Here is a 144,179-nt window from a genome sequence, read left to right as displayed (position 1 = left end):
GTTGACAGGCTGTGCGCAGTGTTCAATATGCTCATCAGCAAAATATGTCAGGGTTTTCTTGGAGCAGTCGAAGCAAAATTAGGCCCAAAAACTAGAATTTTCAGCACTGTCTCAATTCAAGGAAGAGTATGCTTACTTTTGGGGGGTTGACTTGCCAACTCATCAGTCGGCAAGTCCAAAAACAGATTGGGCGTTTTATTTCAAAGCCAAGAAGTATGTTTTGTGTTTTAGAAAGCATACACCAGGCCAAGACACTTTTTCTGTTGGTGTCAAACAATCTTGGCAGATATGAAATGATTTTACGGTGCGACTCATTTTCAAAGCCCAAAATATGGCGTTTTTATTAAAAACAAGCATCCGAGGATCCAAGGAGATCAGCCAAAAATGAATTTTACAATTTTCCAGCTTTTGGGTTGGATCAACTTCTATTATTTCTAATTCTATCCCTACAATATTAGCCACGTAGCTCAAAATTAATTATGAACGTTAGACATGAAACATGTCTTGACTGATTACATTTAGGCGAAACTGTGTTGGATTTTTTTTTCTGCTAAAACTTTTCTTCTAGTGTCCCAGCCATGGTCCTCTGGCAGTCCTGGATAGCCGAGGTAGCAAAAGAAGGATAAAAGATGTTCTCCAACACCATGTTCTGGAGTGTTTTATTCCTTACATAATCCTTAAAGTCATGCACACTAAGCAAAAAATTGAAAATGCTGCATATGTCCTTGACCTTAACAGCAGCGTCAACACTTATTAGGAGTTATTAGATACAATGCTCGAGTAAGACTTGCGCAGTGATATACATGCATAGCAGGTCTGAATCTTCCCGCAGTCAGTGCCATGCAGGGTAATGCAGATAGCAGCGCACGTCCTTCCTTCAAAGCAGACACACCATTGCTGTAATCTTCTGTTGACCTCTCGCTGAACCCTGACACGTCACCGAGACCTGCTTTTGAGCCGAGCGCATGTTTAAAAGTGCATATTCTTCTCCTCTCGCTCCGCTTTCATCTTCTGCCGAAGTTTCCTGATGGGCCGGAGGGAATGGGAATCAGTGTGATATCTGGAAGACTGCATTAAACTGATAAGTTTATTCCACTAACATGAAAGGGAATGGCAAAATAAGGCATATGGCTCAGAGGGCTTTGCAGTCTGCGAAAGTAGAGAGAGACTAATAAATTTTGAGTCTTCACACAGACAGCACGATGCTGCCTCACTGTCTGCGAGCGAAAAGGCAAATCTGAAGTGTGCAGAACATCCATGTTTCCGTCAGACTCAGACTGTGAATAATAGTAATGTATCGGTGAATACTAGCCTTGACCTGGCAGAATGTTAAATTATTAAGGGGTGAGTCACTGGGTTCAGAGCAAACACAGCCATTATGACAGGTTGATAGGTGTGTATTGGATCTTGTGCTATTTTTACTTTTTGCCTTCACTGCAAATTTGATGACCTTTGGTATGTCTTATGAAGTAGGAGGCTTGGAAGTGCGCTAATCAATCAAATGTTAAATTTGTTTGGCCCGGTTGGGACTTTGAATCCCGTCAATGACACATCCATTCAAGAGAAGTTTAAGGCTTCATGTACTGGAGATTTATTAAAACAAAGTCCAAAATCAAAAAACAAAGTCACAGGGGGAAACACAGTCGGAACAAAAGCACAAACCAAAAGAGTAAATAAGAACAAGCCAAGGGTCAAGGTAAACAAGAATGCAAAATAAAGATCAAGGCACAGAACTTACACACAATGAATGAGGCAAGACTTCGCGTTATGTGAGTGTTAGTTATGTGGATCATCTTTATATATTGCCCAAACAGGTATTGTGTGTGTTTTCAATACAGGAGACACCAGGCTGGTGTGACAGTTGTGGGTGGAAGAATGGTGCTACTCTCTCCCCTGTCAATCAGAGTGATACTAACCAATCTAGTGACATAGCATGAGGAGCAAAAGGATGCAGTGGCTGGCTTTACATGTCTCGGAGGAAGCACATGCTAGATGGGAGACTTCGCTAGTCGATGGTAATTGGCAAATGAACAAATTGGGAGAAAATGTATATATATATATATATATATATATATATATATATATATATATATATATATATATATATATACACACACATTTTAACTAACCGTTCACACTTTCATTTAATTATCCAATGAGCCAATTATCCAATCAGCATTCACCTGGTCTTTTTTTCCAATCTTCAGCTGTCCCGGTTAGGTGAGTCTATGCCCACTGTAGTCTCAAATTCCTGTTCTTAGCTGAAAGAAGTGGAATCCGATGTGGTCTTCTGCTGTTGTAGCCCGTCCAAGAGGTTGCACATTCTGAGTTGCTTTTCTGCTGACCACGGTTGTAATGAGTGATTATTTCAGTTACTGTAGCTTTCCTGTTAACTTTGAATCAGTCTGGCCAGTCTCCTCTGACCTCTCTGATCAACCAGTCATTTCTGAGAATCTGTCTGTGGTGGCACTTATGCCATCTAGCTCTATTGTTACACCACACACATTTTTAATGTAAAGTACAAAACAGCATTTGAATTGAACAAAACTCTTATTTATGAATCCACTTAAAAGTATGAGCCAATACTATACAACCGGTAAGTATATGGTCATAGTATGTGGTTTGATCCACAGCTACAATCCTACTACTAGCTAGCTAGTTATTGCTTACTATATGGAAGTCTTCAGGACTGAGAACTTCTTGGTATCTCCATAACATGACTAGCTGTGTTTTTTTTATTCTTAAAAACTTCAAGACAGAGAAAAAAGAGAGGCTGGCGTTTTAATTGATAACAGGAAATAACTTGTTTCATGGATGTTCCACAACATTGAATGTAACTATAACCAGATAAAAATTATGAAGAGTGGAGGGCAGTTTTTGTAGAAACTGTAATTTAAGTCATAAAATAACAAAGTTTGGACTAAAAAAATATAAGGTGCCTAAAACTTTTGCATATATATATATATATATATATATATATATATATATATATATATATATACACACTATATTGCCAAAAGTTTGGGACGTGTGCCTTTACATGCACATGAACTTTAATGACATCCCATTCTTAATCCGTAGGGTTTAATATGGAGTTGGCCCACCCTTTGCAGCTATAACAGCTTCAACCCTTCTGGAATGGCTTTCCACAAGGTTTAGGAGTGTGTTTATGGGAACTTTTGACCATTCTTCTAGAAGCGCATTTGTGAGGTCAGGCACTGATGTTGGACGAGGAGGCCTGGCTCTCAGTCTCCGCTCTAATTCATCCCAAAGGTGTTCTATCTGGTTGAGGTCAGGACTCTGTGCAGGCCAGACAAGTTCCTCCACACCACACTCGCTCATCCATGTCTTTATGGACCTTGCTTTGTGCACTGTTGGAAGAGGAAGGGGCCATCCCCAAACTGTTCCCACAAAGTTGGGAGCATGAAATTGCCCAAAATGTCTTGGTATGCTGAAGCATTAAGAGTTCCTTTGGAACTAAGGGGCCAAGCCCAACCCCTGAAAAACAACCCCACACCATAATCCCCCCTCCACCAAACTTTACACTTGGCACAATGCAGTCAAGCAAGTACCGTTCAACCGCCAAACCCAGACTCGTCCATCAGATTGCCAGACAGAGAAGCGCGATTCTTCACTCCAGAGAACACGTCTCCACTGCTCTAGAGTCCAGTGGCGGCGTGCTTTACACCACTGCATCCGACGCTTTGCATTGCACTTGGTGATGTAAGGCTTGGATGCAGCTGCTCGGCCATGGAAACCCATTCCATGAAGCTCTCTACGCACAGTTCTTGAGCTAATCTGAAGGCCAGACGAAGTTTAGAGGTCTGTAGCTATTGCATGCGCTGACCCTGCTCTGTGATTTTACTTGGGCTACCACTTCGTGGCTGAGCTGCTGTTGTTCCCAATTGCTTCCACTTTGTTATAATACCACTAACAGTTGACTGTGGAATATTTAGTAATGAGGAAATTTCACGAATGGACTTATTGCACAGGTGGCAACCTATCACGGTACCACGCTTGAATTCACTGAGCTCCTGAGAGCGACCCATTCTTTCACAAATGTTTGTAGAAGCAGTCTGCATGCCTAGGAGCTTGATTTTATACACCTGTGGCCATGGAAGTGATTGGAACACCTGAATTCAATGATTTGGAGGGGTGTCCCAATACTTTTAGCAATATAGTGTATATATATATATATATATATATATATAGTGTAGTTCCTTAATACTTTTTAGAAATGTAATCATTGGCTAATTGCTGCAGTAAAAGAGGAATAAAATAAAACACTTTCGTGTTGTTAATGGAAAAGAATCAACTTCGGGGTGGTATCAGTATTTTCTCTGAACAAATGTTTCTTCCTTCTTTGTTACCTTAAAATCCGGCATTGTGTCATTCAGAATTTTGAAAGTGGACACAGTAATCGACTGATATTAGAATCTATGTTATATCTAGACACCTTGTTTTCACACTGATCAAACAGCAAGATAATAAACCATTGAGAGTTCACTGCATATCTGTATATATTTCAAACAGAATTCTGACTGCAGTAAATCGTACTATTTGAATGTCCTATGACTGTTTTCATCTCTTGGCAATTGTGCTCTCATGTATGCTATGATGAAGTGCGTATTGATCGTTTTGCATGAGCACAACACGGGTTGAATGGTATTTTTTTTCTCTCTGATGGAGGTCCAACACGGCCACAGGCACAATGAGCTCAGCTGCTCTATCCGACAGGAATACTTCTCCATTTCAAACCCTGGAGAGCTGCACAGTAACCATCATCTTTTGCTCTATGCTCTATACGTGCCAGTTTATTTCATCCGATCTGCATTTTAGCCCACAAGTAAGCGTAATCATTGTTGGAAAAATAGCCCACACTGCTATTGTGTTGCTCTCCAAAGAGTTGGAGAAGTAGGAGTGAGAAGATTGTGTTTGCATTATATACCCACGCCTCCTTTTGACCCACATCCCACACATTCCTCCGCTAACAAACACTTTCCACAATACTTTGGACTGACATTCATACAATGAAACACTAAGCACTAAATTAAGAAAACTTCCCCACCAGTAATCCGCTAAACTGCCCCTGAATACTCTAAAATACAAATAAAATCATGCTGGTGGGTAATGATGCGTTGAGTCTTTTGCGGTAACAAAGCAAAACTGACGGAGGGAAAGTGCCAGAACATTTAGCTCAGATTTTCTGGAGGCTTCCGATTGGTTTCCTATGCCTCATGAGTGTGTGTGGACGATGGCATTAGGTTGCGTCTGGGTAATTTCAGGGGATTTGGGAAACTGGAGCTGATTCGACTGAAAGGCCAGGCTATAGCATGATTAATGGGCCGGCATGGTGCTGCAGCTCACCCGTGTGTGATTAGATAATCAGTCATCTCTCCACTGCTCTCATTCGCCAAAATGAGGGAAGAGTTAGTATACCCTGTTGTAGAGAAATGAGCCAAACTAGGGATATTGACAGGCACTAAACCATATTTGATATCTCAGATGTTAATTTCATATATTTTCTTTTAAACTCATATTGTTCCTACTTATCTGGTATGCCATATATAAAACAGATGCCTTCCTGTGGGATTATCAACTTGAATAAATTGTTAATATTTAATGTCAGCATTGCTATCAGTGCTACCAAAGGACATAGACTGGCACAACAAATGATAATGGAGTATTAACTATAATTTCATAGAAGCGATTTCACAGAACGGGCCTTGTCTTGTGGCATGGAGGCGATGTCACCTCCGTTTACAGTCAGCAAGTAATCCGCTCCGTTTAACTGACAGTGCTTCAGGAGGGTGGCGATAAAGATAAATAACTTTTACTCAGGAGCATTTTGTGCATCATTAAACATGGCAAACATTTTAGCTTGCGCGCGACGCAGGAGATTCCCCGCGGAGCCGAGGCTGAACGCCGATCATAAAAGGCCTATAGACTCACTCACATCAAAAGAAGATGAAAACCTCACTCTGTACTCCCAGAAAAAGTAAAAGAAGTGTGACAGGCTTTGCATACGAACTAAAAATATAAGGTCGATACAGAACAGATACAGTGAACACCCTTTTTTCCTGACAGCCTGGTTGACTGGTCATACTCAGTCATAATCCTCTTTGAGGGAATAATTTTCCCATCATAGAAAATGATTAAAGACTTGTTTTATGAGAAAAGAATATTGGACTATTTTATTTGAATTGTGGTTTCCATTTATTCTGCACTGATTCATTAAGTCATAATAGCTTAAGGACACAATAGGAAGATTGGCAAAGGCTCATAAGTGAGGAATAAAACACTTGGAGGGTGTGCTGTTATGGGAAAATAATCAACTACAGGGTGGTGTGTTGAAGAGGAGTCACTGTTACCACTCCAAAGTTGATTATTTTTCAAGAGCAGCATGCCCTGATGAGTTTTATTCCTTTTATACCACAGGAGTTCGCTAATAGTTACAATTTTGCATTTATTAAAAAATGACACATCATATGTTTAATCCATTTCCAGTTATATTCATTGTTGAAGCAAGTGATTTCCTGTTATCGCTTATATTATAGAGTTATTCGCTCACAAGCTTCTCATGTTACTGAGACCTACAGCTTTCCTTTCGAGTGTTACAAACCTTCGCACTGGAGACCTTCGCACTGGAGAGCTTCCAAAAAGGCTAAGTAAATATCTCCTCATAGAGAAATTCACACTATCTAAAAAAAAAAGCTTTAAAAATGTTTGCCTTGCAAGTGTTTGGATCTTTTTTTTCAGCACAACGTACCCAATATGACCTGATAAATCTTTTTTATTATTAATATCTTTTAATTAAATGTAGTATATCAACATCCTGGACCCAAAACCACACAAAAAACAGAAAATGTAATTTAGAAAACTGTGATTTTGCTTTATTCAAAACCATAAACGAAAAGCAATAAAAGCAATGACTATCCTGTGCCAGTTTGACAACCAAAACAAATGAGATTTTTTTTTTTTTTTTTTTTTAGATCAAATTAACTTACTATATTTCTGTTTCTACAGGGATATTTTTGACAGGAGTTGGCCATATTGCTTAAAATGATGTTATTTTTTTGCAAGACTGTTATAAAAAAAGATTCAACTTAATCACACAGGCGTGATCGGCGACCTCAAAAAGTGAAATCCCTTCATGTGGAGCATCCACTAAATGAGTCCCTGTGTAAGATTTTACTACAGAAACGATCATATCTGCTCCTCTTGGCAATCACAAAAGGTTGAAATGATTATCTGGTGAAAATAGAATCGTAACCCTGCTGATCTCCTCTCAGTGTAGTTGAAACCAAGCTCAGAATTTACTCAACAACTTATATCCAAGAGAGTCGAGCTGAACTGTTTGTTTTGATCTGAAGTCACGTTTATTTTGATTAGATACCAGAAAAATCTTAGATTAAATTAAATCTTAGATCGTTCACATTTGCACCACTGGTGTGGAGGTCCTGTAATGATTCCAGTGAACTGCCGGTGAGCCAGATGCTTTATTTATTACTGCTTATTGAGAACCAATATGGCCGCCTATCACCTCGTCCATAGCACGGCTAAAAAACAAGTGTTGTAAACAACAGAGTTAATGGAAACTAGGCTCTTCAGCCAATCTGGCGTTCCTCAGCAGGCAAAAGAGCTGGCAGGCCTGGCTATGGCGCTGAATACATGCCGCTGAGTAAATATTGACATTTCCCTGGCTGGTAAAGGAGTGCGATCTGTCCCCTGCCCTTCTGCGTGGGTTCAATGCCACAGAGCAAATTAAACGCTGAACTCGGGGCCTGATGGGAAATTGATGTGGCTGTGTGTCCTCCGTGCTCTTTGGCTTTTACTCCCATTTTACAGAGGCAATAAGTTGCACACTGGAACACTGGATAGTCTCTACCATTGACTTTTTTTTCTGGGCCGGTTTCAGGGTCCTGTTTCCATAGGTCAAAACCATTTCGATGTGATAATGCTGTTCTTCCAGAGAGAATTAAAAACGAGCAGGAATCCATCGCATTTACTCCTCGCTCGAAAGGAAATATAATTATCGGATGCATCTCAAGGCTTGGGAACAGGACGAGAGCCAAGAGAATGCAATTAATTTTACCTCTGTGTGAAGGGAAAGGTGGACGTCGTGTCTCTTTCCTGTGATCTTAGAGAGAGGAGTGTGTGTATGTGCATGCGCATGACGTAATGGTAGAAAAGCTGATCAGAGAACATCAAAATAATCCGCTCTAAGATATTAGTTAGGAGTAAATAATTTGAAGTAGATATGCCGAAAATAAACTCATGCCGATACACAGCAATGGGCGAAGATCCATATTCAAGAATCCGGTCTTGAGGTCTTTTTTGACCTTGAGTCATGAAAAGAAGGAGAAGATCATTCGAGCATTACAGGACCAGTTTTTTTTATTGTATCACTCTAATAAATGAGGTTTTGGTCATTAGAGAAGCTGAAACGGTCAAAACAATTTAATTTAAATACCATTTAAACAAAAGAAAACACATTTAAGCTGCACTGTATGTAAATCATGTCTTTATATGCCAATTGCATATTCATTTCTGACCTTGTGATAGACGCTCGTTCAGCTCGGGAGCTGCGTGGGTGGATTATTATATTTGATATTATATGATATATTACACATGATATAGCAGTGGGATAATTTAAAAGTCAATGAAAGAATTTTTTCATTCTGATTTCTACTAATCAGAAAGGTTAGGCTTATCATAAATCATAAAATGTTAAACTATTTTTTGTGCGTCGACCTGTTTTATTGAGGAAATACACACATTATTGTTGATGGGCTGATGTTCCCGCCTCATGTCCAGTGTTCCCGGGATGGGCTCTGGCTCCAAGGCCGCCATGAGCTTACTGAAGATGAATGAGTGCATGAATTATATAAATAAATATACACATTAATGTCAGTTTATTGATGTACTCTAAATCCAGAAATTAAAAAAATAAATCTTAAAATAATCCATTAAAAAAATAAACCTCGAAAACCTTGGGAAAGTAAACAGCAAAGAAAATAAATAAATAAACAAATAAATCAGTAAGTATGAAAACATATAAACAATGCATTAAGTAAATAAAAATAAATAAATAAATAAATAAATAAATAGTTTTTCAAACATTATGTGGTGACAAATATTTATTTATTTACTTATTTATTTATTTACTTGTTTGTTTATTTAATAAATCTTAAAAACAAATAAAATGAATCTAAATCTTTACAAGAACAAACAACTGAACAAACAAACAAACAAAATAAAATAAAATAAAATAAATAAATTGGTAAGTAAAAAAATATTAAATAAAGCACTAAGTAACAAAATAAACAAATAAACCAGTAAATATGAAAATATATAAACAATGCAGTAAGTAAATAAAAATAAATAAATAAATAAATAAATTGTTTTTTAAATATTAGGTAAGAGACAAATATCTATCTATCTATTTATTTATTTATTTACTTATTTACTTGTTTTTTAGTTTATTTAATAAATATTAAAAACAAATACAGTGAATCTAAATCTTTACAAAAGCAAACAACTAAACAAACAAACAAACAAACAAACAAAATAAATAAATAAATAAACTGCCTAAGAATTCACACATATCAACTTGTATAAAGTTATAAATGCAGTAAAATTAAAAACACCTTCAAAAGTTGAACCATTTTGAATAGGTCTAAATATGTAGCTTTTATTATTATGAGATAATTATAAAATGATCCATTTTTGGCTAAGCACATATTTCCTTCATGCACTCATTCCTTAGATGAACCTAAATCATAATCCAGTGCAGTTGGATAATTTCACTCGATAAGATTAGAAGAATAGAAATAATTCAAATGAAGTAGTCTCATAATTAGAAATCTTAGCTAAACTGTCCTACATTCCTGATGTCTAAGATAGTGTAGTGAAGCTGAGGGTGAGGTTTTATGTTTCGCTCATTAGAATATCTGGGAATGTTCCACGAGAACGTGTCGTGATTGCAGCGTTAATGGAGAGGCTTTTCCGTGAGACGATCAGCTGTATAAACAACACTGAAACCGGCGAGCCTCACCGGGGATCATCCATCAGCGGCCGGTGTTCCTCATGGCTGCAGCACCTGTGAGATGGACGTTGCTTAATGTTTCTCCGCTGTGTAATGGACCATTTTGATGAGTGAGACCTCTCAAGATTCCAACTGCGGCACTCACAGCCAGTTGTAAAGGCCAAGATCCCATCTGTCTTAGGTTCCTTTGGTAAATAGAGACCGGATCACCCTGAGCGGGAGCTACAGTGATATTTTTCTCCTTGTTAAGTGGCTGTGGCTGACAACAAAGACAGATCATCTTCTGTGGCTTTAGCTGCCATATCTAGGGGACTTAGGTGCAAAATGAAGCTCGACAGTTTCCGTTCGAGTGGATTTCTGCTCTAAACTGTGCTGGACACGCGCTGTAATTACTTCCCAGATTGACAGCGAAGATGTCCTCAGAGTCACTCAGCCTCCTATCCTCGCTGTGAGATGAGACAAGGAGCTCTGCACTAACCATTACACAAAAATCACATGAACAAGTTATACACATGATTCATTTGTTGACACATTGTTTTATAGCTATGACTCAGTTATTTGAATCATTTGATTCATGAGATTTTACACGATTTTACACGATTCGTGTTTATATGCCATTTTTACACATGTCATTTTTACTCATTTGTGTACATATATGATTTTTTTGAGACATGAATTATTTATTTTCACATCACTTTAAACATGATTCATGTATTTTCATTTCATTTTTTACACATGAATAATTAATTTTCACATGTGACTTTTTTCCACATGATTCTTAGACATGAATCATTCACACGTGATTTTTTTTGGGATGTGAATCATTTATTTTCATGTGATTGTTTACATGATTCATTTGTTTTCACATATGATTCTTTCACAAGATTTGTTTTTCCGGTGATTGTTTTAAACAATTAATTGATTTTCATGTGAATTTTTCATGATATATTTTTCATGTGATTGTTTTACACACGATTCATATGTTTTCACAGGTGACTCTTTCACATGATTCATTTGTTTTCACACATGATTCTTTCACATGATTCATTTGTTTTCACACATGATTCTTGTTTGATGATTCATTTGTTTGAATTGTTTGATTCATATGTGATTTTCTATGCATGACTCACTTATTTTCTCATCACTTTTTACATGATTCATTTGTTTTTGATGTGCTTTTGTTATACAAATGATTCACTTTTTTTTTTTTTTTACCTGTGATTTGCATACACATGATCAATTTATTTTCACATGTATTTTGTTATACACATGATTCATTTGTTTTAACATTTGTTTTTTAACACATGAATCATTTATTTTTATGTCTTGATTATTTGAATTTGTTTGATTTGTTTATCACGTGATTTTATTAGCCACATGATTCTTTTACTTTTACCTGTGAATTTTTTTTATAGCCGTGATTCATTTGTTTGAATCATTTGATTCATATGTGAATTTCTCATCACTTTTTAAACACGACTCATTTATTTTCACATCTGATTTTTTTTTTTGTATACGATTGGTTTGTCACGTGATTTTTCACGTTTTCATATGTGGTTTGTAGAGACATGATTCATTTAATTTCACATGCATTTATTTTCCACGATTCATATGTTTTTAACATATTGTCATACACATGATTAATTTATTTTCACACAATATTTTTGTACATATGAATCACATTCACATTTTCATGTGTGTATTTATCACATATTTTTCCCATGATGTCACATGTGAAATTTCAGGGCATAACATGTTGATATATACTTTTACATGTGACCCCATGTTACGCACATAACCACATGTGGAAAACGTACAGAATGATGATGTTATGTTAAGTTATGTGATTTTTCTTTAAGGGAACGGATGGCTTCGGCCTTTATGTGCTTGTGATGCATTTTTCCAAGTTGTTAATAACCAAAATGTGAACTTTTGACCTTCTGTGAACTAAAATCCTGAAGCAAATGAGCTACCTGTATTTGCACAATGCTTACATTTTTTCAGCAAGCAGACAGATTGAGCTGCCATAGAAAAGCAGCGGGCAAAAGGTTAATCTTTTACACTTGAATAGCATTTTGGCTCCTTTTTAAATTTTCAGGAGGCAATTTATGGATTTTCACTTCCAGTTCTATAGTGTGTGATGTTTGGACAATTGCTGCGACTCCGGAGACTCAGCTTCCCCGGTTTACAAAAGCATGTGGACAAAAGCGGCAAGGGCGTGCTGAGAGATCCTACTGCGATTTCACCATTCACCCAAAATCTGTTAATTAACAGAAAAAAAAAGAGATGCACCGTCTTCCAATCTGGCCTCCCGTGACGACGGATGGTCTGGTCGGAAAAAGACAGCGTCCGCTTGCTTTACCAAGCTATTGTAAGCGGATTAATGCTTCCAGAAATGTATGATGCCCTACCATCTTTGCCTCAGAGACGGTCGTTGATTACAGGATTACACTTTACATGAGGTGAAAGTAATTGTGCGATGAATATTGGGAGTCAGGAACGTGAAGGACAAAATGAGTTAATTCGTATAAATCTGTATATTCGAGGCAGAATTAAATACTTAAAGATTGAGATTTCTTTGCACTCCAGTGAATCACAATACCTGAAATGAGGAAACACATCGCAAGTACGATACAGTCAGAACGAACACTCAGGAATGCTGTGGCTAATCATGGACATTTACTCTCAGTTAGCAAGGATTTTTATGCTAACTTGCTCTGCTAGCTTTTATCTTTGGCATTTTTTCTCAGGGTCACACTTTAGCATCATTTTGTTGGTGTTTGGATAAGATACAAAACAAATGTTAAAAAAGCTAACACTCAGTGATACGATGGCTAATCATAAAGATCTAGATTTCTCTTCACAAAGATTTTATGCTAACTGCTAGTTTTCTATCTTTTATAGACAGGTTGGCATTTTTACTCAGAGTGGTACTTTATTATGACTTTGATGACCTTTGGATAAAATAAGCAACACAGAAACAAGGGAAAAAAGTAAACATTCAGTGTTACAGTGACTAATAAGGTAAATCTACTCTCAGTTAGCAAAGATTTTATGCTAACTGGTAAACACGTTAGCATAAAATCCTTGCTGACTGATAGTTTTCTTATTTTTGCAACCTTTTGCCACTTGATAGTTTTCTTTATTTTTTTACTTTATCATCACCATGATGCTGCTTTGATAAAATATGATAGGCAACAAATTTCAAAAGGCGCACATTTATACTGTGCCTGAAAAAAATGAAGAGCTAGCTCTCAGGTAATAAGAATTTGATGCTAACAAGCTCTGCTAGTTTTCTGTCTTTGATAGCCAGGTTGGCATTTTTTTGCTCAGAGTGGTACTTTATCATCACCGTGATGGGATTTAGATGTTCCACATGATTAACACGGGACTTCAGCCGAAGCAGCAGGTGAAGAACATAACTATGGGGGTGCGTAGTAATGAAACACGATTAATCCCACGCCTCCATTAATGAAGCTAGCGACAAGATTTGTTACTTGACAGTGCACAGCTTTGCCATTTTACCAACCACTGTTTTCCTGAGACAAAATCTAATCCTCCTCTTTCAATTATATCCCAAGTAACAAAGGTTTGAATCGATATTTCCAACAAACTGGGCATCTACATGTTCACCGAAGTATAAAGAAGCGCTGAAACTATTCTGAATTCTCTACTAACATGCATAAGTTACGTCCTCTTGTCCTTCCGCTCTAATGAGGCCTCCCCTGCTAAAGGACCTCACCGAGGTGTCATTGAATTCACCCAAACTTTAGTTCCTGATGATTCGCCGTGTTCTTCTTTGCCAAGGTTGCACTATATCTGGTAGCAAATGACAAATAGCCGGCCTCCTCTGAGCCTCGGCTCCCCCAGGGAGAAGGGCTCTACGTGACTGCTCTCTGCTTATAGCACACTGGGACATTGTTTCAAATTAAAGTGCTACAGAAACGGCATCTTTGGGGAGATGGCAAAAATGCCATCGCTGCAGACTTGGATATCAGCAGCAGAATTTATTGCCCATTTCAATTCATGCTACATCACTGGCTCTGAAGTAGGTCTAGACTATAAAACCTGATTTGATGAGTTTGTTAATAATTTATGGGTACATTTTTGGCTCTTTTTTATTAGTTGGACAATTTGGCACTACTTGATAATGGAAGCTTGGATGAATTAAGGATATTTAGAGAAGTATTAACAGGAAATTCTATATGTAGTGTATAAAGTGAAAACTGTTTATATACTCATAGACGTTTAGGCTTCAGTAAGGTCATGACCAGCTCTGTACTCCACACAGACCTTATTTATATCTTCTAATGAAAGGCAAATGAAGGGGTAGGATAAACCATGGGCATTATTTGTGTAATTCTCAGTAGAAAAAAGTCAACAGTAGACCTTTGTTGTGTCTGAAATGTTCTCTGTTCACTTTGTAGAGCCTCTGATAATCTAGACACCTGACTGAATTTGTACAGTTATATAAAAGTATGAAGGCATCATCATAACTTCCCTTTCCATAAACAATCCAAATGTACCATCATAAGACATAAGGAATAAAAGAATTGGAAGGGAGGTGTGCTGTTAGCAAACTAACCAAAGACCATGTGGGGTGCGACGTGGAGTTACTGTTATGACCCTGAAGTCAATTATTTTCCTATAATAGCATGTCCTGAAGTGGTTTATTCCTCTAATACAGCAATATGCCATCAATTACAATTTTCAAAGCTTTTTTTTTTGTGTTTTTGTTGGGTTTTCATGTTGTGGAACATCATCAAAACAAGATAGTTCCTCTTATCACTTACGTAACAGCAGCAATAAACGAGTTAGCTCCTGTTATCACTTACAATCGCAGTTATAAACCTTCGCTCCTTCACTTTCTCTTGAAGATAATATATAAAAAATGCAGCATGTTACCCAGAAGTCCTCTATCCTTAAGACTTTCATATGGAGGAAAACTTACAGATTATCACGAAGCACTAATACTGGAGACTCCTTCCGTAAATGTCAAATATAAATATCTTCTGCAAAGAAAACTTCACCCCCAAACGTCCACAACATGCTTTAATTCTGGATATTATCAGTATTAATTACATGGAGCATCCATTATAAAAGTCCCTGTGTGATGTTTTTTTATAATGTATTAGATCAAGCAATAATATAAACTACTATCAGAGCTGCTGTTATAGAAAATCAGTCAATGTTTTAAAATATGTATTCTGACATAAAGTACATAGAGGTGCATATTGTGGAAGTAGTGTGGCTTTTTCTGTGAATTTATCCATTGAGAATTCAGACAACAAAATGGCGCTCTATGTGTGTGTTTTTTTTTTTTCAGGCACAGCACTTGTGTCAGCTTATAATGGTCAACAGCGTAATTGAATATGGACATACTGAAAAGAAGGACACTTTGAAATAGGGACAGAGAGACTCACACTAATTAGGTTGTTCTCTAACTCGAAATAGATTTTTCTAATGCATTACAGTGACGGAAGGAAAGATATACAAAGCCTTCAAAAATAATAAGTTAAAAGCCTCGCCGGTGATTGAAAATTATGCAGCTTCACTTAAATGTGTACTTGCTAATGAGTAATGTGAAATATAATTAGATCCTTCTGTACTGCAGTCATTATTGCCATTGGCAAAGAATCATAGGCTACACGGGCTACTTCAGCCAGGCCGTCTCGCGAGACGCACACATCTATCTCAGCCCAAGCATGATTAGATTGGGAAAACAAGAAGAGGGTGATTTACATTTCACAGTCTGTGCTGCTTATTTTCTGACAATTAGCATCGGGGGATTCTCAGACGGAGAGAGAGAAAGTGAGAGAGCTGGTTTTTTTTGTTTTATACAAAAGAGGGTCGGATGTATCTCAGCTCTCTGGGCTGTCAAGAGAGTTAGCTTTGCTAACCCTGAGAGAAAGTTGCGATTTTTAAAAAGTTTTCTTTAGGGTTTTCTTCCTTTCTTTCTTTCTTTTTTTTGAATAATGATCTGATCCAGTCCATGTTTTTGCAAGCCCTCAGCCTAAAACAAACATTTGTTGCAAATGTGCGTTGTTAGCATGCTAGCAAGCATGTGTCAAATGCTTCGACGAGCTTCCACGCTGGCAGGTTACGAAATATCGGTCATAAACAATAAGTTACGTGAAAATATATCGGTAGCAATGACATTGTTTCTGTTTCATCCTATCTGTTAAGCAAACCTGGCCTCTGTGTCGTAATCCTGTATTAATGGGATCGAGTGTCAAACCCGTTTGAATAAGTATGAAGGATTTTCACAGCTCGGCTCCGCGATCTCTCCAGCAGCAGCGCTGTGATAATGAAGCATAGAGGTCTAGACAGAAAAAAAGTGAAATGGATAAAAAAATGAGAGAAAGAGCCAGCACGTTATTTTATAATTAGCCTTCTGGGTTCATGCAGGAAGGATTCAGTTTAATCTTTGGTCGCCAAGCCGGTGATGCGGCACCGCTTAAACAAGTATGAAATCTCACAATTAACACCATCACAAGGCTCTCATCCTCTCAGTCTGATTTGTCGTCTCTTTTTCGACATTACCCCCGCTTGTCGCTCTCATTTTTTTTTTCGGCCTGCATTGCTTTCATCTGCTGTCAGGAATTAGGCGGCGACATTATCGGGACCGCTCCTGAGGCTCGGCTTTCTCATCACTGTCTCACAAGACGGTGAGGTCATTTTTTTATTTTTTTTTTCAGGCCTCTAATTTGGCATAGATGAATTAAACAGGGTGATGAGCAAAACGAGAAAGAGAGCAGGAAAGGAAGAAAAGGAGATGCTGGGGAAATGGATTCATTGTTCATCATCCCTCAAAACAGTTTGACACAAAAACAATTAGGTGATGGAATTAATCACTTTGCACATGGCGGGGTGCCTTTGATAATTTGTGTATGAAAAAAACTTCAGAAATAGGGATTCGCAGAAATAAATTAACACTCTTTGACCCCAATCTCCTTAACTTCAATCTAGTTAGCCAGTGCTTTAATCACAGCATAATTAATTGGCTGCCTGGTTGATTCATAGTGAGAATAATACTTGTTCTTTAGGCTGTCTGCTTCCTTAAATAGGATATCTGGCACTGAGTGAGACTGAAGGACATGGAGAAAGGTTGTCTGCGATATGTGCTAATTTTCCACTGTTTATGAAAGATTTAGGACTTCAGCAGTATGCTTATCTGGAATATGTGCATGAGGAAGAGAGCGAGATCCAGACAGAGAGCCAGTATTCAGAGTCCAAAAGTTACATCAATATTTATGTGGGGAAAGTTCCTTGTATTCAGAGTCGGGTTATGTACGTGCTTAGGTTCATTTCCTGGGCTTCACATTCAGATTATTAAATTCACCTGGGTGGAGGTCACACCTCCAAGGTTGGCAGATTTTTCTTGAGTAGAAGTGTCTGGGTTTTTCAATAATGTTTCAATAGATCGCCTTAGATACTGAAAAAAAAAACAGGGATAGAAAATGCGGACTGAAGATGGAAAAAAAGTTTTTTCTTCACTGTCAAATGTAATTTAATGTAACATAAAATCAAAGAGACAATTTAAAAATGAAAAAAAAAAAAAAAGACTGGTATGATATATAAAAAGACTTGTATGATATATGAACGAGAAGATGGCAAGCGTTGAAATAAACATCTTGTATATTGCCAGTATACTATTGCTGAATGAATAGTACTTTAATTATGTAATTATCAAATGAATCAAATTCAATGTATCAAAGTATCAAATGAGCTCTTATAAAATAGCACTTGATCCAGCACAACCTAATTTTGAGTGTTTTTATTTTTTGGATTGTGTTCAGACAAACTCTGAAGCATTATTACAGATTTATTGTTTTTAGATTTGCTTACTGAGCTAAATGAAAGTTGCAACCCAAACAGCTAATTGACAAACGTCAAAGTTGCTGCCCCAAATCCCCAAACAAGGGCAGAACTTTCACCTTAACATCAGCCAACCTTAAATTTATTTAAAAGAGAGAGCGAGACACAGAAATGGCACCGACCCACTGATTGCGTTAAACAACAGATAACTGGCAGTGATTTTCTCCTGCATTTACTCCAAAGCCGATGGTAGAATTGCACCAGCCCGATTCTGCACTCTGGGCTGAAGGCCATTGATTGGAAACGCTGCTTTATTGATGAGTGGATGATCTGCTGTGTCTATGCTATCTTTACCTTGACTGCTGTGATTGATTTACTGGTATTCTCTCATAGGCAGTGATCAATGTGCAGCACTGATGAGCTTAAGATTACACGCCTGCCCCAGAAAAAGCTTTGAGTTCAGAGCCACTGAGAAGCTCTTTCTCGGTCTTCGTCCAGTACGCTCTAAAACCCCGAGTCCACTCCTGAGTGGATTGCGTTTATTTTCACATTTGATGAAAAACTACTACAAAACTTTATTCATTTGATGCTTTCTATTTAATAATAAACATGAGAAATCATTATATGAAGCTGAAATATAGCAGATTCACCTTGCTTCATATTCTGAAGATGTTGAGTTCATCATTTCTTTGGCCCCACATGAAATTATATAATAACATCCATTAGAGTTCTACTGTATTATATAATGGCATATATGGATTTCCTTTATATGGACATATACAGGTGGTTGAAAATTTAAAGGAAAAAACAACAACATGGTGTCTCAGTAAGGTGTTGGGCTCCCACAAGCCACCAGAACAGATTCTTCTAATAAAAAAAATGTAATTGTTAGCTAATTACAGTGCTATAAGATGAATAAACCACTTCGGGACATGCTGTTAAATAAAAATAATCAACTTTGTTGTGGTATCAGTAACTCCATTTTGCGTCAGGCCGCATGACACCACGCACTGTCACTGATTATCTTGCATCATCACGCTTTACTCCTTACATAGTGAAGGTTTTAATGCTAAAAACACATTTATTATTAAAGTGAGTTTCTTAACGTTTTATGAATACTTATGACATTATTACATAACACTGTAATGACAGTTTTCATAGATGTTTGACATGTCATATGAATCTGCCAGACTTGATGTAAATTGAGCGACAAAGTCAATTGTAACAACATACTAAGTCAGCTCAGAAAGTGTTGTAACATATAATATGCTTGACATAACTTATGTTATTAAAAATGTAAAAAAAAGTTGGCTTTATGACGGCTAACACCTGATGTAATAAGCCAACTAAAGTATATGTTTAGGCAGGTGTATTCAGGCCCTATGACACTAATGATGTAAAGTGTGACCAATGAATAAAATAACGCATTGATAAATAAAATGCATACAATAACTACAATACTTCCCAATACTGATTTTGAGACCTAATGGGAGACATGTCCCTCATGTGGAAACTACACCTGTATAGTGAAGGACAACAGGACGATGGCTAAGAAATACAGAACGTGACAACACTGGATTTGGTTTTCATAATCCTCCCACTCTCTGTCTATCCTTCTATCTATCTTGCATCTTTGAGCTTGTCTTTTGCCATCAAATCACAGAACGCAAAGAGGGAAAAAAAAAAAGTATTGTCAAATCTGGAGAATTGGTGTCTCATGCTGTCACCGGACCTGGATGAATGAAGACGCCAAAATGCTGTCTGGCCAGAACACAAGCCTGAAAACGTCCTCTGCTGAAACAATGCTTCCATTCATAGCTTGCCTTCAAATCAGAATTTTACACGCCTAAGCGAAGTGGAGAGGTTTTTGGAAATCATTGCTACGTCCTTGCTCGTGCTAAGATGCAACAAAGCAGAGCAGATCGTCCTCCATGCCCGCATCAATTGGGCTCAAATCCACTTGATCCTCCTTTCCTGTCATTTGGCCACTGACCGTTCAATGTCAAGCTTACTTGGCAGCTCGAGACGGTGCGGTCATGTCACTGTCACGTATGACATGGAAATGACGCTAAGCTAGCGTGACTCCAGAGCTCTACAGCTATTGGGAAGCTAATCCCACTTTGCATGCCCTCTACTGTCTCATCCCGTGTGCGCCAGGAAGGTTTTAGCTCGAGGGATTGAAAATGCTAAAGATATGTGTTTAGATTGCCAAGGCTGTAATCAGATTTGGCTTAGGATGCCACCTTCATTAGCATATTAGCCAAGTTGTCATGTCGTGCAATGAAGGTTAGTAATTTAGCTGTACCACAGAGTTAGAGACAGAGACACAGTTGCAGGATTTATTCTTATGAAGCCTTGAATTAAATAGGAAATGAACGTTTTATTTCTTTTATTTTTTTTTTGCATTGCAATAACATAGACCATCTGCCAGATCTGGAATGATACTGTAAATCCTGTTTCTCCGTCTCTCTCTTGCTGTGTAGATATTCTTGCTTAAACACAGCTTGTATGAGCTCGGCAGGGGGAAGGCTGTAAGAGATAGTATGGCAGAGTGAGGAATAGGCTAACTAATGAGCCTCCTCATAATCCTGTGTCTTTGGCCTAATGGGGCATTTAAGGGAAGATAATGCATGCAGTCTAGCTTTCTCCTTACATCCTCATTTGTATCAAGTGGTAGTACAAGCACTGCACATTTAACAGAGGCTCCCTTGGCTTTTTTTTCTTTTTCTGCTGACTTTGTTAGTACACTAAGAATTTCAGGTCTATTTTAATGCACCAATTATCCTACTTCTTTATTTGCTTTATATATGTATATATATATATATATATACAGTATATTATGCTGGAACTCTGGATACATTCCTGTTAATTCTGCCCAAAGTGTTGTTTGCAATTCCATCATTAATTAAAGAAGATGATGATGTTTCAGGTCATATGGGAATAATTCAAAAAGCCACCTCTGAGTGGGAATTCCAAGTCGGAATTTAGGAGATTTCTGACATTCCGACTTCCCTGACCAAATCCGGACGCGAGGGAACTGCCTCAGATGAACATGGCATACATCCAACAAATTTATTTTTCAAACCGAAATTAACCACATTGAATAATTTGCCTCAGTTCTAAGAAAGATTAGGAAGAGAGGTGGTAATGTTTATATGCTGGTGCTAGGTGAGTAAGGAATAAAACGCTTTTCCAATAACAACATGTCCTGAATGAAGTGTTTTATTCTTCCTTTTCCACAGCAATTTGTGAAAGATTGCAAGTTTTAATTTTAAAGAACAACATGTTGTGCTTGTTCCTGAGAAAACTTTAAAGTCTTCTGTCTTTCCCAGGTCAGAAAACGTCCTGACTTTTACAAAGCGCTGACACTGGAGACTCCTTCCATAAATGTTAAATAAACATCTCCTCACAGAAAACTCCACCATGTCACTGATGTATATGTTTTACTTTTATTACATAACAAAACTTTTTTTTTAATGTCCTTGTGTAAGTTTTTACTATAGAAATTATCATTTATTATAACAAGTGCATTAATAAAAAACTGAACTGTCAGAGTAGTCAAATGTTTTATAAATTCATTTACCATACCAGTCGACTGGTGTGAATATTCATATGTGGTGGCCTGGGAGAGAACTTTATTTCGTCAAATTGTTACAGTTTCTATGATAAGTACAGTGTATACTTTATGAAAGCAAGCAAAGCTACGCAACGTTAAAAATTCGCCTAAATTAAAAACAAACAAACATGTTGTTATGTGATGTCAAAGTATATTTGGTCAAAAAATTTAGATTTCCAGAATTCTGCCACATATCTTTCACTGACTGCAGCACAAATATAATGCTAGCTAACTTATCTTGCTAGCAGCTAGCCACTAGTTTGCAAGCTAGCTACCAGTTCCTGTGTTCCAGTTCCTCAGCTAGCTTTGCAGCTTTGTGCCCTATGTTTTACCAGGTAAAATACTAAGGATTCATTCTTTTTTTATTTACTAAAAGCTAGCTGGATAGATTTACTACTAGCTAGCATTTTGCATACTAGACGACACTAAATCATATACCAAGTGTACCAAGTTTCCTACAGTGCATACGTAGCTAAACAGATTATCACAATTACGGCTACGTCAAAGGCTTTCCAAGCAGGCGTTATCTTATATCGCAATGAAGTTACATGTTATTTTAAGAATGATACGATTTAAATATGAACAGTCAGTAAAAGAGAGCTTCATCCTGATAAAGCAAACCAGCTGCTACATGTTAATATTTGTCCCTGTTGCCAAATTAGCTCTCAGACCTCAGGGTTGCGTGTAATTAATAAAGACAGGCTTCTGCCGTTGTCTTGCTTGTATAAGCATTTTGTGTCCTCAGGTCCCCATCTCTGGCCGGTGGCCCAGAAAAAAAGTACTGCATATCTCTCTCCAGTGTGGAAATCGTCCACCCTAGTGATGATATGAGTATTAAAATCTTCCACTTCGAAAAAAAAAAAAAAACGACAACAACAACAACATCAACCCTACACCCCCCTGTAAGCTACGGGAGCGTGGACGTCCTCCATTTCCTTGTTTGAATAACGTGACCTCATCAAGGCGAGATTGGTGATTCATACGCCCTGCGTGTGTGTGTGTTTAATGAATATTTATGCTTGAGATCTCTTTCATGGAAACTGCTCCAGGCTGTCTTTCTAGTTCTTGGTTCATCATGCAACCTTTGAACCCCTTTCTTCTACGCTGCTGTCTTTAAAGATGCTCGCTAAGATGCTGATCATCTCTGGCTCGCACATTAATACTGAAACTTGATACCAAACTGGAGGAGTGTGAGAAAAGAACAACATCATGTCCCATAAGTGGATATTATTGCCTATTTTCCAGTTTCTTTGAGGAGTTTGTCATTCTCAGCATTTTGTACTTTTTTAATGGAGGGAAAAAAAACCCCACAAGATTTAGTTTAGACTCTCTCAGAGGTATATAATCTGGTAATCGTAGTTCTCTGTAAAGCTCAGCACATTATTTTGGAACTAATATTCCTCAGAACCAAGTGTTCCTCTCAAACAAATGGCCTTCACTGCATTTTAAAGATTGTGACTTTAGAATTATAAGATATCTATATGGGTAAAGAACTGTTCTGAGATATAGGATATAAAAGTTTTAGCAAACAAAACTACTAAAAATTTCCTAAAATTTACAATTACAACTCACCATTGCTTCCACTATTTATTATTATTATTATTATTATTATTATTACAAACAAATTAACATTTTCTAAATTCTGAAATAATTAGAAAGTTTTTTTATTTTTCGGAATGTATTCCCTGATCTTTTATAAAGTTCACTCTATAAACTCTGATGTATGCAAAATATTTTACTTTGAAATTTCTTTGTAAAGCATTGAGCAATATTAAAATACATAACAACATACATTAAATAAGTCTTACAAATCTGCTAGCTAAACGTTAAGCCCGGTTACACTAGAAAGTTCAGTTTATTTAGCACATTGCGTGTAGCTAGCTAATGTCAGTAATATTTACAGCTAATGCTATCTGATGTTAGCTACAATTTTAGCTTTCTGCTGCACTGAAGAGAACATGCTAGAACATTTACACGCAGTAAAACCAAGTTTATCTGTGAATTTGGAGTTAGAAACTTTACACCAAAATTTTTTTTGCAAAGAAATAAAGTGATGAACTCATTTTCGACCCAAATGCCAGATAGAACCTAATAACACTGAAGTAACGAGTTACTATCTAGTGCTATTTCCATGATTAAGAAAGCTGATTTTTGCTTTTTATTTTTAAATCATAATTTCCCCAAAGAGAGCTATCATAAGTTCAGCATTTCTATAATAACATCCATGCTGGGAGCTCCATAATACTAAATAATAAAACCACAATTTCAGTGCAACCCGCAACTAAACAACATGCCATTAACATGTTCACAATCTTTTATGCATCATTTCAACACTTCCGCTTCCCTAATGCGCTTTCTCACCCCCCCCCCCCCCCCCCTTCAATATTCATAATGCCAGAATAAAGTGTCTGTATATAATTAGCTATATGCTGACATATACAGATGAGGTGAGACCATTAGGAGTGTCATTTGAAAGCTCCCTCTTTCGGCACAGGTTGATAATGAGACTCCTGGTATTTCTTTTCCCGGAAAGGTCACCGAGGTTTAAATTGGACGTCTCACCACAAGGTCTAGGGTGAGTCAGGGAGGCCGAGTGTCACTCATTTTCCAGGTCTGGCCACAAATGAACTTAATGTGGTGTCTCCAAGGCTGGGCTTCTCTTTGAATATAGGAGGGAAGGTGCAGAGAGCCGAGGAATAAATCAGACCATTTTCTTTTACTGCATCCGCCTTTTTTGCACATGATGTAAGGTGAATTGTTGAATGTACAACATATTACATCTGGTAATATGTTGTATTCCATCGATAGTAGGTAAGACATTATTAACATCACACCTAACACAATACTATATTTCACACATTTTTAGAACGAGTCTCTAATGTCAGTATTTTGTAACTTTTTCATTTTTTTAGAAAATCCAACAAAATATTTTTGTTAAAATGATGCAGTATGCAAATTCAGTATCTATTGTATCACTTGCATATTTCACAATTTTTTTTCAAGAATATACTTAATATTAGAGAAAAAAACTACAGTCTTAATCAGTTGTGCAAGAAGAAAATACTGTTCACCTCCTATAGTACAATGAATTTTTAAATTATTATTATTATTATTGTTATTATTATTATTATTATTATTATTATCTTTTTTGCATATTATAGCTTTGAAGGAAGTTGGAGAAAGCTCCTCTGAAGCTGTATATCACTAAGGACCTTAACCTTTAACCTTGTGTGCAGTAGCCCAGAGCATTAACCACTGACCCATTACTACAGCGCTTTGTTTACTCAGTAAACTTTGTGAATTTATGTTTGTTATTTCTAACTTGTTACTGAAGTATGCCACAGTTACTTACATATAGATATAGATATAGTTAAGTGCAGACGCTTGCACGTCCTGGTTTATCCTGGCAAGAAAACTAACTGAAAAAAGTCCCAGGGCAGAGTAACACACTCAGAGGAAAGGACTGTCTGCCCTCTTCCACATACATGAGCTCACAGATACTGAGGATTGTCTAATGTTTTTGTGATTGTGATTGACAGAGGAGAGAGTATGCCCCTCCCACCCTGAGAGCACGGCCAATTTTCCTCCTGTGGCTCTTGGCCATGTGGCCATTGTCATGTAAAGATAGCCGAGACAGATGCAATTGCAGGTAAAGGGTGTATGTGGGTGTGTGTGTAATTGCACGCAGATGTGCACAATCAAAATCTGGTGACTGAGAGTGACGTAGTGTGTGTGTGTGTGTGTTGTGGGAAATGGAGTCCAGGGCAGCCATGTTTGGAGGCCGCGGTGCATGTTGGGACCTGGAGTCACTAGACTGGGTTGACCTGACAGCCATGGCATTGTGAAGATTCAAATTCACAATCTCGCAGTGATTGGGTGAACGCTTTTTTGTTGCACCACTCAGGAGCCTTGTATTAATATCTCAATTTCACCATTTTTGTTATGTGATACTTGCTTTCAAAATTTCTGCCAGATCAGGTCACTGATGGAGGCAGACTCTGTGTCCGCCATCAACAACTTAATGATACCATTAAACCTGGACACATCAGCGTAACATGTAATTTAGCAAACATTGTTCAAACTTCGATTAAAAAGAGAGCATTTAGGTGTTACACGGTAAGTGCGATTGAGTAGAAGAGGTCAGTCTGAATAGTGAAATTCACCTCAGGCTTTCAGTTTGAAGTGGCCAATTAACTCCATTTAATTGGCCTGTCTCGGAGTGTTTCAAAGGCCTGGCTGGGCAATTGTGCCCACTAGCCAGGTAAAAGCAGAGACATAGAGCATGTAATTATAAAGACATACCTTTCTGTGTCCTCTACCTGTGGGCGTGTTGCTGTGCACAAATTTCTTTATGAGCTGAAGGTTAATTATACAGACTAACTGTGGAATTTTTCATTACTGTTCAATTACATTAGTGGGCCTTCATTTCATTTATTACAATAAATAATGGTTTGAGTGTGAGAAACAATGAGAAAGACTTCCTGTGAATCTTGTATTTATAATGCATATTAAATGCATTTATAACATTATACATATACATTATTACCATACAAGCACTAGCATAAGCCTGTATAAAAATGCTCATATATAGTTATAGTTACATGCATAGTGCATACGTAATGCATTATAACGGAACCTTATAAACACTAAAGACCATACTCAGAGTTGGTGACTTAAATTTAAAAATTATGTCAATATTTACACAGGGAAAGTTACGTGTATTCAGAGTCGGGTTACGCACTTGCTTCAGTCGATTTTCTGTGTGTGGCACTCAGATTATGCAGATTATTCAATCAGCTTTAAACACAAGCACTTGCCTTTAAAACTGAAAAAAATCAAGGATAGAAAATGTGAACTAAAGAAGGAAATATTGCTTTTTCCTTCGTTGTCAAAAGACTAATACAGTGATACACAGTATGAATGAAAAGATGGCAAGTATTGAAATAAACATCTAATACGAGTCTAGTATATTGCTGATACACTGCTGCATGAATAGTCATAATTGTAATTAACACATTAATCACTGCAAATTTGGTTGCATTTAACAGTATGGCTTCCATCTGCATGATTCGGCAGCTTAGAAAATAGCACTTGATCCAGTACATCCTGTTATTTTGCATTTTATTTTTTCTACTGTGTCATTCTTTATTGTATAAACAAATCTTAATAGGGAAAAAATATAAATTAATTAGCTCATGGATGTTTTTCCTAAGTTTGTAATTAAACATTAATGAAAAATCCCATTATAATGCATTCTGAATGCGGGATTTATACTGCCTTTGTTAACCTTCCTTTTTCTTTTCCTTTTCTTTTCTTCAAAGGCAAAGAAGTCAGATTCTTCTCCTGGAGACCCGGAGCAGAATCTGAAACATACAGTAGAGAACACATGACCTCGAAATGAGTCACACGTCCGAGCTCCAGAACAAGCCGAGCAATTCACAGGATATAATTTCAAAATTCCACAAAGCTATATAGGCTTGATTCCACTGTCCTTGCCTGTTTTATGATACGCCATTGTTGGATTACTCTGAAGATGAGAAAAGAGTAGAATGAAAGGATGGTGTGATATTCTCGCTCTCTTTTTTTCCTCTTTCATATAGCCCCGGTGTGTGCTGTGCTTCAGCTCCAGGAGAAAGTGTGAAGGACCGGCGTTATATCAGAAGTAATAACCTTGAACATGTCTTGCTGTATTAGTGCCGTTCTGGCCAGGCTTATTCGCGGCTGAGTCAGCCACTGATTACCTTGTCAAGGAGCTCTGGCTGTGTTAAAAGTGCAAGAGTGTTCTTGTGCTGGCTCACAAAAATAGCGCAGACAAATTGCCACCTTTGCTTTCGGAAGTCGTCAAGCAAATTGGCAGGCGTCCTGTTTCTGTGTACACTTTTATAAAGAAATAGGCTAAGATTGTGCATAAGTGAGTGCGAGCCATCCATGTGTTTTTGCCTACATGTCTGGTGTGTCTACAGGGGAGTTTATAAAGTTTCAGGCTGATGCTGCAGTTCTGCAAAGAACCCTGAATAATAATGACTTCTCAGGGGATATTCATACAAACCCAGCTAAAGTTTTATTAAATAGTTTACTATTTAAAATGGGAAAGTTTGTGAGTTTTAGAAATGTGGCCCCAAGGGCATCGTGGGCGTGTTACTGTCGGTGTGCTTACCAATGGCATATGATGTGAAGCTGAACCACTTGTTAAATCTTGTTGTGACAGGCTAGTTAATAATAACGGAATGCCCACTACAACATCTCTGAGAACGTGTTCAACAGCGAGGATTGTAATCTCGTGTAATGTCATGCCTGAACAAGCAAGTTAGCTAGCTAAGACAGAAGCTAACTATTCCCTGACCTCACTGACTATGTTGTTTTGAGGCATAACATTGGATTTCATCAGTTACTTCTTAGCTACCTTTAGCTAATATTATGTCTGCTGTGACTATTTTGTAGCTAGACGTTATTACGTGTCTGCCTTTATGTCCTGATGGGGGTCTGACTCAGGCCATTCATGTTATTGGTGTTTCTGTGGAATTTGGCCCTCCCTAGTTTGCCACCTGAATAAAATTATTGTTAAATAATGTTAAAGGCCTGGTTACGCCCCTACATAGCACAGCATTTTCATTACTATTGCTGCTTCAGTACTGAACTATTGCTGCCTTCAAATCCTGTCGGAAGACATTGTAATTACAAGATGAATGCACATGAATGCCACTACAACCTCGTAATTCCCACTTGGTGAACTTCTTATCATCGATGATACAAAAACAACTTGCACATACACTATGTCATAATTATCGCCTCTGAACTCGTACGCATGAAAATTCCTATTTCTATATACGTTTTCATACTTGTTTTATGGATCTGAAGATGCTTGTTATTAACCTGAGCTTGTTATTAACCTCGAACCTCAAAACTGATCTCTGATTCACCGTAAAACAGTAGGTAGGCTTTAAGTGAACATGTATGGAAACTTCCTGTTTCAAATCACACCATGGTCCATAATGGAATGGAATGGAATGGAAAATGTTTTCATAGGCCTAACAGAACTAAAATTTCCCACCAGACTTGTAAACATTTTGGTAACACGGATTTTCTTCATACTTTTGTGTGTATGTCGAATTCAACATTCACAGCACAGCTGATTTGCATTTAGCGACGCCCACAAAACTCACAGTGAGCTGAAAACAACAAAATGACAACTCAATGGTGAAACAGTCAAAGACGCCTCCTAAGCTTGGTGTGTCGGAGTTGCTGTTATAGAAAAGTAACCAACACCAGACAGATTAGCAGACATATAAAGTGTTCTCGAAATGTAGCCTAGAGGAAATTTCCTTTATTTTTCTATATCGAATTGCCAAGGTTTCAGTGGGACTTTTCTTCTCGTGCAGGACATGGATGAATACAGCAGCTGCCATCGTTCCTGTAAAGCTTTATTATGACTACGCCATCATTCTAGGCAACCATGTCAAAGAAAAGTGCTGTGCTTATGCGAGGCACTAACACTGACAACACTGATCAACATTAGCATTCAACTGCTGTGAAATAATTAAATCTAGCTGATGATTATGGGTTGCTATGGCTAAGTCTACAGAGATCCAAAGCCTCGCAGCCTGAGATGTTATTACTATGAAAGATTAAATCCCTAGGTATACGAATCTTATCACACTTAGTGATACAAGTTGACAGTAATACGGAAAGTACATATTAAAAAGGGAATTAGTGTTTAGGTGGTCAATATTGAGCTAGATGCACTTGTGACTGATTTGAAATGAATGTTGAATAAAACACAGGGTGCAAAAGTCTGCTGTATTTATTTAATCAAAAACTAATAACATTTTTACTGAGATGAAAACCGAACGATATATATTGAACATTTTTTTAAAAAAAATGAAATTGTAATAAATCTGAATAACGTAGGCAGCACATTTTTTTCTTCACATTTGTCATTTAAATAATAAAACATTCAAGTTCCTAGCACACACTGTTAATTATTGTTGTCTTTTAATGACTAACACCTGATATTGACTCAATTAGCGCAGTCCTCCCTTTCAGTCGATAAGAAAAACAGGACACGGGCCAAATCCTCGAGGTTTTAGGCACAAGGCTGAAGCAGGACAGTGTTGGAGAAATCAGGACATGAAGGTCAGGAGGAAAAACTGCATGTGATGATCTACTTTAACTTCTTTGGTAAAATCCAATTCTTTATGAGATTTCTTTCTACCCTGTATGACTCTGTGTTAAAAGTTAGATTTCTGGGAGTTTTTATTGACTCCTTGAGGACATCTGATGTTAAAAGGTCACTTTATGATGACAGATATTTGATTAAAAATGTACAATCGCGAGTAGATGTTTCAGTTGAGATGTAGGGAAAGTCAAAAGTATCAGGCAGGGTAGCCTTGGGTTTATCCCAGGAGACTTGGGGCACAAGGTGGGGGACACCTTGGACGGGGTGCCAACCCATCACAGGGCACAATCGCACACATATTCACACACTACAGACAATTTGGAAATGCCAATCAGCCTTTGGACTGGGAGAGGAAACCAAATTACCCAGAGGAGACCTACGAAGCACGGGCAGGGGCGGGGTTTGAACCCTCAAGCCCATAGGTGTGAAGCAACAGTGCTAACCACTAAATCCCCCTTGCATCTTCGATTGCATCCAAGATTAATTTTGTAACGGAATTCTGAGTTATGTTTCGTCTTTTGTCTATTTTCACTTTGGTTAATGGTTTCCAACGTTACCCACAATGCTATTCAACTACCCGCTGATAGTGATGCCAGTGGGATTGATGCTTCAATCCATTGTACTCGGAACCCTGACATTCAGTTCGGAATTCCGAGTCGGAATTTTACTTGATATGTAGCTTTTGTGTTGTGAAAAGTTGTTTGATCAGCTTTGTTCAATCAAGACGGTTGACCTGTCTTCTAATCTATCATTATTCATCGCTAATCTTGCAGAAATCAATCCTGAAGATCTTCTTTATATGTTTATCAATTTCAGAGACTAGCCACACAAATATGACCTTGCTCCAGGCATTGGTGTTTTCCGAGCCAAAGCACTGGAACATGTTTAGATGGGAACTCGGGAGAATCGAATATAACGGGCGATGCAGCGGCACTTTAGTCTTCCTCATCTGTACACTCTGCTCAAACAGACCAGCTTCCAAAGCTTCAACTTTTATGCTAATAATACTGTCAATGCCATCATACTTGTCATCTCACAGATCATTAACTATCCGAGTAAAGTCATAAACTGCGCCATATACCTGGGACTTTGAGTTCAGTGTCAGCACCAATGTCTCCACTACTTGCGTTGGAACCTCATTCATTTTAATGCTGAACGGCTCGAAAATGGTGCGTGAAAAAAGAAGCTCTTGCTCTTTTGTTTTCAGGAGCTAACAGCAAAACATGACGGTTGTCCCTTATGATTGAGATCGGTGAACATTTTTCTCCAGTTGTACTTACTCTATTGACATTTGAGCGGCACACAAAATGCTAACAGCTAACAGGAATAACGAAAATACAGCACCAAGCAACAACCACCCGAATCACTTACCATGTCACGATCCTTTCAATATAAACAGGTGTAATGTGTTTCCGGGTGGCGTTTAGTGTGTAACATGAATATACATTGATATTTAATACAGCTGACTTTTTTTTTTAAATGTTCACTCCACTTGATGTTCGTTTGCTGGAAAAAAAATGGACCTGCTCGTTCCCTTTAGTGCATTAATGATGGAAGAACATCTGGCAGAGATCTGTAATAGCATTACTAAAATGTAGAAACTCAAAATGTTCTGACAGTTTATAGACTCTTAGCTAAACCAATGTGATTCCTAATGGTTCTTTTTTTCCAAATTTAGCTCAGTAAGTGGGATTCATCATATACACAAGGGAAGCTCACTTAAGTGGTAAGTCTTAAGTCTGGTTTGTTTAAAAGACAGACAGATTCACTAAAGACGCACGCTGCCTAATGTACTATTGTACTTGGCTCTGTTTAAGGCATGGCCACGTTTAAAAAGTATAGGGAGTGGGATGTTTAGGATTGAACTAACAGAAATGTGCTGTACATGTTAGGAGAAAGTTTTACCCTGACACGATTTGAGAGGCAAACTTTTCTCGGAGAGTGAAAAAAAAAAAACCTCGTCACTCCTCCCCCGAGCCCGTTCTTTATGCCTCAGCGGTAAGCCCGATTTGCAAAGTGTTTCTGCCTGGAAAAATTTGCGGTCTGAAACCTTATCCTCGGCAATCTCTGTCACTCAAAGGCACTTGGCGGGCTGGCGGTGAAGATAGAGAGCTTATTCCTTTCATTTGCACAAAGCAAAACACAATTTCTCTTTCCTGCGAGACGCCAAAATGGCCTGTGATGAATTAGTTCGAACAACGGCGTGCAAACAAAGACTGACATGTTCTCATCCTGTAGCGTCGAGACGCATCACACTTTGCGCATCGTCAGCCAGACGTGTATCACTACGAGAAAACACACGTCTTCACCGGCTATTAATGTGTTTGTGTTGTCAGACTAGTAATAGCTTCTGTGATATGAATCTGGTCGTTTATGAGATTTCACAGTGCAATACAAATATTAATGCGAGTAGAAGTTCCTTATTGTGAATGATTAACACACACACACACTTTTTTTTCTTTCCTTCAGCTTGATTAGCTGGATAAGAACTTATGAACGAAGATAAAATAATGGATTTGATGGATAGTCCAATTAGCACATCTCCTTAATCTCCTTAATAATTAAAATCTACACATAGATATAAAATCTTTTGCTTAGGAAATTTACAATAAAGAGTAGCTTTATTATTCCAGAACATCAAATGCTCAGTATTTTGTTAAGAACTTTTAACAAACTTCAGCATTTCTATAGTGTTTCAATGACTCTGACTGACACTTATTTATTAAGTAAGTAATAAATCACTTGAGGGTGTGCTGTTCATGGAAAATAATCAACACCAGGCTGGTGTGATGTGCTCAGACTCAAAGCAGAGTTACTGTTACCACTCCAGTGTTGATGTTTTTCCAGTAACAGCACTCCCTGAAGCATTTTATTCCGTTTATACTACAGCAATGTTCCGATGATTATACATTTTTTATTTATGAAAGAATACCACATTATACTTTTTTATCTGTTTATAGTTACATATAATGCTGTGGAATGCTCATGACACAAGTTAGCTCTCATTATCACTTACATTATAACATTAATTGCTTTATAACAGCTACTATATATATATATATATATATATATATATATATATATATATATATATATATATATATATATATGTAGCTATTTGTTTCCTCGTGATTTAATGTTTTTTTCCACACATTCTCGCTGCTGTTATTATCAAAGCAACAGTTCTGTTCGATTTTATACAAACTATGAAGGGAAGGGGGAAAAACATCTGCCCGTGGTGGTTGAAGTTGGTATACGATAATATTTGTTAGTCAATTAGCTCATTTAAGCTTTTTTTTTTCTATATCTTAACCTTCTTCTCAAAACAAAAGCTAACAAAAATTGGGAGGAAATTTATTTATTTATTTATTTATTTATTTAAATCTGTACATTATTTATGATTTTTGTGTATAATTCTTTTTGTTTATTTATCCCTTCATGCATTTCTTTTATTTATTTATTCGTTGTTTGTACATACAATTTTGTATATTAGTGTATTTAATTATTTTAAGTGTATTTAATTATTTACTTAATTTCTTTATTTGATATAATTTTTTGTTCTGTTAGTTAGATGGATAAAATGGTACAATTTCTGCTGGATTTTATTTAATTATTTATTTATTTTTTATCTGGATTTTATTTATTTATTTATTTTTTACCTGGATTTTCTGCATAAGGCAGATAAAAATAATATGGAAATTTGTCTTGGGAATACACTTTAATTTTTTCCCCCTTATCCTTCATAGCTTCTGTATATTACACAGATGCTTCAAAACACATTTTCACATATTTATCAAAAATCTTTAGCAGTGAGCGCTGTCCTACTCCTAAAGCCAGCCTTGAATTGGCCCAGATTGAATCATTTTGCCTTGACCCCCTGCAAAAGAGCTCTCCACGCTCAGTGCCTTCACAGTGGCAAAGATGCTGTGCTGGATGGAGAAAGCAGAGCATGAAAATGACTTTCCTCCTGCCCTTGGGGAGAGAGCGCCAGAAAGAGAAAGAGAAAGAGAGAGGACGTGTATGCTTTATCAGGCGTCTCTGCTCTGTGGGATAGGAAGCCTCAGCCAGGGAGCGGAACAAACACACAGCTAGAACCGGCTGTACGTTCACTTCCTGCGGGTATCAGAACGCAGACGGGGCGCCTGTCTAAAAGCTTGATTAACATTGTTTTTGATAGCAGCAAGCTATTTACAGACTGTTTAGAAGATTCCGTGAAGGGCAGGAGAGGAAAATGTCGGGAAAGTGCATCAAGACATCAAGGATCTTTCTGTGCTAAACAGATATTTTAGTTAATTAGATGAAATGAGCTGACATAGCAACGCAGCCAAAATGCCAAACCTGATCTCACACAAACAGTTTTTTTCTTCGCTGTCAAATGTGCTACGATGTAACATATGAGCAAGAGACCATTTAAAAATGAAAACTAAAAAGGGATAATTCTAGTTGTCCTAATAAAGTCACATTAATCACTGCCAATTTGATGAATAACATGGCTTCGACCCAAATGATAGAACTGAAGCTTATAAAATAGCACTTGATGCAGCGCATCGTATGAAGCTATATATAAAATGAAGGACACAAGACTAAATCAAGGTCATGAATTCGCAATGGGGCTGCTATTTTGAGTTGTCTAGTTTATAAAATAATGCCGATGTTTTTGTTAATTCAATGCGCTCACGACGTGAAGGATAAGCTTCGTAATTTCAGCTATATAAATTCAGTCCTGGAGGTAAGCATAGTTTCTGATTACGATGATGTCTTACTCTTAATAAGGCAAAATTAATTAATAAAATGAATGAATTAATTAATATTATCATGGTATACAGTGTGTATTTATGTGCTGGACTTAACACAAGAAAACGCGCTCGAGTCCAAAGTCAGAATCGTGTGTAAATAAGACACGCCTCTGTTTTAGGCAAACTCCACCCCAACTCTTCCTTAACTGTGTAATAATACATATGAATGAATGAATGAATGAATGAATTTCTGTATTAAATCCTCACTACGTGCACTTAACTCAACCCTGAACAGTCAATCGTCCCTCATCATTCTTATCCCATAACCTTAAGCGACCAGCATCCTCATTACATTAAATCACTGATCACATTGTTCTATTTATTCTGTCCATTGAAATTATTCCCATATTCTGATAAGAAAAAAAAATCCTCACAAGAGTTCATTACTTCAAAAGCTGACGTCTTTGTCTCTTGACGCGATTCCCCCCTGTGTGTGTCTTCACCATGCAGCTTTGATCACATTTCAATCTAATATCTGAGAAAGAAAAGCACCGATACTGACCTTAATATTCATTCACACCATGCTCAGTGTGACAGCAAATATTTTGAGTCGCAAAACAATGAACTACCTGTAAAGTGAACCTATGCTGAAGTTTTGTGTGTGTGTGTATTGTGTTTTTCTCACTGTCTCTCTTTCCCTTTCTCCTGTATGGATAGAGCACCTGGGAAAGGAAGGATATGAAGCTATGATTGTCAGAAAGAAAATGACGCCGCTGCAGATGAAGTGTGAGTTGCAAATGGTGGTGTGTCTGACAGCCCGTCATGAGCCTGTCCCGGATCCCTGTTATACGCTATAGCTTTGTACTTTCTGTATCGTAGATGTATGTTAGTCTAGTACTTTCTCCATGCTAGCCTTGTACCTTGTACATGCATGTTCTGTGCTACACCTTTTTCAATTCTGGCTCTATACTTGCCTACTGTATTATTGTGTAGATTCCAGCTCTATGCTAGCTGTGTACTTTCACTATTCCAGCTCTATGCTAGCTGTGTACTTTCTCTATTCCAGCTCTATGCTAGCTGTGTACTTTCTCTATTCCAGCTCTATGCTAGCTGTGTACTTTCTCTATTCCAGCTCTATGCTAGCTGTGTACTTTCTCTATTCCAGCTCTATGCTAGCTGTGTACTTCCACTATTCCAGCTCTATGCTAGCTGTGTACTTTCTCTATTCCAGCTCTATGCTAGCTGTTTACTTTCTCTATTCCAGCTCTATGCTAGCTGTGTACTTTCTCTATTCCAGCTCTATGCTAGCTGTGTACTTTCTCTATTCCAGCTCTATGCTAGCTGTTTACTTTCTCTATTCCAGCTCTATGCTAGCTGTGTACTTTCTCTGTTCCAGCTCTATGCTAGCTGTGTACTTTCTCTGTTCCAGCTCTATGCTAGCTGTGTACTTTCTCTATTCCAGCTCTATGCTAGCTGTTTACTTTCTCCATTCCAGTTTTTATTTTTTATATTCATCTTTTATGCCAAACAGTAGGTTCCTGCTCTACAAAGCTAGATTTCATTGAAGAAAAAACATGTTGTTACTAAAATCACATAATTCTGATGTGAGATAAACTACAGCAGTGAGGAACATTATTTGCATTTTACATTTTCTTGCTACTTGGAGGATTTGTTGTCTCTGGAGTGTCATTCAGTTGCAGGTTTAACCACCTCATACATCCCAATGTCATCAGTAATTTTTTTCAAATGTATCATTTATCAGCTATGGCTGCATTGCGCTCTAAATGACGCATGGGAAAATCTCATGACGGTGGTATATCACAAATTATACATGGTAGATTACATGAACTCTGGGAGGATTTCGAGTGAAATGGATGCGAGGCGAAGCACATCCTGCTGTGTTGTGTTTAAAGTGGGTTGTGAATGTGTCAGGCATGGTTAAGCACAGACCTGGATAGTTAACACTTTTCCTCCAAATATACCCAGGAGCTCAATAATAACACGCAGCCGAGCTTTGGAAATTGACCGCCTGCATTTCTCCTGCAGGGGTGAATGACCATGACTCGGTTATGAGAACATTGAGGAATAGGAGGCTGAAATTAATTAGAAATTCTTAACAGTATAATTACAATTATGCATGGCTGTCAAATTAATTAAAATGTTTGTCAGCTATGAATAAATTAGAGTGGATAAATGAAACCTAAGCGTCATGCCAAAGAGATCATTTATTTGATTTTATTTCATTTGTTTCATTTCTCGGGAAGCCTATTGAGAGCATGCCGTTAGTTTTAAAGCTGCTGATTTACCGAAAATAAAAGAAGTGAAATAAAAGATATTTTGTCCGGTAGATGATAAACTAACCTTTGAAAGTGAACCTGTAATTTGTAATGGCGCCTCTTAATCACTTATAGGCTTTCTAGTGGTGGAAGATAATTGTTATAAGAGCCATTTTCTCTTTGTGATTGAGCCATTGACAGCACCATTACTGCCACTATCGCTCTTTAATCCACTCATTCCGGCAATTAACGCCATCCTCCACTGCGACGAGGTGAAAAGGACTGAAAGCTCTAGAAGGCTCCTGTAAGTACGACATCACGAGGAACTCGACTCGAGTGAGTCGTGCATATCCGACCCACTTAGCTCAGCCCACTCCTCCATTTTCTATATGCTCCAATTTCAAGGACTCTACATGGAACCGAGTGGCTAATGGAGCTTGAACGCTGAATGTTCCATAGAGTGGCCTCTCGTCCGTTCAGAACGTGGCAGCCTTTGATTAACGGAGTGACAGTCTGGACAGCAGGAGGAATTACAGCGCTTGCTCCAGAAGAGCAGGAGTGAAAATCCCAGCCTTGTCGGTCTGATCTGATCTACTCCACCCATCAGACATCAGGTGATGCAAAAGATTTCTTGTGAAAGACCTTGACTTCGAAGCTGAAGGGTTGTGCTGGATGTGGGCTTGTTTTTTTTTTTTTTTTTTTTTGTGTGTGCGAGCCACCCGAGCGGAAAGGAAGAAAGCGTGAGCCCGGAGACGAGCACGTGGCCTGCAGTGTGTGTTTGATATGAGACGGAAGCTTTGAAGGGTTTGAAGTGTGGCTTACCGTTTGGAGTAAAGAGGCTGGAGAAGATGCTCATGACCTCTTCTTACCTTGTTTTGACTGTTTGGAAAAACATACATCTAAGGAAAAAAAGAAAAAAAAAAGATTTTTGATTAGGAAATATTATACATGTAAAGAAAAAAAAGTAAAGTTTTTGATTGGAAAAAGTATACTTATGAAGGGGAAAATAACCCACCATACTTCTATGAAAAAAGTAATGATTTCATTGGAAAAACAGTAAGAAAAAAAAAATATAAAAAGAAGATCAGAAAAATTATTTTAGAAAAGTTCTACAAAAATTTTTAAATTTGAAAGATCATACTTCTAAGGAAAAAAAAATTCATAAGAAGGATCACACTTCTGAAAAAAAGCACATAAAACATTTTTTAAATGGAAATTATTTATTTATTTATCTATCTATATATCTATCAAGAAATAGATAGATAGATAGTTTAACAATATTAATAAATAAATATTAGAGAAATAGATTTTTTAAATATAAAAACAAACAAAATATTATCTAAATAATAAGAATAATTATAAATAATATAAATTTACACGTATATATCAAATCCAAATAAAAAATCCAAAATATATGGAAATAAAATTCAAATAAATAAAATAAAATAAAAAACACTGACACCGTCCCAAGAAAACCTTGTGTATTTACCATTTTTAAAATATATTTTTCACTTTTTCATTAGAATTACTGATTCCAGCAGCGGACTCCGTGATCTTTTATTTTTATTGAATATTTCTTCTCTTCGGAAAGGAGAACACGGTTCTCCAGTGTACGGACCGGGGGTTCTCACTCTCCAGGCTTTTCTTATCCACCAGTCAGGTTTGTTTATTTATGTAACCAGTTCAGTGGTGATGAATAGTCAGAAGCAGTGTGAGGATGGAGACGGGGTCACGGCGTGAGTCTGTCAGCCTTTTCATTACCCTGAATGTCAGTGAGTTTCTTCATCTTCAGCATGCCTCTGCTGCAGGAACGGAAATGTCAGACCAGTTTATGAGAGTCGCGGTGTGAGGACGAGGAAGAGAACGGGTTCCTGATGCAGCGCTGTGCTTCACATGGCCAGACATTTTTACTAAACATTTCTAATGTATTTCTATAAGTGTGTATCAGAGGTTTTATATATATATATATATATATATATATATATATATATATATATATATATATATATAAAACAGGGATCCCTTTAACTGTAAAAGAATAATAAAATTCACAGGTTTATGAACATAATCCAACTATTCTCATAGACTGCTCTTTATTTAAATACTATATGTACAACAATATTTGCCTCTTTATTTGGGTCATATAGATTTTTATTTCTAGAAACAAAACACATTAGGGTCCAAGTTGACATTATTTATAGACCTACTGTTTTTTTTGAGTTATTGAGGTTTGGATTAAACCTTAAATCCATTCAGTTCAGCTTACAAGTCAAATCAGTTGATCACTGATTTGGAAAAACCATATTTCTACGACAAAAAGTTAAAATTTTATTGAAAAAAACAAAACAAAACAAAACAATATTTCTATGAAAAAAAGAACAAAAAAGGATATACTTCTAAGAATAAAGTAAAAAGATTTTAGAAAAATCACTCCTATGTTAAATAAAAATTGCTATTGAAGCATTTTTATTAGAAAAATCATTACAGTACAGTACAGTAAAACATTTTGGGAAATTTCATATTGGGAAATTTACATGTATAAGGATATACGCCTAAGTAAAAAAAACATGTTTTTGATTAAAAAAAATTATACTTCTAGGAAAAAAGTTTAAAATAAAAAAGCACAAAAAACCCTTTTTTGATTAGTAAAATTATATCTAAAAAAAAGTAAAAAAAAAAAAAAAAAAAAGTTAGGAAATTCATACTGCTAAGGAAAAAATTTTGATGAGTAAAATTATGTTCTAAGAAAAAATAATAAAAAAAAAATTGAAAAACTTTTGAAAGTCCTTTGAAGGTTTTGGAAAACTTTCATATAATTTTTAAAATAAATTTAAAATAAATCATACTTCTAAGGAAAAAAGTAGAAAATAGGATTTTCGCTTGGACAAATACTTCTGAGAAAAATTTTGGATTGGAAATATTTTACTTCTGAGAAATGTTTTTTTTTTTATTAGGAAAATCATATCTAAAGAAAAGGTTTTTGATTGGAAAATTAAATAAAAAATGTCTAATAATAAAAATGATAACTCATTAATAAGTAGAATAATGTTATCAGTGCTGGGTTGCGTTTCCATTTCATAAAGCAAATCCTTCATTTATTCTCTTGTTTATCACTCTTTTTTCCTTTCTGATATTCTGACCTGAATTGATTGCTAAAGCTCGCTGGGCTTTTGTGTGAGATACGTAGCGACAGAGCGATAGAGAGGAAGATAGAAAGATAGATAGATACTAATCAGCATTCAGTAGTGCGTACGGTTTTCTTTACACTTCTTATGCTGGTTATTAAAGCCATGAGCTTAACAGGAGCGGTGTGGAATTATAAATATAAGTACCCCGGTTTCATGTCACGACTCTGATGTAAGTTCTCACAAATCCATTTGAAGTCTTTGTTTCTGATGTGTTAATCTGGAGGCCCTGTTTGAAAAAAAAAAAAAAAACAAAATGGTAAAGATGAAATAAATAAATTACTGAAACGGATAAACGTCTGTTTATAAATGAATCACCGTTTAAATGCAGAGCCGCACTTGTTCGCAGAGTTAATGTACAGTAGAATAATTAGCACGCTGACCTCTGGCTGTTTTATTCTTGGCTGCTCGAGTGGGGAATGTAGCAGCTGTTGGCAAACAGGATTGTGGGATTGCTTATTCTGGGAAAGCGAGCTGTGAACAGAGCTGCGAACAGAGATTTCATTCCACACCTGATCGTCTCACTCACTTTATGCCTCGCTTTAATTCAATTCTATTCAACTCTCCTCAGTTGTAGCTAGCTATACACTAATGTTTTTTAATGTAGCTTATACAACAGATTGAATTAGATCCAATCCTGTAACATATATAACATTAACATATTTTTTTGTTAGGATTGATTTTATTATTTCATACCTTATTATATTTATTTATAATGATTATATTATATTTGTTATATTATATATTATTATATATTTGTATAATTAATGATATTTTTGTCTATGAACTGAAAAGAAATCTGCTGTTTTGTATAAGTTGTGTCTTTAGCTATGCATTTTTTCTGTTTTTACATATATATATATATATATATATATATATATATATATATATATATATATATATATAATATATATATTACATAAAATGCATTTTAAAGCTTTTCAAAGAAAAAGTTGATGCTCCAAATAAAAGGATTAAAAAAGCACGCATGTATTTATTGATATGATGACGTTTTCTATAAGATGATGTTTATTTAACTTTTATGGAAGAAGTCTCCAGTGTCAGAACCTTCTAACTTCAAGTTTTCCGATGTTTTTTTCTCGTTAACACGACAAGCTGGGCTTTTTTTTGTCTTAAGTTTGTTTGTAGCTGCTATAACAGAAGTGATAACAGGAACTAACTTGTGGATGTTCCACAACATTAAACGTAGCTATAAATGGATAAAAAGTACAATTTTTTTTTAAGAATTAAAAAAGGTCAGCACTGTCATAAGTGGTATAAGAGGAATTGAAAAAAAGCACAGGATGTGCTGTTAGAGGAAAACATTCAACGGATTGGTGACAGTATCTCACAGCCTTCCTTATATTCCTTACAGTAAAATATACTGTACACTCCGAATTTCAGAAAACATTTGGTCTTTGATGTATAAATCAGTGTGTCCGAAGTAAAGGGTAATTTTCCTAACATCCAACCATCCTACAAAACAAAATTAAAAGATACAGAGGAATTTATAATTATTGAGTAATAAACCACTTTATAGATATAAAAATATAATCACGGCTGTTCAGTGAGGAAAGCAAGACAGAGTTTGCAGAACTGCAGAAACTTCTCCAAGATGCTAGAACAGCTGATTTCTTTATAAACCTGCACCACAGTGTACCTCAAAGAACTAGCAGTTTACTGCTGTTTAGGGGAAATAAATAAAAAAATAAATCGATGTGCCTCACAGGTGTCCTCTGGGACCAGCTTGCTTCGCCGTCCAGCCTTCTTTCTCTGCATCCTCACACTCTGAAACCTGTTTCCTAACTAACGATCGTTAATTCGCTTAGAAAACTGGCTTTTGACGGGAATAAAACGGAGAAAATATGTCTTAAATGATGTAAAGTTGAGCTCTATTGAATTTACCGTCAATCAGGTGACAGCTGAAGGAGACCGAGTCTGTAAAACGTTTCTGATTTAGTGATCGAGCTGGTGTCTGTGTGTGTGTGTATGTGTGTGTGTGTGTGTGTGTGTGTGGAAATACAACACAAAGTCATTAAAGCAGCTCTGAAATGATTCATAAGAGCTATAAATAATGTAGAAGCGCTAACGTGTTGTTATACCCTCAACTTTGGTGAAGTTTCAGATTCACTTCTAACACTCGTTATAATACATATGGGGAAAAAAGAAAGAAAAAACAGTGCTGTGTATTCTTGCATGTGATGATGCAGGATACAGGAACTTCTGTCAGACGCTTTCTGGGGGAATTAATATCATTACACACAGCGGGGCAGAAAGTCTAATTCTAGTGCAGTTTGATTACAGGAAGAGGAAATTGCCTTTGACAGGTAATACAAATGGAGTGATTAGTATGCAGATGTACCAGAACATTTACAACAATGACAATACGTTGAATTGATATAGTCTTCTGTATCAACGAACAACCAGAAAGTTTTGCCAGCTAGAACAAAAAATTAAAATTAATTTTAACGCACAATTGTATTCAACACAAAAATGCTATTTCAGAAGGGTTTTACACTTTTCCCAGTTTCTCACAGTATGTTTTTTTGTCTTATTATTAACGTAACTGATAACAAGAACTTTTCTTGCTGACGTTCCACCACATTAAGTGTAACTATAAACGGATAAAATGTATAATGTGTGTTTTTTTTTTCAATAAAGAATTGGAGTGGTTGGAAAATTGTTGTCATAGAAATAAAACACTTCCGGACATGCTGTTATATAAAAGAATTCATTTCAGGTTAGAAACAGTCACATCTCACCACCCAGTTGTTGATTATATTCCTATAACTGCATACGCCCAAGTGTTTTATTCCTTACATCCTGTACACTTGTTTTATATTTATTGTATACATTACTGTGCAAAAGTCTTAGGCACCCTATTTTTTTTTAGTACAAACTTTATTATAGATTTTTATTTTATGACTTCTATATTATCGATTCAGTACAAAAACATTTTAGATTCCAAACATTAGTTTTCCAGCATAAAATTAAATGTTACAGAAAAATGTTTGTATGTCAGTAAAGAAAGCAGCATGTTACATAAGAGACACTTTTCAGACAAAAAACATAATGAAGGCTGCTGGGTTTCGCTGCAGAAATAAGAAGCAAGTGTAACAGTCAAAGTCTCCAGATCGTCACACCAAATATTGACTTTGTTTCATTTATTACTGTTTTCTGCTCTTTATAGTAATTTTTTAAATGTAGAAACATTTAATTTCATTATATCTGAAGGCATCTTTGCTCTACAGCATTTCTTTGCATGTGCCTAAGACTTTTGCACAGTACCGTACATCGAACATTGATTATTAAAGGTGCTGTTTGTAAAATTGTAACATTTTTCTATGGCTATATTAACTGTTTAATTTCAAAGATCCCTATAAAAATTATGATCTGTAATACTGACATAAAATGGATGTTACTATTTTTTTTGTATTTCAGGCTTCTTTTTTCACTTTTCAGGCCCAGAATTTCTCTCCAACACTTAATTTTTTTGGATTCTCAGCTTTTCAGAATTATTTTGTTGATTTACTGATTTCTTTTCTGAATGCACAGCTCATAATGTTTATGTACTGCTAACAGAGGGGTCATTTAGTGTTAATGTCTTCATGGCATTTATTTGCAATTCTCCTCACAGGCAGCAGAGGGCTGTGAAAAAAAACAACAATACCAGACCGCAGCTTTAAGAAGACAGCCAGCCACAGGCACAGAGCCAGGATTAACTTGGAGTGGGAAAGAAGTATATTTCAGGAGTGTGTTCGCTCAGCTAACGCAAGATTTGCACAAGAAAAAGTCAGCTTGTGTAAAGGCTTGTGAATTGCCAATCATAAGTCCATGTTGACTCAGCGGCCTCTTTAAGTTGTCAGAAAAAGAAACTTATTGACCTTTCCATGCACCAAGCTTTATTCACTCGCTTTTTTTCCACTCATGCACTCGCACTTGACCCTCTAGACGTTTCTACGTCTCACACGTTGGCTTCTGTGTTTGATCATTATGTATAACAGAGGTGTGAAGAACAGCCTTGTTAGTTAAGAGCGTGGGTCAGCAGAGCGAGGCCTGTTCTCCGGTCAGACCCGAGCGCCGGATACGCTCCAATCCCGGACCAGCTGCTCTAATGGGATGGAGGCTGCTCACTTTCTGCGGACGGCTAATTACATTACTGGCCTGATAAACAGCATGTACTTTGACAAACTTTTCTGCTTGTGCCTATGCTTTTCCTCCTCTGGCCTGCTCATAAATATTAATGGAGCAAACAGGGAAAAAAAAAAATAAATGAAGCACCATTTCCTTGTGTCCTTTGGAAGTCAAGGTTGTGCCTCTACAGTATATTATTAGAAATCCCTTCATGATGATGTTGCTTGTACATAAAATTATATTTAAAAATGTTTTAAAGAATTACGATAAGGAAAGAATTGAAGATGAGTGGCCTAAAAAATGTAACACTTTCTATAAAGGCCATATTCGTAAATCATCATAAAAATCCATGCTTATAATTCAATAGTAATAATTTCTTTAAACATTTTATAAACTGCCACATAGGGTATAGTTCTAATAATGTGCTATTAATAATTCCTTGATAACGTAACCATGATCATATGTTTCAACTATTAATAACTAATAATGAATAATTATAAAGCAGCTCTAATATTTTTTTAACAATTATTTCATTATAAAAGTTTAAATGTCTTCATGGAGTGCTTCAAGTATATGTTAAATATGTTCCTTCGTTAGTCCTCATTTTAAACTGTAAGACATTTATAACTTTATTTTCTTTATGTAATATTTAAACACTTAATTCCAGATTCATTACAAATACACATATACAATGAAAAATGTTGAAAATAATAAAGGCACATTGCAAAAAAAAATGATGGTTGCTTTGTTTCAACACGTCATAGGAGGCGCACTAATTATTATTATTAATTTTCTCCAGAAAGGTTTCTCTGGTTGAGACTAGAGGTGGGATGATTTTACCTTCATGCAGGGATGAGTGAACGGTCAGATATAAAGCTCATACGACAATAAATACCATATTCATTAACTTGAACATACAACCTTCATTCGTTTATCCTTAGTAGCTGCCTGGTCAGGGTCACGGTGGTTTATAACAGGCTAATAGTTTAGTAATATTTTGAGAAATAGAAAATTTGTCAAGCTAAATTTGTTAGAAAATATATCAGGGCCAGTTATGACAAAAATAAAAACTGTGTGTGGGATTAAAAACACACGCACATCTCTAGATAAGAACTGGAGTGATGTAGCTGAGTTTGAGGAACTGTCAGAGCCAGAATTCATAGCATTTTTCCAAAAAAAATAAAATTTTTTTTTTTACATCATGCCCACTTTAGTTTTAAAGCCGCATTCACATTACCTCAGAAGCAGGAAGTTAGAACTTAAGTCATTTTCGACCTCTGTGTTTTCAAGCTACAAAGTGAGAAAAAACATGGACGCCTCCATGTTTGCCTTTTGTTAGCAACAATCTAGCCAGCTAACTGTCATGAGAGATGTATATTTTTCTTCTCAAACAGCAGTGTACAGTCAGTGTTCTAGACTTAACGAGTGAATATATCAGTATGTTGATTAATCTATAGCAAATACTCATATATACAGTACAAATCATTTAAAGATGATGCTGTGAGCAGCAGCCACTGGTTTGGCGTCACTTGCTGAACTCGGGGTTGAGAAGTCCTGAGTAGGATTTTGGAGTTGAGAGGGTGTTTTCATTGTTTTTCCTAGTCAGAGATTGAAAACGATGAGTTACGACCTTTAGTCGAATGCAGCATAAATCCTAATACAGATATGTATATGGATATTCAGAGCATTGAACAGTTACTACCAGTATTAGATTCGCCTTACAATTATTCACAACTCAGTACACAGTCATAGCATTATAAGGAATAGTTATCAAGGAATAACTTACAGCACATTATTAGAGCTTTATGAGGCTCTAATAATTTATAGAGTTCGTAAAATATTTACGAGGAATCACTGCTATCTATTCAAAACGAAACCTTCTTTTTGGACCGTATAGATGGTTCGAATTTTTATGGTGCGTATATGATTAAAACAGGATGAGCTATTTATTGAGAGATTTCTGAACCAGCTTACGTGGAGAATTGACTTCTTTTCCGCCCTGATCACCATCTCTGGAAAAGATGAATCAAAAGAAGAAACGCAGCAAGCTCAGGGAAAAAATATTGCCGCAGACATCCTGAATCCCAGTAATGCTCCCAGGACCGGCACGTCCACGTAAAACTCTGAAGGCCAGTTCCATAAATCAAGGGGCTAAATTCCGGGAACAAATGGACGAGGGTGAGAAGAAAAGAAGTCCAGACATTGTACGCCCACATGTCCCCTCCCTGCTGCTCGTCTCTGCATGCTTGACAGCTCAATAATCATCTCCAGCTGCTTCTCTGTTTGTCCCTTTACCTTGGCATGGATATTCTCATGCTTACACACACACACACACACACATGCTTGACTTCATAATGCATGAGCCATTATGCACATCCTGTGTTCGTGGGATGATATGCGGTGGAGATCGGCAGGAGCACAATATGAATGACAGGAAAAGGCAGAAGCTCCACATATTAAGGTGCTCTCCCATGAGAAGGTGGACAGGAAGCTAGATTCCTCAATCCAGGAATGAAGCAGGTCCCAGAGGACACCTGTGAGGCATCTGAGCATCCATCAGGAGAGTCTCTGAGGAGTAAAAGCCCCTTTCTGAGGCAATGGGATACAAGATGGAGGTGAATAATTCAAGGGGCTGATGAATCGGAGGCTAAAGATTGACTTGTGTGTGTGCACATTCTAGTAGTGTTTATTTATTTATTTATTTGATTTATTTATTTGCGCCTGAAACTATTGTAGCGAGTTTGAGAGCTGTGCATCAAAACCTACCACATGCTGAATCATGAAGTGTATCTAAGGTAATTTAAGGACCACAGATGCACCTTTTCTACTCGAAAACCCACTTAAAAGTCCACCAAATGCACCTTTCCATGTAAAAAATACAAAAGAAGTACCTTTGATGGTACCACCCCAGTGATGAGGAAAAGTACAGTTTGGTACCTTTATATCTGAGAGTATAGAAAGTATGAAGTAGGAACTAAAAGGTCTTATATTAACCCCTGGTATGAGACTTCCATAGATCACTACCATAGAAACAGCAGTAAAGAAGGTCGATGCTATCAAACCCTGGTCTTAACCAAAATGGTGGTCGTTGCCAAGATGGCCGCCAAGTAGATGGACTTGTCTACTGATTTAACAGAAATGAAAATCTACTGTAAGTACAGTAACTAACACAGGGCCTCATTTATCAATCTTTTCGTAAAGTTGAGTGTAAAGGCCAAACCTAACTTAATTTTTTTTTTTTCAGAAACACAGATTTTCTTGTGTATGTTGAAAAATCAGCCGTTCGATCGGCCATGCATTACCAAACGTGTTCACGACACAGCTGATTTACATTTCACGACGCCCACATAAAAGGCAAACTCCATAAAAGGCAAAGCTCACAGTGAGCTGAAGACAACAAAATGGTGCCTGGTGATACAGCAGCCTTCTGTATCTAAATCTGCACTAAATCTTCCAGTAATGCAGCTCAGCCATTGCAGTGTGTTGAAAACCACACCCACCCACCCACCCAGACCAACACACACACACACACACACACACACACACACACACACACAGATACTAATTCCTCTTTCTTTTATGCTGCATTATTGCTTATTGAATAGCTAGTCTTATTTCTCTTCATTAATATAAAATTAGTTTAACCAAATTTTTCTCTAGATTTGTGTTTGTAATTGAAATAATAATCTAACAATTTGAACTTGATAATCTGTATATAAAATCACAGTAGCTCATCAAGTACACATTTTGAAGCTGATCAATCGAGGTACACAAACTCAGGAGCTCTCATTTTCCCAACTAACTGGCTTTTTCATGGACACATTTCCTGTGTAAATGTGTATTCCCGTGGACAATTTACGAATAAATTTGATAAATGAGTCCCACTGTTAGCTTGCATGTAAAATGGGGACAGTTTATTGCTAAAATTGTTGGCCTCTTTGGACGTTCTCTCCAGAGGGGGTTAATAAAGAGCTGTCTGAGCCGGCAATTCTCAGGTTGCCGTGTCGTCTTTTGTCCCTAAATTATGCTTCTAAAATTGTTGACACCTTGCTCTGTCAGAGAACAGAGGCATGCCTGATTACCCTGAATCACACTACGCTCGATTCAGTTCTCTCAAAACTTTTCCAAAAGAATGGCCCAAATTCACAGTGCATGAAATATGTGCATTTTATGGATGAGTGTTCTGTCAGTTTGACTCAGCTCAGCGAGAGAGAGAGAGAAAGAGAGAGAGAGAGAGAGGCAGGCTCGTTAGCGCCTTGCTTGTCTAGCTAAAGTCAGAAACCCAGCCCTTTCTCTCCGTCGTAATTTACATTTCTATACTGCTGCCACGCAAACTGTCACTAGCCATTATAGTGTTCGGTGCTGATCGGCCCTGCAAGGTCGGATGGAAAATTAACATACAGCCACACAGATAGATCTGCTCTGTACCATCCTTCACAACCCCGGAATAATAGGAAACGTTATTGTACATACCGGAACAACTTATTACAAGCGTCTGGCTTTGGATTGATTAGTAAAAGTCTCCAGTGTTTATATTTTATTAGATACATTTATTGTGTTACTGTTACTGAACCATATGATTGCACTGAGCCAATTCCAGTGCAGAAATAATTCACAATTTATTTTTACCTTTATAGAAAAGTCATACGAACTTCACATGCGAATTTTAGACACATTTTTCACACGCTGACTTTTTTTTACATGTGGTTTTATTTTTGTCCTCATTTCATGATTTATTTATTTATTTTATTATTTCTCATTTATTCTCAAAAGTTAATTTTTCGCATATAGTGCATGTGTTTTTATTTTTCCACACATGATTTGTTTATTTTTTTTTGCATGTTTTTGCCATTTTTTCTTTTTCCACATGTTTTTTTTTTTTTAAAAAAACATAAATTCATTTTAACATTGATTTTGTTCACATGTACAGCACATTTAAATTTTTTCCCTGTAATTTGTTTATGATTAATTTCTTTTCATTTTTTTTCCACATGTGAAAAAACACGTTACTCACATGTGAAAAACACGTGATTACTTGTGAAATGTTTGAAGTGTTGCAAGTGTTGTCCTTTTCAAATTCATATTTATTATATTTCGTTTATTCATTAGAATATGTACTGCATCTCTGCTAAAACTCAAATTATGTATAATCAGGCAAAAATAATGGCTTTTACTTTCCTTAGAGCAAAACATGTTAGAATGAAAATGTTCTTTATTCCACAGACAAAAGCCTGAACAAATGCCTAAATGAATTATGAGAAGTTGATCCAAATGAGAAAACCAAATTGGTTAAGCACAAATGACTGCAAATGACTTCCACAGAGTAGAGTGACCTCTGATTTTTTTTGTTGGTCGTTGTTTTTGTTGGACTAAACACAGATCGTTCACACAGATGATGAAGATGATGACAAAGCCGATAAGAGGAGCAGTGGAAAATCACGACCAGGCTCTTTCTATTACACTCTTGTGTTTGATTGGAATGTTGAGTGTGTGGTTCTTGTCAGGGACTCCCAGCTCTGGAAACTAATAACTTTTGACGTTTTCATGTGCCTCTGGCCTATTACTCCAGTGGACTTGGGATTAAACACAAGATTGTGGGATATTTTTCATTGGATCGGAAGCATGCGTTGGTGTGTTGTTGTACGTCATTATTGACATATCTGCAGTTCAAGCAGTTAACAGCTTTTAAACCTTCAGCTGGTCATTCGGCTCTCATCATAAATCAACACTTGAAGGTTAAATTGGGTTGATGAGATTTACAGCTTGGTAATCGAGATTCTTCTTTTTTGTTTCTGAAACCATGTAGAACAACAGCTGCTGAAAGCTGCTCTCAGTGCCAGGAGTTTTATGGGGAGCAAAGCCGTGATGCTCAGCCGCAGCAGTTGAGACCTCATGGGACGCCCGTAGCGGCTTTGGGAAGGTTGGATTGTCATTCCAGAGGCCATGTGAAGCCAAATCTTACCGATGTGGAAGGAATCTGAATGGATTTGACAAGCATGATCCCCATTTTATGTTGTGAAAGCTCTTCAGCAAGGTAGAGTGCTGTTGTAGAATAGGTTTTGTGTTTGGTTGGGGTTCCTAGAGCAAGTGCAGTGGTTCTCAAAGTGCGGTCTGAGGCTTCCCAGCAAGGTAGACCCCCAACTCAGGTTTGGGTTCCTAGAGCAGTAGTTCCCAAAGAATAGCCAGCAGTGGAAATCACAAATCTGTTATATTTATGATTGTTTTCTTATAATTATTAGCTGATTTGAGAGGTCACTAGAAATAAAATGGTATAATCCAAATCTAAATATCCTCATTTTAGACCTAATGTGTTCTTTTGGATGAAAGTCAAGGAATAAACATAAACAACAATAAATAGCCACAGTATCATTGTACAATATTACTATTAATTATAAGTAAGTAAGTAAGTAAGTAAGTAAGTAATTAAGTACAATTTATTTTTAAAGCATATTTCACACAATTTGCATTATCCATTGAATACAGTGTTTAAAAATGATACAAGAAATAAAATAAAACAAGAAAATAACACACAAAAGAGACCGCAACACAAAACAAAAATCACCCCTGTTGCCATAGGGTGTAAAGAGTGTAAAGAGCAAATGCCCGGTCACCCTCGAGTTTTAATCGTGACCTTGGAAAAGCCAGCAGATTTTATGAGAAAGATCTCAAGGGTAGTAATTAACAGCTTTAAAATGAACTGGAAGCCAAAGAAGCAATGCAGTGATACACTGACTTGCACTGATAGGTTCAGTACCTAGACATAAAGGTCACAACCATAAAGGTTACCAAGTGGTAAGATCTGGCTTTGCACAAGTTCATAATAAATAGTTTACTTGAAAAGACTCCTTTAGATATAAGCATCCCACATAAATTCGTATGGACTCAGGAATTTCCAAGAAACTTTCCAGGTGTAGTCCTTTGGACTGGATTGGAAACAGGTGTAATTCGTCCTACTTTCGTACACGTACAAATCGACCTTGGCCACTGGTAACCTGTCGCATTACCAAGGGGAAAAGGCCTGAAGGGGTCACTCTGTCCCTTGCTAGACTGCTAGACATGAAGTGCACCTATAGAGCTTACTGAAGTCTTACAGAGAACTGTTGTGTTACTGTTTCCCAAAGGTGTTCTATGAAGAACCCATGCAGTCCCAGAAAATGGAATTTGTAATGCTTTGGAATCTAATGAGGACTGTTGGATGACTTTAGGTTGTTGTCACACTTACATTTGTTTGAGTGGACCAATCCCTGGTTCTTTAGAAAACAGTGGTCTGGAGCTTGGATTTAATGAAAGGTGGTGCAGTCTGCATGAAGTGTGGAAGCTGTTCTCTCTCAGCACTGCATGCCAAGTAAAGTAATTGGTTCAGTTTGTCATGTTACTTCCTGGTTCAAGTTTTGTGATGGTAGAGAAAGGGTTATTATGGTTAGTGGAGGACATGGAATGCTTTATTGATATATAAAACCACATGTTGTTAGGAAAGGAACACTGTAATTTGCTCACCTTTGTGGTGTAAGTGCTCGTACTGAGAACATTATGAAAAACGCATGTCTTGTGGCTAAAAAATCTGGAAACAGGAACGGCTCCTCGTTTCCAGGCATTCCTGCATGATGACATGCCTTGAATCCAAAAAGCACTGTTCTTTGCCACTTGAGTGGCAAACCTATGTGCACAAAAATAACATATGGAATCTGGCAATCAATCCACAGTCTCATTAGTGAAAGCAAACCTAAGCAAGCACAGAGTAGGCTCTGGGAGTTGACAGCCAGTATATTTGGGCCAAATGTGAAAATTCCCTTAGTCTCTTAGTCACATATGGCTAAATGGTGTATCTAAGAATGAATCTCCTTGGTTTGGGAGTCCTAAGATATTCTGTTGTCCAGGAGGGAAGGTCAGAAACGGTCACTCTTGCTTGCTTGGTGGTCACGCTGAGCCAGCATCCCTCCCATCCACACAAGCTGTTGAGGTTTTGTGTTCAAGGAGATCTGGTTGTAGCATACAGGTAGTGTTATGAATGTCACTACAGAGTATTTTGCTATGTAGTAGAAGGAACAAATTTGACAAACACAACCTCGTCTTGAGATGTGGAAACTTTACTTCTGTAGGTCTTTGATTCCCAAAGTATCTGGTTCCTAAATGGTACACTGGGTTCTCCACTGCAATTAATGCAGATGTGGTTCTGTACCTCAGGTGAACTGTGTGCGGTACCTTAGTGAAAAGTGTGTGCAGTACCCATCTGGGTGGCGCTGTTGTGCCATACAGGAAGAGCCACCCAAGAACTTGGTATCCTAAGATATCGAGAGCTGAACTCCAGATGCCCTTCTTCCAACATTTTCAAGTGAGCTAAACTCCCTCCGCGGGCATTTAATGCAGCTATAAGCGCAGTGACATATTTTAGCAGTCATAAAGATTGGATGTGTGTGTAGGTGTGACAACACACACATCTCAATTCGCTGCGCTTTATGACTCCAGGCAGAGCTGAGCTTTGGAAAGACTGGTATTCTTGTAGAGAAAACATTGTTTTGACATGATGACAGCTGTGATGCAGAAGTGCCTGCAGCAACTTGCGCAACTCACCCAGACTTTAACCATGATAAGCAAAACAACACAACATTCTGAACCAGACTATGGTGACTGTTAGCAAAAAAACAAAGTAGCAAATCAGGTGTACTGCATAGAAATATTTCATTATATTAGAATCAACAGAATACACTAAGACTTCTTTTCCAACATAATTGTGTGGCAACCTGGGAAAACCTTTCATATGGTGAAATTTTGTATTTTATTTACCAAAGTTTTATTTTTTCATGAATGACATTTCACAATTTTTAACCATTCACAGTTATATTTAATATCATGGAACATCCGCAAAACAAGTTAGCTCCAGTTTTCTTTTACAATATGGCAGCTACAAACAGTCATTTCTTTATCTTAAAGTTAATAAGATGAAATACATAGCATATCATTTTGCCTATAAACCGCAATGTGCAAACTCCATGCTGACACTGGAGACTCCTTCCATAAATGTTACATAAACATATCTAAACATAAAGCTTCGCCATATCAATGATGCCTTAAAGACATCTTTAAACAGACAAACTGTTTTTAACACTGCATTTGTTAAATTGGCTCCTTAGCCAACGTGAGCTTTGCAGGAAGCTAGCCTAGACAACATTTTTAAGTAAATAAAGTTTTGGTGAAATATATTGATGTTGGTTTAGTTGAGAGTTTTTTTGGTTTGTTTTTGTATGTTTGCCAGAATTTAGCCATGGCAGCACCAAATGCATTTTCCCAGACCGCCACACAAACATGACAAGGACAGAAGACATGTGGCTTCAGAAATAAAGATTAAAAAAAAATAAAAAAGAATATGGCTAAATGAGTTGCTACTTAATGTTGGAAAAAAAAATTGAGACATGAATAGGCATCAAAGCTTCCATGGGTATAATTCTGAATTCGTCTTGAACAACTCCGTACTACTGAGATGCACAAACTTTATTCACTATTTATCTGTTGGTACATTTGGACTAGACAGAACAGCTCAGACATTGAAGACGAACCCCCCCGAAGTCATGTAAATGTTAAAAGGTCAAGCACCTGCACTACAGTCAAACACACCCACTGATCGGAATAACCATTTGATATTTACCTCCAGGCAAGACATGAACCTCTGAATATCAGCCTCGTTTCTAATAAAGCCTCGGTTTCAGGATATAATTCTGCCTTCTTCAATAAGCAGTTATCTATCATTTCCATGCCAGATTCAAACAAATATCGGAAAAATATCTACGATTAAGTTGCAATCACAGCTTTCGCAGGACTACTTTTAAAGTTAACAGTATTTCCCAAAAAGACCTCGTCCCCAAAAAAGCTGAGATGATGCTGCTTTCAGATCCTTGATTTTGCTCAAAGGCTTTCTGATTGCAATATTCATTAAGCTTTTCTTGCTGTGATATTTTCCCACTTTCCTTCCTGAGTGAGATTGTGCAGTGATATCGATATTAAATGGTGCTATTTGCAGAGAAAGGCGCATGAGGTGCCAAGCACAGCAGATGGATTTCGTTTGTACTCATCTGTGAATGTGTAAGGTCTGTTCTTGGACTGACTTAGATTGGAAGTGAGAAGCTGAGATGCTTGCCAGGATCACCTTGCTGTTCCACCTTACAGAACAACATGGACAAGAAGGACAAAAGAAATATTTTGTTTAGGCTAGGCGGGTAGATACTATTCGTTCATCCTTGGTAATCGCTTTGTCCTGGTCAGGTTCATGGTGGGTTTAGAGGCTATCCTGGGAAACCTGAGTGGAATATGCTATACTGGATGGGAGCAGGGCACCATTCACATACGTTGCCTCCTAGAAGTAATTTACCGTAGCCAAATGTGAGAGAAAAACAGAACTGGGAGGAAACCCATGGGGAGAACATGCAAAACTCCATGACCAGAGCAACAACACTCCCTGCTGCCACACTGACACCCTCAGTAGATCCCTACTTGTTAACCACGGTTGGATCCGTAACTTGCAATTTGTACAGTATAACATGTAAAGATGTGTAGACCAGCCCTCGCACATTTGGTGCCCAAGGCAAGCTTCACCTTTTCATCCCACCCTACCTACATGGAAATAAGGGTCATGGAATAGGGCATCTTCAGGTTTCAGCTGGATCTGGATCATATTGAAGATGATGGCTTGTTGGGGCTGCTCAGGCATTATTGCAACTCTTGTTTGGTATGGTATGCTTGGTAAAATTGCAGCTCTTACCCCCTAGATCAGTGGTATTCAACTAAAGGTCCAGCTATTGTACTTAAAATGTATTAAGCTTATGAAGGTCTGGCTAGGATCGCCTTTGATGGTTCATGCTTCAAAAAATGGAAGTTGCCACACTACTGACACTACTTTTTCCATACATTGATCGGTTCTGCTACAGTATTTTTCAAATACTTTGAAATGAAAAGAAATACTTATATATCCAGACCACCGTGACAGCCCCTAGCCCCTTAGACGGCACCCTAGGCAGCTCCTTAGGCTTGATGGAAACTCTGACAAGATAAATAGACACCGTTCATGTGGAACCTTGTAAGTAGTTAGCTAGGAGGAGACCACCAGACAAGTTCCTATGAGGAGCAGCTGGAGGACAATCACGGTGCCACACTTCAGCATGCTATGCTCTTTAGCATGCTATGCACTTGGGTGCTCGGTCAGCCTAGAACTTGGATTGTGACTCACGGGAGACCAAGAAAATTAGAAAAGAAAAACACGCTATAAATTTTTTGATGATTCTCATCTTTAGTCAAGAATTCATGATCATCCATTTAAATGCTCTCTAGAACATTTATGGTCTGTCCCTGGAGGTGTGTCTTGCTCTAGAGTAGTAGCTTGTTAGCTGCTGTAGTAGCTTATTAGCAGTAAACATAGTATTTTTGGCTGTATGTCTTTTCCCCATACTATTCCCTTTTCCAAACAACACCTAACTGAGAAATAATGTTTGGAGATCATTCATTTGGAAGATGGTGGAATTTGTACAAGGTGGTGGTTATGTGACAGGCACATTTCAGAGGTGTTTTACCAAATTGGGGGTCTTCAATGTTGGAATATATCACTTCGTTAGACTGAGCGAGAACATGATTCCTTCTTTATACACCAGCATCAGTAAGAGGAAGTAAGAGGCTCTCAGTAATTTCTTTGCTGTTCTCTAGATTTAGCTAGCTCACAAAGCTACTGTCAGGTTTGTTTCGATTCAGCGGAGGTATAGCGTATCTTGAACGCTATTGGCTGTTGTGTAAGTCAGTCAAGCATTTCAACATTACGTCACTCTGACTTCCTGTTTCAGAAGAAAATACGTCAACGTATGGAAACAAATCAGAGCTAGGAAGCCATTTTGTTGGACTTTAAAGGTACACTGTATGCACCTTCTTAGGCAAATGGTGTACACCTGGAAGTATCACCAGAGTAAACAAGAAAAGTACAGTTTAGTAGTTTAGTTTTTTTTTTTTCCTGAGAATACATCCATATACAGATATAAAGTGGGGAAAAAATAGATGAAATTGACAAAAACATTCATTTGAGAAGTAATCCTGACTTTTTTCCAAGAAAAAAATCTTTTGTACCCCAAAGCCTGTAAATGGAAATTACATATTTTTAAAGCCAGAATTTTAAATACACAAAACTATTAATAATAAACACAATACATGTTGTTTTTCCAATTATTACAGTACAATTAGAAGCTAATAATGATTATCTTGACCCTCGTATCTGGAACTAGTTCATGCTGTAAGCAGTATTCAGCTGCTCATTAAGCATGCAATCATTTTCACCACGTTCTCAGAGTTTACTTTTTTTCCTCTCATGGAGATATTTTCCTCGCAGCTTGTTTTTGCAGCCCACACATCTATATCCGAATGGCGCACGGCTCGCGTCACTCCTTAGCTGACTTTTTCAACTTTCTGCCAACTCCTTTTTGCACGCTGGAAATTTGCATTAATTAGCCAGAGAAGCTGCACGATTCTTGCGGCAAGATGAATGCCTCTGAATGATCCCCCCCTCCCCTCCTCCCTCCCTTCCTCCCTCGTCACCGCCAAACACTGGAAGTAAATAAACATTGTCACCTCGGCTGCCGTTGAAAGTGGGAAATTGAGCCGAGCGAGTGTCAAGACTGCGGTGTGCCGCTTCCAAAACGCAACACATATAGCTGTTTTTTAAAACACTTTTAAACTGTCACGCCACCAGAGCTTTGGGGTGGCTTTTGTCGCATGTACCCATGAGGCTTTGCATGAAAACACACAGATGATGACTTCATTGTATGTGCATGGAATGTTACGCCTTGTGAAAGCAAAAACGCAAGCAATTAAGTCATGATTTCTTGCCTTCCTGGTTTCCTGCACGTTTAGACTTACAGGGTTTGCTGGAGTATAGCGTACATAGGTCTATTTCAGCTGGGTGCAACGTGATGCTGCGGCGGCCTCGGAAAATAAACACGCTACCTGTGTTATCTGCAGACTCCCCCCTTTTAATTCGCAATAACTGAATTATTAACATGCCTTCCAGTTACAAATTACATGCAGCTACTGCAATTAGCCAACAGACCCACCATTCGAGCACTTCATTAGACTGAGAGAGCTGCTCGAAACTCCTTTTCATGCACGATGGCCCTGTTATACATCCTGGCCGAAAATGTGCAAACACTATATATGTGCATTTTCCTGTGAAAATGTAGATAATTGCTACCTCGATTATATAAAAATGATATTCTCATGCTAAGATGAAGTGAGATATACGCAAACACACTTTTTCTGTCTCTTATTGTAGTGCCAATTCTTTACAGTTATAAATAGACATGTTTAAAATGTGTGTTTCCGTCAGCAAGCGTTACTCCAAAACATGACAAGGCTTGCAGTTATAGTAAAATTATCAATGATAGAGTGGTGTGATTATTAGTGGAGTGATTGATTATTTTCCTATGACAGCATGTCTGTATGTGCTTTATTCCTCTTACACCACAGCAGTTTTTTATTTATTAAAGAATGCCATTTTTTAAAATCTCTTTTTTAATACTATTTTATTGCCAATGTAGAAAATATAATGTATTCGAATGAACATATTGGAAAGAAAATTAATCAACGCCTACTGACCAATCATATTTTCGAATTCGACATTGCTGTGGTATAATAAACTCGATTCTATGTCAGAACATTATAGATTATTATATTATATTATATTATACCAGTTTGACATGATTTAGCAGGATAGTATGTTTTATGATCTAGCGCTTGAGAGATGGAAACTCGTACTTTCTAATCAGCTTTTATTTCATAACTGATTCATTCGTCTCCGCTTTTAGTACGCCGTCCTCAGTAAGCGAGGCATAAAAACACGATTTCAAGTGTAAAAAACTAGACTCGGGACATGTGTTAGGATTCAGACAGGGATAATCCAGAGAATAGTCACGGCTAAGAGTCAGCAAATGGTTATAATAGAGTTATAAGAGTACTCTGAGAGTAATGTTCAGAACTTGAACAATGTAAACAGAGGCAAGACTTCGTATAGATGTATGGTACTTATATAGTGCACTTGTATAGTCCTTGATCCGGGAGTGCTCATCAAAACAGGAACAACAGAACTAGCGCTTCAGTGAGATTGAACAATACTGAGGGGGAGGGGCATTGTACTGGGCTGTTGTGATAGCATTGTTTAGCCATTATTTAAAAAAATCTTTCAATTGGTCCAGATCATCTTATGTCAGGCGTGTAACACCATGTTTAGTGACAAATAACACATCGACAACTCGATTTGTTATTTCTCTCTATTTACCTGAATCATACAAATAAAACGTAAAAGCTGCGTATGCACAAGTATTCATACCCGTTGCTGTGAAAAGCACAAATTAGTTCTTTTGAAAAGAGACATGACATTTTTTAGCTCACTTATAACTTTAGCCCATTTTATTAGTAGCTCAGTTTTAGATCTCAAATTTATTGCTTCCTAGTGGCATACCAGAGACTAATTCTTTTTCAAATCGTTCAGATGGTTTTACTTTTAATTTAAATTCATTAACTTTTAATTTAAATTCATTTAATGGGCCGGATCAGAACCTTTATCGGGCCTGATCCAGCATACACACGTTTGACCCCGTTGTCTTAAGTGTTAGAGAGAGTGTTCAATGTGATTCTCTCTCTACCAAAAATGAACTATTATACGTGTGCTGTCATGCTTTTTGGGAATCTCAGCCCGAAGCGTTATTATAACCTCCTGCTAATATCTCTAATGCAAAATTCAAGTGATGAGGGGCGCTATTATCTAAATAATCCTCCCACAGAGATTGCTGTATGATACCAAGTACTCATGAATAAGCAAATCCGCATTTCTACTTTCAAACAGAATAAAAACGCATAAAGAAGAATGTTTTCTGACCTTCACTTGCTTAACCACTTGATTGCATAAGCTGAGTTTTCTAGGTCTAATAAAATAGCCACTCGGGCTCCATTTGTAATAATGGCCTGCAGACAGCAGCAAAGTGAGCAAAACACGATGACCTGACTGACAAACAAAGGCGCATGCCTTCCTAAAAATGAGGAGCTGGAGAGATGGGAAAGAGAGAAAATCGATACAGAGCTTAAAGAAGTAAAGGTAGGCTGGGAGAAGATGCATGGAGATTACAAAAGCTTTCTGTCTGCATCCTACATTGTCTATGTTAATACATACTGTAGGTGTGGACAAAAATATATTTTCAAACATTGTAACAAAAAATTCTAGGAATATGTCTCATATGAATATTTCAAAGCAGAGTATGCAGATGACATCATCAAAACAACAATTATAGAGACCCTGGAAGACAAAAACCAGCAAATTGCTGTTTAAAACACTCTTCTACAGGAAATTACACCCCAACTGGGTGTTACAAGTTTATTATTTTCCAATAACAGCACATCCTGAAGTGGTTTATTCCTTTTATACAACAGTGATTACATTTTTGGTTTATTAAAGAACCATGCATACTTTTTATCCATTTATAGCTACATTTAAGGTTGTGGAATGTCTGAAAAAACATTACATTATAGCAGCTGTAAGCAATTGTGAAAAAATAAAACATGCCATAATGGTCAATGGATCATCATTTTAAGCATGGGAAAATGTGTGCATTTTTACATTTCTCTCATTTCCACACTTTCTCATTAAACATTTGTACGATTTCGGACAAACAAGGGCAGTGTGGCTGGATTTTGTTTTATGTCATAGACATGAAATTCTAAGAAAAATTCAACCCCCATCACTAATCCTTACCCTAAACCTAACCCTAACTATAAAAAGCTTCCAAACCTTCTTGGTTCATTTTCTTGTTCTTTCACTCATGTTCCCAGAGATTCTCCCAGACACACACTCACACTCACTATCTTCTGCACAACACACACCATGCCCAAAAGAACCATATTAAATTACCATTGTCTGACTTTGTATTTTATTTCTAAGTGATCCCATTACTTTGCAGCCTCTGAACAATTACAAATCCATCGAGCGCATTCACGGCCTCAAACGAACTGGAACCAGAGATGAGGTGCTCTTGTTCGCCTCTCTCCTCCCTCTGTCTCTCTTCGGCCTTTTGTTTTCTTCAAAAGCGGCACACACTCTTTCCCTTTAGCTGAGTGAAAGGAGGAAAGAAGTAAGCTGGGAGAGCATGTGTAATAAAATATTTTTTTCATACCGAGCCAAACCTCGATTACGACTTTCAGCCTTGATTGCACGAATCATTCATTTGGCTACCATATGTGCAAGGATTACTGTACAAGCAGCAAAAGGAAAGGAAAAGTTATACGTGGAGTCACGAAGTCAAAAGCAGGCCGCCGTGAAGCTTTTGTTTACTTGCGCACTTTGGAAACTAGACAGCTCTTTACTTTTAAATAATTCATGAATGACGTTCAGGCTTTGGAGCACCGTTTGAAAATCAGCGTAGCTGATGCTAAGCGCCGTAATGGAAACGCTGCTTTCCGAGAACAGAAAGGAGATTAATAGAAAGAAAACGACAGAAAAGGAAAGTGCACCTGCTCTTTAATCAACTCGAGGTCCTTTAATGTGCAGGCTGAAAATACATCTGACTGATATCAGAGCTTGATATTCAGTGCCTTTTATGTTGCAATTTATTGGATTGTTTTTTTCTGTTATCCTCTGCCTGTGTGTGTGTGTATGTGTGTGTGTGTATTGTGTTTTGGATCAAGGCAGGGGTTCGGACACTGCCAGGAGACACACTGTTTTGTCCATCTGTATGACAGCCCCCAGTGCAGGTCTCTCACCTACACAATCACCTCTAAATAATGGAGCAGGGACAAAGAGAGAGGAACCACGGCATGTTCCGCCCCCTCACACACACACACACACACACACACACACACTGCCAGAGGGATATGCCATTGTCTGGTCCAGCTGGAAAAAGAGAGCAGTTTAGCATGTAGCCAAGAGACAGATTGAAGAGTTACAGGACCTTTATATGGGATTTGACCCCTGATGTGGCTCAATTTAGTGTTGCAGCTTGGATCCATCACACATCACGGCTTTGTAATTTGCTTTTCTTATACAAGTGTGCGTAAAATTAAGAGGTGGGAGAAGATCTAGGAAATTTCTTCTGCCTTGGTTGATTATTATTATTATTATTATTATTATTATTATTGTATAATACATGTAAAGAATAAAAGACTTTCCTGTAGTAGAAAACTTAAAGCTTTACATCTGACTCTTATAAAATGCTTGCACTGGAGACTCCTTCCAAAAAAAAGTTAAATGTCTCCTCACAGAAAATACATACAAGTCCGTATGAATGAGCTGTTACTATAGAAACCATAGATTAAAACAAAAAACATTAATATAAATGAATGGGATTTGTCTTGTGGCTAGAACTGCAGTAAGAGTTGCTGATTATGCAACACCTTCTGACCAATCAGAATAGAGAATTCAGCAGCGCTGCACATTCAGCAGAAAAAACTACTGTACAGGTCAACGTTTGTTCCCCGAGGTACAATGCACGTAATGTAAATGCACCCTCAAAGATAAAACAGTCCCTCAAGTCCAATTATGTACCTTTTTAAGGTGCACTACATCCTCTACGTTCTTGAGGCTACCACCGCAATGGCAGGCTTTTGAATTCTGAAAGGTTGAGTTAAAGGGAGGGTTTAACGTTTTACCGTTTTGACTTCATCCGTATAAAAACTGCACAAAAGCCAACCATTTCATCGATGAAAACAGATTCAGAACTGTAGTAAAACAAAGCTAATTGACTCAACGTCAGCCGTTGGTCTTTACGAGATGAACAGTGTGTTAGGACTGTACAACAAACTACATCTGTGATATTTTAATACTATGCTTGTAAAGCCATATTTAGAAACATACTTTTTTTTTTTTTACACACGGGACCAGCAAGAGCATACAAACTTGTTTGAATATTTACCCTGACATTCTCTTATTGTTATGAAATCTAGAAAAAAAAATCAGCATTTGCAAATTATTGTCATTTAATGGAATCTCGTTCATAAAGAAAATGATTCACTGAATCACACACTGACTCGCTGAAGAAAGAGGATAGAATCTCATTCATAAACCAAATTATTCATTGATTCAAACACTAACCATTAAATGAAAGATATCTGACTCTTAGCCATGAACAAAATGATTCAATGATTCAAACGCTAATCCCTGAACAAAAAAAATGATTCAATGATTCAGACATTAACCACTGAGTGCAAAGACTCTCATTTATAAAGAAAATGATTCACTGATTTAAACACTAACCAGTGAACAAAGGAGGACAGAATCATATTCATGAATGAAATGATTCACTGATTCAGACATTACCCACTAAATGAAAGCGGATGATTCACTGATTCAGACAGGAATCGCGAAAAGGATAGAATATCATTCATAAACAAAATGATTCAGTGATTCAAACACTAAACACTAAATGAAAGATTATGAAATCTCATTCATGGTCAAATGATTCAGTGATTCAAACACCAACCATTAAATGAAACGCATGGAATCACATTCATTGATTCACTCACTGACTCACTGAACAAGAGAAGAGAAATTTTACTCAGTACTCAGTCCAGCTTGTTCACTTTAGTGACATTCAAAAAAGACTGAATAATTCAGAAACAAAACATACATATACAGCAACAGTGTGCTTAAGTTGTACGTTTGCTTTATGTTGGTGAATATCAGCCTCAAATCTTGGAAAATAAATACAAATATAATGATCTTAATACCTCTTTAATTATCACACTATACAGAATTAGCAACCCATGATTACTTCATAATTACATAACTATAAAAAACTACAGCTGTTTACACCCTTAAACATTCTTAATCCATTTAAACAGAAATGCTCATTTGCAACAAAATTAGCACCTCCTTATTTAGCACCATTAGCTAAGCTCGTCAGTTACCTAAACACAGCCCTAATATTGCCAGTTAAGCAGTTTAGCTAAAGTTACCTCTTCAGCAGTAGGTATTTGACATTATTACCTTGCTAAGTTTGCTAGCAAGCTAGCTAATGCTATGCTAATTGCTAGCAAGTCCTAGTCTTCATGTTAAGCTAAAAGTAGTGACATGACTAACTTAAGTACATTTTAGTAGCATTGCTGAAGTTGAGCTAATTTTCAAAACAATATAGCTTTTCCAGTAACTAGTTACTTTTTCAGGAGATAGCAGTACAGAGTGACAAACTAGCTATGTAGAAAGTTATGGAAACGAACTAAACCAAGGATGATTTTTGATTATTGTTATTTTACGGATAATTAGAATGTCAATGTCATTGTTCGCAGTACATTTCCTCAGTTTGACTAAATCAATGTAGTTAGCTACTTTTCTTAGTAGCTTGTAGTGTAGCTAGTTACTTTATCACAAGAGTTGTTAGGCTGTAGCATAGCTATTTTAAATCATAAGTAACTTGTAGCTTGACAGTTCCAATTGCAAAGTAGTATCACTAAAATACTATTTTAATATAAATATATTAAAAATACCAAGACATTCTCAGTCTTCAAAGTCCCATCAGCAATGTGAAAAGTCAGAGTCACCCTGCCCTCTAGAGAAGAAAGCATCTCCTAGTGAATGCTACCTCTTGCGAAGGACACAGAAAAAAAAAAATGCCTCAAGCACGACCCACACCACCCAAAACACCCTTGATTAATATTAGTTGTCACTACAAACTGTGTCACCCTGTGAGGATTTTACCCACCATGACTACTAGTGCAGTCCTGACAGGAAGCCAGGGGGGGAAAGGAGGAGAGGAACTGGCGTGAGTGGATGCAGACCTGGCCTTGAACACAGGTCACGAAGTACACTGATGGAAAACAGAGTAAGAGCGAGAGCACCTGGTGAGGAAAACTTCATAATCACATTAAATTCAAGACAAAAAAAAAAAATACAATCCAAAAGAATAAGGATCCAACACCATTATCCGATCTCATGTCAGGCAGGATGCAGAATTAACTGGCGGATATACAAATGCTGCCCGCAAGCATCAGCATGACTCATTTCTCCCCACAAGTGATGGGAAAAACCACGTCCAGAGATTAACCTTAAGGAATTAAAATCATACCTGGCATTAGGATCTTAGTAAAAAACCAAAGCCTCAATTTACTCCGCAACGAGAAGAGGAAACATTTCTCATTTCTTCCCTCAGGTTTTTGGAAAGCCACATCCAGAGTTCAATCTTAAGAGATTATAATCATAGCAAGGATCCTAGTCAAACCAAAGCGCTTGCAAATTAAAAGACAGGAAACATCCCAACCACAAACAAGCATTAGAAAAAGCCACATTGCCCCTGGAACAATCAAAAGTAACTAATTAGCACGTTTCAGGTCAGACCTGTAAGTACCAGTTGAACTTAGCATGAGAGGAATTTGTTTACAACTCACACTGGTTGAATCTCACAAATACCTAATTAAGCTAACTAGCTAAAAACAAATGAAATAACACACTAATGAGTGTGACAATTGGTTGCTTGTTTTCACGTTATATGCTAGGCTTTGCACTAGCTTTGTTGCAGATTAGCAAAGCATGTACTAGCTACGTACACTTACCAAAGCTCCAACAATCTCTGCTACTTTCTTCTGGGCTTTATTTTTCTTCATAATGTCTATGTATACACATTAAATGTATACACATTTAATAAGAGATCACATATGACAAGTTGAAACAACGGTTAAAAGTTTTTCTTTCATGTTTTGCTGGAAATTATTGCAGTTGAACTTAGCATGAGAGGACTTTGTTTACAACTAGCACAACATTGAATCTCACAGACACCTCATTAAGCTAACTAGCTAAAAACAAATTAAATAACACTAATGAGTGTGACAGTTGGTTGTTTATTTTTATACATTACATGCTAGGCTTTGCACTAGCTTTCTTGCAGATTGGCAAAGCAAGTACTAGCTATGTACACTTACCAAAGCTCCAACAATCTCTGCTACTTCCTTCAAAGCTTTACTTTTCTTCATAATGTCTCTATACACATTTAATAAGGTCATATATGACAAGATTATTCCATTATATCATTATTTACTGGAAAGAATTGCAGGTAGGAACTAAAGCTGTGAGTGGGGAACTGAAGAAATGTCGGACCACATGCGCCACAGGACTGATCAAGGAATCATTCGAGCTGGGTGATTGGATTTATCACTTTACTACATCATATCTGATTTGTTGAAAGTGTGGCTCGATCCACCTGTTTAAATGTTTAGAATTCTTATACGAGTCATTTTAAAGATACATAAAAAAAAAGTGACTTCAAAAGTTGGACGGCACTTTTTTTATCATAAGACATCTTTTCATGCGTGTGTAACACATCATGTTCCTACACTGTCAAATAACAAATACATTCCGCTAAAGAGGAAATGTGGCGTGAACTTGCGAATTTTCTCACAGCCATGTCAGTAATTAAAAAGGCAGCTTGGATGGCGGATGGCGCCTCTTCAACCCGAGCCCCTTCTCACCTCTGCTGAAAACTCACGGCAAGCTCGTCAGCCGTTGCCCGCGGTGCAAATCCTCGCATGTCAGCATTAAGTGTGAGAGAGGCAGTGTTAAATTCCTCCTCAGCCCCTCCTGAACGCGGTGTGAAAGCGAGCAGAGCCGAGATGCTGGCACCGACTCCGCCTCGCCTGGTATGCGAAGGTTTCCGGAGATGAACAATTACTTTGATGCATAATTGATGCCTAGGTCTCCACTAAATGTTTAACAAATCCCTGCAGGGCTGAAATACTGTCTCAGTGTGTGTGTATGTGTGTGTGAACAAGACAGAGTGTGTTCAGAGTTTAAGGTCCTCAGTTGAACCTGTCAAAATCTCTTGCGGTGTTGTCAGCATCACGCTGGCTGGATGGTCTCATACGCTAGCTCCTAAAAGTCTGAGACCACTGCCATGAATTGTTATGAACTGTCGTATATTAGGGAAAAAAAACATATATGGATTTATAGAGTGTATATAAATATATGGAATTATATTTAACAAAAAGGAACTTTATTATTGCTAAAATAAGTTTTAAAAAATGTGGGTTTAAGCAACAGTGACAAATAAGGAGTAAAACACAAGCTGTTACAGGAAAATAATCAACGACAGGGTGCTGTGTTGAAGTCGAGTTACTGCTACCATCCTAACTGAAAGGTGATTATTTTCCTATAACAGGACATCCCAACGTGTTTTATTCCTGTTATGCGACAATAATTTGCCAACAAATTCAAATTTTTCATACTTTTTATCCATTTATTGTTACAGTTAATGAGGAACACTGATAAAACTATGAACAGTCGTTGAGATATAAACAGTCGTTTACTCACTGCAAAAATCCTCTGTTCTGAAGACTTTCCTGTGGTGGAAAACATTCCAGCTTTACCTCGGACTGGTAGAGACTCCTCCCACAAATGTTAAATAATCATCTCGTTACCGAAAACTATACAAGGTCCCTCTGAGTTAGCGGTTACTATAGAAACGATAACATGAGGAGAACGAGCGTGTTAATATAAACCTATAGAAAACGTATAGAAAACACGTTCTGACCAATCAGAATTGAGAATTCAACAGCTCTGTTAAAATAAAACATTATTCACTGTCAGTATCAGGGGTTTGATTGTGATTTTGAAGCATCACTGAAATTTGAAACATATGCTGGTGTTTGAACAGGACTGCTTTAGATCGCTTTTTTCTTTTTAGTTATTTCTGTTGTGTCCTAGCAAAGCGACATGCTAATACAGAAGGTTCAGAGTTATTATTTTGCCCAAATTCACTTTGTACAGTTAATTTTTCCTTCTGTACCATTGTTTTAGAAGCACAGTGTGTCTAATTATGCAAACTGTACAGTTGTAGAAGCATGTACACAGACATTTCCAATTAAATTTGAATTTGTACATCTACAAGTATCACAATGAGGTAAAATACACAATATGTCTCCGTATCTAAACTCGAAAATGAGCTCTTAAGTGACTGTGTGATTATGCCTGTGGGGTTTCCATTTCCTGTTTTAATATTGCTTACTGACTAATTTAAATCGCATCTCACTTTTTCCATGTGCTGTGCCTTTGTTAGAGCCTGCAGTATTATTTCTCTTATTATAACCAGTGGCTTTTACAGTGCTACTGTGTTGTCCTGCTGGAGTGCAATGTGGATGAGAACAAGACATTATTTAAAAAAATTCATTATTATTCTTCTTCTTATTATTATATCCTGACTAGGGTAAAAAGTGTGTGTTGATGCTATGTTCAGATGGGTAATTAATGTTTGCAATGTTCACAAGAATATTTCAGATTTTCTGACAAATTTTCCAGAGTTCAGGAAATATGAAATGGAATTTCTTAATATGGCTGAAGCCATGAAGGTCCGATTTGTAGCTGATGCTAAGTATAGTGGTCTTTTTTTGTTGCTCTTGTTTGTTTTTTTTGTTTTTTACTGAGGAAAATATTGATATTCCTGGCTTTACATTGTAGGTATATGTATAAGATTTAATGGCTACATGCTAACTAGCCAAATGAGCACTATGCCAGCTTAAACTTGTATCCATATTTAATGGTAATTGATCCTGACTAAAATTATTAATATTAATATAATATTAATATTGATATTCCTGACTGTTATGTCTTGTTTAATTAGCCAGATATAAGCATGAGTCCTTAGCTAGTGTCCATAGTTCGCACAAGTTATGGCGTAATGGTGACGTTTCTTACTCTGGCTAACCCTATAACAGTTTGGTTTGTGGTTGATGCCAAGTTGAATTACAGTTTAGTACTTTTTAAATAATTTATCAGCAAATCTGAGGAAAATTTTGCTATTTCTGACTAGTTATGTCTCATTTCTACTGTCACTGTCTTTTCCCATTTTCTGTATAAAAGACTTAATGGCTACATGCTAACTAGCCAAATTACAATCATTAGTCAAGAGCTAGCTTAAGCTACTGCCTCCATATTTGTGTTCGATTTGAGTTCATGAGTTATTACATAATGTTGATATTTCTTAATATGGCTGATTCCATGACTATTCAGTTTGCTGTTTATGCTAATTACAGTGTGATTAGCTATTAGTATTTTCTTATTCATTTGGCAAGACGTCTGAGTGAAATGTTGACATTCTTGACTGTTCTGTCATGTTTACAATCTCACTATGGCTTTACAAAACCTTAATGGCCACATGCTAACTAGCTAAATTATTATCCTGTGTCATTAGTTAGCTTAAACATGGGTCCATATTTCCTAGTTGCTTAGCAACAGTGTTCTCATGACTACCGCCCTGAACTAGAAGTGTTTCATGCGTTTTCCTTCCCATGTTGAAAATTTAAATCCAGCATGTGTACAAAAAACAGAAAAGACAGTGACAGCTACCTCCCCCGAATCCAACTGTTTTCTTCTCTGTGTTTCTTTGTCTTTCTTTGTTATTTCACACACCCACTCACACACTCACTCACTCACTCACACACACACACACGCACGGCGCAGTGTTAATAAAAGCTGCTCGGCGTGTGAGACTGTACAGGTGTGTGGCTGCCCGCTCTAAGCCAGCGCCATGCGGCGGGCACAGACCTGGCAGCTGGTGTGCCAAGCCGCTCGTTCTCCGCCATCTTAATCGCTCCATCTGAGCGTCACTTTCACCTCCATTTCTCGCCATCTCCTTCTCGCCAACTCGTTTCACCACACTCGGACTGCCTTTTGCGCGCATGGCCCTGTGTGTGTGTCTTTTCATGGACAAGCGAACAATATTTGCTCACAAGGTACTAAAGGAAGCTATTGTTTATTGATTGGCCCTCGAGTGAATTGGTGCTATGATTCAGCAGTGATCTACATTTTTCGGCTAAGCATTGAAACAATGACTCGTTAATTCAGCACAGTGGGACCGGCTGAGCTTCCCCACAGTTTAAACAAACACGGCTAAATGATTCCCTGTGAATTATCGCTCAACAGCGTACCAGTCATAATCAGTCGATGAGCCAGAATGCCAATTATAAAAAAAAAGGCCTAGAGAAAGGATTAGCAAAGCTCAAAATCTGCTGTCCTGCTGGTCTGGCAAAGAATATCTGATTAAGATGTGACTTCTAAGATCTGATGAATGACAGCTTGATTTTTATTTTTATTTAAAAAAAAAAAAAAAGCTTTTTATATTTCCATAAAGCAAGAATTCTAAGGGCCTAAATATTAGGTCTGCTACGAAGAACTAATACAAGCTTGCCAAATATTTTTTCTTAAGTATGTTTCCATTATTTGTAATGATCTAAGTTTAAAAAAAAAAAAAAAAGTTTCTTATTTACAAAAGTAGTCTGGACATTTATTTATTTATTAAAGTTATGGTTTTCATATGGGCTGACCTAATGTAAACGGTCATAATATTAAACCTACACTGATAATTTTATATGAAATAAAGAATGCAACTCTTCAGGACATGTCTTTATAGTAAAATAATCAATGATGGGGCAAAGTGATGTGATGTAGATAAGCGAAGTTACTATTACTACTAATGCTGGACGATTTATACGATTAATCTGGCTTATTTAAATGAATGTTTTAATGCAATTTTCAAATTGTTCTAATCAAGATTGAACATGTTTATATGCATATTTTAAATTTTTTTAATTAAAACAACAATAAATGCTATTTAAAAGTTTATACCAATATGAAAAACACAGCCTTCTTAATGCCTCCTAAGGCCTGCACTGCTCCCAAACAGATAAAAAAAAAACAACACCAAGATAAACAGGCAGCACTTTGCAGAGGACTGAGCTTGTTTTTTTATTTTTAAATATCCTTGCTTTAAATATTCTTTATTTAAAAGAGCCATTGTTTGCATTACTTGCTACATATAGTGCTGTTACTATTTTTGCACATCTACATTCCAAAGTCCATTCTTATAAATACAAAAAAAATATTTATAATTGCATTGTGTACGAAAAAAAAAAAAATTAAATTGTATTCAAGAATTGGTCATAAAGTTGAAAAAAAAAAAAAAAAAAATCGAGATTTTTTTTTTTGCACTGTCGCCCAGCCCTAATTACTACCCCAAGGTTGTTTAGTTTCCTCTAACAGCACATCCTGAAGTGATTTATTTCTTTCATACCACAGCAATTTGCCAAAAATGACATTTTTTCTAGTCATGAAAGAATGACATGCCATACGTTTAATGTTGTGGAATATCCACAAAACAAGTTCAGTTACATTACAGCAGCTATAAACAATTGCCCCCTCACTGTTTTCTATTTTTCTACTACCTCATGGAGTTAATAATAAGAAAAAGGCATCTTGTTACATAACTGCAAAACCGCAAAGTATAAACTCATCTGTCCTGAAGACCTTCCCTCCGGTGAAAAACTTAAAACAGCTTTATCTCAAAGCGCTGACACTGACTGAAGTCTTCTTTCATAAATGTTTAAATAAAATGTCTCCTCACAGAAAACTTCACTTCATTTTTCGTAGTTAAACAATAGCACCTTTTTAAAAACAGTTTTTAGTAGACTTGTACTACAGTTACTTTTTTTTAAATGATTTGTTATTCTGAACTTTCAGTAATTCTGAAATCATAAATACCTATAACAACCTATAACCAAAATGAGGACATATCTTTCTCTTAAAATCCAAAATACTCCATTGAAGCCATACACACACACACACACACAGATCTCCTTAAAGTTGACACCTAATTACACTTCATGACACCTAATTACACTTCAAAACATACAAAAAGTAAAGCAGACATTCCTTTACCCACTAACTCATCTATCATGCTGCAATAATCTCATTCCATACTAATCCCCAGATTACAGTGCCGCTAATCTGCTGCTGAGAGACAGCTAGCGTCATGTGCTTTTATAGTAAAGCTTTAGCACACACTGTCTTGTCTACATAGCGAGACATTATGCACATGAATGTCTAAGGGATTTAGGCCAGTGATGACAGACTGCATGCTCTGATTAGTATTTCACTGATCTACAATGGCAGCATTCGGTTACTGTAGAATATGTATTAATATCAGATCAGAACAGATCCATACACTTTTATAGGAACACCTGCGTATTTATGCTATTATCCAATCAGTAAACCATGATGCAGCAGTGCAGTCCATAAAATCATGCAGATACAGGTCCATATGTGGGGAAAATGTGCTCTCGGTGACTTTGATTGTGGCATGGTTGTTGGTGCCAGTTTGAGTATTTCAGAAACTGCTGATCTCCTGGGATTTTTACACACAGCAGTATGTAGAGTTTACAGTACGGTGTGGAGAAAAGAAAAAAAAAAAAACATCCGGCAATAGTGAGTAGAAACGCCTTGTTGACGAGAGAGTTCAGAGGAGAATGGCCAAAGAAAGGCTACAGTAACTCAAGTAACCACTCTTTACAACCGTGTTGAGCAGAAAAGCATCTCACTAAGCACAACTTGATGCGGAACAACTACTTTACATCACAGTGAATTAATAACAACATCAACAGTGTGACGTTAGCATGATTTTGCATAGTGCTGACAAACCCAGTGCTAGAATTGTAATGCTAGATTTATGCTTAAGGAATTTTCCTTAAGGATCATGAGATGCGAATAATTCTTTAATTGCCTAGAGCAGATTTTGTTGAAATGGCTCATTTATTAGCTGTAATACAGCAATATATTTGGTGACGTTGTGACTGAATTAGCGAGTTCCAATGAGCAGAGCACAGCAGTGACAGACCCTTACCGGCCTCTCTTTTATCTAAGCCACTTCAATATGTTCCACTTGCCTGGATCAATCCATCAATGGCTGAATTTTTATTTCAAAGACCGTCTGTAAAAGTGCAGTGTGCCAGTCAGGTGGCAAATACATTTCTGTTTCTCTTTTCCAGGGCTCGGATGCGGATGACTGATGGAGCTTTGGGGGAAGCGCTGGCTGCTTAGAGAGGAACGAGGGAATATGAGAAAAAGAGAATTCGCAGGGAATCCACTCGGGTGATGTGTTCATCGATGGTAACCTATTATATCAGCGTCCTGTGACACCAGCTCAAGAACATCTGTGCATCTCGTACTCATTGACCCAGTTCAGGCTGCCAATCCCTCCATTTCTCTCTCTCTCTCACACACACACACCCTTTCTAGCCGGCCATTACATAACCTTCTGCAGGGAGATTTACTGTAATGCAGTCACACTGTCACCATTTCACCTTCTGCATTCATCTTCAATATGTGTTATGGTGTGCATTCTCATATTGCTTTTATAAAAAACTGTCAAGGAAGTGATTTAGAGCTGTAAATTTTGAGAAAAAAAACCCATGTATACAGTTCTTGGGAGAGAATTTGGACTACTGGTTCTCCCTGTAGTGGGAAAGTTACATTAACTTTTAGCATACCGAGATCCTTATGAGTACTGTGACAGGAGGAAAGAGAGATTTATGAGACCCAGTCTTGATACCGTCTGGATGAAATTCTAAATATGAGTGTGTTACAGTTTGGGTGTCGACTCTTATGCAATAGTAAAAATACTGCTGATAGCAACAACTTTCTTAATTTCTTTATAACAACAACAGACAGAACAGATGAAAATAATGTCAAAGAGTGGCTAAATCGTATCTTATGAGTAAATCTTTTTTGGTTGATATTTTCTTCCTCTTTCCTTTGCAAAAGAGGAGAGTTTTTAGTGGGATGTTTAAAGTGACAGAATTCAAAGTATTGCCATGTTTGAGAACACTCAGATCATTGGCAACAAGAAATTGATATCGACTTGAATCACATTCTTATATTGTTCATGTTCTGATGCTTGAAAATATATTGTGTGATTTCTTTAAAAAGGATTTTCCACCAAGTATTGGAATGGGGACTATTTCAGGACACTTCAGTTGGCATTGGGGTAAACAGGACAAGACAAAATCTGGCAGACCAAGAAAACTCTCAGATAGAACTGGCTGTATGCTGGGCAGAAAGGCAAAGCAAAAGCCCCAGATGAGACTAAGGATCTGTAGGAAGGTTTATCTGACACAGGAGTAGTGGTGCACAGGAGTAGTGGTGCTACTATGCAGCATTGCTTGCGTGCTGCATGGAAGAGTCATCAGAATGAAACATTGATACAATTAATTTAATGTATAAAACAATGCACAAACCCCAACCTATGGATATAGAAAAACAATTCGGCTCAAATGTAGCCTAATTACAGAAAAATATTTACATTTTGCACATATATACACTCTCACTTCCAAAGAAAAAAAGCACAGAATAAAGAAATAAAAGAGTTGGGAGCATGTTGACATGAAGCGTAATTACTGTTTTTTTTCCATTATTAAACAACGACATGTCATAATTTATTTCCAGTGGAACATTCAAGAAACAAGTTCACTTATGCTATAAGTTTTAGAGGTTTTGGATTATGCGGTGCATCCACCAAGTCCCTATAAATGAGTTGTTACCATAGAAACGATAACGTACTAGAACAAGTGCATTATTACAAACCTGTGATTTGCCTTACAGCCAGATATAACCGCTATCATCTGACCAACCAGATTTGATAATTCACCAGTGCTGTGGTATAAAATTAAATAATTACCCATACTAAATTTTGCACATACACACACTCTCTTACACAAAGTGACTCGTGTGTTCTTACATAAGATGCAGTAGAAGTCTGCTATTGAGGTGAGGTGCCCTCCTGAGGTGCCCTCCTACTGGCTATTGCTGGCATGAGTATATTTTTTAAAACAGTGCATGAGTTTTAGCCTCAAGTGTCACTCTACTGGGGGTCAAAACAGATGGATGTAGAGCATACACACATACACATACACACTGTTTAAGATTAGGGTTAGACGTGAGGTTACTGCTTGTAGCTGTCTTTTACAACTTGATTTGTGTGAAATCCAGTGAAATTGCTCTCGCTTTTTTCGGTGAATACCCACAATTTCTACACGCCAGTTCACTATTAATAGCCTACGCCAACACACACACACATCCTTGTCCTTCCTTGGTTTTTAGATCGTGCCCCAGCGATGCTCCCTCTCCTCAGTAATAGGTGTATTATGCATTGCAAGCAGCGTTGGGGTTACGCTATACACACTCCAGCCCCCAGAGATAGAGACAGAGAGACAGAACCCTGGATCGGGAGCTTGTCCCTGACTCTCCCCACAATCAGTCAGCTCCACGATGCATTATTAACTTGCAGGGTCCTAATAAAACACAATGACCTTTGATTCTCCATGGCTTCCCCACCTTTTTCCTGAACCACATGGCCTATAGTGCTGTTTTCCCGGTCAGCATGCTTTCCCACATTCTGCTCATTCAGAGTCTTCACGCCTGAATTTTCTCCTGACTGTGCACGGAGTTGTGAAAGTTAACTTCGTTGGAGGAGAAGGAAGCGGATGTTCAGGTTGCGCATGTCTTCCAGCAAGTAATGTCACACCTGATTTGCATATATTTGCCGAGCTTTTAAAAAATGTTCCAAACAGCCCCTGGAGTGGCTAAATATCCTTCAGCAGTCGTGTCGTGGATGACTAATTAGGGCAAGCATTCGGGATTTGACTTTCTCCCTCCACGTCTGATATGCCTCCCACTCTCTCTGAACATCCATAAGGCCAGACTGCTCTCTATGCATCTCTGTTTTCCTTCCATCGTTTCTCAGACACCTACATAATCTTCAGGTATATTTAGGAGATTCTTAATATATTCAAGAATGATTTGTTCCTCAGAGGCAATTTTGCCCACTGTATATGACTCTCACTGATTCACTGTCATTCAGGACATCTATAGAAAAGGTGGCAGTATTCCAAAAAAAAAACAAAGGTCCAGCAATACAAATAACAAAGGGTGAGCTGGTTGGATTTCATTGGATTTCAATGATTTCATATACATGTAGTCATAAGAAAATGTATAAATAATAACCTCGCTCCTAACACTAATCTTAACCTTTTCTATAACTTAATTTGTTATAAATTTTAGACCATTTTTAAAATTTATTTATTTGATAGGGACAGTGCTCATTAATCAACAGTCAGATACTGTAAATAAGCTAGAGTTAGCCCAGCAGGCTAATTTTCATCTGTTGCCCCTTGCCAGATTTTAAGGTGGCAACCTAAAATTAAAATCTAATAAGTTATCAGAAATAACAAACTTGTCAATACAATAAAACCGTACAATTTTGTTTGGGTAAAATGCAGTATCGCAAGTTGTGCTAGAATACGCAAACCAATTGTCATTCTTATAAAAAAAACTAATATATATATATATATATATATATATATATATATGTATGTATATATATATATATATATATATATATATATATATATATATATATATATATATATATATATATTTGCTTTCAGTCCCTTAGAATTCCTTTTTGTTGCCATTAATCGTATCCTGTTTCTCGGAGGTATAAATACGAGGTTGCACACATGTGAAATCCTTTTGTCATCCATTTCCATGTGGACAAAAAACAAAGAACTTTCAATACGATAGAGAATGATGGTTGTTGAGCTGCATAAATCAGGTAGTGCATATAAAATATATGCGCACTTAAAAATTAAGCACAGATTGGGCCATAAAAAAAGTTAGTTTTGCCAAGAATTAGATCACCCCCTGCACAGTGAGGAAGCTGGTGAAGAAGGTGGAAAACACCGATCCCAAAAATCACAGCTTTACAATTGCACAGATTGTGGATGTCCAGTTTCACAATCAACTGTTAAACACCACTTTCATAACAACAAGTGGTTTGGAAGCATTCCTAAGTGCATCTGACATAATGTAGCACCTGAACTTCATCAAGTGTCACTAGAACTACAAGTGACAGCATGTGTTGTGGTTAGATGAGACTACATCTAACTTTTTGCTCAAAACACATAGGAAAAACATACAGATGTGGACAAATTTGTTGGTACTCTTCCGTGAAAAAGAAGAACCCACAACTATCTCTGAAATAATTTGAAACGTTAATGGCATCAATCACTGTTCATTCCACGCTTAACACAAATCAGACATTACTTTTGATTTTCAGTTAAACTGAATATTTTACATAATGAACCAAATGAAAATGACATGAACAAAAAGAGATGGTACCCTTAATTTAATATTTTGTTGCACCACCTTTAGGAGCAATCACTGCCAACAAGCGATCGTGGTAGTTTACAAGGAGACTTCTGCATCGGGTAACAGGTATTTTGGCCCACTCTTCCTGAGCAAAGTGCTCTAACTGTCTGAGGTTTGAAGGGTGCCTTCTGCACACTGCATTTTTCAGATCTTTCCACAGATGTTCAATAGGATTAAGATCAGGGCTCATAGAGGGCCATTTAAGAATAGTCCAATGGTTTTCCAAGCCTTTCTTGAGTGCTTTTAGCTGTGTGTTTTGGGTCATTATTCTGTTGGAGGACTCATGACCTGCGACTGAGTGAGAGCTGTCTGACACTGGGCAATATGTTTCTCTCCAGGATTCCTTGACAGTCTTGAGCCTTCATTGTGCCCTGCACAGATTCAAGGCCCCCTGTGCCAGACGCACTAAAACAGCCCCAAAACATGACTGAGCCCCCTCCATGTTTCACAGTAGGTATGGTGTTCTTTTCTTTGAAAGCTTCATTTTTCTGTCTGTGAACATACAGCTGGTGTGACTTGCCAAAAAGCTCTAGTTTTGTTTCATCAGTCCAAAGGACATTCTCCCAGAAACTTTGTGGCTCGTCAACATGCATTTTAACAAATTCCAGTCTGGATTTTTTTTCATGTTTTTCTTTCAATAATGGTGTTCTCCTGGGTCCTCTTCCATGGAGCTCATTGTTGTTTAAAATGCGACGGATGGTGCGATCAGATAGTGATGTACCTTGACCTTGGAGATCACCTTGAATGGCTTTAGATGTTTTCCTTGGCTCTTTGTCTACCGTCCGCACAATCCTTCTGATCAACCTGGGGTTGCGTTTTTTCTTGAGGCCACGTCCTGGGAGGTTGGCTACAATCCCATGGACCTTATACTTTTTAATAATATTTGCAGCTGTAGTCTCAGGAACATCAAACTGCTTGGAGATGGTCTTATAGCCTTTACCTTTAAGATGGCTATCTACAATTTTCTTTCTGAGCTCCTCAGACAACTCTCTCCTTTGCTTTCTCTGGTCTATGTTAAGTGTGGTGCACACAATAATACCAAACTACACAGTGGCATGTTTTCTCTCTTTAAATAGTCTAATTGGCTGTTACAAAGATTGAAGACACCTGTGACACTAATTAAGGTTAAACAATTAGTTTGAAACATGATTAGAATGCACTGATTTCTAATCTTTTTTAGGGGTCCAGGCTGTTTTAGATTATCTTGGTAAAATAAACAATAAGTCATTTCTCTTCACAATTTTATTGGTTTAATCTATCACATACTATGGGCAGCCAGGTCTATATGAGACTATTGCTTTTGGTTTAATCACTTTTCAGGAGCAATGAATCATTGTTTCAACAAATTTGTCCACGTCTGTACCTGCTGTAAAAAAAAGCTTTGTGGCTTTTTTTTTTCTTTCAGAAAACCTGACAATTTTACTGACAATTTTGAAACTAGTGTTTAGTAGAAAAGATCGCACTACTTAAAAAATGTTCCTGCATTCTGGAGCTTGAAAAGAACTTTTTTTTATATAGTAATTTTTGCTTATTCTTATGAAAAGTTCAAATAATTCAGTAAGGCACTGTATATAATGGAGTGAGAATAGGCAGGGATTAAATGACTGTAGATAAATTGGATTAAATGACCAACCTGGGAGAAAACTGTTTACATAGAGAAAAAGAACTGGCATTTAGATAAATTTATACATTGATACAGTGATGCTAATTAACTAGGAACATGGTGAAGCCTGAGCAGGTGTTGCCTTAGAATTACAATGCCAGTGAAATTGAAACAGTTCAGAAGTAACTTTTGAATGATTTTCCCCTCTATGTTTTACAAAAGGTTTGTGTTTTTTTGTGTACCATGCTGCAATTCTATCTTCTGGGTCTACAGCTGAAGGCCTTGTTCTTGTGGGTTCCTCCTTTGAGATAGTCATCAAGCCCACAGCCCAGACTGCTATCATTTATTCACATACGTCAATAAAAGCACAGAATAAGAGATGGAGTGGGTGTGGAGCTCCAACAGAAAATCCAGACAAAAGGAATCCTTGATCAACTTGCTTTGAAGTGCCTTTTTCCAGAAGTCCTTGCAAGCACATATTGAAGTCCAAATTGTCTCGCCTAAGGGCAAGGCGAAAGTCCTCTGCTTTGCATTAGCTTATAAATATTCATGAGAAGATCCAATTGCGTGAGGTGAATGATTACTGTGAAATGAGCGCTGATTATCGGAGGGGAAAACTATGAATTTTTTCATATTAGGGAATGTAACAATGTCTGTTAGAGCTATTAATGTTACTTAAGTTTCAATGAAATTGAAAAGCAAATGTGTCATACATTAGGGAGAGTCCTAACATCTGAGTCCACTGCCATATTTTTTAAAATAAAACCTAATATTTAGCTGATACTTATTATTCAAGAGTACATTATGGTTTTCATAATGGACTTCATTCTCATTTATCAATCATTTAGTACTTAGCCCAAACCAAAAAGTCCTGCCAGATTTACAAAAGCTTTGTTGATTTTGTTAAATGCCGATCACCTGTAAATTACCAAATGACAAAATGAAGACAGAAAAATTGCTGCATGTGCTAAATCTTCCAATAATGCAGCTCAGCCATTGCAGAGCATCGTCTACTACAGACACAATAACACTTCCTTTTTTATAGGGTGCCATTTCTTTTGTGCTAATTCAGTGGCTAGTCTTATTTGTCTTCATTTACGGATTTGTTTCAGATTGCTTTCTTTCAATCATTATTATTAAAACTTTTCATAAAACTTAAAACACTTTCACAAAATGTTCATTATTTACGTGTGCAATTGAAATTTAAACTTGACAGCATAAATTGTATAAAAAAATTGCAGTAAAATCGCCAATTACGTGATGTGAAGCCTCTCCGTCAACATTTACGCAAACTCAGGAGGTCTTGAAGGATATGAACATTTTTCGGAACTAAAAGCATTTTCATGAAAACCTTGTCTAAATGCTTCCGTGAACAATATTACAAATGCATTTGTTTGTATCCAGTTTGATAAACAAGGCCGCTTAGACGCAAATTTACACAAACTCAGAAGTGAAAGTAGAATATGAACGTTCGTCCGAACTAACTAGATTTTCATAACTATCACATTTCTTGCATAAACGCTCCTGCGAAGGATTTACAAATAAATTTAGCTTGTTAGCTTGTAAATCTAGCTTCTTCAATGCAGTCAATTGTTTGCTTTATTTCTTACTGACTCAGTACAATCTTCTAATTGTTATTCCTATTGCTTTCAGCAAACTTTCTGACTTATGTTAGCAAAGAATGATTGAAATATAATCTTGAAAAAAAGATAATCTGACAAAATCATAACTGATGACTTTGGGTGGTTTCTTTATATATGCGGTTTGGCAGCCTCTGATCTTTAGTCCATATAATATCTGACACCGTTTAAAGCTGCATACAAAATATATAAAGGTCAATATGTCAGCTGTGGCGTAATGAAGTTCTCACCACCACTTCATTATCATCGTGTGACACTCAAATGTCCCTTCAGGAGTCTTAACCCTGGGCTGGATGAGGTGAAGTCCATGACACACTGTTGATTTCAGTAATCAAAGTCTGCCTAATCCCATTAAGCAGCCATTTATTATCCAACTCTGAACCCTCAGCCAGTTTATTCTTATATATATCCGGCAGAGGATGGAAATGATACTGTAACTTTCACCGCTAATTCTATAAATCTTTGGAACAGCGGCTCTAGATGTTTTAAATCAGGGGTTGGTTTTGCACCTTAAGCACCTTTTTAAGTTCTCATAACCGTGACTTATGGTGCCTCATTGGAGAGATAGTTACATTTCATTGCTATGATTAATCACCATGACCCTTCGGTATTACATATAACTGTTAGTCTGTTCATTTGTCATTGAGCTTGAGGGTATTTTAAAATCTTGCACTATGGATGCCCATTCACACATCCTTCAGGGTTAAGAGTAATGTAGAGATGAAATTAAAATAATAATAAAAAAAAATCTACATACCTAATAAATAAAAGCTATATATCTGTTATTTTTTTTTACATTCCAGACACAAAGAATGCTTATTAGCCAAGCTGTTGGTACTTGACCCCCATTAACCTCTTGATTACACAACATACCATATGTCCCATTCTCCTCTAAGAAATAACTTTTAACCGTATCTAAAAAATAACACTGCATTTGCATTGTGGTGGAATAATCATCCTTCATTAATAGATAAATATGGAAGCATCTACTTCAAATCAATTTATCCATAATAAAATTAGGGTTATTACCCCGGCAGATGGTGGGAGACCGAAATCTCCTTTAATGCATTGTTATTGTCTATTTCCATAATTTCATCACATCAGCACTAACTGAAAGGGGATTAGAGAGAGCTGTGGCTTCCAAATCGTTTTATATGCTTTTCATAACATGTTACAGCAAAGCAGTAAATTTGAGCAGACGTGAATAAAAAGTGATTTCTGTCGAGGCCGGTGGAAAGAGAGGACACCGTGCCCGGCTCTGATCAGGGTTAATAAGCTATCGCAATCAGGCAGGCTGGTGCCTCATGCAGGTCTGAGCTATTGTAAATATCCACCAAAAGAAATAGGCTGCATTTTTGGGTCATGCCGGTGAATTTAAAACTGAGCTGGAGAAGGGATAATCAGGGGTTAATGAAATATGCATGTAATGTATAATAGTGGAGTATTCAAATAAATCTTTAAAATGCATATAAATAAATAAATAATTTAATAAATGAGAACAGTTGAAATACAGTTGGGTCTGGATGTTTTTTTTTTTTTCATTCATCAAAAAGGAATACAGAATTTCACTCTGTTAATGCTTATTATTCAGTAATATATCAAACCTGAGAAGAATTAGTTTCGAGCTATTTAAAAAAAATCCTGTATGACATAAATATATCTGAATATCCTGTTCACTGAGCATTTACATAAATGGTGCAACACCATATAAGTATACAGTAACATGTGGATGCTCCGAACGTACCTTGTTCAATGGGTGTTCTATTTACGATATATGTCTTCTGTTGAGAAGAAATGTTTTTGAGTCTTTTGACCACCATACAAGTCCTTGTGTACGCTGCTACTATATTAGAACAAGTGCATTAATACAGTATAAACCTTGCAGCTGGAACTACCGAAAATGAATCAAATCCTTCTGACCAATCAGAACTGAGTGTTCAATAAGGCTGTGGTATAAAATACTGTAAGACGATAGACACATACTGTATATTGTAAAGAAGGGAGGACATCCTGTTCACACACCATTTACGTAATTGGTGCAAATTTGTGCATATACTGTACATTCCATTGTAATGGTAGCAGATGGATGGTCTGAATACTCATTGCTTTCAGTTGATGATAAATAATTTTATCCAACGTAGTGACTATAATCATCGTCTCCACCAAAATCTATTTATCCCCACCATGCAAACTTGGTCAGTGTTCTACATTCATACAACAATACATTTAGCCTGCATGTGAGACTAGCAGTTTATTAATTAGTAAATGTCCAGTCTCAGGATTCAGACGTCTCAGTTCTGCTAGAGTTCGCTACTTAACGCCTAGTTTCACAGGAAGCAGTCGTTTTTTGACAGCAACTGTTCAAAAAAAAAAAAAAAACAACTCTCTAATAACTTTTAAATATGTTGTGCAATTAGCTTTTTTTTTCAATCCATTGATATCCATTGAACATACATAAAACTGCAGAGAGCCAATCTGTAAGATTCTGAAGCTTGTGGCCAGAAAAGTACAAAAAATTGATTTTTACAACAGCTATAAACAGTTGTTTCCTTTCCAGTTCTCTCTCTGTCTCTCTCTCAAAAAAATAAATAAATAAATCACCAAGTCATGAAGACTTTAATTTACTGCTTTACCTCTGACTGTTACAAAGAGCTGACACTGGTGACTCCTTCCATGAATGCTAAATAAACATCTCCCGACAGAAAACGTCACTCTACCAACAATCCCATGATTTGAAAATTTTAGAAACACTAAAGCAATTGCATTAATACAAATCTTGTCAAGGAAACTACTTTCAGAGCTGCTGTTATAGAAAATTAATCAACACATTCTGACCAATCAGAATTGCGCATTTAACAGCGCTGTGGTATAAAGTACTGTAAAATGATAGGCACATACTATATATTGTAAGGAGGAAGGGAATGTAGTGGGTTTTCTGAGGGTGTGGTATTTGGTGAGGGAACCAAATGGGGGGTGTTTCCTCCAAAAGTTCAGAAAAGCCACTCATGACTGCAGGCATGGAAAAGATATATTGTTGACTTAAAGAAAGTAGAGCCCAGTCCGTCCACATCTGGATCCACAAAAGGGACGGTTGTAAAAATGTAGCTCTGTGTGCAGCTGTAAAACGTTATGGCACATAACTGGAGATAAATGGAGTGAAGTGTTAAGGGTGGAAAAGGATTATAAAATGTTGACAGCCTCTATCATCTCAATGTGGTGTTCTGGAAATGCTGTACTGCTGTAACTACGACGTTATCAGTGAACACTGTGGAAATGCGGGGTTAGAAATAAACAGCACACAAAGCAGTTGTCAAATTACATCACTGCTCAGACACAAAAACGTGTGTGTATGTTAACAGGTGCTGACTGGAGGCACGACGACCTCCAACACTCTTTAGTGTTAAAAGGTCTGCGATATCACACACACTATTACCACATTCAATCTAATCTGGAGTGCCTCTAGGGGACTGGTACAAGATTTAATAAAGCTGAATGTGGCAGCTTAGTCAGCCAAACAGTTGCACCGAGGCAGGACACACACACACACATACATACACACAAGTGAAAAAACAGAAGAACCTACAATGGACCATTTCATCATTGTGTACAGTATATAATAACTTATTCTTTAAACCACAGCGCTGTTGAGTTCTCGATTCTGATTGGTCAGAAGTTGTTGATTCTTGCTACAAGGCAAATCAGATTTATATTAATGCTCTCTTTCTAATACAACACCGTTTCTGTATGATGGACGCTCCATATAAACGGATTTAAAAAAAAAAAAGTGTGATTGTTGATATGGAGAAGTTTACTGTAAGGAGATGTTTATTTAGAATTTTTAGAAGGAGTCTCCAGTGTCAGGGTTTTGTAAAGCTGCAACTTTATGTTTACACTTTGTGCTTTGGTAAGTTTATAGCCGCTATAAAGTATCTGTTAACAGGAACTAACTTCTCTCGCCGATGTTCTGCATCATTAAAAGTAACTGCAAAAAAAAAACAAAAAACACAATGTTATTCTTTGATAAATAATTGTAATAGCTGGCAAATTTGGTGTGTTATAAAATGAATACAACACTTCATGATGAGTTCTCTTCTCTGCAATATATCATCTCCAGGGTGGTAATTGGTTACTTTCCTATAACCACATGCCCTGTGTGTTTTATTCCTTATATAACTGATGGCAAACTCATCCCTGATTGATATGCCAAGCACTTGCCCATAAAACAAAGGCTCTCCTCTTTTGTGCCCTCCCATTCCTCCCTGAGCACTTATTACATTTAACATTGAATAAGCATTCAAATACCGTCTGCAGTGAAGCCCGTTCCTATAAACCACCATCTGTGTCAGCTTTTTATTTTGTACGAATAAAGGACGGAGAATGGCAAAAAGTGCAAATCCAGCACAAATCAGGTCAGCTGTGATCTGTGACCAATCAGTGTGCATGCCAACACCAAGTGCTACTAGTATTAAAGCTGTTTTTTTTTAAAACATCACACATGAATGTGAATCAGACCAGGCACCAATGGTGGAAGAAGTGATGATAATGAATAGCAAGTAGATAGTGGTGCAACCTCACAGCTCCAGGGTTCCTGGTTCAATCCCGATCAGTGTCTACATGGAGTTTCACATGTGCTCCTCTGGGTTTCCTCCAACCTTCCTTCCAAAAACATGCTGGTAGGTGGATTAGCTCTAAACTGCCCTTAGGTGTGAATGAGTGTGTGAATAAGAGTGTGCCATATGATGGACTGGCGTTCCATCCAGGGCTTATTCCTGCCTCACGATCAGAGATCCTGGGATAGGTTCTAGATTCACCATGACCCTGACCAGATTATCATGGTTACTGAAGGTGAATGAAGGATTTCATAAAGTTCACTACAAGTCCACTGGATGTTTGTCAATGGTCCTAGCTTTATATCTTTTGTGAAAGGGAAAAAAAATATATTACAGGATTCAGTCTAGAACTTTAAAAGGTTCCCCAGGGGGTGCTTAGCAGATTCTTAGGATGGTTGATGGAGTGTGAGGTCAGAAGTACCTGAAAACCTCAGTACTAAGGAATGTAACCACATACATTATTGATACATTGGTCAGATTGAGAAGATAATCGGCTCTAACTGAATACAAATACAGATACGAATAGGAGCTGCACAATTCGTCTTCTTCTTCTTTCTTTCTTTCTTTATTTATTTTTAGAAAGCTTGCCAGAAAAGGCATCTATTAGAAACTAGATTCCATCGGAAGTGGAAGTGTGATGCGGGAACAAGCAAACAAATAAATACCACCTTCATTAACACAAATGTGCGGCGCTCCTTACTAACTTCCTGGTCAGGGTCACGGTGGTTTAAATTATATTTTGGAAAACAGAACCAACCAAGTTCATTAGAAAACAAAAGGCAGGTACAAACAAACAAAATTTTACTTTGTAACCAGGATGTAAAAACCCGCACACATCTCTAGTTGAGAGCAATTTTGAACTGCAGTGATGTAGCTGAGGTTGAGGAACTGTCAGAGCCAGAATTTGTAAAACCCAGTGCTGACACTGCTGACATTTCTACCTCTTGTTTCTACCTCAGTGTTTTCTAGTGTTTCTGTGAATGTTGGGTTTATAAAAAAAAAAATAGTAAAAATAATAACAAATTTCAGGTTTAGGCCACACCTACTACTTCAGATTTAAATCCGAATACAGATACAGATACAGATACAGATAGTGTCATTGAAAAGGGTTAAATCTTTTGTCTTTTGGAGAACTTTTAAACATTCTATGTAGAACCTGACAACAAATGAGTTCCCAAATGAGTTCACAATTAGTCAGCTACAGTGGAATAGGTGATGTATAAAGAGAAAAAGAAAATTCAAGAAAATTAAAGAGTGATCCAAACTGACCTTCTAAATAAATAATGACATTGTGGGTGTGTGTTCTTGTCTCTGCATGACTGTATGTTTTGACATAGCAATAGTTTTTTAAGATGCAACCATTTGCATTTCCAATTTGCCAATCACTAACAAGCCATAACAACTTTACCTCATGTCACCTAGTACCTAATGTCAAATTATTATTACATGCACATCTTGCTCAATACTTTTGATCAGTTCGAGAACTTGTCACTAGCATGACATTTTTATAAAAACAATGACACGGTGAATGTATGACTCAGATGATTAGTTATAGCTTGAGGGTTCCTCAGCTTGTCAAGTATCTGTTTGTGTTTTGCATCGCACCTACGCTCCCCTTACATAAATGTCAACCGCAACATCAACAAAGATATCAGCGAAGGAGATCTGAATGAGTGCCAGCTCCTGTGCCTGAGGCCGTCTGAAAACCGACATGACAAGTATTTCTGTTATGTCCCGTGAATAAATAAAAGGTGCATGTCCTCTGAAATGAAATTATTATTTCTTACCCTGCGTTCCTGCATTTTTTTTCCCTCTTGGCTATGTATTTTTGAGATAAAGAAGGGTTGTATGGGGGCATTCTCAAAGATTAAAAATGTTCCACCTGTGACAGGTAGAACTATTAATCATGCAGCATATTTCCTTTGAAAGAATGAAATTGTGTATTTATAGAAGCAATTCGGAGTACCTGCTGAGCCCGGAGACGATCTCATTTGCAATTCGACAGTGGTGGTGATGGTTTTGTTTTGGATTACCTTCCTAAAGAGAACGTTTACTATTGAATTTTGATGAGTATTGAACAGGTTGCCATGGGCACATTGTGTAAAACTCAAGACATCAAGCATAAAATTCCTACACTTCTTCCTACCTTCATAAAGTACAACCTGGTATGAAACCCTGGAATGATGTATGCAAAGGGCTTCTGGCAGAAAATCTTCCAGGAAAGGTGTTTAGATCCAACACCAACTGTTCACATCAGAAGCTGATCTGTTTGAGCCGAATGTACAGATGAGGAGACGAGAGAGCTGGACAAGCCTAAAGGGTTAAAGCCCTGCTGCATCGCTCTCTTAAGAACTAAGTTCTACTGGTGCAACTATCAGTGAGTTGTTGAATGGCATTGTGGGTGATGTAAAAAAAAAAAAAAAAAAAAAGCTAACCAAAGTGAAAATACTCAAACATGTCCATGAAAGACGTTTTTGGTCACAAAATAAATTTTAAAGATTAATATGCAAGTTTTTCAGGGCAGATTTTTCCTTCAACTCTGAAGGTCATCACATAAACAATTCCTCCCAAGGTTCCTTTTCAGACTTTTGATCCTAATCTCTATCTAAGATTTATGTAGGACCAAATGTTATATATTAATTTAGTAAATAACAGCAAGACAATTTAAGAAACAAGAGAAAACTACTTTACAATATGTATTCTGTTGGTCAGTATCTTTGTGATAAGCTGAAGTAGAACAAATCTCAGTAACAGCTTCTGTTTCACAAAGCTTTGCAGAATCCAAAGCCTTAAAGGTTGTGTGTTTTTTTTTTTCTTTCGCAAGCCGAGACTACAGAAACACCTTGCAGGCAGGTATGGCATTGACCTCTTCATCAGCTTTGAAGGATCGCTCAGTGATCTTGCATTCTGATGGCGCGGGGAAAAACTGACAACCTGCCGTCAGTCAAACTGTAGACTGCGCATAGAGATGTGTTACTTTTTTTTTTTGTAGAAAACCTTGATCCATATTGAGCTAAAGACATCACTGCAAGTGTATAATGTATGAACACAGCTTTAGCACATGTTAGCAGCCACATTTAAAAGTGCATTGGTTAAAATTAGTCAAGTTTAGAGCTCTTACGTATTATTAACTCATTGAACCTGCCTTCCATTCCTGCCTACATACACAAAGCATGCCCCTAGATTCTAGGGTGATTGTGTTAGCATTTCACCCTGACCTGTGGTTTTGCCCACTTGGCCATTCAACTGCTTAAACACAATAACACAATAAACACTTAAACACAATAAACACATGAAATTTGGCTTATACTGATTTGCAGCTTCAAATGGTCAAGTGCCTTTACTGTCCTGTTTTTTCTTTGTAATGAGCTCTCATGAGTTTTTCAGCTGACCATCACTACTAGTAGTAGCTAGCTAGTATTGTTAGCTGCACAAGAGTCAGTACATAGTGGTACATATATCTACTTGATTCATTCTGTTTCACTTCCAACGTCCAACTTCAACCCTTCACCACTAATACATTTCTCCATCTTGGGAAAACACTACCATTGTTTATTCTAGTTTTAGTATCGTTGTATTTATTGGAAGCGTGGCTGCTTTTACAGCTGGAAGCACGGTGTTTTTTTTTTTAACCAACTGTTAAATGTACCAATCTGTATCTAGCTAAGGGTGCCACACCAGTACAAAATATCTGACCACTGTCACTCCAGGGACTACCTCAGCAAACTAAACAGTATTTAAACCTTATTTTGTGCACATATATAGCTATACTGTATATGTTTAGCTAAGGTACCTTATCCTTCATTCATTGCAAAACTAGCTAGCTCATTTTATAACATGCTAAAGCTAGTTACAGTCATTTATTAATGAATAAAATATAATTTTTTTGCCCAGAATATTACGGCTAGCAAGCTATACAATATTTAATACCTTATTTTGTGTTGCTATTAGCTAGCTATATAAGCTTAGCTAACATAACTCAATAACATTACCTCATTGCAAAACTAGCAAGCTCTATTTAAAGCATGCTAAAGGTAGTTACAAGAGTCTGTTTTTAATGATTACATTTTCTGTCAATTTGACCCGCAAATATTATGACTAGCAAGCTATATAGTCTTTCATACTTTATTTTGTAGAGCTATTAACTAGCTATATGTATTTAATTAACTCAGATTATTTAGTTAATAACCTTGCAATGCTAGCTTGTGTATTTGCTAGCAATCTATCACATGCTAGATAACTCAACTGAACCTATTGTTTAATAATTAAAGAATACCATGTGACTTTTTGTGTAACATACACTTGAAAAAAGATGTCCTTCTTGCTTGTTGTGTAGTTCCCACCGTCTTGAAAGTCTCCAGTCTGGGTTTTTAAAATATTACCTTTAATATTGCTACATATGTTGGCTTATAGATTGCACAGAACTCTTGGCAGCATATATGTTTTTTTTTATTTTGAAAAGAACCTCTTGGACGGCCAAGTTTCCATGTTTCAGTTCTTTTGTCCAAAACTCCAAAACCATACAACTCCACCAAGAACCCTTTAGGACCTCTTAGTATTAAGTACACTCGAAACCATCCAATGAACAGCGTTCAGCTGAGTTCAGGATTCTTTTGGAAACAAAGCGGCTCTTTGTCTGCTCTGAGAGGCGTGTGAGCTGATGGGATGCAGAAGAGATGCAGACGTTTGCTCCACCCTGAACACGGGAGAGGAGTGGAGAGGAGGGACTCCTAAATCAAGCTCATTCCTTCCTCTCTCCTAGTCTTCATTTGCAAACAGGGACTAATTCACTCGGCCACTCTGGGACTTCCCTGATTTCTCTTTTCATCTCTATGCGTCCAGAAGGCTGAAAGTTTTAAACGTTTAGCTGGAGAGGCAGTTATAAATCGCAGAGTGGTGTTTCGAGCGCACTGATATAATGCCTCTATTATAGAGCTATGGTGCATTGAGATTAAGCTGTCTCTTTATGTCTCTTTATGTGTGTGTGTGTGTGTGGATTAAGACTGGGAATTACCAATTGAATGTTAAACATATGGAAGGAATAAAACACTAGGGGGCATGCTGTTAAAGGAAAATAATCAACAACGAGTTGGTGGTGGTGATACAGCCACCCTGAAGATGATGATTTTCCTGTGTTTATTGTTTGCCTACTGTACAACAGCAATGCTTTTGCTAATGCTAAGAATTTTATATCTATTAAAAAATGACATGATGTACTTTTTATCCATTTGTTGTTTTGCTACGTGTAATCTTGTGGAACAATTTAGCTCCTGTTATCACATATTTATAATGGCTAAAATCAGACATACCTTCACCATTCTCCTGGAGTTTGTCATGTTACCAAGAACCAAGCAAATCCTTCCATCCTGTTCCATCGTGAAGACTTTCCCTATATGTCCATAAGTATCCAGTCCATCCCATTCTGGATTCATTAGTGGATCCTGCTATTTTAGGCACACCCATTGCTGACATAGGTGTTGAATTGCCTGAGCTCACTAATGCTCCTTTGGCTGTAAGGAATCAAATCTCTGTGGCAACATTCCAACACCTAGTGGAAAGCTACTTCTTGCGATTTCAGAAAAAAAATGTAGGATGAGCAGATGTTTAGGTTCAAAGGTTACTGAATATAATGCATATGATGTGTTGCACCATCCATTTTTAGAATGGATTAGACTAGTAACATGTACAAATGCATATTCATACAATGAATATGTATGTAATCAGCCAATCATGTGGCAGCAGCACAATACATAAAATCAGTCAAGAGCTTCAGTTAATGTTCACATCAAACATCAGAATGGGAAAACAATGTGATCTCAGTGACTTTGACATTGGTTGTGGCATTGGTTGCTGGCGCCAGATGGGCTGGTTTGAGTTTTTCAATAACTGCTGATTTCCTGGGAATTTCACACACAACAGCCGCGTTTAGAGTTTAAACAGAATGTTGCGAAAAACAGAAAATAATATCCAGCAGCAGTTCCGAAGATGAAAACACATTGTTTATGAGACAGATCAGAGCAAAATGGACAGACTGGTTTGAACTGACAGAAAGGCTACGGTAACTCAAATAGCCACTGTTTACAACTGTGGTGAGCAGAAAAGCAGCTCAACATGTCAAACCTTGAGGCGGATGAGTTACAACAACAAAAGATCTCATTGCATTCAAAATCCTGTCAGCTAGGAACAGGAATCTGAGGTTACAGTGGATACAGACTGACCAAAACTGGACATTTTGTGGACATTTGACGTAACTATAAATGAATAAAAACTACAAGGTGTAATGGCAGGGTTAGCAAATTGCTGCAGTATAAGAGGAATAAAACACTGTAGTAACAGCATCGCACCACATTGTTGTTGATTATTTTTCTATAACTACGTTTTTATAACGTATTTTATTCCTTACATGTTCATGTTCCCAAAAAAATTGTTTTGCACTGGTGTATTTGCTGTTGTTCAACACCGTATGCAAATCTTTACTCCGACTGCAGGAACCCCAGAGTGGTCTTCGGAGAGGAAGATACCAGTATTTATGAGATCCAGCGCCGAAGACCTAAGGAATCTGATCCACACTCAGCTTTATGCACTTCTGCACTCAGTAACCAAAATGCCTGAGGGGGCCTGAAGGTTTTAGCGGCAGATCAGCACACTGTGCACTACATCCAGCCTCCCTAGCCCTGACACCGTGCCTATTATAGATGATGAGCATGTCATGAAGCAGACGACTCAATCGTACAGTTTGGGGCAAGAGCCAGCTGTGGATTTTTCTCCAAGCTCAGAGTCAGCGGGTGCACACTGACCTTGCACAGAATAGTGTATATTATCAGTGAGAACAACCATGAGTCCTCCTAACACCTCTAGTTACTTATCTACCCCCCCTTTTTGAGGTCTCTTGCTATATAAAAACCTGCCTTATCAATGCTATAAGTGTAGAACTGGCTGCATGTGGAAGCGTTTTAGTGTAAGGAGATATGTCTGGCATTGCAGAAAGGACCTCCAACTAAAAAGGCCAGAGAGTTGTAGTGTTTAAGATAAGACGCTCCATTACCAGACTGTTATCAGGAATTGGTGGCTTCAAGTATATTTCTGTAGCACTAAAAGTACAAGAAAATATCATTAGCCCGATGGCTGCTATGGAGCTCAAGTATCACAGAAGCAGTGGTGTCTTTTTAAAGAACAAGCAAGGACATGGCATTTTGACAGTCATGTATTTCCACGGTCGTCCTGTAAGCTACATTGTTTGCGAGATGTAACCAAAAGAGCTCCTTTTGTTCCCCAGATCATCTCCTCCGCTGCTTTTCTGTCAATCCTTGGGTGCTCCCTTTTGTTCGCACATCCCCTGGGAAAGATAACAATTATGGAAATTGGTCTAATTATGTCGAATATTAGCCTGTCCCAGAAAAAAAAACAAAGTAACTACAGGCAAAAATTGCTTAAGGCTACAACATGGGCTCTGGGGAAAGAGTATGTCAGTCCTATGAGAACAAAACATATGGATGGAAGCCTTGGATGAGGCACCACCAATTCCTTCCAAGCCCATGTTATAAAAACCACTGGCCATAAAAACGGACTTTCAACACGTGTCCACCAGGTGCAGCGTGCTCTGATATATGATGGGTTTCTCCATTTACTGCCATTTTGAGGCGCCGAAATGATCGCCCCCCCACCTTCACTGGCCACTATTTCCTGCCGTTTCCTGTGAAGCTGCCACCCCGAAGAAGTATTAATGTGTAGAGACTGGAGAAGGGGTGAGTGTCGAGGGTCTTAATAATTGGGGCTGTGGCTGAGTAAGACTGAGATCCTGGCAGGCAGGCAGTGGTGAGCCGAGCAGATGGGATTAAGTGGAGGTGGAATAAGCCATCACTTTTTTTGCTAAATCATTCAGCACTTCCTTCTTCCATTCAGTTCGTAATGTAAATATATATTTAGCTTGCAGTGCTAGCGAGGCAGGATAAGTCTTTACTCTTCAGTCTCGGCAGGGTTCAAACAACCGAGGAAGAGGGCTGCTTTCTTAAGAGTCCCCAGGAGGCTTTGATTGGAGTTATAGCACAGCACTCATGAATTCCTGATTGTGATTGATCAGAAGGTGTTGATTAATGTGCTTGTTCTAACACATAATAATTTCTATATTAACACCTAATTCACAGGTGAACTCACCACATAACTTGAGTCTAATAATAAAAATGTTGTTATTTAACAAAGAAAAAAGTATAATCATTGATACAGTTAAGCTTTCTGGGAGGAGATGTTTACGTGGTATTTATGGAAGGGGTCTCCAGTGTCAGCTCCTTGTATCAGTAAGTTTTCTACCATGGGAACGTTTTCAAAACAACAAGAGGATGGTGTGGGAACGACTGTTTATAGCTACTATAGCGTAAGTGATAACAAGAACGAACTTGCCTCAGAGATGTTCCACAACATTGCATGTAACTATAAACGGATGAAAAGAATCATGGGTCATTTCTTTTAGTTAAGAAGAAATTCTAATTGTTGTAAAACTACCAATTTAGTTTCACTTAATATTTAAATTTTTTAAATTTTTTTTTAAATTTTTTAAAACCATTTTTAGTCATAAAAATGGTTTTAAATGTTTTTTTCATCATTCCTGGCCATAACGTTTAGATAAATTAATGTGAAACTAATGTGAATTATGACACACACGTTCCATTGAGTTTACTGATCTTTTTTTTAAGGGAGTAATAGACTCAAAAAATCCTCTTAATCAAGCGAGAAAACAAGCCTTAAAACTTTACTGTACCTCCATGGCCTTAATGTGTCCAATGAGGAAAGGACTAATGATAGGACACCGTATGCTAGTTTTACTGCCGCCCAGAGAATGGCGAGACTGGAGGACAGAGGATGCGTTTCCAGATAAGGGTCATCTTAAAGCCACATTTCAGCAGCTTTATGCTTCCCAAGACGGCCATTCAGCGTTCACACATCACTATCTGATGTTGTAATTACACTCACCATACACGAACAGAGGAGCTCTGGCTACTCCTCAATAATTTTCTCGAACGTGCACACATAAGACTGGACTGAAACGCTTCCTGAATTGCAGCCCGGTGCTGAAAGTAGATATTTTCTCGTTATAGTTTTTCCCCCGTAATGGTTGAGGAGAGTGGAAGAGTGATGGAGTGCGAGGGTTTGCTCTGGTGCCTCAAAGCCTTTTAAAACTTCCTGTGAGAGGTGTGAAATGTACACTGTAAAACCTTTTTCAGCCCATTAAACATCACTCATGGATAGTTTTCTCAACCATTTCTGACAGGTTAGGATATACGCATTGGCACGCAATTACAGTTTTTACCAAAGACAAATAAAGCCATTCTTCATCTCTTCATCTCGGTGAACTTTTCATCTTCAGGAGTAAATCAATTAATGTCCTCACTAATACGTGGCCTAAATATTCTGCTACAGAGGAAGCCTAGATATGATGTTTATCTTTATAGTAGCCTTCTGTATTATTGTTATAGGAAATATTTTATTGATCATAATTGATATTTTCAGTATTGCACTACATGTATGAAGTTATGAAATGAAAATAATGAAAAATCTGTAGAAGAAGTTACAGATTAGCCATCTTGGATATATATTTGAAATCATAGTATGTCATTTCTGAGCTTGGATTTCTAATAGCATACTTTCAGATGTATAAATTTGGAGCAGTTCTCATGGCGTAATTCAAATGAAATGTTACAGTGGTTACGGTTAAGGTTAAGAGGTTTAGTGTTCATGCCATTTCATAGAATGAAATGTCGCTACTTAGGAATTTGTGGTGATGAAATGACCATTTGTAGCTGCAGCTTGTTTCGCAGACATTCTATGTTTGAACATTAAATGTAACTAGAAACAGATAACAAGTACTGCATGATTATAACCATATAATTATTCATTATGGCATGCCTTTGCTTGGTTTTATGCAAGGTTTTAATGTATTTAAGGTTTCTTTCACACATGGCATACCTTGTGACACTTCCTTTAGAAACTGGACATGTTTGATTTAGACGTGACTGCTCCTTTTATACTTTCTATCGCTCTCCGCTATTCGACTCCTCAGACCTTGCGGCTCACCCCAAGGTCACTTGACAAGGATAACGTCCTGCCAGGAAGCACAGGGGTCAGCGGTGAGTTCAAAGTCAGGTCACAGCTGCGTGTCTGAGGACAAGACTGAGATCACGTCCCCCTCAGGATGAGCTCTGAATTACTGAGTGACGCTAACGGCACCGACTGTCTTAACTAACAACTGTTCCCCTGACAGAGTCTGGAAAACCTGTCAGCCGGGAAAAAAAAAGACAAGCTTCAAAGGAGCCGCTTACAGCTTCGGCTTTGATATTATTACATGGGGCAGTCTTCACCTTTGGGCTGTGATGTTTCTTTTTTTTCTTTTCTTAAAAAAAAGAATTGGATCAAAGACAGGGAGTGTCAATATTGAGCAGGAGCTGGAGAAGAAGACGGGTTGACGACTTTGTTTGGAGAAAAAGTCTAAGCCCCCCACTCCACCCCCAAAAAAGAAACAGTGCTGGGAGGATTTCGGCTGCTTTGTGATTAAAAACAACTTCAATGAAACCCATTTGAGGTCTCATTCACAACTGAAAAAAAAAAAAAAGCGTCTAACAGTATGATTAGCTAATGGCCTGTATTAAAGTGATTGCTGAGTGAGGCGTGGTACAATATTTACAATTTGTGTGCTAAGTGCTTTAAAAAGAGAGAGAGAGACAGACTTGGTCAGGATATAAAGGCTCTCAATGTCACCCTGTCACTCCCCATCCAAGACCCCCGCCCCCTTTTCTCTTAACTCATTCCATCAGTCATGAAAAGATGTCTCTGATAATAATAATAACAATGTGTTATCAGGAAGAACAAAGCGCCTGAGATCTAATCAGCTACAGCATAATCCTTCCTGTCTCTGACATCAGGAACCAGGTAGCAGGAGTTTGATGAGGACCAAATAATTTAGGTGCTGTTCCTTCCCCCCACCCTCTGGTTCTCTCTGTCTCTCTCCCTCTATCACCCCATTCTCCCCTGATGAAAGAAAGAGGCTCATGGTGCAAATTCACACAGAGAAATATGAGATTAATGAGTCTCTCGGCATAAATGACAAATTGTTCCGGCGACGCCCCCCTCCACCTCCACCTCCACCCCAGCCCAGATTCATTCTTCCCAGAGCTTCATAATTCGCATGACTTCCATCATATCTGCCTGTGGCAACGTGCGACATAAGCTGAAGTAATATCGTTCGAAACAATACCCGTGGAATTTCTCGAATTCTCCGATGCAATTTGCAGCCTCGAAAGTAATCAGGAGAGCGTCATCCTTATTCAGGACAGAAGTTGCTCTCCCTTCATACCTTAATCCTCTCTGCGCTCTCCTTCTAGCCTCCTCTCTCAGCATGGTAACTTCAAGACAATCAATTACGAAGTACCGAGTAATCAATTAAGAGCCAGTAACGCACGTCGAGCTGAAGAAGGAGCTCCATCAGCGTTCTATTTTAAAGCCCTTAAATGTCTCTGAAATCCCAAGCGCTTTCATTACTTTCTCTATTTTTATTTTTTGATGAAACACTGTTGGCTAATCTTATCCGTCCTTGTGTGTAATTCCTATGCAAAGCCACTATATCTGGATTAGGACAAAAAAAGTTTGTTCAGGGACTCAAAGCGAAACAGGACACGTCATCATTTCTTCCACATAATTTCCCATTTTGCTTGTCATAATTGCCTGCTTCCTTGAAGCGCACACTATTTCAACCAGGGGTTTTAATAAAACAAGATGTATGAAGGGCAGGAGAGTGTGCCATGTCGTGCTCAGGAGGCTGGTGGCATATTGCATCAATAAAAAAGGGCTGAACGGATTTATCCAGATGAAACGTTCAGTGAACAAATGAACATCTGCCACCAGAACTGTACAAAAAAAAGACGCACCTTGAAGAAGCCTGAACCTGATAAGTCATCGGTTAAGTTGTTGACCTGTAATAGAGATACTAAACACACACTACTGTATCAAATGACTCAGCCCATAAAGTGACACCGATGATTGGATAATGGCAGGTTCGGATGTGCAGGGAACACAACACCAGCCCTAATGACGCGAGAATGCCACAGTCCGAGCTTAAGTGGAGATGGTTCGATGTTGGGAAGTGAGAACGATGTGGGCACTTCAAAAAGAAAGTGCTCTGGTTGATAATAGGGCTCCATTTAGCCATTTAGCAGCGTATCTTATTGCACCGCTTCAAGGGCTTTCACTACTTTCAGCCAGAGAGCACAGAGGATGCTCCTTCAGATGTGTCTGCTTGACTCGGACTTGTACAGACACACATATGCAGTGGCGGGGAATTTGAGGAGGTGTTATTTTTTTTTAAATAGAAATAAATCTATTGCCCTTTCACAGCTCATCAAACCTTGAACTTTTCCTCCGACTCTTTCTAAATTACAGTGTGCGATACCTTGTGTCAGACCTCATTCCTCCAGAGGATTAGCTTTCGCAGAGAATGTCCGCTTCGACTCTTGTCACATTCAACCTGAGGAAAGACACAGCAGATGTCACATTCCTGCACATGTTCAGCCATTATTCTGCAAGAGTGCCTTTTCGTCTTAGCCAGCTTATAAAACACAAGCAGTGATGGGCAGGTCGCTTAATGTGCTCGACTCCCTCCCTCTCCTTTTCTCCTTGTGTCGCTAAAGGGAAACGCTGACAGCTCCGAAGCTGTCTGAAATCCACTGACATCTTATTTTCGGCAGCTCTCGGGTGCAAGGGATTAGCCTAAATGGCCATGTGATGGGTCTAAAGAGAGAACCTGGTGTGCGAGAGTGAGGAGCACATGCTAGGTTTAATTAGGAGATTGGGCAGACATTTGCCAAAAAAGCACCTGCGAGCACCTGCATGGCAATGCACATGACCAAACCAGACCATGGTCCTTGTTAACTGCCATTAATTTTAGGTTTCTTTCTACAGCATTGAGCAGACACACTTATCCAGAGGGACTTACACCAGTGCTTTATAGTCTGTATCAAAAACATGCTAGTACAAATAGGTCAGGGTCTAACTAGATATTTTCTTAATTCTATGCAAATTAGGTATGAAACGTTAAAGCTACAAATCCAAACAACTGGCTCGAATGATTCGTCAGATGAATGAATCATATGGAGCGTGTGGTCTTTAGCCCCCCACTCGCAATATTAGTTCTTACCTGCAATTAGTTTCCGTTTACTGTTTACACAAAAATGGATGAAACACTTATAACCGTGCTTTCATCTTATCTTGTCATTAAAAGTGTATAGAAGCATTATGAAGAAAAATAAAGCTTGGATGTAAGCAACAGAGATTATTGGTACCACTGGTGAGTGTACATAGCTGCTAAAGAAGCTTGTACAGTTTCTTGTTGAAATGAAAATAAAAAACACTGGACAGTGCACGGCCACAAGAGACAACCTACAAGTGACACGAGTGACTTGTCACTTGCTAGACTGAATATATGTAGGATAAGAATATGATCAAGCTAAACCCCTGTCAGAGAGGAGTTAGTATAAGTTATTGCAGCAACAAAAAAAAAGTACAAGTGGCCTTTTTTAAAATAGTGCTCATTGGCTCATGTTCGGACAGCCAGGGGAAGTTCATTCCACCACCTGGTTGCCAGGACAAAGACTCTTGATGCAAGTTTTCTTTGTATCTTGAGGGATGGTGGGTCAAGGCTAGCTGATCTAGAATCTCGAAGGGAACAGGATGCAGAGCAGGGTTTTATAAGTATCTTCTTTTTTTAAAATTAGTGCTGGATGAAGAGGTAGGTCTTCAGTCTTCATCTGAAGGCAGCCAGTGACTCAGCTGTTCGGACAGCCAGGGGAAGTTCATTCCACCTTGCTGCATGTCTTCCCCATACCTTGCAGATTGGTTGGTCAAGTTGAGCCATTCTAGGGGCTTCAAGGGAACAGAATTTTAGGTGATTGATAGCCAGGGGAAGTTCATTCCACCATCTGTTTCCCAGAACAGGGAAGAGTATTGATGCAAGTCTTCCTTGTATCCTGAGGGTGGTGGGTCAAGGGTTAGATCTTGAGGCTCTAAGGGAACATGGGGCAGAGTGGGATTTGATAAGTGCCTTCAGGTAGATGGGGGCTGGAAGACTTGCTGGCATTTTGCTGGCGCTCAATCTGGAGTAATTAAGATGGCAACTGATTTCTAGCTTCACTCCTGATGATAACCAACCCTCATGTGACCTGGTCCTCATTTCCATCACTTGCAGAGAGTCAAGCTATTATGCACTTGAGAGATATTTCTGACTAGATAACGAGGAAGAGGAAGCATTGCTTGCTTCCTGATGGAAGAGTGGCGCAGCTTGTGCTCTCTTCAGTTCTAATGCGTCTGAGGGAAATCATTCCTGGTGAGTGGTGCAAAGTGTTTTAGAGGGAAAGATGGTATTCCTTTCTCCTGTATCTATCAGAGCCATGCTAGCCTATCATGGTTAGGTATGCTTACGTGTTGGGTAACGCTGCATAAGACAACAGACTGCAAATACGGTAGTTGAATAATATATCCCGAAGAAAGCACATTGACTTCCGAGTCTGGTGTAGAATATTATGGATTTTAATGTTGCATTAAAGCGCTGGTCTTGTAAAAACTCCTGCTTGGGTGATGGAATGGAAGATTTTGGTGCAGTGATAGCTCAGTGGTTAAGGCTTTGGGCTGCTGGTTAGATGGTTGTGACTTCAAATCCCAGCATCAACAAGCTGCCACTTTTGAGCAAGACTCTTAACTCATAGCTCAGCTGTATACTATCTTAAATGTAAGTTGCTTGGATAAAAACATTAGCCAAAAAATGTAAATGTAAGGTTTAGAGGAGTTGACGAATTAATATGCATGAACCATCAATAAAACCAGTCAGGGAGAATATTCTACAACCTAACTTCAGTTAACTGTTGTGCAACAGGGAAGAACTAGCTAGTGATTAGGAATTCAGAACTCAGTCAAAACAGATTTACAAATTTACACCACACTCTTTGCTATCTTGGATTCTGTGATGAGCTCCGGCTTTTTTATGAGCACTCTCTGAACTCTCATTTGCCTTTGGGGTCCATTAGTCAAAATATAACTTTAAATGCCAAAAAAAGGCAGCAGAGACAATTTATCTTGCCATCTACACATCCCATATTCAAGTTCAAGTGGAAACCACACCAAGTGGCAAATCTTTAAATTGTTGTAATCCTCATATTTACAGTTCCCACAGCAGTTTTAGGACAGTTGTCATGTTTTAGATAGAGTTGGCTACGGGGAAGGCATTGTGGTAGCTAATGGGAGCTGAAAGCTGCGGTTGGGTAACTTACAGTCTCTTGTCACAGCAGAGGATCCATCACAACCGGCTCATTGTTCGACCTCAGAGATGCAGGGAGTGTAAAATTCCAGGAGGAGCCAGTCATCTAACCGCAGAATCTCTCTTTTCACCTCATCCTTTTGCGAAAAAAAGAGAAGAGAATATGACTCTCTGGAGAGTATGCAGCAAATTAATTTACTCCACTTAACCATCAGATGTCAGTGTGTAGCTCGTGGGGAGCAACATCTATGTGTGTTCAAACGGAGACAACTTGATGTTTTGCAATCTTTATTTCCAATCCTATTAAGTTCTCACATATCTACTTCCTCTTTTCTCAACTTCCTTCTGCCCTCAATTGGTCCTCTTTACCCTCTGCAAAAAATGATCTATCATTCTACCTTCTCTTGCGACCCTACTTTTGTAATTAATCTGCAGCAATGAGATTCTCAGGTGCTTTTTCCCCCCACAGTGCTCTGTCCACTCTGAATCATATTATATCCATCGGGGGAAAGTGTAATGGATCGCCCCAGAGACAACCGATCATATCTGCTTATGACCATATGCATCAAAACTTCCCGTTCTCCCCTGCCCTCCCTCCCTTCTTGCCCTTGATAAGTGTGGTCTGTTTTTATCCTGCAGAAGGAGTGAGCTTATCTCCCACGGCCCGAGAGCCCTGGCATTAATCACCCTCCCAGCAAAGACAGAAATTAGTCACAGTCCTATCGGCCCAGCCATCTCGCAATGATTAACTCCTGCTTGCACTCCTGCTTGACATTGCGCAGCACTCCTGCGATTCAGCTCTGAAATTGAAAGTGGCCCTGCGACGAGCCGGAGGTGGGGGGCGACGGGCGAAACTCTACACCGTGTCGATGTTTCCAAAAGGCTTGAGTGCACAGAGTTAAGTGGCAGAAAGCCAAAAAGCATTGCTCAAAGAACAATCTGTGGAGAGGTTTTTTTTTTTTTTTTTTTTTTTTAGTGTTTAGCTTTTTCTCATTGTCTGTTACCTGCTTAACACCTCCAAAAGAACAACACTATCTGCTGTTCTGTGTTACAGAGTCCGGAAAGGTTATATGTAACCCAAAGTATTTTATTCTTCTCGTAACACACCAATTTACCAACAGTAACAATTTTAGAACAACATGGCATAATTTTTATCCATTTATAGCTATATTTAAGGCTGTGGAATGTCCATGAAACAAGCTAGTTCCTGTTATCAGTTACATTTTAGGAGCTATAAACAGTCAGTCCCAAGAGAGTTGTTGTTTTCTCAATGTCATGGCAGTTGGAAAAATAATGTAATGATAATAATAATAATAATAATAATTTATAATAATAACAGATATTGCCTAAATATTGTTCTTTGTGTTACAGCTTTCTCAAATGTGGTCCTGTATTTATTTATTTATTTATTTATTTATTTTTACTGTTAATACATAATGTAAAAGCTGTGAGCACGTACAGTTGTTATAAAAAAAAAATCAATAAATAAACCCACTCAAGTCACTAGTGAACTCACACGATGACCCACTGAACTCATCTACCCCAACCCTTCATGTCTTCATCTTCATCTCTCTCTCTCTCTCTCTCTCTCTCTCTCTCCATTGTGATGGATTTGGGACTCGCATCCTTCTCGCCGTCAGCCACTGCAGAAACCGCATAGTTAAACTCGTCTGCCAGGCAGCTTTATTGATTTCACGTCTTAGCATGCGCGCACACACACACACACACACACCTGCTTTTTAAAAATGTATTTAAGTATCACACTACACACTCCACTGTTGCTAAGGAGACAACCTGTGATGAAGAGGCAGAGCTGAATGGCCGGAGGACTAGATTGACTCCCACAAACACAAACACACTCACCCCACACACACACACACACACACACACGGCAGTCCTGAGAGCATACAACAAGTAGGATGAGGTGCGTGCATGTTATTTTTTTTCCTCAAGGCAATCTCGTGAGCTCTTTCTAAAGATCCATTCAGATTATTCAGGCTATTGATCTGTCTGTCTCACTGCCGTGTGTGTTTTGAAATCATGAAGCTTGCATTGTGTCACTTTTTAAACACCCTTCTCATTTTTTGCATTGGATTAGACAAGGTGTTGTCTTTGGCAGACCTTCAGAGAGTCAATCTGTGACACAGACATGGACACAGTCATATAAATTGTATGTGTAATAATACCAAAGACACAAGAGAAGCCATTACACAGCTCTAGATTACTGTATATTTACAGGAACCATTTTTTCCCCTTGTCATTTATTCATTTGTAAAATGAATTCATCCACTGCAAAAGTCTACAAGGCAAAATGATCTAGTTAGCGTGCAACGGCAGCCATTTTCCATACGCAAGACATTTTTGAGAATGATATATTCCAGGACAAATTTAAAAACAATTTAGGTTGGGATTTGTGATTCTGTCAATGTTTATAAACATTACTGCAATGTTGCTGCTATATTTTTTAGCTATATTAATCTTAACACTAACAAAACAATTTTAATTAATGTATAGCACGTTTGCCTCGTACCTCCAGGGTTTGGGGGTACAATTCTCACCTCTGCCTGTGTGTGTGCAGTTTACGGAAGTTTCCTGTGGGTACTCTGGCTTCCTCCCCCAGTCCAAAGACATGCATTGTAGGCTGACTGGCATTTCCAAATTGTCCGTAGTAAGTGTGTGTGTGTGCGATTGTGCCCTGCGATGGATTGGGACTTGGCCTTGTGCTCCGAGTCCCCTGGGAGAGGCTCCAGGCTCCTCGTGACCCCATGTAGGATAAACAGTACAGAAAATGGATGGATGGTTGAACTAGGAACTTTGGGCCTCCTTTATCAAATCATTTGAGTAAAGTTGTATGTAAATGTTTGCGTAAGCCAAACAGAACTAACATAATTGTAACGTAACAGCGTTATGTATTCAGAAGCCAAAAATATAGTAACTGTATTCAGCCCTCATTACATTTTGAAACACCTGTATTCAGGTTACAGTTACTTTATCTCTTTTTGTCTATCCTAATGATCAAAAAAAGACAGAGATGAAAGAAAAAATTCTCTTAGCTATCTAGAAAACACAGTTTTCTGAACACTACACACGCAGTCCTCTGCATTGTACACGCGCTCATCCTCTTGCTATTTCCGCATCAGTTGATTGTCCGCAACAGTGATGCAGCATTGTTCCTAACACGACGCCGGAGTTAGGGAATTACGAATACTGGCCGTAAACATCTGAAATACGGGACGTCTTGATCAAACATTTGTCCAGCGAAGTGTTTCTGACAAACTCAGAAAATCCAGCCAGGTTCCTCGTAACACGGAAGTGTGAACAAGCTCTAATAATTTATGATGTATACAATTATAATTTTAGATTTTTTTATTTTTATTTTTTATTATTAGCTCTATTATTTCTCTTGATAAATGATAAGTGAGGCAGAACGTAACTAGCAGCTACATTCATATGTATGCTATTAAGTGGTGAAACTTTGACTTTGGATGATTATTGAGTATTTTTAATGGACATTAGCCAGGAATTCCACAGGGGTATGAACCTGTAGTCGCATACACACACACACACGCACACACACATTTTAAACACACACATATGCAGGCAAAGGGTCACTAAGCATGTTGTGTTTGCTGGAGAGAGATTAAGGAAGCCGTCTTAGTATTTCCGTCGGCGTCTGTCCAAACATTTGGACAGTGGCACCTACTCTGCTTGAATGGAGGCAGATGGTGTGTGTGTGTGTGTGTGTGTGTGTAAGTGTAACATCATGATAACAGTGATGGAGAGACAGCCAGGAATGTGAAACACCGGCACTCAACACGCCTCACACTCACATGGATATCCTTTCCTCCACTTTACTCATCACCTGGCTGTTCTGCAGTGCTTCTACACACCACCAGTGGGCGCTCTTTCTATCACAAACATCCATCCATAAAATCCCTGTGATCCTGAAACTCCTGGGATTTTCCCCATGACCCCTTGACCCCTTGAGCTGTGAGCCATATATCCTGTCACGTGACCTCGGGCAACAGCAGGTAGCGCTGTCACAAGCACTTTTCCACCTTACTGTATTATCCTGACGTCTTGTCTGATACACCTCAACTATAACCTATATATATATATAACCTATATGTATAACTTTTAATTCAAAAGTTAGTTTTATTTCATCGTGTAATATAACAATGATCTAAACATATTATCCTTTTATGAAGGACGTTCAGTTAATAAAAATATAAACTTTCACAGATATATTTTTCCAATCTTCGTTGTTTGTCTTAAAAGAGAAAATGTATAATATTATATTATAATACAATAAAATTATAATATACAAAATTATAAAATACAAATTTAACATAAAAAAGAAAAAAATACAGAAAAAATAGTCTCTCTCTCTCTCTCTCTCTCTCTCTATATATATATATATATATATATATATATATATATATATATATATGTATGTGCACAAACACACACACACACACACACACACACACATATATATATATATACACAGTACTGTGCAAAAGTCTTAGGCACATGCAAAGAAATGCTGTAGAGCAAAGATGCCTTTAAAAATAATGAAATTAAATGTTTCTACATTTAAAAAATACTATAAAGAACAGTAAACAGTAATAAATGAAACAAAGTCAATATTTGGTGTAACGATACTTTGCTTTAAAAAAAAAATAGTAGTCTCAGGTACAGTGTGTGCAGTTTTATAAGGAAATGAGCTGTAAGTGTTACTGAGCATCTTACAGAAGCAGCCACAGTTCTTCTGGAGACTTTGACTGTCGACTCGCTTCTTATTTTTGCAGCGAAACCCAGCAGCCTTCATTATGTTTTTTTGTCTGAAAAGTGTCTCTTATGGAATCTGCTGCTTTCTTTACTGACGTACAAACATTTTTCTGTAATTTTTAATTTTGTGCTGGAAAACTAATGTTTGGAATCTAAAAGGTTTTTGTACTGAATCAATAATGTAGAAGTCATAAAATAAAAATCTATAACAAAGTTTGTACCAAAAAAAAAAAAAGGCTGCCTAAGACTTTTGCACAGTACTGTATATATATGTGTATGTGTAGGTGTGTGTATAAATTTCATTTATTTATTTATTGTTTTGAGAAATTTAAAAAAAAATTAAAAGTTGCAAAAATGTACACAACAATTTGTTGTGTACACTTCTTTCTTTCTTTCTTTCTTTCCATAGGTAGGTATTTAGTTAGCTATTTATTCTATTGTTTTTTTTAATTATTTATTGACCAGCCTTTCTGTATTGCATCCATCAAAAGGTGTAAAAAAAAAAGTAATAAATAAGCAATAAATATAAATATTGATTTATTGATTAATTATTTATTTGTGTTTGTTTATTTTCTTTACATTTATTCTTTTTCTTTCTTTTTTTATGTCCATTAGAATCATTAGAAGAGTTTCATGTTCCACTTTCAGTCATTTAAAATAGGCCATTTTGAGCCAAACATAAAGGTTAATGCCTTATCATTGTGGAAAACCCCTGCTTTTCACATTTTCTCTCTGTCACACACACACACACACACACACCCTTTGTAAGCTACAGAGTTTGGCACATTTATAACTATTGTCTCCTTGGTATCACTAGGGCTAGTGAGGAAGTGTAGTGTGATAAGCTGTAAAAAGCTGAGAAAGCCATTCGGAGCATTTAGGCCGATTATCTCGATCGCTCATAACCACTTGTCTGTCAACCTTATCAACTCGTACAGGAAGTGAATACATTGCGTCTCAGGTCCTTTGCTTATTTTATATAGAATTAAAAGTTAGCAGAATATGCCACTTGAACCAGGAAGAAAACAGAGCTGTGAATTCATATCACAATTTAACTCAAATAATGTTTTCATTCTCCTTCATCTTCCTTCTGGTGAAAAATGCAGAACAAAAAAAGCTTCTATTGCAATATTTACTCCATTTTACGGCTCCTTGTTTTCTGTCGTCTCATGCTTTCCTTTTCACACAGCTACATTTGTCACACTTGGCTAGCTAGCGAGTTCATTTAATCATTCGATCGTCTGGCGCAGTTGCTAATGAACACAGCGCCAATAAACTAGCTAGCTAGCGTTAATAGCAATCAGGATGTGATGGAAATTGTCACTTTATAGTATTTTTTAAATGTATATATTAGTTAGCTCAGTTATTTTGGGGAGAAACAGCTGCGTAGTCAGGATCTGTAGCAGGAGCAAGTCTTAAATACACTGCTAGGTTTTCTGACTACTTCCCACACACACACACACACACACACACACTGCTAGCTTTTCTCAGTTTGTCTAAAATACTTCATAAGACATAGCTGTTATACCTGTCTGTTTAAATAGCTTCATGTTTTAGGTATTCGTGACCCATGGTTTTTGCATAATCACATATTGAAATGCTGGCTACAGACGTACGTGCTGCTTATTAATATCGGAAAATGCTCACTCTCATCCCGGCGAATGAAACAAAGCCATTTCTTTCTCACGAGCACGTCAGCGGGAAATGAGTGAAAGCTCAAGCACAGATGTTTGCTTGAATTATTTGTGCATTTACGATTGTGAGTCGTATTTGCTCCCATTGTTCACTATTTCACCAGCAGATTTGCAACACTACTACTTTACACTTCCTCATTTGTAAACACAAAAGTGTGAAAAAAAGTCCACCATCATCTATAATGTAAGTGAGTAGGTTGAATAAAATCGGTGGATCTTGTTTTGAATTCTCACAGCGCTTTTGAATTCTCCAATCTGATTCATTCAGTTTGATCAATGAATCACTGACTCACTGAATCATGAATCATTTATCATCACCAGAGGCAGTTTTTTTAATGATTTGATGAGTGCAGCCATATTTCTATTAGCCAAAAAGAATATCATAATATCAAGATAACCAAAGAGGTCTGAATCTTTACGTCATACAGTTTAACAAATTATTGCTGCTGTTGAATAGAAATCGATTCCAAAACTCAAGTACCCTTGTACTTGATTCCATCCACGTAAGACCTGATGTCGTCTCCTGCTGTCTCGGAGAGAAATCTTCTCATTTCTCCTCACTTAATAAGACCAGACACGTGACGGACGCACGTCCGTGTGGTGTGCGAGTCCGCAGGGAATAACACAATGCTTTGAAGGAGTTTTCCTGGTGTGATTTACATTTATCGATTCTTTAGAAATAGGTCATTAATCAAATAGAACTCTGGCCTTTTTTCACCCTCGCCACTGGCGAAGTCAGCAGTAAATTTCCATGGACAAACATGTGTACAGCTGATGTGCTAGCCACCTCACATCTGTCCTCTCTCTCTTTCTCTCTCTCTCATTTTCCCTCTATGCCCCTGATGAGATAATAGACAAATTTGACCTTTGTAGCAGTTCCGAGACCAATTTTCCATAATATATCTTTAAGCAATTTCATCTCCGCTCACAAACCCATAATGTTTTAGATTAGTGTTTGGTGGAAGCCATTTATTAGGGCGCTTTTCAAATTCATCCAAATGAATGACTCCACAAATTTCACATTTGATATGACTTTGGAGAAAATACCAGCTATGAATGGAGGATAAAGGCAAGCCTGTCTTAGATAAATTCTTCGTGAGACAATTATGAAGAAGCTGGCTAAGAGGTCCCTTTGTGATTTATAGTGATTTATTTTTCTCAACTACCAATCTGCATGTTAATTTTTTTCTTATTGCTTTAAAATAAAAGGCTTTAGTCACGATTGCACTTCACAACATCTACAATAATGATCAATAATTACTTTGCTTCGCAAAGTCCTCTGAAGTAATCTAACATTTCCCTTAAAAATATCACAGAACTGAACACTGTTTCAGTTTGAAATTGTTTCAGATACAAAGAGATTGTCATGAAAATGTGTATTTAATGAGAGATTGGTAGCTGTGGATTTGTCCATTCATGGACGTGCGTCCGTTTGAACAAATCCAGAACAAATGTGCTAAAGCTCGAGATTCACCAGGATGTAAATGTAAATCTGTGCAAGATTGCGTTCTACTCCGATGGAAAATATTTTAAAAATCGTAGAAAACTTAAGAACAGGTTAAAAGAATAGTGATTTTAAGATGTGCATTATGCAGTCAATGAATTATTACTACTTTCGAATAGAAATCAGTGGAAATCTTACTCTCACTCGTCTGTGTAATATGATTCAACACAATGTAACGTCCTCGACCTGGAAAACGAACCTTTGCGCTCTGTTGCGTCATTGTTTCTCAAACAGTATCAGAATGTTCGGTATTATATATGACAGGTTTGAAAAAGTAACTTTTTCAGAAAAAATGCTCTATACATTGGTTTGTGATGTTCCCAGTTAAATAAAAATGACTACTTTGGAAAGGTTTTTGTGAACGTTCTTATAACTGAAAAGCTACAAAAATGTAAAAAAAACAAAACAAAACAAAAAAACAGACCAAGCCTTTTGAGCACCAAATGTTCCTAGACCTGTAACGTTCCGAAAATGTTCTTAAAACGTCAAATTGTTGGCTGGGATGAGAAATTGTTCTTATTGTATCTTGATTTAAGATGACTTGATCTAACTGGAGAAATTAGTCACTTTATGACCAGCGAAATGTTCATAAATTCTGTTTTTATATTGTTTGGAAATTGTAAAACTGGAAACTGTAATGACATGTTCATGTGGTGCCATTACTTTAAGTCACTGGAGTTTTTAATTGTCAGAGATTGTAACACCAGTGAAATCTTCCAAGATGGCATCAACAGCATCTCAAAGCATGCATCATTAATCACAACAACATTGAGAAATTATTCTATTACCTTAAATGCTTGTTTTGGTACAAATTATCTTACTGGAACAAAATTTGTAACTCCAATGATGCATCCATTCAAAAAAAAAAAAAAAAAAAAGGTCCCTCCTTCTTTTGAACTTTGACTCTGGAAGCACTTATCTGCGACTTTCTGTGATTTCAAAATATGAGTCAATCCATTTTTTTTTAATTTGCAGGAACCTTTACAGTTATACAATCATGTCTATTATGTGTGGCTTCTTAAAAAACTGTAATAACTCATAATTTAAGGGTAAAATTTTTAGATTTATCATCATATTTTGCAAAGGCGCCAATATTTAAGGTCTATACATACCATTTGCATTGTTTAACCCCATGCTATGAGAGAGCAAGTCAAGAGACTGAAAACTGTTTTGTGTTGGTTTTTCTTTTACGCCCACATACTTGTGAGCCAATAGAAACCAACTGGGCGGGGCCACACTCCTGAAAAAGATGGGAAAGCAGCTTATTTTAAAGTCGTTTTCTTATTTTTTATTTTATTTATTCATTTATTTTTCTCACAGTTTTCTCTGCCTGCTAGGATTTTCTTGTCAGCAATGTCAGCACCTCTGAGTTTGCCTTTAGGGTTGCTTAGTTTACTGAATATCCATTTTCATCATCTCAGGCCATCAAACTATTACTCTTATTACTCTAATTATATAATAACCCAGTAACAGAGAGAAGAATAGGCTAGACTCTCAGCACGCCCTCTGCACATTTTTAATATTTCCACAGTATGTGTATGTGTATGTGTGTGTGTGTGTGTTGGTCTTGGTTTTGTTGTGATGCTAGACTTAGAGAGCAGAAAATCAGCTAGCAGTACAGAGAGAGAGAGAGAGGTTGATATTCACTCTTCTTCATAAGAAAATAGTAAGACAAATAACCTCTAATCTACTGCAGTCCCAATACTATCTATTATACTAATTTATATATCTATGTAATTTATATAAATTAATTCAATAGTGCATATCTTTCTGTAATGCATCTGTTAATTCAATTACTGTCTATTCATGTTTAGTGTTTAGTGTGTTATTGTGTTCATTATAGTTTGTCTTTATTTGTTGTTATCTTTTGTCTAGAATTCTTTTATATTATTTTGCTTTGGCAACATTGTTAAAACAGTCATGCCAATAAAACACACTTTGAACTTGAGAGACAGAGACACAGAAAGAGACACAGACGGAAAGAAAGAGCGAGAGAGAGACACAGACAGACAAAGAAAGAGAGATGCAGATACATTAAGAGGTAGACAGAGGCAGAAAAAGAGACAGACGCACAAACTACATAGAGAAAGAGAGAGAGAAACAGAGACAGAAAGTAGACAGACAGATACACAGAGAGAGGTGGAGGCAGATAGAGAGAGAGAGAGAGAGAGACAGAGACAGAGGGACAGAGATAAAGCGAGAGCAACAGAGAAAGAGATTGAAACAGAAAAAGCGACAGAGAGAGATAGAAACAAAGAAATAGACATAAAGCGAGACAGAGTCAGAAAAAGAGACAGACAGAAAGCTAGAGAGACGACAAAGATAGAGATATAGAAAGAGAGCGAGACATAAAAAGAGAGAGAGCAAGAGAGAGACAGATACACACAGATAGTGGTAGACAGACAAAAAGAGACATAGAGAGATAGACAGAAAGTAGAGAGAGACACAGAGGCAGAGAAGGAGTGACACACAGACAGAAAGAGAGACATAAAAAGAGAGAGAAAGAAAGAGAGAGAGGCAGAGGGAGAGAAAGGGAGATAAACAGAGAAAGAGAGAGACAGAAAGTAGATAGACAGAGAGAGAGAGAGAGAGAGACAGATACACAGAGAGAAAAGAGAGACATAGAGAGAGAGACAGAAAGATAAAGAGAGAGGCAGAGGGAGAGAGACAGATACAGAGAGAGAAAAGAGAGACATAGAGAGAGACAGAAAGTAGATACAGAGAGAGAGACAGAAAGTAGATAGATAGAGAGAGAGAGAGAGAGAGACAGAGACAGATACACAGAGAGAAAAGAGAGACAGAGAGAGAGACAGAAAGTAGATAGAGAGAGACAAAGAGAGATACAATAAAAGAAGCACAGGTAGAAAGAGAGACATAGTAAGAGACAGAAAGATAAAGAGAGAGGCAGAGGAAGAGAGAGACAGATACACAGAGAGAAAAGAGAGACATAGAGAGAGATAGAAAGTAGATAGATAGATAGAGAGACAGAAACAGAGACCAAGAGAGAGAGACAAAGAGAGATGCCATAAAAGAAGCACAGATAGAAAGAGAGACATAGCTAGCGACAGAAAATAAAGAGAGAGAGAGAGAGAGAGAGAGAGAGATGTCCCCTACTAACCCTGTGTTAAACTGAGTAATAGCTCCATATGTTTTCGTGACCCCACACCGCTGCAATGTCATCCTGCTTCTTTTCTCCCCTTTTCTTCTTCTTCCTCCGTCTGATTTATTTTCAACATTGTTTTAATAAGTGAGCTCTGCTTTGTGTTTTTTCTTTCTACTTCATTACTCTTCCCATCCACGTCCCACTCTGACGAACAGTAGGCCTCTCTCCCCAGAAAATGGATTCATCAATTGTTAAACATGGAACAAAACAATAAAAGATTTATGCTGGCGACTTTCAACCTTATTTATCACCATTTGTAAGTCGGAAAACCACAAAGCTGACTTCGGAGCGCTCTGGAAGCTGCATTTCCACGTGTCTTTTTCTGAAAGTCCCTTTTTTTTTCCTCCACATATACAGCATGTGACATAAATGAGCGGTTTCAGCTGGATCGTATGAAGAATTAGCAATAAAAGTAATAAATTCACCTTTGTGTGGTGCTCCATTACTCGCACTGAAAGGTGCTGACACAAAGATTTCGCCTGCTGGGTATTTTTTTAAAGATTTTTTTTTTTTTGTAAGTTTAAATGTGAGCAAATTACCAGTTGCTCTGAAACTCACCAGAACCTCGATCTGTCAGAGCACACGGTTCATATAATTGAGTAATTGCACGAGCATCACCTGCAAGTTCCTGGATTGAGCAGAGTCCTAAAATCGTGCACTAGAGGGAATTCCTCATGTTATTTTAGCATTCAGCGCTAACTGTAGCCACCGGCCACAAAGCAGTAGCTGGACTTGATCAGGCCTGACGTGTCGGCACGAACAGAGCTCGAAGTCTGTCCGGTCACATGCGGGGTTGTAATTAATTTCCTGTTGAACGCAGGAAATGGGGTGGGGGGTGGGGGGGGGGTGGTGGTGTGGTGGGGAGGCTAGCAGGTCAAGTCCAGAACAACTCAGAGATGGAGGAGGATGAAAAAAAATTAGCTAGCAGTTTTAGCTTGGAAAAGATGCAGTGATGTTTAGGACATTAAAAGCCTTTAAAAAAAAAACGTCAAAAAAGAAATAAAAAAAAAAAAATAAGAAGAAGAATGTCACCTATTAACTCCAAGCTAATGACAATTTGAATAAACTTGTTCTCTGGGTGGAACGATTAGGATTAAGGAGCTCTATGGTACAGATAAATAAATGGATTTTATTGCACATGTTCAAATAATCAGCCATGTTCAAATAATCAAATAATTATGTTGATAAAATAAATCTGTGCTGAGTGTGTGTTGTTTTTGTTTTGTTTTGTTTAAGGGGTCCCTGGCTACAAGATGTTTTTGTATGAGTATTAGGCACATTGGATAGATCTTGTTTGTTTGTTTGCTTGTTTGTTAGTTTGTTTGATTGTCCCACTAGAGATTTTTATTTTTATTCCTGCACTCATGTGTTCTGCTTGTGTCGACGTGAGTAAATTAGACAACTATATAGCATCTTGTTTGTTTGTTTGTTTGTTTATGCATTTTTTTGTGCCAGATTTTTTTTATTTTTATTTCCTCGTATCGCGTATTTTGCCTGTGTCCATGCGGGTACGTTACACATTTATACACCATCTTATTTATTTGTTTGTTTGTTTGTTTGATTATTTGTTTGTTCCATTATAGATTTTTACATTTTTATTCCTGAACTCTCATCTTTTGCCCGTGTCCATGTGGGTACATTAGACATTTATATAACATCTTGTTTGTTTATATGTTTGTTTATTTGTTTGATTTTGTTTGAGCCACAACAGATTTTTATTCTTATTCCTGAACCTGCCTGTTCCACCCATGTCTGCATGGTTACATTAGACAATTATGTAACATTCAATTGTTTTTGTTTGTTTGTTTGATTATTTGTTTGTGCCACTACAGATTTTTATTTTTATTCCAGAATGTTATTCCTGAACTTGTTTTGCCTGTGTCTGCATGGCTATATCAGAAAACTATGTAACTTTGCATATGAATTTGAAATAACATCTTGTCAATTTGTTTGTTTTGTTTAATTATTTGTTTGTGTCAGTACAGATTTTTTTTAAATTTGTGAACTCGCATGTTCTGCCTGTGTCTACACAAGTACATCAGCAATTATGTACCGTCTTTTTAATTTGTTTATTTGTTTGTTTAATTATGTTTGTTTGGTTTGTCTGATTATTTGTTTGTCCTACTAGAAATTTTTTACTTTTATTCCCTAACTTGCCTGTTTTGATCTGTGTGAAACCCCCTCCCGTGTATCCTTATGACTCCCGGGACAGATTCCGGATCCACCGTGACCTTAGCAGAGTGAAGCGCTTACTGAAGATGAATGAATGAATAAAATTATTACAACTTTAATAGTAGTACATAGTGAGCGCCATAACCATAACTTAAAAAAAAATAAAGTTATTTTTCAATGACTTGCAGTACAGCCCACTTTTAGACCCACAGTTCTCATTTTTTAAAAAGCCTCCCTCAAGACCTTTAAAAAGTTTTCCCTCATCATATTTCTTTCTTTCTCTCAGTTGTTCTTCTCTCAGAAGTGTCCTTGCATGCTCCCATCTTGTTTTTCATTCAAATCCATCTTTTATCCGGCCTCTAACTGCAGCCCACCTGTTGCTTCTCCTTTCCATCACCGTCTCTCTCTCTCTCTCTCTCACTGTCTTTCTGTCTTCTCCTTCTCTCTCCTCTTTCCCTATCAGTATCCTGGTGGTTCGAGTCGCCTGCTGAGACTTTGATCTGTCATGTGACCTGATTGAGCAGCACAGCGTGCGTGCATATATGTGTGTGTGTGTGTGTGAGAGAGAGAGAGAGAGAGTCAGAGCAATCTGGCTCTCTGTCCCAGACCGCAGAGGATTTGTTTGAGGATATTTCCATCTCTCGCTCTCACACACTCTCACATGGCTATTGGCCTAAACAGCATCTTCACATTACTGACGGATGAATACGAAGTGCACTCCAGAATCACAGGCGGTGGAAAGTTGTCCAAGATCAGGCTGGGAAACAGCCACTCCATGCCTCATTTCAGCTTTTTAGCTTCCCAGACATGTCCGACTGTTTCCTGGAACAAATTCATGGGTGTTTCACTACACTATCTATCTGTACACACCTCGGACTATTAACGACCTACGGCCTAAAAACACAAACTGATCAACTACAAACGTGAGAATTAAAGGGAAACATGGTGGCTCTGTTACACTCTAGTGGGCGTTTATTTATTAAATTGCTCTTACTGGCATCACCTTGGAGTGAAATGTCCCTGCAGTTCTTCTGAATATTTACATTTGTAATGAAACATTTCTATCCTGATGGGAGTGGTCTCTTCCAGGATGACTCCGCCCCCATCCGCAGGTCACGAGGGCTCACTGAATGCTTCGGTGAGGACGACAATGCTGGAAATCAGATGCTATGACTTTCACACCATCATCAAGTTCACCAACTGCCGAGGAACGCTGAAGCTGTTCTGGTGGCTCGTTGTGGCTCGACGCCTTACTAAGACATTTCTGTTGGTTTTTCCTTTAATTTGTCATTCGTCTTTATGTAGAGATACAGTATGTTTTCAGGAATTAGACAAAATTAACTATAAATATACATTAAATAATATGTTTACTAGCTATCATAGAGAAACACTGAATTAACTGTGGTCAAAAACACACAATAGTTTTAGTCACATTATAGTCATTTAACAATTTTGCCTACTTTCAGTAAGTAAGGTAAAGTTGTAACTTTTCCATTTTCCAACATGTCTTCTGGACAGAGGACTTGGCACGCCTCGGTGTAAGGTGTAATGACATAATTATTTATTTAACCGTGGAGTAAAACAGGACCAGATATGAATTTGAGTCCCAGGCTGGAGTACATCTGCTCTGAAGACACTTTCACATTATATCCTATAAATGGCTCGTCATCTCAACTCGCCTGCAAAGTGACTTTGTCATCTTTGGGGAAAGACGAAACTTCTCCCGGCTCCGAAATAACAGTCTCACACGGACTCTCCAAGCCAGAAAGGAGTGACACATGAAAAAGAGAAGCACATCTACTCTTCTTTCCACACCATCGCCTTTAACAGGCCCCGATACGCTAAATGTCAAACACTGATGAGAATCGCAGCGTGCGTTATTTCACACTTTACACCAGTGATCATCTCTAAATTATGAATGCAGAGCCGTAAAATCCGGAAAGCATCTCTCTGAGGCTTTCAGCAATAACCACATGCCTTGTAAAGGATCAGATGGAAAAGACGTCTGTCTTGTTTCAGAGAAAATTACAGCAGCGCCAATGTAAGCAGCACTATATCTTAGCCAAACAGGATTTAAAAGCATTCGTATCTCGTTTGATAATGAGCATACTCCACATTCCTGCACTCTGCTTATTCCCTTGGTTTAAAGTTTTTGGCTCTTAAATGAATTTGTCTCGCCATATCAGTAACCAGACTCTCACTCCCTTTGCCAGCAGTGAGCCGTACGAGATAAAAAACAGCCATTTAATGCCTCTAAACAGACGCTAAGCTTGTAAAGCCATCTGAGCTTATAACGGGAAATGAACGAGGTGGGAGCTGTTAGGATCAGGCGACTACGTTAAACAAAATAATAACAAAAAATAAACACAGGCATTACAGTGCCTGTAATGACGAGTAGTGATTATAGCCAGGCCTGTGCATTACAGAATTCCTTAATCTTTACAGAAAGACAGAACCACATTTATCAAACTTATCAGAGCATGACGGATCTAGGGACGCTTTGTCTGCTATATATTTTTTTTATAGGGCTAATAGGGAACTTGTCATACTTATGTACTGAGCCATGTGATAAAATTGACCAGCGTGTGAATGGACTTCATATAATAATCTTGAAGCTTTTAAATATTAAAAGAAAGCCAGAATGAATTTTCCATCCTCTTCAACCCCAGAAAGTTTCCAAAGCCAGTAAAAGTAGTTGTTTTCCTTCCATCAACCACCGATATGTGAAAAAACAAGCCACTAAATATCAAATCGCACACAATCACAGAAAAAAATGCAGAAAAGTTATAATTAAGTGACACTTTCTATGTAAAAATCTCAGTTAAAATTGGAAGTATTTAGTTAAAATTGTACTTGAGTGAAAAGTTAAAATTATAAGGTACTACAGTATTTAATTGTTACTTATTTAATTACTTATGTATTTAATTACAGTAATTGTTTGATTTTACATGTAAATGGAATTAAAATCCAAGGCTTTTTTGTAAAAAAAAAAAAAAAAAAAAAGATCTTTCAGATGCAAATTGACAATACTTTACAATACTCAAGACTCAATTCTGCAAAACAGCATTACTGTTACCATCCTGAAGGTGATTATTTTCCTATAGCAGCACATGGCAAAAGGTACTATTCCTCTTATAACATAGCAATTTGCTTAGAGTTAAACAAATTAACCCTTTCTCACAGTACACTGGTGTTCCATTCTGCAAGCGTAATGGAAATCGACTTATCAGACATTTCCAATCAGTATAAACAAATGAATTATTTTATCTCTGCAAGTCTGTTATAAGATTAGTCAAGACACTGTTGGGTTTCTGTATGTAGAGTATCGTGACTCTATGTTTAGCTGCTGGTGAGCAGGGCAATGGGGAATGGGGAATAAATAAACATCTCATCACAGAAAACTTCATATCAACAAATACACACATCGTTTTATCCCTTTATGTGGAGCGTCTGGCATACACATCTAAGTGTAAGTTGTTTCTATAGAAATGATAACGTATTAGAAGAGGGCATGGATATGAACCTGTGATTTATTTGGCAGCCAGAACTGCTGTTATTATTGTTAAAATTAATCAGCACCTTCTGACCAATCAGAATTGGTTCAGTGGTTCATATATAGTTAATTAATAAAGCTAAAATGACCAAAAAAAGAAAGCATTCATGGATTCATGATCTTTGAGATTTCCACTGAGTACCTGGGATGTCTAAATGAAGTTTGTAACATAATTAATGTAATTAAGGGTATTATTTAGCATAATTATACTCAAAAATTCCTTAAATTGATAGTTAAGTATAGTGTAATGTACATTTACTAAAGTGCTTCCCATGTCTGAACATAGGTTACTATAAACACCAGTGACAGTGTGGAAGTAGGATGTTGTTATGGACAGGAAGTCAGTATGTTACTAAGCATTTTTGTGTGGACACAGAATTTTTTTTTTCATATGAGCGAATTCAAAATGTGAATAAAAACAAGTGAAATGAAACCCCACTGTTGAAAACCGAGTACTTTCACGCAGCAGGACGTTTCTCAGGGGCACAGCAGTGACACTCAGTGTGAGAATTGAGACTCTCCAACACAAGATGAGTTTCCTGTGGTGTCCAGCCAGGATCACAGCAAAACTCTGTTTGCTAGTCTGCAGTCAAACCACCGAGGTGTCAACCAGTGAGTATCAAACTATAGTCAGTTTTCTGTTGACCTGTTTTTAAATGCAAATTCTGAACCTGTTTTGCTGTAAAGATTTGCATTTTTTTCAGTGTTATTTTTTAACACAATGAGTAAGTTTAGCTTTGGAGTGTCTGATACATACAGCAGGTATTAATGATGTAACTGAATATGAAAACATGATTTGGAACGAGCAGATAATGAAAATACAGATATGAATAGAAGGTATGAATGCAATTAAAAAAATAAAGTTAGAAGTGTGCATCACGACTGGACACAAAATTCGCACAAGAAGGAGGTTTTTACTTTCATACTTTCAGGAATGAATGAGCAGTCAGATATATGAAGCTTGTGGGACAAAGAAAAGACCATGTTCATTAACATGAATCTATAGAGTTCATTCAATCATCCTTAGTAACTGCCTGGTCAGGCTTGTGGTTAAATTAGGCTACTTTATTTATATTTTGGGAAATAGAACCAAATAAATTTGTTGGAAAATATCACGTGCAGGTACAAATGAAAATAATAACTGCATGACCAAGAGTCCGGTGAAAAACCTCTAGTTGAAACCAATTATGAACTGGAGTGATGTAGCTGAGGTTGAGGAACTGTCGGAGTCACTGCTGGCATTCCTGTGTTTCTCCTGGGTTCATAGAAAGTGTTCATAGACAGAAAGAAAGAAAGAAAGAAAGAAAGAGGCCATGCCCAATTCAGATACAGGCATGGATATTTTGAGCACTAAACAGATACAAATACAGATACAAATAGTATCATTGTATTAGACTGCTAATAGATAATATCACAATGCTTTGGCATGCTTCTTTGATCGTTTAATTTCTGTGATTTCTCCATGTGCTTGCAAAAGAAATGCATTTCCCATCAATGTATTTCTGTCCAATATATGCAAGACAGCATTTCCAGTTCTGGCCCTTCCCACACATCCCCAAGCAAGTGTTATTTAGTTTTTCTGTTTTCCGTGCTGTGCTTAAATTTCTGTAGTGTGAAATCAAATGGAAGCACAAACCAAATGATCAATTTACTCTGATATTTGGAATCAGCACATGTGGAATTGGTAAAAATGCTCTTTTAAATAAAGCTAAATTGGTTCTTGCTGCTGAGTGATGCAACAATAAAGTGGCCAGGAGTCCATAGCTGGGAACCAAAGGAGCAAAATTGGCTGTGTACTCTCTGGATAGGAGTGACGGTATACTCTCTCTCTCCTGTCAATCACAGCATCACAAGAATTTGTAAGCTCATGTATGAGGAAGAGGGCAGATAGCGCTTTCCTCCAAGTGTGTTATGCTGCCCTGTGAGCAGCAGTTTGAAAATATGCGGATGGCTGGCTTCTTGCGTCTCGAAGGAAGCATGTGTTAGTTGGTCGGTAGCTGTCGTAGGACAGGAGACAGCTGGCTGGTGGGTGGGAATTGGCAGGTGACCAGATTAAGAAGGAAAAAAGGCTAAATCTGTTGAATGCCAATGGGTCTTAACCAGTAAGCCATGCTGATATGCTGCAACCTCTTAACACTTGTTGAGTACACAAATCCAACCTTCTGCTCCTTAATAAGTTTTTGCATCAGGGTCTAAGCTGGAATTTATACCAAATTCTCCTGACAGCCCTGAACTTCATGCCTTGCATAGACAGATACCCTGGCTGTATCTTAATCAGAGCCGGATCAGAAGACCTCCATGGCCCAGAGCTGGAGGATTGAGCCTACTTATAACATCGAGTGGGTCTGAAGCATCTCAGGAGATCCACTCGTGGAAAGGTTACGGTCAGAGTGTGTTCAGTGAAGTAGCGTGAATACCATCAGCCACTCTTGAGCATCATAACCCAATTCAAAATGGCTGTCTGGCTGACACATGGGGACCTACATAGGGTCTGGTACGGATGGCACCATTTCAGATCCAGCTTTGGGTTTAAAAATATATCCAGTCAGACTTCCTTGCATATCTAGCAAGATTTGACATTTGTAAAGGATACATATAGCGCGACCCAGAAAACGACGAAGTGCCCTGCTTAGACATGCATCGATTTGTAATATTCGTTCATGCATGACCTCGAAAAACTTCTCAGCTTCTCTCAAGAAACTTTGTCTGGTTTGTTAGTTCGTTCTGAATGGCTCCGGCAGTGGGTGGTGTGGATGAGGCGGCTCCAAGTTCTACCTACATGCTGGAATGAGATATCTCGTTGCTTCTCAGCCAACATATGAGCTCACTCTCATCTTATAAAGCAGTATACCAACTCATTTTCACACGTCTGTAAGAACAGACGTGCTTCTGACCAGTGGAAACTTCCACACTTCAGCCTGGAGTGAGATTACTGCAAGACTTCAGGCTTCTATTAACTTTGGAAACGATGGAACCTTTTTTTTTATGAGAGTCTCTGAGGTCATTTTTTTCATGGCAGATTCTTTGTTTAAAGAGCTGGAACATGACATTTTTACAAATGGTTCATGAAATATTTTGTCATACAGGTCATTAACGTAGAATTTGGTATGGATTTATGCAATACACTCCCCATCCATAAACCGCAGTGCTTTCATAAAACCCAGAGGAGGTAGGATATAAGCACCAATCCATTTTATTTATCATTTTCTAAAAATCTGTAATAATACTACTTGAACTGCTTGTGTCTAAAGACATCCACGTCATAAACATGTCAAGGCAGATATCATAAACTGTTATGGGATGTCATATTAAATTATGGCCAGTTGTCTATCTTGACAATTTTCTTAATAGCTGCCATTTTGTTTGATGTCAAGAGAGCTTACATCAAATTCTATGTTTTTTTTGCTAAGTGTTCTCTAGATAGCATTTTTTATTACACATTTAATGATAGACCACTTTGAAAGTTTGACTAAATAAGGGCCTTATCTGCTCTGACTTAAAAGGTTATGAGCTATATCATGTTATTGCTATGTCTGAGAAGGACTGTCATGAAGTTTGCCAATCTGATTAGCATCTAATATGTAAGACATAACACCCAACTGTGATATATGAAAGTAACAGACACTTGCCGTCCAACATGAAACAATTTTTTTTCTAGTATGGTATAAAACTTTTGAATGGTTTTCATAAAGTATGTCTTATCTATCATATCCTCTCTAGAGCAAAAAAAAATAGCATGGGACTTTATCAGTGACAATTACTGGTACACTTTTGTTAACTTATGATAGCATAGTTATGTCATGGTTATGATGCAGCAATGCAGGTCCTTAACATGGTTGCTAGTTCACCAGATTTTGTGTGTTTGCTAATTCAAACCCTGTTACTTTCAACCCTGTCACTCATTTAAAAGCAAAATGCAGCCTGTCAGCTTTGTAAAAAAAAGAGAAAGATTGTTGCCTGAGATGATTAGACTTTTTTTCATAGGTAAATGCATGCTTTCTTAGATTCCATGTTGAAAAGTGATTCAAAAAATTTCATTGTTAAGAGTTGAAATAGCACCACAATCGTGAAACCCAAAAACTACAAACTTCTTGTTGGGAGATCGTGAGTTCAAATCGTGATGATGATGATGATGATGATGATGCCATAGCCGACCATCGATACTATACAATTGTGGGTTTCTGTTAGTTGTAAGTTCATGTATAAATAAGAAGGTGGGTAGTGCTCTCCTCCAAGTGTGTTCAGCTGCCAGATGACATTTCACAAGCAGTTTGGAAAGAAATCATTGGCTTAACGTGTCTCAGATGAAGCACTCGTTAGTGCTCATGCTCCCAGATTGGTAACTGTTGTGGGATAGCTGAGAAATAGATAGAGGGTGGAAATTGGCAGTGAATACATTGGGAAAAAAAATAAGGCAAAAATATCTTTCCTTGCTTCGTCCATGCCAGTTTATACATAGACTTTTTGTACAAATAATAATTAGATGGAGTTATGCAGTTTACACATAATAACAAATCACAGTGAAAGACATCATTGCAAAAGAACATGACAAGGTGCAAAGACAACCCTTACATAGACACAGACCTTCACAACAACCGGTAGATGTTCCTAGCACCATTCAATTAATTCTGCACTAAAATTACATGTTGCATAACCATTATATCCTTTCCTGATTCTCACTGCGTGAAGAGAAATAAGCGAGGCATTTCAGATATGAGAATAAACAACTGTAATCAGAATGGCACCACTTGAATTAGGCGCCATGAGAGTTTTTTGCTGAGATGAATGCATTTGAAAGACCAAAGATCAGCTTTGCTTTGCTCCTCTTATGTTTTTAGATGCTTTTGGTGCTTAGGATTATAATCACTCCAAGGCTTTTGTGCCTGGATGATGCTTCTTCCGAATAAATGTTGCTTCATCACGGAGTATATTAGTGTGTGAATAGTGTGTGATGATTTCCGATGTGTCAGCATGTCTCTGTCTTTCTCTCTACCTCTGTCAGCTGCCTGGTGATGAAAATCTCACTAGTTCCAGCATTGTAACACAAAACTGCAGGTGTCAGAAAAGTCCCTTGCTTCATCAACGCATCCCTTTTATCCTGTTTTCCATGGCTCCCCATGCTGCACATGATCATGGCAGTCATAAAAGGATGAAATGTGAGATTAGAGGGTTGCTAAAGCTCTCCTCCTCTCATCACCTTCCTCTCTCTCTCTCTCTCTTCCCCTGCCTAAGTGTGTGTCCCTTTGTCCTTGCAGGCTTTGGAGGCTCACACCATCCATCTCTGTCAAGCCCAGGACATCTCAGGGCCTCCCACCACGGCTTCGCTGCTAAACGGAGCTCTTACAGCGTATTGACGGGCCCTGTGTGATAAGAGAGAGCTTCAGACACAGGCAGAGAGAGAGAGCGAGAGATAGAAGGGTCTATCTCTCTTTCCCATGTTATGTCATGCAGGTGAATGGTGGCATAATTAGGAAGGCAGAGTTAAATTATGGAGTTTGGCACAGCATGGAAGCCGCAGCACTCCACTGGTGAGACTGGGAGCGTTTATCAGTACAGCTGGATAGAAGCAGACAGACCGGACAGAGAAAGTGTGTGTGTGTGTGTGTGAGAGAGAGAGAGAGAGAGAGATCACAGAAGTCCAGTTAGTTTAAAACAAAATAAATGCAAAAAAGTAGGTGGTAGTCAAAAACAAGCATGGGAACAAACATACTCAAACATGTCAGACGTACACAAAAAGCTGTAAACCAGACAAAATACAAAGCAGTAAAGAAAACAAGGCTCTTATAACAGTCTTAAAAATCTCACTCACAAACTTAAAAGAGTGTGTTCATGGAGACAGTGAGTACATTTATCTAAATTTATCAAAATCTAAATCAAATTTTTAAGGAACCTGAAAAATTTCTTACATAAAGAGTATCACTCTTTCATTCGTCTTTATTAAGAACTTTAGGGTCGCAGTGGATCCAGAGCCTTTCCTGGGAACAACGGATAGGACGCCAGTCCATCACAGGGCATCATGCATACACACACGTATTCACACACTCATTCACATCTAATTGATGTAGATGATCCAATTACTGCCGTGTTATTGGGAGGTACGAGGAACCTGGAGAACCCAGAGGAAACCCATGTAGACATGAGGAGAGCATACTGTAACCTGAGCTCAGGACTGAACCTGAAGGACAGCGTTACTCGCTGCACCACCGTGCCACCCAGCAATAGGTCCAGGGAGCTCAAGCACAAAACTTTGAGGTGGTACTCATGAAGATGTCAAATAGATGTGTGAAATCTGGGTTCGAACATACACAAAAAGTTGGTCAGACGTACACAAACCTTGAAAAACAGACAAAACAATACACAGCAGTCAGGAAAACAAGACTCAGAAATAAACAGGGATGTAAATGAGCCAGGAAAGTAAAATCGTTTTAAAAAAGTAAAAGTACTTTTTTGTAAGAAAAAAAAAAATGGGATTTGTCATCTGATAAATTTTTCAGGAACATGAAAAACTCTCACATGGAGTATATTAAATCTTAAAGAATAAATCTGACATATTTCATGATAATAAAAAAGCTCTATCTATCTATCTATCTATATATGTGTGTGTGTGTGTGTAATTTTTTTTTTCCAAAGAATCATGGTTTACTCACAAGTCTTTGTATATCTTTATGCTGTGCTAATATTTAAAGTGTGTGAGATGACTCCTCAGTATGTTAAAGTTTAAGTATAAGTTACATAGCTATGAGTAAAGAAAATGTATTTGGTATGAAAACATTTGTCAAAAAGCATCAGCATGTGTAGATATTATTCACATTTTCATTTCCTTGTCCTCCTGTGCATCAATATTTCAATAGCAGTTGTACCAAATATGGTTGAGGCATTAACCATGACAATGCATACTTACCTGGTATATTTTTTACTTCATAAAACAATTTTTTTGTTGTTACAGAGAGAAAGATGTGCTAACACAACTGTGGCATTCGTACACAACAAATTCAGAACGAACTTACATTAGCATTAACATCTCTGATAATCCAAAGCACACTCGAACTGCATAAAGAGACCATTTATTGCCAGACATTAGCATCTGGGACAGAGGTTAATATTCAAAGCAGCCACTTGAAAAATCTACCTATTCTTCAGCATTTTATCTCAGGCATAAATCGGTTCAAAATATGAGCTATTCTATTAAACTGCCCCAAAACAGTTTTACTCCAAATTCATCCTGCAGGGTCATTGTGGCGCTGCTAAAAACACGTTTCAACTCAATTTCTTTCTTTCTTTATCTATTTGCTGGATCTGATATGAGGTCTGTTGTTGCAGTGGTAAATGTATTGTAGGACAAAAGTGGTGCAACTATAAGCAGGCACATTCACGGAAATCAGATTCTGGGCCAAAAATATGGCACAAATGCAACCAACCATATCTAATGTTTGGGCATCATCATTTTTATTTTGGGGCAGAAGTGGCCCACTGGGAATTTCTGGCCTCATCAAGGTTAAGTTGTGAATGTGTTCTGGATGAGTTCATCACCATCATTCCAGTGGTAAGTGCGGGCCAGCACTGGACCACAACTCATTTGCTATCAGGGAACTAGCAAAAGACAACCATGTGATCACCCAACCAGGACGTAGAATATATATATTCCCATATGGCAGTTTGGAATAGTCATCTAATGGAGGAAAGCTTTCAGTCCAGAGATTATGCATGCATTATAACCATGTCTAAACTTTATACATGAGTCTTTCACCATCCATAAAGATTCTTTCCTGTCCTCTGGCTCTGAAGGAGGAAGTCCTATAAGTGTCCCTTAGACATTTACAAATTAGAGCGCAGAATTTATATTCCAGTCACAAATCCCCACCTCCATCAAACGTCTTGCCCCATGCAGCTTTACCTTTCTGAGCAAACAGAGTACTTTTCTAGAGGTTTTGAAGAGTGATATCAAAAGATTTTCTCAGAAGAACAAAAGGCCCAAGATGTCAAGACATCCCCACAGGTTGAATGACTTCCACTGTGTCAGATGTGGACAGAGATAAGCAGGGATGTCCAAAAGTCCATTTCTGAATATGGGTAATTTTGAGATTTTGAAAGAGAGTCTAAGTTAGGGTTAAGGTTAGGGTTAGCATTGGCGTATTGCAGGAACACTGAAAAAGGCATAGCTCGTAAGGTGAGACAGTTTAATGTGTTGAGGGGAATCAAATTTTTTCAAATGGATTGTAGGTGCAAGAAAGATTTTTAGTTCAGAAATTTCATGTCAAAATGAGACCAAAGAGCTCCTGAGTGGTGCGCCAGAAAAGTGTAAAACATTCGCCCTATAATTGACTCCGTTCACACATGCATTTAATGTCATCCACTTCTAATCTGATCACCAATTAAACTCCATAATTCATAAATAAAAAATTAGCTGGTACTTTAAAGGGATCAGAATACCTCAATGTTCATTTCCTTAATGTCAATAAAACAGGACTGATCTAGACCTTGGGTTGATCTGTAACTAATATTAACCTTGAATCACTTGCCTTCTCCGTCGTTGTTACTTTTAATCATTTCAAAACATATTTTTTTCCAACTTTCACCTAATACACCTTCCGCAGTGTGTCCTACCCTTCACATCATTAAAATAATGGAAGTGCATTCAGCCTGGTTGCGGTATAAATTTCAGTCTGGTTCACTCCCTTTCCAAAACAAATAAATCAGTTGTTGAAAATGTAGAGGCGACGTGCCAGCAAAAACACGGTCCAAACCATTGATGAACTGCAAAACTTGTTGCAGAACAGTTTAAAAAGATTGCTTCTACTGATGCCCCATAATGCAGTGTTGACACCTGCAGTGTATTTTCACCGGAGCGTTGAATAATTTACAGTCTGTGAGGTGGATCGGAGAAGTGAGACGCTTTATAATCCCCTCTGGCTGTTTTAGCATTATCCACTGAGTGTGTGTGGAGTTTTGCTGTAATGATATAAACAGCGGTGTAGCATAAAATCCTGACCTTGTGCATATATATGCTGTGTGTTCATCTTCTCAAAGTAATGGGGAAAGTAAGAAGAAGAATAAAAAAGGTAATCTACTGTAATAGTCTCCTTTCATATTATGTAATGGAAAAGTAAAACCTACTGTACATAATGTAATTCATAACACACATTACACATACCTTTATATTTTCAACGTATATTTTTAATATAATTAATCCTTTAGATAGGGCTTCATGTTGCCTACACTATGGGATGCATAGATTACTGGAGGTGGAAAAAACAATGAGGCAGACTGTAAAGAACGCAGCCTAAATGTACCTCTTACACTGGGAAGAGTCTTTTTTTATTATTTCTTTTGCTTTAATGGAAACTTAACACTTTACATGAAGTGTACAGGTGTGTGAGTCTGGTTTTTAGTCCCACTCACGCCTGCTCCTGAAGGTATTCTTCCTAAAGTTATGTATTTCTGTCCTATATAGCTGAACAAATTCTATGAACTGTGGCAAAGTGAAATCTGTTGTGACCAAGGCAATGTGAAAGAGTGCTTGCAGATACATACTCACTCAGCTTGCATCAGAAAGTTAGATCAGCAGCACCTTCCAGGTAAAAGACTTGTTTTTTGATACGACTGGGCCAGGAGTTGACCATGGCGGAAAAACCTCCCAGACGCTGCTGTAGACATTGCATCCTCCTCCCAGGATTGAGTTAGAAGGAGCTTCCTTGCTGCGCGTTCTCAGTTTCAGAATCAACAATTTGAGCTGAGATGCCAGTCCATCCACATGAGTGCATTTTAAGAATTTTAGTAGTATCACATGACACATATGTAGATTTATTGTTTTGCACATTTGGACCAATTTATTTACTTTTGTCATAAACACTTCAGATAAAAAAAAAAAAAAATTAAGCTGGAAATTTAGCTTATAGCCTGTGACTGGCTGTTAACTGAAATGCAGTATAAATAAAACCGCCTAAAAATAGTGATGTCCAGAGAGAGTTTCTGTTTTAACTATGGAAAATACAACCGTTTGACTAGTATATGTTTTTGAATTTCAGGTCAACTTGTAAAAATTAACAGTCTAGCAACCCCTAGCTCACCAAGACAAATTCTTTATACATGGCTTTAGATTGTGAATCTGTAGCGATCATTAGTCTAATCACCCTGTGGCTGTTTTTGTAATTGAAGGCCATGTGTTTTATATGTCAAGATTCCACTAGGTTCTGTCAACAGATAATTCTGCCTTACGCTGTGAAAACTAGGCATTAGATACTAATGATAGTGTACGATACTGTAACATCCTGATTTTTTTTTCATCAAACCTCCACATACACAGTATGTGTAATTCAGTATATATATATATATATATATATATATATATATATATATATATATATATATAGATAGATAGATAGATAGATAGTGAGGTCCAAAACTGAGAATTTTGTTTCGCTTAAAAATGGAAATAAACAATGTTTTAGAATTTTGAAAGATTTAAAACAATAAAAGGAAATGTTCAATAGCATGAATATTTAATATTGTGCATTATTTCTAGGCACTATTTGTGATATGTGAACTCTTTTGTGTAAAAAAAAAAAAGTCTGATTTTCCTTGAGTCTTATACCTTCTGTTGAAGCACATGTTCAAATAACACTCAGAAGGATTTGATCTAACATCGTCAGGATCGTCAGGGTACACAACCTTGTTGAGTCCATACCAGCTCAAATGCACACTGTCATTAAAGCAAAAGAGGGACATACCAAATACTACGAAATTCTGAAAATCTCTATATTGGTCAGAGACATTCAAATCACTAACAGATACTGTATAATAGGAAAGTCCAATTGAACCCAGTGCCATTATTAGCTTGTTTGGGGTAATTCCCTTCAGTCTCCTTATCTTCTGCAGAATCTGGTTTTGTATCTTTCGTCACTCTTCTTGCTAGGCGATTGATAGAACTTAAATGGAACCCTCTTTACCTCCTTCTCACACCTTCTGGATTTGGGAAGTTTTTAGAAACTGGAGAAAATCAGATGTATAATGAATGGCTCCATATGGAGATTCCACAAAGTTTGGGATCCTTATTTTGATTATGTTGAAAGTTTATCCACCCTGGATCTTCCCTGATGGTCTAATAAGTGACTATTTTTTAATATACATACTATTTTTAATATACAGTATAAAAATAGTATGTTGGACTGACCCATTATTCACTGTTGTAAGATACAATATATTTATTTTATTGTTGTTTTCTCTATTATTTTGAGAAAATTTCCCTATTTATTTATTTATTTTTATTTTGTGGTTGTTTTGTTTATTATTTGTCCAGATTATCTGTTCATTATTGTTAGTTTTATTGTTTGTTGTTTTGACAAAAATTCTGAAAATCATATGAATTGTAAAAATTCTAAAATTGTAAAATTCTAAGATTCTAATTTTCACTCAGGTTATTGCTAATAATATAGTTTATAATAAAAAATATTATATTAATATAGAAAAGAATGCAGAATAGAAGCATTTTCACTCGTGGGCTCAGACTTTTTGACCCCACTGTATATCTATACGAATATGATGCTATGTCATTTTTAGATCTGCAACTCTCCATGTACTCTCCCTACTTCTTTTCTTCCCTCCTCAGTACAAAACAAATGCAGGTTGTAGTTGACTCCTGTTGTAAACCAATCCAAAAAAAAAAAATTCTCTTGAACATCCTATTAAATCCAGTAATCCAATAATTCCCAACTTACCATTCAGTTATTCATCTCAAAGCACATTATTCAGAAACTACTATGAATTATTCAGTAACTACAGCAAAACAGAAAATAAAAGCAAAGATATGTAGTTACAAGACTGAGGAATAAAAGTCTAGACCTGCTAACAGGGTTAAATTCCACACATGCTCTCTACATGACATATGCACTAATATGCTTAAATTGATGCATGCAATACGGAAAATATTTTGATAAATGAAATAAGATATTTAATCTTACTGGCGTCAGATGAGCAATAGTATGCATCAAGGGATAGGGAAGATGTGCAACTGATTCGTGCAGACGTCTCATCCTTTCAGCATGTTTTCATGCTTTGTTGAAAACAGACACTGATCGAAAGAGGATCTGGATCTGATTCAATAGCCTCAATCCATGAGAAAGCAACATGAGAGCATACATGGATGTCAAAAAGTTCAAGAGGTTCTGTTTGGAACTCTAGCTATCAGACTAATACTTTACTTGCTGGAGCTTGGATATGACATACGCTGGGACGATGACTAACTATTAGTCCAAAAAAGTCTAACTTTGATTATGAAATGAAGCATTCATCACTCTAATGAGAAAGTATTAAAAGTCATTTTGAAGGCTTTTTTTTTTTATCCTAAAATGAGTAATACATTACTTGATGTGGCGCCTCCACAGAACATGTCATTAGACAACAGACGAAAGCAGAGAAGCACCTACACTTTTGTACTCTTCAAGAAATTCAGATTGCACGAATATGCAAATTGGAAACGCCTCCATCCCTGCATACAACAATAATAATTTCAACCATCATGTTTACACGTTTTTAAAAAAAAACATGCCGCAATTTGCACTACTCGAGTGCGTGGAAAGACGTGAAAGTTAAGGTTTGAGATACAGATCGAGTGCTTTAGTTAATGTTCGTGGTTGTTGGTGGCTAGTTTGAGTATTTCAGAAACTGCTGATCTCCTGTGATTTTCACCCAACAGTCTCTAGAGTTTGCACAAAATGGTATGAAAACCAAAAAAGCATCTGCAAGTGGAAACACCTTGTTGATGAATGAGGTCTGAGATGAATAGCCAGACTGGTTTGAGCTGACAAGAAGGCTACGATAACTCAAATAACCACTCTTTACATCTATGGTGAGCAGAAAAGCATGTCACATGTCAGAGCTTGAGGCAGATGAGCTACAATAGCAGAGGATTACATCAGGCTTCACTCCTGTAAGCCCAGAACTGGAATCTAAGGCTACATTGGGAACCATAACTGGACATTGGATTGGAAAAACATTGCCTGGTTTCTGATTTCAACAGTTCAGCCTGGTGGTGGTGGTGGAATGGTGTGGGGAATGTTTTCTTGGCCCACATCAGGCCCATTGAAACTCATCTATACCTATATACTGTAATGATAATGATATAATCCCACTATAACCTGGCTTCACCCAGAAGAGGATGCTTTTGAATCTGGTTCCTTTTCAAAGATTTCTTCAAGTAATCACAGAAAGATTTTCCTCACCAATGTCATTTCTGGCTTAATATTGTATAATGTGTGTAATATTTTGCTCCACATCATTCTTATTATGCAATCGATGAGACCCTGTGATAGAACTCATTGCTCAACCCTAATAGTTTCATTGTCAAGCTATCAATAGATATTAGATTTTAGCCTCCCATCTAATCTCACAACCAGCCAAAGGACACACACATTACATTTCTCCTCGAAAGAAACCCATCACTATAACTAACTAGGAAGAAAGTAAAAGAGAGACCTTATTTTTTATTTAAAAAACAGATGCTTCATTCCTGTAAAACTATTTAATCAAACACACAAAGTTTGGACTGACGTCTTTGAAAGGTTGCAAGGATTAAAAAGTAGTGTATGATGTGTCAAAAAAGTGTGTGAGAGATTCAAAACGAGGGCTGAAACCAGGCTGGCAGCTGAGGTTGAACAGTGTCCTTCAGCATAGTGCAAGCTATTTTACAACTTGGCTGACAGCTTGACTGGTTCTTTCATTCCTTCTTCGTGTATTCCACCTCTTTCTCTCGCTCCCTCTCCCTCTCTTTTACTGAGCATCTCTAATCATAGGCTATTCTGCACTGTCAGAATGTCTAGTGAGGGTTGCGATCACGTCTGTCAGAGATGGCCGAAGCACGAACACACACACACACACACACACACACACACACACAGCCATGACCCTTTTCTCCTCTTGCTACTCAACACTAAAGTCATGGCTTGTATCGTCCAATCACAGAATGTCTCATCTTGACATGTGATGGACTTCAGTGAAGTTGGATGGACGCTGGTTTATGCATTATCTGTCATTTTTCACGCAATGATATGACGTACCTTTTGGTAAAATCCTTAACATGCTTGTTAAAATGTGTCCTTTATTAAGATACCATGGGCTTTTGGAAAGTTGGCCAGAGCAAGTGCTTCCAGTACATTCTCACCCCAGTGTCTAGTCAAATGCCTAGTCGGATTTATACGGAACAAAAAGGAGCAGTCAATCCTCCAATCTCTTTCGTTTCTGTAAAACTCCTTCTGCCTAAGCTCATATTGCATAGAGCTAATGAAAACCCTGGACATCATGAACGAAATTCTGTTTTCCACCGCTGGCTGTCCTGAACTGACTCGATCCTTAATTGGCTCTAATTCAACATTGTAAATCTACTGATTTAAGTAGTTGGCAATAAACTCTGCTTTCAGCAATAACAGGACGGAGTAATGGGAATCAATGCTCGTTGTACGTGGCCTGATAAGCAGTTGTTCAGCTGAAGAACAAAAGGCCAATACTGAAGCACTTCATAGAGTTGTTACTTCTCAATGATACAGGCTTCTATATAGTATGATTTTTTTTTTTTGCAGAACTCTTAATATAAATAGAAACAAAATGTAAAATATAAAAAGTTTTATATACGGGATCGTTTAAAACATTAAGCTACTTTCAGAGCCTTTTATGTGAAATCAATGATAGAGTCACTATTTTGTTAAGTAACACCGTTCCCTGCAAAGTCCCTGGAGGACTAGTGGTTAAGCCACAGCGCTCTCATTGCTGAGGCCCAGGTTCAATTCCTGGCCAGGGAACCAACCCCAGCCACTGGGGTTGCATGTAACAGTGTGCTCTCAGGGTCGGTCCCAAGCCCGGATAAAATTGGGGATTGGGGGAAATTGGGATTGCATCAGGAAGGGCATCTGGTATAAAAACTATACCAATGATCCGCGGTGGCGACCCCTAACGGGAGTAGCTGAAAGAGGAACAGCAACAACACCCTTCCCTACAAACCATGTCTACCTAAAAAACTATCAGAGACTTAAGGACCTGACAAATATAATAGCTCATAAGTAAGGAATAAAACACTTGGGGGCATGCTGTTATAGGAAATGGTCAACGATGGGCCAGTGTGATTAGCGTTACTATTACAAAGTTGATTATACTCCAATAACAGCACATAACAAAGTGTTTGATTCCTCTTACACCACAGAAATGTGGCAATTCTAACTATTTTCATTTATTAAAGAATAAAACGTTAAATGTTTTTAACTCTTTTATACGGTGCTACATGCTGTGGAACGTCCACGAAACAATTTAATTCCTGTTATCGCTTACGTTATAACAAACAGTTATAATAAACAACCAGCCTCTCTTTTTTTCTTTCTCTTGTAGTTAATAATACAAAGAAAAAAAAAAACGCAGCTTGTCGTCTTACCAAGAAATCGCACGTCGTCCATTCAGTTACAAAGTACTGACATTGGAGACTCCTTCCAAAAAATGTTAAATAAACATTTCCTCTCGGAAAACGTCACCACATCAACACTTACACGTTTAAATTCTAAACATGTTGTTTTGAATAAAGCTTTTCTTGTGCTGGGTTTCATTCAGGTCCTCTGCTTTGCTAGTTAGATGGACTGGCTAGCTACCATTGCCTGATTATTCCATTTTTTTTGTGTTTCTAACATGACGTGACATTATTAGCTCCTATAGTATGCTAAAACACACTGAGTTACTAGCTGGGTGTACCTCCGACCTGATAAAAAAGTGATAATGAGCTGTTTAAATATCAAAGCAACACTGCTGATGTTTTTAAACCAGTGTCTTGATAATGGGAGATAAATACAGAATATTAAATGAGCTGTGCGCTGAATTATTGATAACCGTGCTCAAATAGTTTGCGCATAATCTTAAAAACGTGCATGCTCATTAGCAACTTACACCATTTCTAAGACACTGGTTGATTTTCTTTTTTACTTTCTGCTCTTCTCCCCACATCTTTTTTCCATATCCGCCTTTGTGAGCCGCAATTCTGCTTTGGAGCGTCTGGTGCTGAAATGAAGACATCTTGAGCTCGACTTCAAACGCACTCCTCAGTAAACAGGCAGCGGTGGGGAGCGTGTTTCATCTGGCCCTCTGGGAGCCGATTATGCCTCCACCAGCTCGAGCTGTGGGGCGAAGGAAAAAAAAAGATGTGAGAAAAAAGGAGCATGAGAGGGGTTACCCCAGCCTTTTTCTGACTACCCCACAAAGAACTACAAGGAACCTGACTGTACTGAAGCAGCCTGCTGGGAAGCTGTAAGTGAAAAGGTAGCTTTGCTAAAATTAGACTCTAAAAAATATACGGCGCAGACGTGAGAACTGTTGATATGGAGGATTGTTTGATCTAAAAGCGAGCATCATGGGGAGCTCAGGAGGATGAGGCATTGCAGCTGTAGTGCAGAGATGAGTTCAGGAGCACAGGAAAGATCAAATCGCTCCATTTCGCATTCATGATTAGCAACGGCGTGTCTGGAATTTCACAGACCATCAAATTCTATACAATCTCAATCATAAAGGTGCCAGAAAAGCTTCTTTAAGGGGTCTTTCACACCTATTAGCCAGCTTGTCTGAGTCCTGAGCAAAACTGATGCTTTCAGTTCGTTTGGTTTGGTTTCACACTGCATATAATTAAACAAAGCACAAAACGAGGGATTTTGAAAAAACATGAATTGCACAGACTTTGTGTAACCAAGTGTGTATATCACAAAATACTGCACAAAAATCACTATACAGAACACAGAGCCAGTACTCAATCAATGATTTCGTACTTATAGAAATAACTTTAAAATTTAAAATTTTGCATATCACATTTTCTGTTTTTGTTAATCGGTCCAAATCTCAAGAACGCACATCGTTTCTGTAGCTCTACAGCTCTGTCCTTTGTCTCCGTTTGAGCCTTGTGATTGATTCACTTCCTGCAGCTGAGTCGATTCAGAGTTGAATCACTTTCTCACCGCAAAGGAACCAGAACCGTCGTTTCAGTCTGCACCCAAGAACTGGAGCGCAGGGAGAACAGGGGTGCTTGGAGCAATGTCATAAAAGAACCATTATGGTTCCCTAAAGACATTTTCTGTCCATAATTCTCTAACAATATTTCTTGTTTCTCAAATATATACACTAATCATTTCCTACTATAAAGATCATTCCACATAATTCTAACATTTACATTGGGAATTTTAAGTTCTCTGTGAAACCGATAAAATTGGTTAAAAATCAAATTTTCAAATCAAATTCTTGATTTTTTTACTTTAAAAAATACCTTTACTTTTGTAACTACTTTTTTTTTTTTTTTTACTTTTCTTACATTTTGCTTTTTTATTTTTTACTTTTGTATTTACTTTTTGACTTACGTTTTTTTTACTTTTGTACTTTTTCACTTGCTTTTTTATTGCTTTTTTGTTTACTATTTACTTACTATTTTACTTACATTTTACTTACTTTTGCTTGTTTTATTTTTTTTTTTACTTTTGCATTTATTTTTACTTGTTATTTTTTTAACTTACATTTTTACATCCTTTTCTTTTTTTTTTTTTTACTTTTTAAAATATATGATTTTTAAAAAATAATTTTGAAAACAAACTCAAAACGTAGGTAAACCTACCTACCTACAAACCAACCATCCTAACTGATTGAAGACTTCAGCTTTATCCACAGTGGCCTTGACTTACACTTGTGCTGCTAACTTGAAAGACTCGAGTCTTCTCCACTCTGAACACAAAGGGAGTGTGGCATTATTTATATGAAATCTGGTTGGAAATAATCTCCCAATGATGGTGAACATCAATTACAGAGGTTATGCAGTTATCCAAAACAAAAACAAGAAAAAAATTGTGATATGCAAACTGTTGGGTGAAGATCACAGATGGAGGTGCAACAAACCACAGCTGGCTAGGCAACACCAAATTAACTTCAAGGTTGTCTAATTACCATTTCTAAGTGTCAATTCTAACGGATTGTTGTATTTAAATTATATGTTGGCAGTGTTTCAGAACAAGTAGCAAAATTGCTAGTTTAACTACACTTTCTACATTTCTTAAACGATTAAATATTAAACTTGGCTTCAAACATAATCTGAGTTTAGGATTTGCCTCTTGACTTGGGATTTGATTTTTTGGAACAGGAGCCAATATTTACTGATTAATTGCTTGACCTGGTTCCTCTGTCCTGACACTGCTATTGGTACATAGACACAAAGCAAGGTGGACTGTTGAGGTCATTGGACTGAAAAAAAAAAAAAGAAAACAAAAAGGTATATACTGTAAAAAGGTGTTGTGATTCAGGCTCAGGATCCTGAAAGACTTTATCCCAATGATCTTATCTTATTTCAACTCATCTTATCTTATCTTATCTTATCTTATCTTATTTCAACTCATCTTATCTTATCTTATCTTATCTTATCTTACCTTTCTCATTGTCTTATCACTGCCTTCTCTTCACTTCACTTTCACCTTTTTTTAATTGCAACCTTTCAGTACAAGAAAAAATTGGAGAATGTTGATGACAATGTTCTTACTTCTTATCACCCAAATTAAGATTGCCAATATCAAGCACTTCAACTATTATAAATCACTAGATTAAATTGCTTTTTCATCTGAATTCAAACCACTAAATGAGTCCATTAGATTTCAACAAATGAAGTGGTAAGAAAAGATACAAATGGGAACACCATGATTAACCCTAACCTTAACCCTTGTATCATTTTATACATCTTATAATTAGCTAGGGCAGTGCTGGTGCATTGGGGAAAGTTCCTGACTGATGATTGGTTTAAATCCCTGCCCTGTCAAGCCAGCACAGTTGAGCAAAGCCCTCAACCATCAATTTTGCTAATTGTTGAGAAGTTCTTCCAAAAGTGTGAGACCATGTTGGTGAAAGTGTCATGATCTTTCAGTCATTTCTTGATCTTTCCTCAATCTCCTTTTTTAATGTCCAGATTAAAACTAAATTGCCTTCTGCTTTTATGTTACGTCTTATTACATTTGACAGCAAAAAAGTTAAAGCTTTTTTCTTAAATGCTCGGTCTAGCCTGTCTCTTTTACACAAGAAAAATCTGGCAACCTCAAAGGCATACACTACACGCAGATCATTTGCATAATCTGAATGGAGAGCCCAGAAAATCAACATAAGTACCCGCGTAAGCCGATTCTGAATACACATAACTTTCCCATGTAAATATTAATGTAATTTTTGCCTTACATATCCCAAAGTTCATGCCATGTATTAAAATGCAGGATCAACCATCCATCTTTTAAGCACAAATGTCATGTCTTAGTTGTCCGATGAGTTTGGACAGCTCCTTGGTGCATGCCCTGTCAACCAAAACACCTCCTATGAAAGCAGCACTCCTTCGATTTCACCCAAATTGCATCATACAGTGTGTATCAGGCAAGCAAATTCATGCAACATGCGCTCTTTCACGCATGAATAAACTGTTGTTTTTTACACTTTTATTCTTCCCTCACTTCTCTCACTTCCAGTCTCCATCACAAAGCTGTGACATGTCTTATTTTTGCCTCGTTTCTCAAACTTAAAACTGCTGCCAGACAATAGGCTCGCAAAAATCGCACTTCAATAACACTATCAGATCTGTACAGCGTGTTTATCTATACACAATACAGCATTCTGCCATAACCTCTTTCCCACGCCATTCTTCTATTTATACAAACTCTATCATTGATTAAAATGTTCACAGCTTGTCTATTCATCATACACATTTCAGTTCTCGGCACACTGGTAATGACAGCACATAGTGACTGAATTAATGTCTCAATACTGCAGGAGCGATGTTGGAAGTGAGCGAAGTCGACAGGTCTAATAGAATGAAGCAATGTTTTTCGTTTGAACACTTATTACAGCTATAAATGGCCTCTTAGGTTTCATTCTACAGAGTTACAGAATGCATGACTTGGATTTTGGGTTATTTTCCTTGGGAGGAATTTAAAGCTCTTAGAGCATACTATAACTATAACTATAAAATAGAGCAAACCATAACAGCTCACACACTGTATTTGAAAAGTGTGTGTTGCCAAAGTCAGCACATCAGAGGAACTGAAGTTCAAGGAACCAAGCACTGAAAAAAATACCACGTAATTACAGAAGAAAATACACGAATTTAAAATGACTCAGGTATCACGTGTGAAAATCCACTGCAGTTTATGTTAAATTCATAGAATTTGATTATGTCTTTTGCTATACATACATATGAAGAACTCTCTTTAGCCTCAATGGATGACACCATTTTCCAACACAAACCTGACTTTATTTATCGGCTTTACTGGCTTTGTTGACTTTATTGACCTTATTTCTGTTGAGCTTTTTTTTGATGTAGCCACCAGGAGCCCATAATTGATCAAATTAAATTAGATTAGATTAGATTTGATTAGATAATTCCATTCACAAGGACTTAGGAAATGATTGTTTGTAGCTTCTATAACATAATTGATAGGTACTAACATGTTCAACAACATTAAATGCAATAACAAATGGATAAAAAGTACAATGTGCCATTCTTTAATTTAAAAAATGTTAGTGTTGGCAAATTGCTATGTGAAGAAACAGTTAATATAAAATTCTTTGTCTAGTATTTACAAAAAAATTAATATGATTAAATAGGACAAATAAACATCAGAGCTGATCCCTCAATCAAGCTGAAAGAGCAGACGGTTAAATTACAAGGATATAATACACATCTCACCATGCAGAACCCACCCTGGGGAAATATATACTTTTTTTTTTAATTAATTACTGCCACCAGCAAGGCCATAATTGATGAAATTAGATTAGATTAGATTAGATTAGATAACAGCTCATTCACAAGTGCTTATATGCAGGACACTTACCCATAATGGAGGAGTTTTCAGCTCTTTGTAACAGGTTTTGATCATGAGAGAGTCTTTAGGACAGAGGAATTTGCACTTTCCAGTTAACTGGTAAAATGACAAGCTGAATTTTTTTGTCTTATTAACTTCAAGAGAGGCTGGTAAGGAAATGATTGTTTGTAGCTGCTATAATGTAAGTGATAACTAACATGTTCAACAATATTAATGTAACTACAAATGGATAAAAAGTACAACGTGCCTTTCTTTAATTTAAAAATTGTTAGTATTGGCAAATTTCTATGGGAAGAAACATAATATAAAACTACACATGAAACAATATCTTTTTTTTAAATTTACATTATAATAATTCCTATTTGCAAAAAGGGATGAATTGAAAGTTCAGCATCTTCACTTTTTACAAATTTTCTTGGCATCTATGAGCAATGAACAAGGAGTAATTAATGAGAAATACAACATGTGCCTCATTATCGCTGTCCATATCTGTGACTTCAGCGGGTTAAAATAGATTTAGTTCCCAGTTGTTCTTATTACCAGGTTGAAGTGACACTAATCAGATCTGACTGTTTCAGGACTGTGTGGACAAAAACATTTGACTTTTTCAAATCAAACCGGAGAAATATTTGGATGTGGTCCTAGATCTGATCCGATAAGTTGCTATATGACATGAATGAGAACGCTCAGGTCAGAATTTATGTGGCTTTTTCCCAACCTCGCTATTGTCATCATCAACCAGTGTTGGCGGCGTGACAAAACAACAATGGAGGACTGACTGTATTCACTGGAAGCATGAAGAAATTACCTGGTATATAGGAAAGTGAATCAATGGCTACCAAAATCAGGGAACCATTGCCCAAGAATTAGCAAAGTTTGGCTAGAAACAAATGTGGCTATAATGCCAAAGGAATACTCTTCTGTAGAAATACTTTGTGTATCCTTCCACTTTGTGGTCCCTCCATTCCCATATCCACACATCCCTCGAGGATCAATGCCACCAATAGCTGCAAAAACCAGAAAAGTTAGCTACCTGACCTTAGCTACCAGCTGACAAACTGTTTGCTGGCCTCTGGGGCAAATTACAAAAAAAAGGCTTGAGCTAGATTTATTTGTTGCTTGTACTGTGATGGATTGTTTGACAAATAATTGATAGCAATGTGTACATGTGCAGAATTCTGAGAGAAATTATGTCACAATGTGAACCGTCAAGATATACAGATAGGATCTGAGCAAAAAATTCGAGTTTGTGATGTGACCATAGCAGCAGTTACTCACTTGGTGTACTAAGTTAGCAACTAAGTTAGTGTGCATCCAAACTTGGCAAATAATCAACGACTAATTAAAATGGTGTCCCGAATAAGTGGCCATGTGAAATTCGCAAGTTCTGTACGAGTTCAAATCATTTTCAGGATCCCTGACTAAGAACTCTTTGACAGCTCAGATACTTAGTTTAGATTGGATTCTGCCTGAACAATTGCAAAAATTGTTTTGCGTAAAATATGAAAAAGTGAGACATCAATGACACCGACATTTAGCGGCATGATTTCTATCTTGACAAGAAGGTTTGCAAGAATCTCTTTGATGGTGTTTTGGTGAGATGAGAGAGGAAGCTGTATGTCTGATTGTACTTCATGTGTTTTCCATTCACTGTATTCGCTTCACCGACGATTTCCCACCAGCGTAACAGGCTTCAAAGTCGGTTGCTGATTGTGGCGTACTTCTTTATTTTGGTTGCTCAACAAAGTGGAGTTAGATATCAAGTTTGTCTTACAAGAGAAGACCACGTTATGCACACGTTGCCATTTGGCTTCATAAGGGAATTTCCAAAACCTGGATAAATTTCAGTGAAATACAGAGAGTTTTTGAAGGTACATTCATTGCACACAATCAATCGTTTATTTACACATTACATTGCACCAGAGCTACACTTTTTTTTTTCTAGTTTTTATGCACTTTTTCCCCCGTGCACACTTTCACCCTGTGATTAGTCACTGCCTGAACTTACAACGCCATTGTTCTTGTTACGCAACTTAATTGAGTCATTAAAATATCGTTTACCTATAAAATTGCAAACCAAATGAGGCCTGCAGCCCTTTCTGTCAGTGTCTGAATTAGAGCACGAACGTGGCTCATGACTTGCTACATAATGAAGTGAACAAACGCAAAGCATGATGGGAAATCTGCCGAACTTCTTCAAACATGTCTTTCTAATTATATTTGTTTCCTAGAATTGGCCGCTTCTCTCAAACTCACACCGAATCTCCATAAACACGGCAGTGTGTCTTTCTTCGTGATTTGAGTCATAAGAGTGTGTGAAAATCAAAGGGAAAGATCATTGGTGCTTTTGTTTTCAAGCTGCTGAATCATTTTCTCACATCAGCAAGTTAAGATCTTTCCAAGAAACAACAATAATGAAGGAAAAAAACAAGGCAAAAACAACCTGACTATATTTGTACACGTTTCTCTGAAAGTCTTGTTTATCTGTGTCTAGTTTAATCGGTGTGATGTGACCTGAAATGTCTTTTTCTCTCTCATGAAGTTAATACAACAAAAAAATGACAGTTTAAACTCATCTGTCCTGAAAACATATCGGAAAACTTCAAGTTAAAGCTTTACCCCGATTGTTATGAAGTCCTGACACTGGAAACTCCTTCCATGAATGTTAACTAAACATCACTTTACAGGAAACTTCACCACATCAATAATTACACACTTTTTTGATCTGTTTATGTGGAGCATCTGCCTGAACTACTATCAGAGCCGCTGTTATAGTGTATCAATTACTTTCTGACCAATCAGAATCCAGAAAAAAAAGCTTCTCATTATGCTAACTTTGACACTAAATGCCTCTCCTCATATTATATACGTATACATTTGGTTCGGATTCTAACCGTGTACGTCGAAATTGAGACTTTCAACAGATTAGCGAGTTTATGGCGCATATAAACAGTTCAAATGGAATACGCAGTCACTCAGACTCACTGTGTATGTACACATAGCCTTTGTTATGTTGTCTATATACAAAGCCATTTTTCATGGGTAGGACAGAACATTTGTTTATTTGATCCACAATCCAGATTAATTACCTGGAATGACTGCGCTTGACAGTCAGCTCTCTAAATGTGTATAACGACATTATTTGTCTAGTATTTACAAAAATTAATGTGATTAAATAGGACAAATAAACATCAGACCTGATAGCACAATCAAGCTGAAAGAGCAGACAGTTAAATTAAAAGGATATAATACACATCTCAGCATGTATCATGTATTCCCCCCCAAACCTCTCCTCCCCTTTCCCCCAGGGGAAATATACCACATATTTAAACCCACTGATGAAAACCAGAGGTGTGGAAATAAATAATAGAACATGTTGACAACAGATGGGCCATGTTGCAACCAATCGGAGTAGGTTCAGTTCCTTTTGTGTAGAGAAGGGGTTATTACCTGAATCAGACTCCTCTTTTTGGTTCATTATTGCAACCGTCTTCTTTTCTCTCGTTTCACTGGCTATAAAAGTTATTGGCCCAGTTATTTATGTAGCTCTTGCAAAGTCCTCATCAGTTAAAGCACAGTGTGAAGCAGGAGAAGCAGGTGGGAGTGGATTTTAGTGAGGAAGTTCTTTCTAGTAGTTAATCAACCTTTCACAAGGTCTGGTCTGGTCTGGCAATGCCCAACTAAAGAAATATACAAATAGGGGAAGGTTCATTATTCAACATATCATATACTTTGGTTCATTGTGCAACACATGGACTTTAGGCTGCAAGGTTTTGGAAATCCTTCCTCTATCTAAAATGCTGTAATGAAGTGTTTACAGCAGTAAGACCAGGAAATCAGATGAAGACAGAATCGAAGGGGGAAAAAATAATAATACAGTACAGTCTTTCTGAGCATACACATACTATATGAGTTTTTTTTTTTTTAAAGCTTACATCTAGAACCATAAAGATTTGTTCAGGTGGTCCCTCTGAGAGAATCCTTTAAATTTATACACAGAACCTTACACCACAGGGTTTCCACCAATCCAGGAGCCTACTTCCTGGTTTCTCATGATTACTCAGTGTATTTAAACAACTCCTTCACTCATGCATGTTTGTTTCCGAGTGCAATTCTTTACGTTATCTCTGATTGTTTTCCTGGCATTGATCATTGTTCAATTTTCCCCTTGTGTTTTGACCCAGATTTGTCTCCATTACTCTGTTTGCTCATTTTTTGCCCTCTGCTTGTTTCTCAATGATTGTGCCTGAGGCACAATCTCAGATTTGGTCTTGGCCATTTCCCATGCAATAGCCAGCTCTCCTCTGTTATATGACAGCTACCAATTAGGGATGGTGAAGGCAAACACGTGCTTCTTGCAGGACACGTGAAGCCAACCTCCACTGCTCAGGAGGCTCACACATGGAGGCTGTCCGCCCTCTTCCGCATACATGAGCTCACAGACGTCCATGATATACTAATGTCACTGTGATTGACAGGGGAGAGAGAGTATGCCATTTCTTACCATTGCTAATGTCCTCATTAAATAACTTTTAAATCAGTGAACAATGTATTGCATTATTGCATGTAACAATGTATATTATGTAATGTATTATTTTTGAGAAATTGCTTTTTTCATACGTGATGGAATAAAAATGGTTTTGGACGCTAAAATATTGTTTACGTTTTGCCCAATTGTCTTACAAGCACAATCTTTATTGCCAAATGAACCTTTTCATTTCAGTCCATATTTCTGCAGTGTCACTTTTATTATAATGGAGACTGATTACTGTAAAGCAGTCCATCAAAAAGCCTGAGCAGAGTTATCAGTGTTACGGCTCACTCTCCGTCATCCAACGTGGCTGCATCATTCATTATAAAGAGTGGCTAGTTATTAGATTAATGAGACAGTCATTTTTGCTCATTGTATTTGTGTGAATGTGTGACAGGGAAAACACTAGTGTTCTTTTTAGGAAGAAAAATAATAGAGCTTTTCTGAGATAGGATGTGACAGGCTAATTTGCGTGAAGTTATCTGCGATGCGAATGTGAAAGGTGGTTATATGACGCACAATCAGCTGCTGTCTGAAAAGATTTGTGTTGAGGTCAGGGTTGAAGGAACTAGAAGTTTATGAATTTGACAAAGATATAGGTAACCGTCAGATAGTCTAGAGAATCTGTTCAAATACATGCTCTAAATGGAACTACCAAAAAAAAAAAAACAGATTTTAGCCACTCGTCTAGCATCACAATCAGCAATCACTGAGTATATACGCTTACCAGACACTTTAATAGGAACACCTATTTTATCATCGCAGGTTAGTGAGGATAAAGCTTTTCGTCATTCCTTGGGTTTGAGCACACAGGAAGGCTATGATCACACAAATAACACCTTTTTACAACCGTGGTGAGCAGAAAAGCATCTCAGAATGTACAACACATCAAACGTTGAGGCAGACAGGCTACAAAAGCAAAAGACCACGTCGAGGTTCACTCATGTCAGACTAAAACAGGTATCTGAGGCTACAGTGTGCATGGGCACACTGAAACTGGACAGGTGAAGATCGGAAAAAGACCAGGCAATGTATCCTGTCTCGGGAATACTGGAGATGAAGCAGGAAACCCAGTCCATCACATTGCACTATTCACACACTTTCGTATCCACTGAATGATTCATAGTATATATTCTAGGTTATAGGTATATATTATCCATGCATAATCTGGGTACTGTTGTATATACAGTGTACATATCTCTTACATATATTTTTGACTAATATTTGCACACATATATATATATATATATATATATATATATATATATATATATGTATATATATATATATATATGTATATATATATATATATATATATATATATATATGTATATGTATATAATGTGTGTGTGTGTGTGTGTGTGTGTCTATATAATCACACACATACATATACAGAGATCTTTCTATCGATCCATGGTAGTAGAACTTAATACAGTGGTCATGGTGTGTATCTCATATGATTATATGTATGAGAATGACATTATATACATACAAACTGTATCTGGAAGGAAATATCAGTACCAATAAATACAAATGCAATAAACCAAAAAAGCCACAGTGTATACGCTTTCAGACTGAGGTATGAGTCTTCAGAATAAAAAAAATTTCTCTGAGATATATTGAAAGTCAGCCATGTATAACTGACTAAAATAATGGTAGCGATAAAGGATAGTGTACAGAGGACCATACTAAATAAATCCGCATCAGAGAATATCTATCCTCAGATCCAACAGAACGAAAAAAGAAATGAAAATTGGTGGAAAAGAAAGAAAGGACAAGCAGCAGTGGGTGTGGAACTGAAATTCTTAAAGATTTAAAGGCAATGTGCAGGGTCACTCGTGTCCATGAGCTTCCAGGACGACGTTTTTGCATGCATTTCGGCTTGTTCTCAGCGAAATATCTTCATTAGTTCACTCAAAGCTGGAGCTCCACACAAACAGTTAATATCTCTTTCCATGTCTCTCACTCTTGCTCTCCCACTCTATAACATCCCATTATTGAGCCATGTTTTATTCATGAACTCCCAGCTCCAAGATGTTTGCCACTTTTTTTCAATTGTTTTCAAAGACCGGATCTTTCCCGTGTGCCAAGTAGTGGTTATATAAACATTATTCTTAGACTGGGCCCAAAATAAGAGCAGTGAGCAATTTTAGTCCTCCATACTTGTGGAAAAGAACACGTAATGGTCATGGAAGTGGCTGCCAGAGACGCTGAATACATAAGAGTCCTCGAAGAATATATTACAGGTAACATTACAACCCACAGGAACTTGAACAACTTCCATTTTATTATGTTATATCAAACACATTTTTTACTGCCACCATGTATATAGTTTTATTCATGCTGTGTATTCATGCTGTAGAGTTCAGAAGCCAGTACGGTCCACTATGAAGAAAAGGATTACATTATTCTTCAGTTGTATAAGTTAAAAATAGTTATTTATTTGCAACTCCAAAGGCATAGGGGAAAGATTAGAAATATTTTATGCTTGTTTGGCGCTTAACATAACACACATAAAGCACAGCTAACTATATATGCGCCAGACATCATGCATAGTAATTGTGCTATATAATGATATTCATAGAAGGTCAACAGAGTTATCATTTCGATTCCTTCATACTTAAACATACTTAAATACTCATGGTGTAGCTAGCTAGACAGGTAGCTACACCGTGAGTATAGCTGATGAAGTACTGGAGGTTTATTGAAGTATAGATCTGGTTTTAAGCTAAGATGTCAGGTATTTGATTTCAGACACCTATTAA

General features: G+C 37.5%; 1 long non-coding RNA gene across 1 annotated transcript; it reads right to left on the bottom strand.

The window, feature by feature from the left end:
* Positions 1-26,068: 26,068 nt before the first annotated feature.
* Positions 26,069-108,003, bottom strand: LOC117596619 (uncharacterized). The gene is made up of 4 exons (XR_008301281.1): positions 107,938-108,003; positions 99,174-99,297; positions 37,493-37,569; positions 26,069-26,845 (listed from the first exon to the last, which is right to left on the bottom strand). It is a non-coding gene; the product is annotated as an uncharacterized LOC117596619 (long non-coding RNA).
* Between the last annotated feature and the right edge of the window lie 36,176 nt (positions 108,004-144,179).

This window comes from Pangasianodon hypophthalmus, chromosome 30, assembly GCF_027358585.1.
Source record: "Pangasianodon hypophthalmus isolate fPanHyp1 chromosome 30, fPanHyp1.pri, whole genome shotgun sequence".
Lineage (NCBI taxonomy): Eukaryota > Metazoa > Chordata > Actinopteri > Siluriformes > Pangasiidae > Pangasianodon > Pangasianodon hypophthalmus.
Note: the sequence above shows the minus strand (reverse complement) of the source record. Positions and strands in the feature narration are given on the sequence as shown.